General features: G+C 35.3%; 2 protein-coding genes across 4 annotated transcripts; one reads left to right on the top strand and one right to left on the bottom strand.

The window, feature by feature from the left end:
- Positions 1 to 915: 915 nt before the first annotated feature.
- On the bottom strand, positions 916 to 70,517 carry MTBP (MDM2 binding protein). Of its 2 annotated transcripts, none has more exons than XM_060115849.1 (22): positions 70,351 to 70,517; positions 69,264 to 69,344; positions 66,281 to 66,354; positions 66,034 to 66,185; positions 64,331 to 64,389; positions 62,607 to 62,751; positions 61,462 to 61,579; positions 59,461 to 59,595; positions 57,318 to 57,412; positions 56,421 to 56,493; positions 51,953 to 52,070; positions 36,587 to 36,760; positions 35,289 to 35,396; positions 26,503 to 26,658; positions 21,582 to 21,720; positions 17,677 to 17,832; positions 14,818 to 14,913; positions 8,337 to 8,603; positions 6,176 to 6,425; positions 5,347 to 5,460; positions 2,213 to 2,278; positions 916 to 1,106 (listed from the first exon to the last, which is right to left on the bottom strand). In XM_060115849.1, exons 1-22 carry the CDS (start codon positions 70,466 to 70,468, stop codon positions 1,068 to 1,070), a joined length of 2,733 nt encoding a protein of 910 aa, XP_059971832.1. In that variant the 5' UTR covers positions 70,469 to 70,517; the 3' UTR covers positions 916 to 1,067. The 2 variants fall into 2 exon arrangements, with proteins under 2 accessions (XP_059971832.1, XP_059971833.1); XM_060115850.1 differs by having other exon boundaries at positions 21,582 to 21,699.
- Positions 70,518 to 70,635: 118 nt separating this feature from the next.
- Positions 70,636 to 106,537, top strand: MRPL13 (mitochondrial ribosomal protein L13). Of its 2 annotated transcripts, XM_060116173.1 has the most exons (7): positions 70,642 to 70,867; positions 72,072 to 72,195; positions 78,839 to 78,932; positions 81,927 to 81,987; positions 87,948 to 88,034; positions 94,693 to 94,814; positions 106,249 to 106,537. In XM_060116173.1, the coding sequence occupies exons 1-7, from the start codon at positions 70,784 to 70,786 to the stop codon at positions 106,268 to 106,270; spliced, it is 594 nt and encodes a 197-aa protein (XP_059972156.1). In that variant the 5' UTR covers positions 70,642 to 70,783; the 3' UTR covers positions 106,271 to 106,537. The 2 variants fall into 2 exon arrangements, with proteins under 2 accessions (XP_059972157.1, XP_059972156.1); XM_060116174.1 differs by lacking the exon at positions 87,948 to 88,034 and having other exon boundaries at positions 70,636 to 70,867.
- Positions 106,538 to 106,767: the final 230 nt, after the last annotated feature.

The raw sequence follows: 106,767 nt of genomic DNA, 5'->3' as shown, positions 1-106,767 counted from the left end.
CTGGAAGCTGCAAGATGCTCAAAGCCTAGGTCCTAGCTCACACCATGTCATTTATACCATATTCTACCAGTCAAAGCAAGTCACACTGCCAGCCCAGATCCAAGGACGAGGGAGACAGACTCCAAAAGCCTAGGTTCTAGCTCACACCATGTCATTTATACCATAGTCTACCAGTCAAAGCAAGTCACACTGCCAGCCCAGATGCAAGGACGAGGGAGATATCATTAAGTTATATCACACTGTTAAGTGAAAAGCAGGCTATAAATTAATATACATATACACACACATCACACATATAAACACACGTACACAAACACACACATGTATGACACCAATTTTGAAAATATTTTAAGCATAATGTTTAAAAATATTAACAGTGGTTACCTATAGACAAAAACAATGTTAGAATTTTTTTCCACTCTTTTTTGTATTTTCCACATTTTCCAGATTTTCTGCCATGGGAAAAGGTATTTCTTTTCTGGGAGTCTGTACTTAGTCATTTTCACTGTGTCTTATTTTCATAAGTTTTGCTCTTTCTTCATTTTTGATCCCAAGTAAACATGAATAGCTCAACAGTGGTGGCTCTAGGGCAGGGGTAAGGGAACATGGCTAACTGTGTGAATTTTCTTGCCAATATTTTCTAAATCAGGGGCCGTCCAATAAATCATGCTTATTGGAACACAAGAGAAAAACCACTGGCAATGTCTTACTTAAGACTCATTAATTTAAATAGGCCTAACAACAAAGACATTTACCAAGAAGTAAAGAAATATCTTTTTCTATTTATTGGAATAATTAAATAACCAAGAGTAAAATTTGTAAACATATATAAAAATATTAACTTAAAAAATTAAAATATAGTAAAACTATAAGTATATAGTTAAAAATACATTAAATGAGCAACCTCAAAACTATATAAATATAGGATATTTATGACATTCTTTAGAGATGTAATATCAATTCTTTGAATAAAGTTTTAAATTTGTTTGTAATTTTCAAACTATGGAAGGAAAAAGTAAATAATAGCTCTGTCCAATTTATAATTATCCAAAGAGAATGATTCTGTGTTATTTCTTGCTTGTCTTTTCTAATACCCATTCAATCACCTAGGGAGTGAAAAAAAAATATGATTATGGTACATTTCTATTGGAAACACAAGTGATAGAAAAAGATATTGTTAAAACTTCAAAAGAGTATGGTACAAAATGTAAAGCAAAAAATAACCTGTCAAAATCTTAAAATATATATTATCTTGAAAATACATTTTTCTAGCAGTTACCAGTGGGGACAGGGAAAGGGGAAGGGGCAATATAGGAATATGAGATTAAGAAGTACAAACTCTTATGTATAAAATAAGCTACAAGGATATATTGTACAACACAGGGAATAGAGCCAAGATTTTATAATAATTAAAAATGGAGTATAACCTTTAAAAATTGTGAATCACTATATTGTACACCTGTAACTTACATAATATTATACATCAACTATACTTCAATTAAAAAAAAAAACTAAGGAAATGATTATCACACACACAAAAAATCAGTAGAGTGGTTACCTCCAGAGGTGATGCAGTGGGATATGGTGGGGAAGGGATTCTTTGGGGGTTTCCAAGGTCCCCACAATATTTTATTTCCCAGGTTGAACAGTGAGTGAGCCCAAGGATATTCTCTTTTAAAATTATTTTTTTAAATTGTATGTGCTTCTTTGCATTTGTGTATACATATTACATGTTAGATCATGAATTTGTAAATGGAAAAAAAACCCACATTTTATTTTCTTGCTCAAGAACACTTTTTGCTGAACTTCCGCTGCAGAATACAATAGTGTTCTCACTGGACAAAATGAAGGGTCTACTCTATTTTCTCACCTTTATTTGAAAATGTACTTTCAAAGCATCACTAAAAAGAAATTAAACTAAACTTTGAAAATAGCTAATCGAAATGGATTAATTTTTCCAGCTCTTTTTTTTTCCTGTTTCTTTCTTAACATCAGTTTAGAAGCTCTTTTGTTAACAGAGAAATCTCTTAAATACTACTAAAGATTCTGCTTGCATAAGTCTATTATTAACTATTTTAAAGAGTGGTCATAGGGACAAAGTTGAAAAGACCACTCACTAATTCTTACTGCATATATTACAGCATCATAGCTACTAACCTGCAATAAAATAGCAATTTAATTGAATGTAGTTTCTTGGGAATAATTTATGTACCTGTACAACATTGTTGCTTGCTGTTTTCTTCATTTCTTCAAATAGACCCCTTGAAGTTTTAAGATCCTAAACATAACAAAATACAGCAGTTTAAATCTGCACACTAAATTACAGAGAACAAGTCATTATTAAATAAACTTGAGATGATCCTAAATCATTCTGTAAGTATCAACGTGAAGAGGGAGATACTACAAAAAAATCAAAGTAACAGATTATAATTTAGTTCCATCCTGAAAGGTCAAAGTACTCTAGCCAAAATACATCCATATATACATAAATCCATGCCACTCTAATCTCACATACTCAATGGCACTGACCAAACCTAAGCCCCATCCTCAACTATGAGTGGCCACATTAACTTCATTAATCAGGAAATGAATATACAGTTTATATTTATTTTTCAGATAAAATAACTTTTTTTCTCTCTCTTCTTTTTGGCTATTTCATTCCACCACAAAGAGGGAATGACATAGGAAATAAAACTGAAATCTCTGACTTGTAAAAATGTAATGACTATATCAAATTATATTATAAAAATTTTAAAATCCAATTGTATTTAAAAAAAAGGAACCCTCCGCTGCACTTCCAAGCTATGTTCCATTGAAGTAGTCACTTTGAATTCTTTCAGCTCTTTCTCTTATTTATACCTTCATGTTTCTAAATAATAAGCTTATACTGTTATTTCGTGATTTAACAGTTCTAGACAGTGATTGCTGTTATCCTGGATTCAGATCTCTGAATCCTCCCACCTCCCTTCTCTTCCTCTCAGTAACAGCTGCACCACAATTTTTTGATTAGTAAATAGTCAGTGTTTGCATTTTATACCTAAGCAAATATAGTTCAATCCTGAGCTAAGTAATGTATAATGGTTATAATTTCTCTTTCATCTGTTTTGTTTATCCTGTAGTTGAACTACGTTTGCTTAGTTTTCCATGTGTGTAATCCCACCCCCACCCCACAATGCTGTGAAAGACTGATTAAATGTACAGCAAAGTTCTTCAAACACTCAGGGATACTGGATAATCTCTCACTTCAGCTTTTCATTTTTTGCTTTTGTTTTCTTAATTGTATTTTTTTAAACTGGAGATCCTTCTCCCATAGCCTGCTCCAATTTGGTCCAATTGCTCCCTCAGCCTGGTCCCATTGGGACTTATCTTCCCCAGTCTAGGTTAGTTTTTCTTTTATTTCTTGATTCAGTCCCTTGTTCTATTGAATTTCATCTTCTCACAGATTCATCAAAAGGGTACACAAATGACAGAATTTTTCAGACCTTCCATGACTGAAAGTATCTGTACTGAATCTTCATACCTGACTGACTTCTAGACCAGGTATAAAATACTAGGTAAATCACTTTCCTTCAGAATTTGAAGATACTCTTCTACTGTCTTCTGGCACACAATGTTACTGTAGAAAAATCCAATGCCACTCTTATTGATTCTTTATATGTAAACTACTTTCTCTCCTGGGAAGCTTTTAGGAAATATTCTCTCTGTCCCAGGAGATGTGACATTCCACAGTGATGTGGCTTGTAGAACTGTCATCCACTAGGCTGGACAAGCTGTGTGCCCTTTCCAGCAGGAGGAGTGCGTCCTTCAGGTCTAGAAAATTTTGTTATATTTTTGAGTTTTCCCTCCTCTAGTCTCTATTTTTGAAACTCCTATTATTAGCATATTGGATCTTTTGGATTAATTCCCCCATTTTCTTATCCTGTATTTAATGTTTTTATCCTTAATTTTGTCATTAATTCTAATTTCTGGTAAATTTCTTAATCTCAACTGTTAAGCCTTTCTATTCTACTGATTTGATCTTATTTCTAAACTTAAGGAGCTTTCATGTTCTACAGTTTTTGGAAACAGCATCCCATTCCAGTTTTGTGCACCCAATTATCTTCTCTCTGAGACAGTATAGTTTTTTATGAAGTTTTCTTCAGCTTTCTGCTCCTTCATAGTTCACTTTGTTCCTTCATGTTTTGGCATCTGCTGTATTAGAAGCTTTCCTCAAAAGTATGCTAACTCTTGACTGTCCAGTCATATTTTAAAATGAGATAATAAAAATCTTACTGGAAGCTCTGTCTGTACAGAGCTTGTTCATTGGTATCTTTACAAGGTAGGGGAATAAGGGGCCAGTTGGACTTTTTACCGTGGCCTCCAATTCTTTTTTCTCCAGAGACTATTTCCTGCATTGTCGCAGGGATGGGGCAGGGGGGTGAGGATAAAACTATGTATAATATACTTATCTGTAGTTAACATTGTGGGGGAAAAGCATGCAGAGCAAACTGAAGGCTCCCCAGTTCACTCTGTAGATCTTTATTTAACTCCTCTTTTTTTTCACCCAGCACCTTGCCCCTGCTTTCCATGATACTTGGTGTCTCCAAGACCTGAGCAGGTCAGAGACTGTGTCTGTTGAACTGGCTTGGCTCTCACAGGTATCCCCAGGCAGACATTTAGGCTGTCACTTCTTCTACTCTGTTATACCACGCTTCCATGTGGTTTTTTTTTTTTTGGTTCAACAATGTATGAAAACACTTCTACATTTCTCCTTTCCTCTTTTCTTAGTTTTTGTACTTTCAATACTGTCTTTCTTGAGAGATTTTAGAAGGGAAGGGAATCGAATGCATGCGGTCCATCTGCAGTTTTAATCAGGAACCCATATAAAATTGTGATTCAAGTCAGAAACTCTGAAAACTGGAACTAATCTAACACCATCTAAGTTTTACAAAATTGTCATCTGAATGGCCGATCTGTCCAATGTCTTACAACAAGCTGATAATGGATCCAAAATTAGAAGCTGGGTGCTTCGATACGCCCTCCAGTAGTTTCACTATGTACTAAAATTACTTGAATAAGTTGAATAAAGTAAGTGGAAGCTTATTATCAACTTAAGTCAAAGGCTTGTTAGGGAAACACTGAGGATACCAGTTAAAGTGTAGTTTTCTATATCTGAGAACTAAAATCAAATAAATCAAATATAAAATTTTTGACTCCAATTTTTCTACCTCCATTAAAAAAATTTGGTAATAAGCAATCAGTGATAGCTTATTAATACTTAAAAATACTCAGTCAATATTATCTTGTGTCAAATAGGAACATTAGAACTTGACCTCGATTTTGCAATCAGTAGAGAAGACACTGTACCTTTAGATAGAACTTGGAGATCTCAAAGAGACGTTGGCTGCAAGCCGTGAAACATTCGTGAGCCTCAGTAATCCTGTGTTTCTTCAGGGTTTCAGTAACTACTTCTTTCAGTATCTTGAACAGAACATAGTACACAACTAATTTGTCTTGGAAAAGGTACAAACATTATTTCAGCTTTAGAGCTGAGTTCTGTGAATCACAGAACCATGTAGCTATGCTAAAGATAGATAAGCTCATTAAGACAAAAGCATAGAGAAGAAAGGAGATCTGAAACAGTGACACAATCACACGTGTCGCAGGCTATCTGTCAGGAAGAGAGGACTACAGTATCTGAAGAGAGGAATTCACATCCTGAGTTCTGAATCAAAATCTGAGTGTAAAAGGTACACACAGCAGGGATATACAGGTGTGTACTTATTTTTTATTATGGAAAATTTCAAACATTGTAAAGAGAATATTTGTAACAAATCCTCATCTCGATATATCTACTACCAGTTTCAAGAAGGATCAATTTGTGGCTCTTTCTGTTTCACTTATATGCCTCCATTATCCTTCTTGCACTGAATTTTTTTTTTGCTCCATTTTTTTGGCCACAGCGCACAGCTTGCAGGATCTCAGTTCCCGGACCAGGGATTGAATCCAGGCAAGGAAGTGAAAGCCCAGAATCCTAACCACTAGGCCACCAGGGAACTCCCCTGAATTATTTTAAAGTAAATTACAGATACCATTTCATTTCATTCATAAAATTTTTAGACAAATGTTTAAAACGAATCAAATGAAGAAATTTCTTCCCGTGCAGAACTAAGAGAGTCAGGAAATAAATCTTTACCCGTGTGTGTTTCTGTGATCTTGATTCCTTAGTGGGCCTTGATGTTTTTGATTCATGCACACTTTTTTGACCTGAACTGGCATTTGTAGTGACTTTGGGAGTTTCATTGCTAAGAACTGGAAGAGATGGACAAGTCACAGATAATGATCTCTCTGCCCGTGGCTTTATGGATGTCACTGCATGATGATGATGATTAGTAATGCCACTTCTCTGAGAAAGAAGAGAATCTGAACTTTCAGATTTCACAAGTCTAATGGGGGGGAAAATATAAAAATGCAGATTAAGTGAATCAACAACGAAGTCCATTTTCCGTCTTAAATGTTACAACCATAACCATTGACATATAAACCCAAGAAAAGCAAACACAATTTCTTGCTACTACTGCCTAAAATAAGCAGTCAACATCATATCATACAGTTGCTCCCTTAGTTCTTCAAATGAATGACTAGAACACGGAAGGCAGTGAATAACATTCTAGGATTTCAGCTAATATTAAAAGCTAATAGGAAAAGCAACTAGCAACATTTCTGTCACCCTCCCCGTTAATTTACAATTTCTCACATAAATCAGGGATGGCACTCCAGGCAATGCTATCTATAGATCCAGTACTCATCTGTCAAGTACTTATACTTTTCTATTAAGATAATTTTGATGAAGAAACCATAATAATCATGCTTGTTGTAGCTATGCAACTACCTGTGCAAAACAAACAGAAATAAAACTATAAAAGTAGTTCTTGTTTCAATCTTTCTAAAATGTTTAAATTTCCTGTTACAAGATAGGGTCTCATATTTTTCAATTCTGTTAACCTAGAGGCCACAGTGTACTTTCTTGTCTGGAACACATATCTATCAGTCACAGTCAGAAATAAAAAATATTATTACAAAATACAGTATCCTAAATGTTAATGGATTTGCTTTTTAGCTTTATCGCGTGTAAAAAGTACCATGAACCTGTAAAGTCCTCATGAAAATAATTTAGTTATTCCCCATTAGGGAAAAAGTATTCTAATAATTTTCACTCTTTAAAAGAAGATTTGAAAGTTTCACTTTAAGGTATTTGATACTTTTTGAAAGATTTACATATAATAAGAATTTACGGTTTGTTTTAGGTGTCAAAGACCTAAATTTGACAAAGGTTCTAAAGATATATAAATTCAACAGAAATTAGAGTGTTTATCTCATAAGCTTCTAATTTCTGTTCAGGTATTTGGATATTTTATTTAGCCAGCAAATAAAGTAGCTAGAAAGATCTCATTTTTAATATATTATTATGTAGGCTTTAAAGCTATATTTTATATGAAACAAGTTGTTTTAAAAAGGTACCTCAGGGCTTTCCTGGTGGCGCAGTGGTTGGGAGTCCGCCTGCCAATGCAGGGGACACGGGTTCAAGCCCTGGTCTGGGAGGACCCACATGCCACGGAGCGGCTAGGCCCGTGAGCCACAACTACTGAGCCTGCGCGTCTGGAGCCTGTGCTCCGCAATAAGAGAGGCCGCGATAGTGAGAGTCCCGCGCACAGCGATGAAGAGTGGCCCCCACTTGCCGCAACTAGAGAAAGCCCTCGCACAGAAACGAAGACCCAACACAGCCAAAAATAAATAAATTAATTAATTAAAAAAAATTTTTTTTAAAAGTTTAAAACAAAACTAACAAACAAAAAAAAACGGTACTTCATGGGAATTTCCTGGTGGTCCAGTGGTTAGGACTCCTCGCTTTCACTGCCATAGCCCAGGTTCAATCAAAAATGATACCTCATGAAACCCCTTGTTTAAGGGGCCAATGTAGGTAGGAAACAGTGAGAAGAGAGCTAACGGAAAAAATGCATCCCTAAACATCCTCTTCAAAAGAGCAGCTCAGCTTCTTAATCTATTGGATAAAATCGCCAGTGTTCCATGGCTTAAAAGCTTTACAACCTATTGTGCTGATGGGCTGTATATTAGCATATAAAGCAAGAAACAATGTGTTTTTTCCAAGTCATTTCTTTGTATAACTTATAAGCATAATCATCAACTGCTCACAATACAAACACAATTCCTGGTATGAACGAATTACATTAAAATCTGCACAGAAAGCAACTTAAAAATCTGAAAGATTAATTCAATTACCCTCGGACTGAAATACTTTCTGTCAAGATACTATCTTTATGTACTTAATATACCACCTTTTGGGGGGATAAAGGCAGTTCAGATCTTTTGATCTCCTTTTTACTCGGGAGACTTCAGTCCGGAGTTCATTTTGTAAAGCTTCTCCATCAGGGACACTTCCGGGCTCTGACAAAACTGCTGGAGACGGAAGAGGGCTCAGTACGGTAGGTACTGGAAAACTTTCTCTGGTGCATGTAGTTTGAGTTTCATAACGAATAAGACGAGACTGAAGTTCTGAAAATCCCCCGTCTCTTTCTAATGCTTTTCGGTCATCCAAGCAATATCTAAACAAGAGAAAGATCTTTAAAATCAAAGACTCCATGGCAGCCATGGGCTTTTCCCTGCCAATTAGGGAAAAGCAAAACATGTACTTAAAAAGCTCTTACTAAACTTCCTAATAATCGTTGGAAGGTTGAGTGAACGGCCAACTTCCCTCACAAGTTCAGTTTTTTCCAGCCTGCTACACAACATGGCAAAAGATTTTAAAAATTTGAAGTACAATCTGATTCCTCTTTGACTGTTTCTGGGCAACAGATTAAGTTAATCCTCTGGCTTATTTTCAAAATAATACAGGTGCTGTTTTGATACTTTTTAAATCTCTACCAACCTCTGATTCATCAGCATGGCTGATATGTAATGACGTGAAATGCTAACTTCTGTTAGAAAAAACAAGTTTATTTTCAACACAAAGATTAACAGGGTATAAAGGCATTCTAAACTGGCTCACCAAACACAGCTCAGAACACTTTGAAATTTCCCTTTGAAACTCATTTCCACCTTACTGACTGATTGACAAATTTTCCTTCAAACACTTTGGCTGTGTGTGCGTTTGCTTTCTAGCTAAATCTGATTTAAGACATCAGTGAGATGTTTGCTCAGTGAATGCTTCTGGACTTAAAGAAATCCCATCTTAGGGACTTCCCTGGTGGTCCAGTGGTAAAAAATCCACCTTACAATGCAGAGGATGCGGGTTCTATCCCTGGTAAGGGAACTAAGATCCCACATGCTGCAGGGCAACTAAACCCGCGAGCCACAACTATTGAGCTCGCACCTCAACTAGAGAGCCCACATGTGGCAAACTACAGAGCCCACGCACCCTAGAGCCTGCACGCAACAACTAGGGAGAAGCCCGTGCGCCGCAACAAAGAGCCTGCGCTGCAACGAAAGATCCCGCGGGGCCAAAACTAAGACCTAATGCAGCCAAAAAATAAACTAAAATAATAAATAAATAAATGCTTTGATAAGGCTTAAAAAAAAAAAAAAAGAAATCCCATGTTGTTAAGTACAACAAATAAGCATATCAAGAAAATCACCAATGAGATGTGTGACCTTGGAATACCCTTCACATTCTCCCCTTCTACATCAAGGAAACAGTTTCACATATACGATGATAGGACTTTAAACATTAAAACCTTTTTCTGTTACCTGTCCTCTTTACTTGTAAAATTCTAAGAAGTTCCTTAGAGTCAGAACTTTGGGTCTATAAGCTTTTAGTTCAACCTCAAGGAGTGTATCATTACCCCAACGTGATTGCCTGATGGAGGTTTTCTCTTTCTCTTGTGACACATATTTGATTTCTAAGAGTATAGACTAGAGAGCCAGACTCCCTGGATTTAAATCCAGCTCTACCACTGTGTGAACATGGCCAAACTACTTAATTTTATCTATGCTACTGCTGCCTTTTCTGCAAGGTGAGATTCATAGAAGTTATCTCAAAGAGCTATGGTGAGGATCATGAATGGGTACACGAAAGCACTCAGAAACAGTGCCTGGAACATGCAAGCAAAGCAGTCAATAAATGTATGTTGCTGCTATTATCATCACCATCATCATCATCAGTGGTTTTATTTTCTACCACAGCAAATCTTATGGTATGCTGATGATATGTAGCTCAGCCAGGATTCAGACCCAGGTTGGTGACTTCAGAGTCTGACTTGAACCAATCTAGTATGCTATCTCTCAGGTAAAGTGTAAGGGTCATCTTACTCAGGGGTCAACCCACGGCTGAACATTAGAATCATTTGAAGAGTTTTTATGAAATACTGATGCCCAGAGTTTCTGATTTAATTGGTCTGGGGTTGGAATCAGTCTTGGACATTTTTTTTTAAAAGCTACCTAGGTGATTCTAAAGTGCAGCTAGGACTGAAAAATCTCTGATATAAACCAACAGTTTAATTTAACAGGAGGGAAAAATGAGCTCCTAAGTTATACTGTTAACTGGTGGCAGAAGAGTGACTAGAACCTAGGTCTCTCAATTCTCTAACATTCTTTCTCTAGTCTGTTGTTTAATAAAACACATTTCATTAAAAATCAGCCCCAACCCTAAAGATTACTGATGAGTCCTGTTTCTATCCTGGGCGACTGACAGAATCTAGAATACCACTAAGAACCATAAATGTTAAGGAAAAGTTCTAGGAGAGAGGAAATGTAATTACTGATTGGCTTACAAGAAATTTTTCAGAGAAAAATAATGCATAGTTTGACTCCACATGCGTATTTTTTTCTACTCTAAGATTTTGACTCTAAGATGCAGATTTTTTCCTTCCAGTTTTAACATCTCTTAATCACAGCTGTTCATAATGGCATGCCTCCACCTGAATTACGTGCACTGTGCATATTGACTTCAATTGTCATTTAAAATGTCTTCAAAGTGATTTTACTATGATTTGGCATCAAAACAAAAAGTGACTTTGTAAATAAGAAAGGAACAGAAACAGAGTAGGAGGATGCGTATTTGGTAATAGTGAAGTAAATATTTACTGTTGGATGAATGAGTACACTTCCACATTTTCTTGCAAAACAATAACCAAATGCTTTATGTGTCCAAAGAAAGAAAAATACCTATCAGAAGATGAAGCTATCATTGTCCTATAACTACAAAATAGGCAAGATACTGCCTAGCACACGCCAAGCAATGCCGACGAAAGCCAGAAAAACTGCCAAATCTCTTGGAATACATGAAAGAAAGTTCAGAGCAACAGGAGGCTGGTGTGGCCAACTGACTCTCAGTTTGACAGTGGAATTCAATTTGTTGTTAAAGAAAATGGTGCATCTTACAATCAATGGTAACTTACACTCCAGGACAGGAGAGAGAAGTGAAAAACAAGTCAACTGTGGATAGATTTCATTTTGCCTTAAGTAAACATTGATCTGCACTCGAGCAGTTTATATATTTCTTCCAAATATTCCTTATGTTTGAGTAGAGGAAAAGCTCAAGGATTCCAAAGGCTCACGGCAATGTAAGAAGAGAGAACTTTCTTTGCAGTGTCATATTTACTTTGAAATTTCACTAGAACTTTGCTTCGAGTAGAAACATAATCTACATTTAATGTGAATAGGCCCTCACACTATAAACCCAAATCCTGAAAAAAAGTATGTTTCTGGATTCACTGTGCTCACCTCCTGCAACTTTCTTAGTTTGAACTCAATGGCCCCAGATTAAATTTACAGTAAGGAAAATGGAGTCACGGCTAAATTTGTTTATTTGCTTATAAGGGCAGGCAATTTCACTTTTTAAAGTCCTCAAATTCTTATTTCAACTGTTTTTTTCACACTCAGACAGACAGAAGTTCAATGTTGTTGCATGTATACATACGTTGTTCCTTATTATTATTGAGTAGTACTGCTTTGTATATACATACCAGTTAATTTATCTACTCTCCCATTGATGTACACCTAAGGCTATTTCCAGGTTGTGGGTATTATGAATAAAACTGTTCTGTGGGTTCATTTACCAGTCTTTTTGTGGTGTAAGGTTTTCATTTCTCTTAGGAAAGTGACTATTAGAAATGCTGAGTCAGGGGGTCTGAGTATGTTCAGTTTTATAAGAACCTGCCAGATCCTTTTCTGAAGTAGATAAATCATGTTGTACTTCCACCAAAAATGTTCAAGGGTTCTGATTGTTCCACACCCTTGTCAACACTTATCGGTCTTTTATTTTAACCATTCTGGTGGCTGCACAGAATTTTATTTTATGGATGCACTATAATTTATTTAACCAACCTCCTACAGTTAGACATTATTTCCAATGTTTCTTATTTTAAATAACACTGTGAAAAATACCCTTGCCTAATAACTTTCAGTGTAAACGCTAATTTTATCATTAAGTGAAGTTAATCAATCTGATATTATAAACAACTGCATGGCTTTTGGTAGATTACCAAGCAGCCCCCCAGACAGGTTGTAACAATTTATACTCCAAGCTGGCTTATTCATGTCCCTTTACCTCCACCATGATTTTATGGGTGAAAAGGATTCTCACTGTTGTTTCAATTTACATTCTTAATGTAAATTTAAAAAGCTGACTGGTGAAGAAAACAACTCTTCATGTGTATTGGCCATATTTATTTCCTGTTTCAAAAACAAATGGTTTGGGGCTTCCCTGGTGGCGCAGTGGTTGAGAGTCTGCTTGCCGATGCAGAGGACATGGGTTTGAGCCCTGGTCTGGGAGGATCCCACATGCCGAGGAGCGACTGGGCCTGTGAGCCACAAATACTGAGCCTGCGTGTCTGGAGCCTTGCTCCGCAACGAGAGAGGCCGCGACAGTGAGAAGCCCGCGCACCGCGATGAAGAGTGGCCCCTGCTCGCCACAACTAGAAAGCCCTCACACAGAAACGAAGACCCAACACACCCAAAAATAAAATAAATAAAGTTATAAAAAAAAAAATGGTTTAAGATGTTGCAAACTCTTCCATAGGGGCATTTATCTCATTTTCTTATTGATTTGTAAGCATTCTTTAATTATAAAGAAAATTTACCTTCTCATTTATGTTCAAAAAATATTTTCCTCAGCTTAATCCATACTTTTAATCTTGTTTCTGTTGATAACTGACATTGCTGTTTTAAAAATTAGGACAAATCTATCACTCTTTTTTGATTTCTTCCTCTGCTAGAACAGATTTTCCCCTACATTTTATGCTAGTTCTTTACTTTCACAGTTTTCCCACTTTTAATTCTTAATATATCTGCGATTTATTTTGATATTTGGCGTGAACAAAGAATCATTTCAAACGGATTTATTTTTATTTGAATACTTAATCAACATTCTCACTACTATCTATGGAATATTTTTCTTTTGCCCTCTGATTTGAAATTATTTTTCTATCAGATCAAATTATCATGTATTCTTGCTTTTTCCTTGGAATTTCTACTTAGGTCCAGCCCCACATTGTAATTACAATAGCTTTATAAAAAAATTTTCCAGTAATATGATACAATTTATCTCATTCTTTAAACAAAAGAGAGGAGACTTCTTACCAGATAAATTATAGAATTATTTCATCAAAAGGTTCAAAGTTGACAAGAACTGTATTAAATGTTTACACTGATTTCAGGAGAATTAACACCTTTATAACACAGGATCTTCCCACAGAGAACAGGGCATGTTTCCCCTAAGTAATCAACATTGCTTTTATGTCCCCTAATACATATTATTTGTAAATTTTCCCATTCTACATTTCTTACAAGAATACTTCTGATATTTATGATTTTATCTGCTATTTTGAATGGGATCATTTTCATCCTGTTAAAAACTGGACATGCCTAGTTTAAAGGAAAACTTGTGTCTTTTATATGTATTTTATAACTGGCCACCTTACAAATTCTACTACTTCTAAGTCTTTCAGGTCTCTTCTCTGCAAAACAAAAAACAAACACAAAAAAACCTTTTGGTATCTGTTTTACTACATGTAACTCTTTTAAACTCTTTAGTTTTCCTTATTTTAACTGATTGGCTAGAACATACAGAAAAATGATTAAAAAGAAAAAATTGGTCAGAGCAGGTATCTTTTTCTTGCACCTGACTTTAACGGGGAGTTTAATTTTGATGCTCAAAAATAAAGTAACCAAAAATTTTTGCTTCTAGTATCAAATTTGACATAACTTTACATATTCTTTAAATAAAATAAATCTTATTTAAGCATAACAAGAAACTAAACATTCCTAGAATGACCTGTTGTCACTAAGGCCTTGCAAATTTAACCTAAAATACATCATCTCCATCATTCCATTTCTTGTCCTGGTGAAAATGGTAGATGTGCACATGACCTCCGGAACTCCTAATACCTCTAAGCAAGAGAATCCTTTGAAATTTCATTCATCTGGTCAATTAAAATTCCATAAAAATGTACACATAATTAACATGTTGCAAATGAGAATGCATTTTATCTAATAGTTTCTGAGCAATTACAATGACCAGGGAATATTAATGTGACCAGTAGTATAAATACACATTTGCAATGTAGGGACTAAAATGATTTTGACTAAAATATCTAGTAACTAATAATAGGATGTTTAAATGTAAAACTGATTAATCATCAAATAACTTTTATCCAACAGAAGACAAATTATTTGTGTATGTACTGCTTAGTTTTTTGACATACTTTCTCTTTGCTTCTCTACCCCAATTTATATCATTTTATTACAGTCACTCTTCACACTCACCTAAGATAAGCTACATCAACAACACACAGAAGAGTAAAGTGAAAATAAAAAACTCACTCAATTCCATGATAATGACATACTGAGGCTTTTTCAAAAGGTAAACCCTGAAGTTTCCGAGGACTAAGTTCTGGTGTCAGGACAAAAGTCTTTTCCCTGAAACAAAAAGTTTTTCATTTGTATTTAAAGTTTATTTAGTAACAAAGAGAAAGTTCAAGAAACTGTCTAAAGAAGGAAATCTGATCTTCCTTCTCTATAACTGGATCTCATATGGGACAAAGAAGGAAATGAAGTGAGGTTAAGCCTATGGGTTTTGTCACTTACATTTTCTGTGTCCCAAGTTTCGGAAGTTACCATACTACTTACTTCACAAAACTATTCTGAGAAATGGTTAAATCAAGAATAGAAAATGATTTCTAGTGGAAGTTCAAGAAACAGCATTATTCCTGAAGAATATTTTTTTCTTGGTATAGGAAAATGTTTATGAATTTAGCTAAATTCTTTTTTCCAGGGGAGTAAAGTCAAACTCCAATCTTTAGTGACAAAAGAAGTATTTACTTCCTCCTATAACCACATGGGGAATCCAGATTTTTCTTTGCCTGGGAATGTAGTCATTTTGACACCTACTTTAAGAATCAGTGACCTTTTAAATATCAAAGGATAAAAAGACTAACTGCTGATTTCAGTTCTTCTTCGGAAGTAAGTTTCCTATCAGCAGGTATGTTGGAACTAATCATGTGGTGAGCTTACATAAAATATTCATGCTCTACCCCTCCACACCCAGACCTGCAGGGCTACATCAAGATCTCAGGAAGAAGGCTGCTACAATTAGGTTAAGCTCTCCTAGTTGTTCTAATAAGTGCTCTCCTTCTCTGCCTGAGTTGGGAGGTACTGTTCTAATGAACTGAATCATGTTCCTAGAGCTCAGAACAGGTTAGATGGGAATGGGAGAATTATACAAGTGGTCTTTACACAGTTAATAGGCAGAATGAAATACCAGGGGCTTGAATTCAGAAGACTTCGAAATGGTATACATAAAAACAAGTAGATAGTAGAGTACCATGAATAAATTGGCTATCACATTTTCCCCCCTTGGCTTTAGTAATGAAAACTGCCCATATGCCACCAAAAATTAAAAATTATCTCGAGTACTAAGATAAGCACTTGAAATTATTACATTAAAATCTAAGACATATGCAAGTTAATGAATCCCAAAAACCAGAATTTATATTCAATGCATCCATTTAAACAGTTCTGCATAAAGTAACATGAATAAATTGCACTGATCCCAGTATTTTGATGACTAATTATTAAAGTGAATAATTTTGTAATATAGAACTATTTAGGTACCTAGCATTTTACTTCTTTCCTTTGCCATGTTGTCTTCCATTTCTTATTTTAATCTCTCTCAGCAGCTCTATCTATCTTTGTTTAATTTTACTCACACCTTGTTCTTTCTAAAGGAAACACTGTAATACATATGCATTTTGTCAATGTTTAATATTCCTCTGGTGTATATATAGGAGTCACCCCTGTACTCTGTTTAACTTAATATTGCATTTCGGGTGGTTCCTTGCATGGGTAGACATTTAATAAAAGTCTGCAGGTGCTTGATTCATTACCATGAAAGCTCATCCTTCAACTTTAATTTTAATAGAAGATATATTTGATAATGACACAGTTCTTTACTAACATCAAGGAATTATAGCAAACTTCCCTAAATAACTCACTGGTAAACTACAGAAAGAATTAATAGCATCTCCCCTAGACATTGCAGCTAGAAAGACATTCTGGTCAAAAAGAGTACAACCTACATAATCAGTTTTGGCAAACCCATCTGACTCTGCCAGTTCACGCTTAATGATTTGGAAGGACAGTAATCCAATAACTAAACAGATGAAAATGTGTACATAGTTCTTCCCTTTCTTGACTCCCACAAAAAAGATTATCAATCTCTCAAAGCTATGAGAAAAAGAAAATTACTCTAAAATCACACTATTTTTATGTCATTAAGATCATTAAGTCATTAAGACTCCAAATTATTAAGATCCTCATGTTTTCAAAGTTGCTCCCCATCTCTCTCTCTTTAGTGAACACACACATGAAGGCAATATGCTCTAACATTAGTTTTGAGAGATAACTGTCTTCAAATAAATCCTTTCCAAAATTAACCCTTAAATTCAATATTTGCCAAAACAAGCTTTGAAAAAGTAATCAAAATGTTCTATAATTTTTAAAGTCCTTTGGAAGGTTCTCAGAATAATGGATTAGAAAAAAGAAATTGGGGTAGTGAACAAATTATTCAAATCTCACAAGTATATGATGCCATAATTTTATCTGTAATTAAGTAAACTTCAGTAACATCCAGAATTAATTAGTAACTTAGTGGAAGTTGTCTTGGAAGTCAAATTAGTTGTAAATTATTCATGTAGACACTGAGTTCTTCCTTGGTAATGGTATAGTTTTGAAAGCATTTTTATTACACTTCCCCATTCTCTTCAGTTGAAAGGCTGTCCTTTTTGCTATTAGACATAACTGACAGTGTCACGGTAAGTAGTGGCAAAACCAAAACTAGAGAGTGATACAGAAAAGAGAATTTTTAAAAATATTTGCAAGTCAAATTACAATTTTTTCTTAAAAAGTATTGCCATCTGTATACAAAGTAAAAGCTGATTTCTAAGAGAAATATGCTGAGGTTGCTTTTATTATTCCTGTTTCCCTTATATTCAATACTACAAAACAGCAGGACATTTGGCTAAGGTAAAATGTGAGGATTAAGGCCAATTGATAAATGCTGGGCTCAAACTTGTAGAATTTGTCAAAGTGTCACAGAGCATCAATTAACTGGAGAAATGAGATGCGATGTGTTTTTTAAATGATTCCTTAAAAATTAGTTGAAATTGTAAGTTTATAATTTACCCTTTTTGAATCTGTAAAGGTTGAAGATCTCCAATTGGTAATCCATCTGAGGTAAAGAATTTCAGCAATTCTTTAGCATCCAATAATGTGACTGAATCCCGTGGACCCTCTTTGTGTCCCAGTAACTGTTCAGATGAACGAGGTAATGAACCAGTTCTGAGAAAAAAAATGTTATGTAGATTTATTAAAAGTGGATTAGAATTCACCATGGTCAGGAAAAGCTGCTATGAGCAGAAACCAGAAAAATACACACAAAAAAATTGAAGATCTACACATTTAAGAAAGAAAATAAAGTCACTGCAAATCACTTAGTATCAAAGTATATTTTTAAAAATCTGTAGGTCACAGTAAAACTTGCAGTTACCATGTCAACAATGCTACTATTTAACTAAAATAAACTGTTGTGGCCTCTCCCGTTGAGGAGCACAGGCTCTGGACGCGCAGGCTCAGTGGCCATGGTTCACAGGCCTAGGAATAAACTAGAACAAGAGCCTCAACAAGAATTAGAGAGAAACCTACAAAAAAGGTAGAACATGTCTTCTTTTTTCCATCCCACAAAGCCACAGAGGGACTCTAAACTTGAGCTTGGAATGGCAATGGGCAGAAATCAGGTGACATATTTTCAGAACTCTACCAGAACTCTTGTTCTAGTACGACCCTCCCACACCACATCTTATCCAGACGCTTTTACCTCCAAGTCAAAAACCGAAACTATGAAATCAAGAACTATGTGCCTGTCCTACTGTTAGTGTGGAGCCCCCAGAATAAAGCCCCCTTATTTTAGTTATGGGTAAAGGACCAAGGCTACCTGCCTTTTGATACCCCCGGGTGCCCTGTATCTCCCCTCCCCCAGCATTAATTCAGGTTTGAGCAGGTAGGGAACAGGACTACACATAGAGAGAAAATGTATGCAACTACCAATATAACATAGCCTAGTACTAAATTCTTAGCTATGAACAATCAAGGGCCACCAGACACTAAAGAACTACACCTAAGAGAAAAACACCAGAGGAGCAAATAAAACAGATTGAAAGGATCATTTAAGGAACAGATAAAACAAGCTAAAAGAAAATTCCAATTAATATCCTTATAGTATCTTCTCAATTCTCATTATTAAAAGAACAGGTAGCTATGAAAAAAAATAGGGTAGATAACAAAAAAGAATTATTAGGAATTTTTAAAATGGCTGCCAAAAATTTAATAGAAAAGATGAAAGTAAAGGTCAAGGAAATATCCTAGGATGTAGAGCAGAAAAGATGAAGAGATGGATTACTGAGAGAAGAATCAAATTTGAATGAAAGATCAATCCAGGACATCTAAAATTAGTTAAAACAGATATTACAGAGAAGAAAGAAAAAAAAAGAAAACAGAAGGAAGAATACTATTAAAGAAATAATAGAAGAATATTTCCCATAGTCGTAAGGCATTGGTGGTTCAATGGTAGAATTCTTGCTTCTCCCAGAGCTGAAAAAAAGACAAAAGGCTTGAGACCAGAATAGTTCACAGCATGATGGCCTCATGTAATTTCAGAACATTATGGAAAATAGAAAATTCTAAAAGTTCCAGACAGGGTAAAATACCTATTAAGGAACAAAAATCCATATCGCATCAGACTTCTCATTAAGATACGAGATCCAAGAAAATGCAGTTCTAATCCAGAAATGTATTCAAAAGAAATACCAGGATAACAGTTGTGCAGGTAGAAAGGGTCAGTCCAAATCAGAGTAGCAAGTTAGACAGGTGCAAGAAAAATGACTTCAAGAAAAAAAAAATTGTCTATTGCAAATAACATAAGGTGCCAGAGGAAGAAGAAGGATAAAAGGTGAAGAGAAGTAGAGATGTTAATTTCCTCCCCTTTCATAATGGGAAGTTAAAATATACAATCTAAAGTTCACGGGTGGGTTTTCCTGGTGGCGCAGTGGTTAAGAACCTGCCTGCCAATGCAGGGGACACGGGTTCGAGCCCTGGTCCTGGAAGAGCCCATATGCCACGGAGCAACTAAGCCCGTGCGCCACAACTACTGAGCCTGCGCTCTGGAGCCCACGAGCCACAACTACTGAGCCTGTGTACTACAGCTACTGAGCCTGTGCTCTAGAACCCATGTGCCGCGACTACGGAAGCCCCTGCGCCCAGAGCGTGTGCTCTGCATCAAGAGAAGCCACGACAATGAGAAGCCCGTGCACCGCAGTGAAGAGCAGCCCCCGCTCACCACTACTAGAGAAAGCCCGCACACAGCAACAAAGACCCAATACAACCAAAAACAAAAACAAATAAATAGACATTTAGAAAAAAATAAATAATCACGGGCAAGAAATGCAAGTTCTTTTATGGGTAACCTGTCCTTTTCTCAATCTTCTTTCTAGATTGTCATTTTCCTCCTGACCTATAAACGTTAGAGACCTTCAAGGAATGGTTTTAAGCTCTCTTTCCTTTTTCTACATGGTCTCACCAAGTGACCTCATCCAATAGCATGTATTTAGAAAAACCCTTTTAATGATAACTCAAAACTGACTTCCAGATCTCTCCTCCGATCCACCTAACATATCCACTTGCATAAGCCATAGAGCAAACTTAGCATCCTTAAAGCAGAACTCTCGATTTTTCTCCCCAAATCTGTCCTTAATCCAACTTCTCACCAATCTTCCCCAAACCGTAAGTGAGAACACCACTCACATGCTGTTCAAGCCAGAAATCTAAACTGTCTTGGATGCCTCTCTTTCCCTGTCCTCCACATCCAGTCCATCACAGGAAGGTTTTTTTCCCAGCTAAGCACCAAAATATATCCCAAACTTGTTCTCCACTACTACTCTAGTTAGAAATCAAAGTTATCTCTCAGCCTACAGAAAAAGCCATCCAACTGATCTGTCTGTTCCTAGTATCCTCCTCCTACAATCTATTCGCCACGAAAGAGTAAAAGTTATTTTGCAAAATCAGATCACGTCACTCTTTGGTCTAAAATCCATCAAAAGCTTACCAATGCACTTACAATATACTCCAGAGTCTGTATGAAAACCTATAAGGTCCTGTGTGACTGAATGTGCTTCACCCATTTATCCGTTAAGTCTCAGCTCCAATGTACCTTCTCAGGGAGCCATCCCTGACCATCCACCTCATCTCTCCATGCCCACAGCAAGTAAAATTACTCTCCTTCAGTCCCTTTGTTTCATTCATTACACACAGAGTAATTTATAAGTATTATATTTACTTGTCTGGTTACTCCTCTAAGAGGAGAGCCTGACACGTAGTTGGTACTCAATAAATTTGTTGACATCTATGAACAAAATGTTGTTAGAGCAAGTCACAAATGTTATAGCAAGTCACAAATGTTAGCAGCAGAGGATCTAAAGATAAAAATGTGATTTGGGGGAAGTGGGTTGGAGGAGGGCAATGCAAGAGAGCCTAATTCCTTCTCTTTATTCCATTATTCTACCACTCAACAATTATGTACTGAGTGTTGACTATGTATTGAACCAAAAACAAAACAAAAATAAACTCTGCCTCTTAGAGATAGTTAATAGATACTATACAAACATAAAAAATGTAAAACAGGAAGAGTTTAAAATAGCTCAAAGAAGAAGGGTACTTTTACTTCATTTTACATGTTCCTGTATTGTTTAAATTTTTCTTACATATTCATATACCTGTGTATATCTATGGAAGATGGTCTGGAAAGCCATCCACTAAAATGTTAACTGTGATTATGTACACCTAGAAAGTACAAGTAGAAGGTAGAAGAAAAAGAGCATTTCGTGGACACACTACTCTGTAGTGTTCTATCTATCTATCTATGGATTTATAGTAAGCATATATTTCTTTTATAATAAAACCATAAAGTACTAATATCTCATAAATACAAGGATTGAGTTAAAAAGTCATTAAAAAATACTGAACTACTTAAATATTACCTCATTTTTTGTTTAGCTTTTTCAAAAGTTTCCAAATTTTGAAGAACATGCCTTTCTGGCCACTCCAGAGGGTTGGTTTCCACTAGACTTGAAGAAATAGGTTCCACTGGATTGGAATCTGAAGAGAAATATGTAAGTACTGAAAGGTATTAACATACTGAATTTTATTATATAAAAATGTATGTAGATACATACATACATCGTGTGTGTGTGTGCACATGTGCATGTGTATAAAGGCAAATTGGATTAATTGTATAGTACTTACCTCAGGCATTTATTAAGGATATCTCTGATGGCCTGAACTGTGCAAAATACCATAGAAAAGTTTTTTGGAAATGAAAAAAAAAATCAGTATTAAGCTTTATTTTACTATCTCCTCATAATAAAAGTTATGAGCTAGAATTCAGAAGATGAATTAGCCCTGTAAAAACTCATATGGAATGAAAGCATAACTTTGTTATTTTTGTGAAATTAGTTCTAAATGGAAAGGAGACAACTCTGTGGAGAATATACTGGATATATTATGTGATTTCCATACTACAAAGAGGAATTATCATCAGTATCCTGAGAAATTCATATCTTTAGAAGAGATTACCGGACTTCTCTTGTGGCGCAGTGGTTAAGAATCTGCCTGCCAATGCAGGGAACACAGGTTCGACCCCTGGTCCAGGAAGATCCCACATGCTGCAGAGCAACTAAGCCCATGCGCCACAACTACTGAGCCTGCGCTCTACAGCCCGTGAGCCACAACTACTGAGCCCGCGTGCCACAACTACTGAAGCCCGTGTGCCTATAGACTGTGCTCCGCAACAAGAGAAGCCACTGCAATGAGAAGCCCACACACCTCAACAAAGAGTAGCCCCCGCTCGCTGCAACTAGAGAATGCCTGCGCGCAGCAACGAAGACCCAATGCAGCCAAAAATAAATAATTAAATAAATAAATTTATATTAAAAAAGAGAGAGATTACCTCATTCTCAAAAGTACAGTAATACCATAAATAACTTATGATGTTTGCAGGTAAAGGTTACTTTAGAAATAATTCTCACTATGTATTAGTGTAAGATGCCTTAACATACACATTTTCAAGTAAATCGCTAACGTTAAATGTTATTTTACCACTAATAAAATATTACATGTAAGGGTGTGCTTATCTTTCCAGCCAGTATGCTGCAATGAACTAACACTGAGATTGTTGATAACACTGCAATTCTCATCAAAAACATACAGGGACACCTTTCAGTCTCATTATAAATTATGAGTACATCCCAGCTGTTTTAACACTGGCAAAATTACTAACTGTACTACATTTTGGATTCAAAAACTATCTAGTGTTTTAAATTGTTTGAACTATTACACACTAATAAATTGACTGAAAATTACTAGACATTAGCTATTTGACTAACCATCAACCCTGACAAAAATACCCATTTTATACTTTGGGGTCTTACAAAGTGATAATGATTTGGTAAGAAATTTTTGAACAAAAAAGAAAAAAATTAATCATAAATGAAAACAGAAGCCAACTGCATACTATTTTTCCTTTACTTATTCAACTATTTAGTCAAATAGCTTAAAATATTTTTAATGCCTATACTGGACTACCCCAACCAAACACCATCCAAATATAGCACTTCCCATTTCTTAATAAGGGTGGTGAAATACTATTTTATAGAATAATGAGCTTTTTTTTTTTAATTTTTTTTTAATTTTTTTGAAATTAATTAATCAATTTGTATTTATTGTTGGCTGTGTTGGGTCTTCGTTTCTGTGCGAGGGCTTTCTCTAGTTGTGGCAAGCGGGGGCCACTCTTCATCACAGTGCGCAGGCCTTTCACTGTCGCGGCCTCTCTTATTGCGGGGCACAGGCTCCAGACGCGCAGGCTCAGCAGTTGTGGCTCACGGGCCGAGCCGCTCCGCGGCATGTGGGATCCTCCCAGACCAGGGCCCGAACCCGTGTCCCCTGCACTGGCAGGCAGACTCCCAACCACTGCGCCACCAGGGAAGCCCCAGAATAATGAGCCTTATGATGAAATAATCTACTTTATAATGTTGGCATGGCTTTTCAAAAAAGTATAAAGAAAAAAAATCATTAGCAGTTCTGAACAGTTACAGGCTGTGTTCACAAAAGAATACAAGCCATTTTAAATAAAAGTTAACATTAATTATTCCTAAATATTACAATATAATTAATTACTAACTTTGACTATACAATCTACATAAGTATAAGCGACACAGGCTAAATATTAAGGAATGGATAGGCAAACATTCATATGTATTATGTCTTTTGGGGAATAACTTAATATAATTCTTACAATAAAATGAAATACAATATTTTATTTATGTGGCAAGCAGGACACTGAGCCATGCTGACAACCAAAAAGCACAAAAGGAGCCTCTGAGAAACCGAATACACTGCTTCATTTTATTTATTTATTTTTATTTATTTAAAAAAATATTTATTTATTTGGCTGCACTGGGTCTTAGTTGCAGCATGCAAACTCTTAGTTGTGGCATGTGGGATCTAGTTCCCTGACCTGGGATCGAACCCAGGCCCCCTGCATTGGGAGCACAGAGTCTTAGCCACTGGACCACTGGAGAAGCCCTACCACTTCATTTTAAAACAGTGTTTTACTTTACAGGAGAAACAAAGAAATGGAAGTGATACAAAAGGGAAGTAAGGACTCAAAACTGCCTTACAGGGCTTCCCTGGTGGCGCAGTGGTTGAGAGTCCGCCTGCCGACGCAGGGGACACGGGTTCGTGCCCCGGTCTGGGAAGATCCCACATGCCACCGAGCGGCTGGGCCCATAAGCCATGGCCGCTGAGCTTGCGCATCCGGAGTCTGTGCTCTGCAATGGGAGAGGCCACAACAGTGAGAGGCCTGCATACTGCAAAAAAAAAAAAAAAAAAAAAACAACTGCCCTACAAAATCATAAATCACAGCAAACAAAAAGGAAAGTAATATTTCAGATAACAATATGTGGCTAATGAATACAGGCCACGATAGTCTTACATTTCAAAATATGAAAGAATCACCAAAAAAGGTTATAATTGGTAGATTGTGCTTATTAATAGGGCAAGAATTATAAACATACACTAGAAGATTCTTATTAAAGTATTTGAAATCAGAAAATTGTGATCTTATAGCATTATCCAGAAAAGTCATTTATGCAGTGTTTATGTTCCCCAACAGTCCCAGGTAAAGGACACTGTTTTTTGAGTTCAGATGTCACATTTGGCATTATGAAAGTCTTTAGCAAGTTATGGCAAAGAGTAAATAAAATGGTATTTACTGACTCTCATTTGTTACACATGCTAGAGTTTTCACAAAAAAGAAAAAGAAAAAAAAAACAGATCAATAACCCTAACAATTGCTAATAACTCCTACTGTGCATGGTTGCGAATAATGGGTCAGAATATGAAATATAATTGCCCTTGCTGTTTCTTTTGCTGTAATTTGCATGTAGGTGTACAGTTGACCCTCTGCATCCACGAGTTCCGCATCCACAGATTCAAGCAACCATGGATAAAAAATATTTGGGCGAAAAAAATTCCAGAATGTTCCAAAAAGCAAAACTTGAATTTGGTGTGTGCTGGCAACTATTTACTTTGTATTTACATTGTATTTATAACTATTTACATTGTATTAGGTATTATAAGTAATCTAGAGATGATTTAAAAGACAGGAGTAAGGTACAGAGCTGGGATTCAGCCTTGTTAGTATTGCTCCAGAGCCCATGCTGTAACCAAGAAGCCATGCTCTCTCACTCACTGAGCATATCTTGCACTTACAAGTAACCTTATACTGTCTCCAACATCTTTCAGGTTACTACACACTATTTAACTTTGGTACTGATATTAAAAATAGTGATAATGAAAATACAAACAACAGGTAATAACTTTTTGGCACTGATTGTGTTCTAAGTGTTTTACATGTATCAACTCAGTTAATCCTAATAACCCTAGTAACTGGGTAATACTATCATCCCCATTTGAAACATGAGGAAACAGAGATATGGAGAGGTTAAATAACCTGCCCAAAGGCATACAGCTAACAAGTGACAAAGCTGAGATTTAAACCCTGGCAGTCTATCTCCAGAAGCCTGGGCCCTTAAACATGGCACTAGATGCTGTATTTATATTTTGTTTTCCAAACAGATCATAAGCCTGTAGAAAGTCAAGGACCCAAATTTTTACTTCTTTGTGTGCCTTCATGGCATCAAACAGAGAAAAGGCACTCAACAAACATTATTATTAACTTGATTCTTTGGTCATTTTCTTATTAATGTACGAATAAAAATGATTCTCACAGAATAAAAACAAAAAAATTATCCTGTACTTTTAAAATGCCAGGCAATCTTCAAATGCTTCTTTGTTAGATCTTGAAAAGCTTCACTCTATTCAAATTCATCACAAGAATGGAAACCAGGAAAATAGAAAGAAATGCAAGTTAATATAGAAATTATTTCCTGCTCCCTCAGTAGAAGTTTGGTACTGTTCCTGCTATAATAAATGGCAAATGTGGAGCATCTTATTATATGTAGTTTTAACTATATTAAATTTACTGAGTAGTTTCTTTTTTTAATCTTATGAAAACATAGCTTTAATAGAAATCCATTCATTCTAGTAGCATAGTAACAGTTGTAAAGGGAATCACCTTAAAGTGTTTCTCCCTCTGCTCAGAAACAATTATACTGAACATGCTTAAAGAAAGAAATTATCAGAGAATTTCTACTGCTTAAATGATGAAAAATACAGCTTATTATATATACATACATACTTGTATATACAAATATATATCACTATTAAAATTTATGATAGATTTTTATTTGACTGATATATTTTATTAGTTTTAATAATAAATAACCATCATAAATGCCACACACAAAAAAGAACTAATGTTTAAAGTAACAGAAAACTTACCATTTAACATATTGGAGGTATTGTCTGTCTCTATTAGACTTGTTTTAGGGACAATAGCATCAAAATGATCAAAAAAGCATTCCCTTGTTAGTATTAATAGATTTTTGAGTTCATCCACAGAAAGTACTTCTGGCTGCTTTGCTAACTTTCTCCTTTCTGTAAGACAACAAATCAATATGATTAAGAATAATTGTCATTTTAAAGCCTTGCGAGCTCATCTACTAGTCTTTTATGGGAAATATTTTCTAAAGTCAAACAAATGAAACTCTCCAGCAAATCAACATTCCTGGGTAGGCCTGTTTTCAATTTAGTCCCATTTGAAGGTAACGGTAGAATTTCCAGTTATGTGAGATAAACAGAAATACAGTAACTTGTTAACACTAAAAGGTGATCAACGGTAAAGGCAGGTTTACGGAAGTTTTCAGGAATACACTGCAGAGCATGAAGAACAGCCTTATGTTGGTGTTTATGTGAAAATAAAACCCATAAGGCTTTCAGTTAAATGTGGTGGTTTGGTCATTTCCATCTATTTCTTCTCCCACCCAAAACTTAAAATCACAACAGAGGAATAAAAGAGGACAACAAAAGAAGAAACAATAAATAGTGACAGTTTTCAACAAATTTTGGAAGATAAGATAATGCTGGAGTGGTAACTGAGAGTTTGCAGAGCAGAGGAAGGGTTAAGTTGGGTGCCTGCAGAGGTATCAGGAAGGTCCTGAGCTAAAACAAGACTAGACACACATGGATGTATCTAGCCTCCAGCCCTCAAGCCAGATGACTCTGCTCTCATTTTTGGGGTAGGAATAGAAAAGGAGTCTCAGACTGCAGAATGTCAGGAACATTAAAAGGTGGTACTGATGCTGGAGTTACACCTAAGAGATTAAATAAGAGTCTACGTCCTGAAAGGTCAGACTCCAACCCTAGGGCCAGAAAGCTAGCAGCTACAACTGCCCCACTGAAAAGATTAAAGGATTCTCCTTTTCAAAAACTGAATGCCCCCAGAGAAAAGAGCTTGATACTGACATTACAGTGGAATTAAGGATAGGAGCTCACAACCAAAATGTTGAATAGCTACTCCACCACTCTTGAAGTTTGCCAGATATTACATTAGAGTGAGACATAAAATTTCCCACTTAGGACAGACAGAAAAAAAATCACTAGACATCTAAAGAAAGGTACTGAGGGGAGAAGGGACTCTGCATTTACATGGTCTTATGTTTAGACATGTAAGGACTTTGATTCAGTAATGCTTCTGGCTCCCCTTTCCCTCCCATCACTCACTGAGCTAGTCTGGAGAAGAAACTAGGCACGTTCTGATTAAACCTTTCCTCTCCAACTTTCATCTGAGCTAGCAAGTTCTTAGGATACACACTCTCTGCAATGCTGTGAGGGCCCTGCCCGGTCAGGGTTGATCTGCAGGTGTCCTGCTCTGGCTGTCATTCAGGGGCTAAATTCAATTCTGGGTATATGTAGAAGAAAACCCACCATAGATCTAAAAAGTCATATCCTTCAATTCAGTAATTTATCTATAATTTACCTCCATCAGTGTGTTTCTTAAGTTTATTTCTCAGTTGGTTCCAAATTTGGGAGAGGAAACAGGTATTATTTACTAGGCCCCTCCAAGCTAAAAAAAAAAGTCCAGGATGAAAAGGAGAGGCTAAAGCAAGCAAAAAGAAAAAAGGAGCCCAGCAGAAATAAAAACATTCCAGGGAACAAAAGAAAACTTGCCATAATTAATACTCTCATTGAAATAAGAGAAGATACCATACTCATGAAACAAGTACAGGATGCTCTGATAAAGGAAGTCAATGAACAAGAAAATATTTTTTAAAATTAAGCACATGAGAGCTCAAATTTTTAAAAGCTGCAAGACATCCCCCAGAAACTAGAACAAAGAGATAATAATATGGAAACAGGAAGGAAAAGCAGGCATTCTGTCCAAAAAAAGCTAACATATAACTAATTAGAGTTCTAGAAAGAAAAAAGAAAATGGGAGAAAAAATTATGACAGAGATAAAAATTTTCAGACTTAAGAACATGAATCTTCTGTTGGTACGGCTCATCACGTACACAGCTCAATACATTGGAGAGGGAGGAAAGGGGAACACACACATTACGATTCAGAGTAAAGCTTCCAGAGACAAAGCTTCTGCAGGTAAAAGTTCTAGAAGGCGTAAAAACAAACCAAAAATAGGCCACTTCAAAGGATAAGACTAGTATGAGATTTGTCAACAGGAACACAGCAACATAAAACACAATGGGATAGGGACTTCCCTGGTGGTCAAGTGGTTAAGACTCCGCTTTTCCACTGCAGGGGACACAGGTGTGATCCTTGGTCAGGGCTCCCGCATGCTGTGCCACGTGGCCAAAGGAAAAAAAAAAAAAAAAGACAATGGGACAATGTCTTCAAAATTCTAAGGGTAAACAATTTTTAACCTGGAAGTCTATATGGATTATCGATCTAGTGAAGATATTTTCAGACATGCAAGAGCTTGAAAAATGTATACCCCATGAATGAACTTTTACTCAGGAAGCTACTGCAAGATATGCTCCAACCAAACAAGAGAGGAATTCAGAGAAAAAGGGAGGACAAGGGGTCTAGAAAATAGGAGATTCCAAAAGAAGAGAAGAGGAAAGATAAGTCTCTTAAGATGTCAGTAGGTCTAAGGAAGCATTCTGTCTAAAATACAGTAAAATATGAAACACTCCAGAAAAAAAAACTATGAGAAATAAAAAGGAACTACTGAGTTTGAACATGCAATAAATTTACTGATAGATGTGTGGCAGAAATGTTGGCGGCTCTGGGAAAACATAACAGTATTTTGCCTGTACAGAAGAATGGGCAAATTAAAAATCAGGTGATTATCAACCATAAAAAGAAAAGATTATACAAGAAAGCAGAGGTGACCATCATCATATACTACATGACTCAGCAGTAAACTTATAGATAGGTACATAGGGAGGTAGGTAGATGGATAGTTAGACAGGAAGGGAGGAAGGAAGGGAGGGAGGGAGGGAGGAAGGAGGGAAGGAAGGAAGGAAGAGGGAGGGAAGGAAGGAAGAGGGAGGGAGAAATGTTAAAACTAACCATTAGTTTAACCCCAATTCATGATTTCACTGTAAAGGATGGAAAGGCAAAGGGAAGTTGATGTGGGAAAGCTAAGTATTCAGTTCCATAGTTAGGCATTAAGATAATGTCTAAAACTGGTAAATCAAGAAATAACAGCATACATATGTTATTCATAAATCTGGAGGAAAGGTCAAGGAAAACCAGCCGGAAGAGCTGAGGGCAGCTGCCTGTGGACAGAGACAGAAAGATGGGGAGAAGGTAGGCCACTGCTGTTTTCCATTTTAGGTTTTTCAATAGCATTTGAAACTTTTAACTATACCCATGTACTTCTTTGATAAAAATATTTCATTTTTAAAACACTTCTGAACTAATAATATATTCTTCTATAATAAAATAGTGAACTATAAATTCGTACAGAATTCAATTCAACAAGTATTTATTGAGTATGTACTGTCTGCAAAGCACTGTGCTGTGCCCTTAGATACAGAGGATTAAAGCATATTCCATCAACACTGTGTGAGGCTGGCACATAAATAATACAAGGGAATAGCTGGACACCTCTGTAAAATCCCACCTCACCAACCTGGATATTGCCAGGCTCAATCCAGTTCTGATCCAAAATAAGTAACACATGATTTCTGCAGTCAAGAACATTAGTAATGGTAAAGTAAGAGTTGTAATATATGCTGCTTTGACTACATTTTCTTAGTGAAGATGAAGCTTCAATTGAAGCTTTTTATTTTCTTACCATCTTCTGGGAGCCGTCTAAAATGAAAAGTTGTCAATGATTTGCTTTCATCTGAAAGATGCACACTAAATAATGTGCTACAGAAATTAGCCGCACATTTTTATTAATGCTAAAAATATACTTAAATAATGAACCTGATCTATGCTTATTAAAACTGTCAATTATATTACAGTAACGGGCAATCTGAAGAGCAGGATATGACTTCCTATTGACCTGGATGACTGGGCAATAGAGAGAGAAAACAGATAAGGTTTAATAGGGTTATGAGCAGGATAATTTACCTAGGTGAAAAATAATCTCTACACAAGTGAGTCTGCAACACAAGTGGCAGATAAAGATTTGGGAGAAAAATACTGGGCTAAAGTCTAAAAATGAATTAGCAAAAGAATGCTATTCCTAAGAAAGCTAGTAATAACTCAGGACTTAACTAACAAAAATAGAGTGTAAATATCTAAAAGTATCAGCAGATTGACCACCAATCAGGGCTGCACTGGGTTCTATAAATTTAAAAAAGATGTGGGGAACTCAGAGTAGAGACCACAATCCTGGAGCAAAATGACAATACTGCTATTTTGGTATTTGTTTTGTATCACACTGAACAGTTTTTTATTTAAAAATTGTTCAGCATTCTTAAACCTTTTCTTTAAAAATCAGTGAAACAAGATACTGAATATTTCTAAACACAAAATTTATAAGTTATAAAGATCAGGTAAAACATAAATTATAGAATTTATATATCATTCTAAATGTTTATATCTAAATATCTATACATCTATATCTAGCTATAGTATGGAGGTTCCTTAGAAAATGAAAAATAGAGATATCATATGATCTAGCAATCCCACTCCTCAGCATATATCCAGAGAAAAACAATTTGAAAAGACACATGGACCCCAATGTTCATTACAGCACTATTACAATAGCCAGGACATGGAAGCAACCTCAATGTCCATCAACAGAGGAATGGATAAAGAAGATGTGGTACATATACAATGGAATATTACTCAGTCATAAAAAGGAATGAAACTGGGTTATCTGTAGAGACATAGATGGACCTAGAGACTGTCATACAGAGTGAAGTCAGAAAGAGAAAAACAAATATCGTATATTAATCCATACATGTGGAATCTGATAAAATTGGTATAGACGATCTTATTTACAAAGCAGAAACAGTGACACAGAAGAAGAGAACAAACATATGGATACCAAGGGGGAAGTGTGGGGGGATGAATTGGGAGATTGGGATTGACATATATACACTATTGATACTATGTATAAAACAGATAACTAATGAGAACCTACTGTACAGCACAGGGAACTCTACTCAGTGTTCTGTCGTGACCTAAATGAGAAAGAAATCCAAAAAAGAGGGTATATATGTATACATATAGCTGATTCACTTTGCTGTACAGTATAAACTAACACAACATTGTAAAGCAACTATACTACAATAAAACATATAAACAAATAAAAATTAAATACAAATTTTAAGAATAGAATAAAAATAAATTATTCTAAAAAATAAAACCCTAACAAATTTTATTTGATTTTTGTGTGATTTTAAAAAACAGAGTACCTCATTAATGTGAGTAAATTTTCATGCAGATTTTTCCAGTTGCTTGTTCTGATGCAGTATACTCAGATAAATAGTGGGGGAGATAAAAATAAGTTTACTCCATATCTTATTGATAATTTTGAAAAAAAATTTGAACAACTTTTTGTTTTCCAGCAAAGACTACAATCTGTATTGATATTGAAATGTTAATTTTTTTCCCAAAGAAAACTCTTCCTATTGTATCAGTTTTCATCATGTATAAATTAACTGTATTGATTTAAATACTTTTATATTTATATTCATTTCTTTGAAAATCACTGAAATAGACACTAAGATAGTCTTACATTGGAAACTTCATTTTGTTGTCATTCTCCTCTTTCTTTAGAGATACTTGAAATCTGAACAGATGCATCTTTGTCCCCAGATTTTCAATTCATTATTAACTCTCTGGGTAGAGGAGAGATTGGTTAAACAAATAATTCCATCGTAAATAGATTAACTGGATCATTAATCTTAATCAAGATCTAATGCTCTAGATTACAAACTGGCCAGTGCATGGATACCCCCAGAGCTGATGTCTCCAGCAGCTATTATTAGCTCTGAGGCTTCCTTCAACTTCAGGCCCCCTACTTGCCCTTGCCCAGTGCTGTGGCATCCTTATAGCTTCTGCCTGTGTTACAGCTCAGATGCTGGTAACTTCTACATTTTCAGCATTTATTTAGCACTTTCTTCCCCGCCCCACCCCCAGCAGAGCTTCCAATCACACCTGTAGGCAGCTACTGGGCAACAACCTAATTATAATTATATTTCCCTTCCCAACCAAGCAGGAGGGATGGCCTTACTGGGCTTAACTCTTCTTACCCAAAGGAGAGATACACCAGCTTCAGATAGCTACCCATTCTTCCACTCTCACAGTTTTTCTGGTTGGAAGGGTAAGGAAGAGAGGTGAAGATGAAAGAGAGGGGAGATGTTGAAGGAACTTAGTTTAAAGAGCTGCCAGAGGCTTATGGCAAAGAATCAAAGCCTAAAGAGGTGTTTAGCAGGGCTAGCACAATGTCAAGAAGTGAATAACACTAAGCTAGCAGATGTTAGAAATAAAGGAGTTTTATCCACAAAAATACTAGTATTTCAGCATTTTTTCCTTTTTTTCTTTTTAATTGAAGTATAGTTGATTTACACTGTTGTGTTAGTTTCAGGTGTACAGCAAAGTGATTCAGATATATATATATAAATATATATATATATATATATATATATATATATTCTTTTTCAGATTCTTTTCCATTACAGGTTATTACAAGGTACTGAATATAGCTCCCTGTGCTCTACAGCAGGGCCTTGTTGTTTACCTGTTTTATGTAGCGTAGTCTATATTTGCTAACCCACACTCCTAACTTATCCACCCCCCACTACCCCCACCTCCCACCCCACGGTCTTCTTTGGTAACCGTAAGTTTGTTTTCTATGTCGGTGAGTCTTTCTGTTTTGGAAATAAGTTCACTTGTATCATTCTTTTAGATTCCACATGTAAGTGATATGGTATTTATCTTTCCCTGTCTGACTTACTTCACTTAGTGTGATAATCTCTAGGTCCATCTGTGTTACTGCAAATGGTGTTATTTAATTCTTTTTTATTGTTGAGTAATATTCCACATTCTCTTTATCCATTCATCTGCTGATGGACATTTAGGTTGCTTCCATGTCTTAGCTATTGTAAATAGTGCTGCTATGAACGTTGGGGTACACGTATCTTTTTTTTTTTTCTGATTCTAGTAAAACAGCTTTACCGTGTTGTGCTAGTTTCTGCTGTACAATGCAGTGAATCAGCTCTATGTGTACCTATATCCCCTCCCTCTCCCCCTTCAGTTTCCACCTTTTCCAGATATATGCTCAAGAGTCAGATTGCCGGATCATATGGTAACTTTATTTTTACTTTTTTTCCCTTGGGTTAGTATGTAGTACCTTTTATTAAAACTAATTTGCCCTTCCTAATTATATTTTCCTTGAGCTAATATCATTTTCATAGTTAAAAAAAAGTGGTTCAAGGAGTTTAAGACTACACAATTACCTTTGTACAATTGAAAAAGTAGATAATTCTTATATGAATAATCAAGACCAAGTATTCTAAAATTATTTTCCATTGAATAAAACAAAATACTGAATCCAAGGTATTTTTAAAATGCGTTTAAAGAAAAGAGTGGGGCTTCCCTGGTGGCGCAGTGGTTGAGAGTCCGCCTGCCAACGCAGGGGACGTGGGTTCGTGCCCCGGTCCGGGAAGATCCTACATGCCACGGAGCGGCTGGGCCCGTGAGCCATGGCCGTTAGGCCTGCATGTCCAGAGCCTGTGCTCTGCAACAGGAGAGGCCACAACAGCGAGAGGCCTGCATACCACAAAAAAAAAAAAAAAAAGAAAAGAAAAGAGTGATATTTTTCATTTTATAATATATCTACTTAATAATCATTTTTTCTATATTCAACTAATGAGGCCTCACAATTTGAATTACTTTCTTAGAAATTCTATATCAATTAGCTTAAAATAAGTCCAGATTAGGTACTAATGAATGATTATTTATAAAAACAATATTAAGACTGATAACCAAGTTAACATTTAGTAATACAGGAAAAACCTTAAATAATGACCCTTAAAAAAGTGTCAATTTCTTGAATAAAGAAAAATCCATAATGCCAACTTCACTCAGTATGTGAAATGTGCTTAGTTATGATTAAAGTCTAAGAATCAATGCTCACGTTAACATATTAATTTCTCTAGATTTGTATTTTCTTCTATTTGCAGTCTCTATCATCCTGTATAGCCAAAAAGATATAAAGAGAAATTTTGTAAAAATTACTACATTAACCAGAATAATAAAACTTAGGTATCTTTTCTAGCATACAGTTAAAAATAATGAGAAACAAAATTTTCCTGGATAAATATTATTATAAATGTTAAAAGCAATGTACAATAGCAATATACTGAATCTGGTGGGAAAGAAGTTACAAACCTTTTCTATCCTACATCACCTCTATCAAGAATAGCTCTACAGGGACTTCCCTGGTGGTGCAGTGGTTAAGACTCCACACTCCCAATGCAGGGGGCCCAGGTTCGATCCCTGGTGGGGCAACTAGATTCCCGCATGCATGCTGCAACTAAGAGTCCACATGCCACAACTAAGGAGACTGCATGCTGCAACTAAGGAGCCTGCGTGCTGCAACTAAGGAACCCACATGCCACAACTAAGGAGCCGGAAAGCCGCAACTAAGACTCAGTGTAACCAAAATAAATAAATAGTTCTACAAATGAATATCATATCTAAAAGACAAAGTGTATAAGAAAAAGTGACAAAATAACAATGCCTTAGGTCTGAACAAGTCAAAACTCCTACACCAGAATCAAATGCACCAATCATTACTTACTCAGACATTCTTTCAAAGCCAAAGCCTGAACATTAGCTAACTGTTTCTCTCTCTGTATAAGTTGCTCCCCAGAGAAATTTGGAAGTGACAAGAGGTCAAGAGGAAAGCCTGAAAAACAGAAAAAAGTCAGTATTAAAGATGATTTGTAACAAAAATTAATATTCAGTCCTCAAGAAATGTTATAACATAATTAAAAGTCAATTACTCATCTTTCTTGACCTTGCATATTTCAAAGTAAATAATAATAACTGAGCAGCAGAAAATAAGTGTACTAAATTATTCTGCATTTTAAACTTTGACCTGCTTCTTAAATTGAGAGAATTTAGGTAGCAGAATAGAATTCCTTCCACCACCTTTTCTTCTACCTGCTTGGCTATTGAAACTCTTACACAAAACACAGACAGAGTATGGGAGCTGGTCTCCAAAGATGGCCTCCCAGTGAATCACACTTCCTGCCACTCATTCACCGCACAGTCCTTCCACAGTGAATCTAGGTTGGCCTCACGTAACTAATAAGGTGTGGAAAAAGTGACAATGAATGGCTAGGTCACAGGAAGCCTTATAGCTTCTTAGAACAACTGCTCTAAGAGCAATTAGCAACCATAGACGGAATCAGACTCCCCAGAGACCATGTTGTGAGGAAGCCCATGTTGGCCAGGAGGACAGGACACGTGAAGAGGAAGTCAGCTTGCACCTGTTCCAGCCATCCTAACCCAGGCACCACACATGTGGGTAAAGAGCCATCTTACACACCAAGCCCTGTTAAGTCTTCAAAATGACTGAAGCCCCAGCTGTGTGTGACTGCAGTCATATGTGGATCTTCAAAACAGAAACATCCAGCTGAGCCCAGTCAACCTACAGGACTATGAGACATTATAGTAAATCATCATTATTAAGCTGCATTTGGGGTAGTTTGTCATACAGTGATAGGTAACCAAAGCGTGGAGCTTGGAGAGAAAAATAAAAAGATGGGCAATAAAATAGAACGAGATGCTTGAGAGAAAGTAAGTGAAAATAAGAAATAAATTCTAGAAAAATAATACGTGTTTAAAGTGGAAAACACTAAAAATTTTCCTATTTGGAATTGAAGGCTGACCTACTAAATTTTACTAAGTATAATGTATAAGGGATTAATTCTCTGCCCTCTAAACTGTCCAAATATGTTATAAAATATTTAAAATAAAAGTAAATTTACTGAAAGTGAAATGGAGTTTGGAGACAATAAGTTCATTAAAAGTTAAGTATGTACACAAAGAAATGTAAAAATGTTTTGTTTTCCACCTAAAGTTAACACTTACTCAGTTTGGTTTCTTCTGTCTTTGCTTTCATCTTCCCATGGATTAAACTGAGTGCAAATGAGCCATTGATTTGGTTGGCTGAGTGAATCAATGTGGCTTTACACTTTCTGTTGCCATTACCTTGTAACAAGAGATAATAGCTAGAACTCTCTCCTTTCACTTCAACATCCGGAACTAAACAAAAACAATTATTTTGTTAAGTATGTGAAAATTCAGCAGGCAACATGGCAGAATCATACATTTGATCCATAGGATATAATGACACGTCTATGCTATTTCAAAACAAGGTGTTACCCAATACATTTGGGGCAGTAGTTGTTCATTTAACTGAGGAACCTGTTAAAGCAGAGAATCATAACAAAAATGATACTCACAAAGCTTATACATTTTACTTTAAATTAATGTAAAGTAAAATTTACATATATATTTTACTTTAAATTAAAACTATGTGTACTCATTCATTAACTTTTGATGTGGCTCATTAGCATTCCATTATGTCTTTCCTATATATCCACACCTGTAACGTATCAACTACTATTTCCAGCTTCTCTTTCTTTAAAGTGGAATAAACTGACGCCTGCAAGCACACACAGCTCAACTGGTGGGAGCAGAAGTGTACAGATATACTCAAGGGTAGCTTTTTGGTCCCTGCAGTGTGCATCCGTAATGTATTTTACAGGAGGATTGGGGAGCATTCATTAATCTGGCTTGACAGTAATGTGAAGGTCAGTTAAGACAGTCTAGTGCATTTTAAAAACAAATCAAGTGAGGGTTATAGTGAAGGTTGAGGAAAAACTGTGAAGCCTTTGAGACTAAAAATAGAAGTAGAATCCCTTTTGTTGAAGATGGTGAATTGGACATTAAGCATTTATTTTCATTATCTCCTGAAATTCCATGAAATGAGAATAAGTTTAAAAATAGCATAAAACTACAAGAACCAATATCTGAGAGAAGAGACAATAGCAACTAAACCTTGAAAGCAGGAAAGCAGATGAACAATTGGTAACAGACCTCAGACTCTCAATTGTTAAGGAAGCTGAGAAAAACAACAGGGAAAGCTTGGAAGCAACAAAATTTATAATATAACCCCTGACGAAAGACTCTGGGATGGCACTGCAAACAAAATGAAGGTGAAATAGGAAAATAGGTTGAAAGTCTATCTGAGAAGCAGTTTGGCTCCTGACCCCTTCTTATTCTTTTCAGGTAAATGACTGTCCTCTCCACAGCCCAGAAGACTAGTGGTTATTCTCTGGAGAAAGTAAAACAAAATGCCTCTGGCCTGGGAGATATAAGACAGAGCTTAGGGTTGGAGTTGAATATCACTGCATTAAGTGAATGTTTGTACAGTGAATATTGAGGCCCTTTACCTTTCTTCACCTACATAACTTCCACCATTTTGGAAGCCAGATAGCAGAATTGAGCCTTCTTTTAGAAATACGGTCAGTACTAGGGGAAGGACCAAAGAATTCCAACCTTGGGACTGCCTAATGTCTCAGTGAGATCACCCTAAAATGAAGATCAAAGTCAACAAGCTCCAAACATGCACTCAAATTTTCCAATCAGCTTTCTCATACTCCCTCTTAAATATGAACAGGCAGCCAAACATTATGGGACATCAGGGAAAGTCTCTAGTATGAAAACCATATGACAAAGCAAGCAAACAGAAACAAAGTGACTTGTAGGGAAGCAAAGAATATACAGTAAAAAGAAATCATAAAACAAAAGCAAACAACAAACAAATCAGGCACTAAAATCCTCAGAGAAGAGACTATATTGCATCCATTAAATAAGAACAGGAAATTGTAAGAAAAGAACATTAAATAAGAAAGAGCTCATGGAAATTAAGAAAGCAGAAATATATATTTCAACTAAAAGGTTAGCACATAAAGTTGAGTGAATCTATCAGAAAGTAGAGTAAAAAGTCAAAGAAATGGAAAATAGGAAGAGAGACCCACACAAACCAGGAGGAACAACATTCAAACAGGAATATTAGAAGAGAGAACATAAAAAAATGGAGGGAAGGAAATTATCAATAAAATAATTATAAGAACATTTTTCCTGGGAATACCCTGGCAGTCCAGGGGTTAGGACTGGGCACTTTCACTGCTGGGGGCCAGGGTTCAATCCCTGGTCAGGGAACTAAGATTCTGCAAGCTGTGCAGCACAGCCAAAAAAAATAATAATAATTTTTTTCCCAATAAAAAGACAAGCTTCCAGGCATGCTAGAATAAAATAGACATACCAAAAATAAAAATAGACCCACCAAGGTGCATCACCATGAAAATTCAGAAGACTAAGTACAACAAGTATATTCTACAAAATATCAGAGAAAACTTAGGTTTCTTATTTAAAAAATGAAAAATGAGAATAGCACAAGACTTCTAGGTAACCACACTAAAAGCTAGAAAACAATGGGACAATTGGGAACAATGGGAACAATGCCTTCAAAATTCCACTGGAAAAATATTCTCCAACCTAGAATGCTATATTAAAATGAGACAGTAGAATAAAAACTTTTCTAGGCATAGAGGGTCTCAAAAATTCCCCTCCTATGCACCTTCCCTCCTATGCACCTTTTCTCAGGATGATTTTAGAGAATGTGCTCCACCAAAATGGGAAAATGAAAAAAACAGGAAGATTAAAGGATCCCAGGAACCAATAAAGAAAGGCAAACAAAATTTCTATGATGAAAAGAGTCTTAGATCCAAAAGCTATGGAACAAATCTGGAAAGTAAAACCAACCAGTCTAGATTAGGCAGGTCATAAAGATCCAGAAGAGATTTCTTACATATACATGATTGATAGGATAGTTAATATGCTTTAATGTACTGAAAGGAGTTTCACAACTAGAGGAAGGCTTTGTGATTGAATTTTTTAAAAAAATCATTAACTCTAGGTAAAACAAAATATTGTACAGGAAAGAAAAATAAAATATAGTACATGGCTCAACTGTGAATAGTGATTACATCATCATAATAATGAAAACAATGAGCATTAATCTAAAATTACTATATGATCATTCTGGGAGGACTGAGAAGAAAATGAGAAATGAGGAAGAATGTAAAGGAAATGAAAAGAATGTCAGTGTGTAGTAAGGGCAAAGAGTGAAAAAGGATTCATACTTCTCAGTGTGGGAACTTACTATGAAGTTACAGTAATCAAGACAGGGAGGCACTGGTATAAGGACAGACATACAGATTAATAGAATAGAACTGAGAGTCCAGAAATATGTCCTCACATTTACAGTCAAATGGTTTTCAATAAAGGTGCCAAGATAATTTGATGGAGAAAGAACAGTCTTTTCAAAACTGGTCTTGGAATAACTGGACATCCATATGCAAAAGAATGAAGTTGGACCCTTACCCCCTACCTCCCAATATATTAAAAAAAATTATTCAAAATGGATCATAGATGTAAATGTAAGAGGTAAAACTTTAAAATTCTTGGAAGAAAACAGACAAAGGCATAAGTCTTCATGACCCTAGATTAGGCAATCATCTATTAAATATGAGACCTGAAGTACAAGCAACAACAACAAAAAAAAAGAAATAGAAAATTGGATTTCATGAAAATTAAGCATCTTTGTGCTTCAAAGCACATCATCAAGAGAATGAAAAGTCAATCCACTATGGACTTTGGGTGATAAGTGTGTCAATGTAGGCTCATCAATTGTAACAAATGTACCACTCTGATGTGTGAGGTTGATAAGGGGGGAGGTTATATGTGTGTGGGGACATGGTCTATATGGAAATTCTCTGTACTCTCCACTCAGTTTTGCTGTGCACCTAAAACTGCTCTAAAAAAATAAAGTTTATTAATTTAAAAAGAAGTATCCATATGACAAGGCTGCTGTTAGGATTAAATGTGAGACGCTGCATGGAAAGTGCTTAGATCACTGCCTAAAGTATTCTAATTGCTCAATAGTACCAATTAAAAAAAAGTCAACCCATGAAAGAAGGGAAAGTTTTTGTAAATCACGTATTTTATAAGGGATTTGTATCTAGAATATATAAATAACTCCTACAACTCATAACAAAGAGACAAATAACTCAAAAAGTGGGTAAAGAATCTGAATAGACATTCCTTCATAGAATATACAAATGGCCAATAAGCATGTGGAAAGAGTGGAAAGATTCTTAACATCATTGGCCGATATGGTCACGTACATCCAGACCACAAAGAGATACCACTTCACATCCCTTGGATGACCATAATCAAAAATACAGACAATAACAGGTGTTGGTGAGGATGTACAGAAACTGGAACCCTTGTAAATTGCTGCTGGGAATATAAAATGGTACTGCCACTTTAGAAAACATTTAGGCAATTCTTCAAGAAGTTTAACATATAGTTAATATACAACCCCAAAATCCCATTCCTAGGTTTATATCCAAAATAATTTTAAGCATATGTTCACACAAAAATATATACACAAGTATTTAGAGCAGCATTATTTATAATAGCACAAAACTGTCAAACACTTCAACTGATGTGTGAATAAATAAAATGTGATATATCCAAATGACTCAAATATTATTCAGCAACAGATAGGCATGAACTACTATACAACATGGATGAACCCTGAAAACATTATCTTATCCTTGAAAGAAGGCAGTCATTAAAGACGACACACTGTACGACTACGCTTAGATGAAGTGTCCAGGCAATCTACACAGACAGAAATAGATTAGTGCTGTCTATGGGCTGGGAAGAGGAGCAGGTGACGGGAATCAGGAGTAACTGCTAATGGGCGTGGGGCTGCTTTTTGGGGAGAAGAAATGTCCTCAAATTGATTGTGGTGATGGTTGCACACTCGTAATCCATCCTATAATAGACTAAAAACCATGCAATTGTATTTTAAATGGTTCAATTGTATGGTGTGTGAATTATAACTCAATAAAGCTGAGGTTTTTAAATGTATAATGATTTTAGGAATGTAAGGTTCTGCTCACAAAAAAAGTTCTTAGCGTTTTGAGATATATACATAATATATATGTGTGTGTTTATATACAGTATATATATAGTGTGTGTGTACATATATATATATACATATATATGCTAAGAAAAAATCTACTGTAACTTTATTACAAGTTTCTTTCACAGATATGAACATACTGTGGGTTAAAGACTATCCTCCCAAAAAACCATGAAGTACAAAAAAATTTTTGCAGTTAGCTAGCAATAGAGACAGTAATCTTGTTCTTAAACATCAGTCTTAGAAAAGGAATTTAAATAAAAGTTATCAGAAAGGAACAACACTGTTACCAGTTGTATTTGAAACTAAGGTTTGTCAAGAGTTATAGTGACCTTAATTCATTTACCAATTTAGCACCTTGCCAATTCAAGTTATATGCCTCTTCAATCCATGACATTCTTTCCACATTTATTTCAAATCCTGTCACCCAATGAAGGTACTGTAAAGCACTTTAATCACTGAAGCCTGTAGTTATAACAATGTTATTTTCCTCAAGAGAAAAATGTTTATTTTAAAAAATCCCCTAACCATAATGACCATGCAGTCATTTAAAAAACTTTGTTCCAGATTTGGCAGGTGTTAACTGAAGACTCATCAGATAACTTTTACGTAAATACCACAGAGACTAACAGATTTACAACTAGCATAGTTATTCAATTCCCATAGCTCTTCCTAAATAAGGGAAAATGATTACAACAAAACATTTCTATTTTCATCTGTTATTTTTACACTATCAACTTATAAGAGATTGATTGGCCTGCATGCCCCCTCTCCCACTAAAAAACATCCATTTTGGATCTACTATATAGGTAAAATGGGAGAAGCAGAAATTCTAAGTGTCCTTTAGTTGTATCAAATTTTATGAATAACATAAACTATAATGAAGAGATGTACCACTGTTAGTTTCATTAGCAAACAAAATTCTAGTATAATAAAAATCAAGTCATATTTTATATCAATAAGTTTCTCAGTGGTTCTTAAAAGCCAGTAACACCCTTTCTTTTCTTGCACTGTTGGTGGGAATGTAAATTAATACAGCCACTATGGAGAACAGTATGAAGGTTCCTTAAAAAACTAAAAATAGAACTACCATACCACCTAGAAAATACCACTACTGGGCATATACCCTGAGAAAACCATAATTCAAAAAGAGACATGTACCACAATGTTCACTGCAGCACTATTTACAATAGCCAGGACATGGAAGCAACCTAAGTGTCCACCAACAGATGAATGGATAAAGAATATTCCGTTGTATATATGTGGCACAGGCCACATATATACAACGGAATATTACTCAGCCATAAAAAGAAACGAAATTGAGTTATTTGTAGTGAGGTGGATGGACAAAGAGTCTGTCATACAGAGTGAAGTAAGTCAGAAAGAGAAAAACAAATACCATATGCTAATGCATATATATGGAATTTAAAAAAATGGTTCTGATGAACCTAGGGGCAGGACAGGAATAAAGACGCAGATGCAGAGAATGGATGTGAGGACATGGGGAGGCAGAGGGGTAAGCTGGGACAAAGTGAGAGTGGCATGGACTTATATACACTACCAAATGTAAAATAGATAGCTAGTGGGAAGCAGCCGCATAGCATAGGGATATCAGCTAGGTGCTTTGTGACCACCTAGAGGGGTGAGATAGGGAGGGTGGGAGGGAGGCTCAAAAGGAAGGGGATACAGGGATATATGTATATGTACAGCTGATACACTTTGTTATAAAGCAGAAACTAACACAACATTGTAAAGCAATTATACACCAATAAAGATGTTAAAAAATAAAATAAAAAAATAAACAGTTCAACAATATAAAAACAAAATCATATTAATGTACAGAGGAAATAATATTCCATATTATAAAATGAAAAATATCCCAGGATGATTAGGGGAACAGGATATTCTGGTTAAGTGAATAGTCTGAATTATTGATGAGTATTATATATATATTTCTTATGAAGCGACTAAATAATATACCCAATTATTTTGATAATTATGCCAAAAATTAAACAATAAAATAAAATCTAGCCTTCAATGTAGGCATTTTAGGAAGCTATACACTTTCCAACAGTTACATCACTGTAAATTCTAGACTCAACTTTTGAAATGGTCCTTAGGTCAGCTAGGGAATCACAAGAAAAAAATGTTAATTACTTTACACTGATAAAGCAATTCCAAAAAATGTATTGCCTAGCTTGATTCCCCACCTTATTCATCAGACTAAGCTTTGAACAATTTATCATAAATTTAAAAATAAATCGTAAACTGCCACTGAGACTCTCCAAGAAAATGCCCTGGGGCTCAATTTTAGAAAGAATCTAACATGGTTTAAGAAATAATAGTATTGTGGAATAGGTGTTGGAAGCCTCCTACTGAGAAGATTCCAACAATATAGAAGGATTTATAGACTCCACTATGACTATTTCAACCAATAAAATAACATTAGGATCATAAACTGTATACATTTCCTCTTAGTTGTAACACAGTAAAATACACAATATGAAAGCTACAGTGAATAAAGAAGTTATTCAGAAGATATTTCAAGATTTTACTCACCATCATGAACAAGAATGATCCTTTATTGTTCCACAGACATAGAAAGGATTTAAGATAGGAAAGAATAACAAAAAGCTATTGCAGAGTTTACAAAGTGTTTACCTTCATTACCAATAGTGTCTAACAAGTTTGCAAGATATACTAAACAAGTATATTATCCTCATTTTCTAGCCAAGGAATTAAAGGTCTAAAGTAGTTATTCTTAAACCTTTTTCTGCCTCAAAGCATCTGAAGGACTTTCAGAAACAGTGGCTCTAGCCTAGAGTTGAAGAGAGCATGCCTAGTGCAGAGGGTCTCAATACTGGATGCACATTTGAAACACTTGGGTGTTTTTACAAACTACTGATGCCCTGATCCTCCCCAGAGATTTGCATTTAATTGTTTTCAGGTAGGGCCCAGCTTGACTTTTTCTTTTTTGATAACTGCCAAGGTTATTCTAATGTGAGCTGGTATTAAGAATTACTGAACTAGGGTAGAAACAAAACTCTGCATTTAGGTCTAAGAGCCTTCAGGTGATTCTTGCCAAAAACAAAAATAAAAAACATAAAAAGTTTTAATGAGGTATAATTTACATACACATGTCAGAGTCTAAGTTTGATTAGTTTAAGGAAATTATACAATTGTTTATCCATGATTATAATTCAGTCTCGAAAGCTTCCATTATCTCTTTGTAGTCAATCTCCTTTCCTGCTCATGGCCTCAGGCATCTATTGATCTGCTTTCTGGTCCTTCTGCCTTTTTTAGAAATCTCATATAAGTAAAATTACGTACTAGTCTTTTAAGCCTGACTTTATAAACTTAGTAATATTTAGGTATACTCAAAACGTTTCATGTTTTTTTACTGCTGAGAAGGATTCCATTATATGGAAAAAACAAACCATGTTCATCTGTTCACCAGTTGATGGATATCTGCATAGTTTCCAATTCTTAGTTATTATGAATATTGCTTTTATAAACAGCTGCTTGCAAGCATGTGTGAACATATGCTCTCATTTCTCCTGGATAAATACCTAGGAATGGAAGAACTGAGCTGCACTTAAGTGTAAGTTTAACGGCCCGACTGTTTTCCAAAGTAGCTGTACCGTTTTACATCCCCACCAACGTGTGAGACTTGCAGTTTCTCCGCATCCTCATCAAAATATGATAGTCACTGTTTTTAATAATATCCATTCTAGACAGTTATTATAGAATCACATTGTGGTTTTAATTTTCATTTCCCAAAAGATTAATGATGTTGAGTATCTTTCATGTGCTTTTTTAGCTCTTCATGTATCTTTAGAGAAATGTGTATTCAAGTCTCTTACCCACTTATTAATTGCAATTTCTCCTTACTACTGAGTTGTAAGAATTTTTTTTATATTCCTGTCCATTGTAAGCCATATGATTGAAACTATTTTCTCTTAGTAGCCTTTAAAAATTTTTTCTTAACAGAGTTCTTCAAAAAGGAGATTTTTTTTTTTAACATCTTTATTGGAGTATAATTGCTTTACAATGGTGTGTTAGTTTCTGCTGTATAACAAAGTGAATCAGCTATACGTATACATATATTCCCATATCCCCTTCCTCTTGTGTCTCCCTCCTACCCTCCCTATCCCACCCCTCTAGGTGGTCACAAAGTTCTGAGGTGCTCTCCCTGTGCTATGCGGCTGCTTCCCACTAGCTATCTATTTTGCATTTGGTAGTGTATGTATGTCAGTGCAACTCTCTCACTGCATCCCATCTTACACTTCCCCCTCCCCACGTCCTCAAGTCCATTCTCTACGTCTGAGTCTTTATTCCTGCCCTGCCCCTAGGTTCATCAAAACCATTTTTTTCTTTAGATTTCAAAATGGAGGTATTTTTCAATTTTGGTGAATTTATAGTTTTTTTTTTCTTTTTACAGATCATCCTTTTGGTATATATGTTTTTTTATAGAGGTTTTGTAGTTTTAGTGATTACATTTGGGTATATGACTCATTTTGAGTTAATTTTTATGTAAGATAAAAGTTTAAAAATTACATATTTTATATACATATATATGTAATTTTTGAGTTTTTACATACGGACATCCAATTATTCCAGTACTGTGTTAAAAGGACTATCCTTTTCCCATTGGCCTCTTTGTCTCTATTCTGTTCCACTGATATATGTGTATTCTCCAACACCACACTGTCTTGACTACTATGGCTTCATAGCAAGTTGTGAATCAGGCAGTGTAAGTTCTCAAAAGTTGTTCTTCCTTTTCAAAATTGTTTTGGCCATTCTAGATCCTTTGCAATTTCATGTAAATCTAGTATCCTTTTGTCAATTTCTATGAAAAGTCCTCCTGAATTTTGTTAGAGATTAGATTGAATCTATAGGTCAGTTTGGAGAGAAGGACCATCTTAATAATACTGAGTTTTCTAATCTATGAACATGGTATATTTCTCCATTTACTTATATCTTCTTTAACTACTCTCAGTAATGTTTTGTAGTTTTCAGTGTACAGGTTTTGCACTTCTTGTTAGATATAGTCTTCAGTATTTTATTCATTGGTTTCTGGTCTAATTTCCTTCCTTCTACTTCACTCGGATTTAGTCTTCTAGCTTCTTGAGGTTGATGTTTAAATTACTGATTTTAGATCTTTCTTCCATTCTAAGATAAGCATTTAGAATACTCTTAGTACTGTATTAGCTGCTTTCCACAAATTTGATATGTTTCTATTTTCATTCAGTTAAAACTATGTTTTTAATTTCACCTATGTGCTATTTAGAAGTGTGTTTAAAATTTAGTTTCCAAGTATTTAAAGTAGTTCTCAGATTTCTTTCTGTTGTTTATTTCTCATTTAATTCCACTGTAACTGGAGAACATACTGTGTATTGTATCTATTCTTTTAAATTTATTGAGCCTCGTTTAATGGCCCGACAGATATATGGTCTATCCTGAAGAATGTTCCATATGTGCTTGAAGAGAACCAGTATGTTGTTGAGTGGTGTGTTTAATAAAAGTTAATACAGTAAAGTTGGCTGATTGTTTCCACTACTGAATTCCTAGCACCTAGAATAATGCCCTGAACACAACGGGCACACGATAAATATAAATATTTGCTGACTGAAAGAATACTTTGACTCTGCCACTGAAATCTCTTTCAAAATCTTTAAGTCCTTTACCTTTTCTCAAGATCAAAATTATTTATAAATCAGTTACACTGAGTCATTTTAACCTTAGTTTCAGCTCACTATTTTGAAACACTTCGATCACACTGACTTGAGTATGAAGAAGGCACATGCTTCCTCAATTCAAAACGCTTCATTAGTCCTTGCTAATAATTTTTTTTTTGCCGAGTACCTTTAAAATGTTTCCTTTCAAAAGAATTCCAATTTTTAAAAGAATGAGGCAACAATAGAACTCAGGATTATGAAATGATCATGGAGGACTGGTAGAAAGACTTGAGTGGAAATTCTGATTTCACCCTGTGACCTTAGAGAAATTTGTTGATTTCTCTGTACCTTAGCTTTTTCATTTATTATATAAAATTAGGCAATGATCAACATCCAATTTTTTGACAATTTCATAAAACATCTCTGTGAACATATGGTGAGCCAGGCTCTTTTCATTATACAACTGGCTTTTCAATATAGTTTTAAATATAGAAGCCTTTCTTCAGAAACGTAATAAGGTTTAGTTAATTGCATTTGTTCATATAGTTCTTTTACGTTTTTCCCAGTACCATAATACTTTCTGGGTATTTCACTGAAAAATACTTTTAAAAATCATTCTTTTGCTACTCTTAATTTAAGCATATTTCAAATTGGGCATTGTTCTTCTATTTTAGGTCAAACCATAAGAATTGCTGATATTTTAACAATTTCTGATACACAAAGAGAGTAATACCATATGGTTCAAACTAATACGTATGTCCTATGTATAATATATCGATACATCCCTTTATTTCATCAAGGGATGATACATTAAACCTAAGCAACTGATAAAAACTGGAGCACAAATTTTGGTTCACATTGCAGTCCATTCAAAGTCTTTCTTTACTTTTCCAGACAGCGGTTATTACTAACTGGAAATACACTATATATTTCACTTATTATTTTACAAATGTTTTTGAGTACCTATTAAGTGTCAGGCATTGTTCCAGGCACTGAGAATAAAGCAATGAATAAAAGTAAAAAAACTTCACTTTGCCTCTTCTCACTTCTAGTGAGAGAAACGGACACACATTTAGTATATTAGATGGTAATAAGCACTAAGGAGAAAAAATTGAGCTGGGAAGATGGAGATGATGTCAGGAAGAGAGTCCATTTGCAATTTTAGATGGGATGGCAAAAATTAGGTCCTGAATGAGAAAATGACTTTGGAGTAAAGGTTTTCCAAAACTGAGAGACCCAGCCATATGTCTATCTGGGGTAAGAACTAAACCTGTTACCTCCACTACCATGTAAGCTCCCCAAGAGCAAGTTCTTTGTTCAGTTTACTGCTGGTCCAGCAGGTAAAACAGTGCCTAGTATACTGTAGGTGCTCAATAAAAATATCTGTTGAAAAACTGAGTATTTCATGCATATACAAACAAATACTTATAAATGCTTACTTCACACATCTGAGCTGTTATTTGTACCACAAATGGTAGCATAATAACATTTGCACACCTTGTTTTACTTATGTAATATCTCTTAGGGATTGTTTCAGCTCCTCCTCAGTGCCTCTCTTCTATGTTACAGTATAAATTCTAGAAGAGGAGGAGCCAAGTCTGTCTTGCTCAGCAGCAACCCCCAGATTGCAGTACCATACCTGATTCATAGTATCTACAAAGCATGAATAGAAACGTGACCGACTGAATGCATGAATAACAACATCATAAAGGTGTAAAACCAGGGAATAGTTTTAGGAAACAGTACGAAGTTTAGTCTGGAGGATAGGGGACAAGGAAGGCAACAGAAAAGAACAGTTGGGCATGATTCAGTAGGTTATGGGGAAACAGAGTTTTGATTTAGGAGGCTGATAGTTAATACCTTATTTTGTAGTGAGAGAGGCTATTAGTAGTGGCACTATGAATGGGATATGACGTTTTCCTATGTAAGAGGCATCAAAACTTACACCAACTAAAACCTGGCTACTCTTTACAAAAGAAGTTCTGTCAATGGGATAAATAATTTCCCCTACAGAAAGGGTTATGGGTAAAATAGAACTTAATAATCAACGGTTCAATTTGATTGTTTCTACTTCTGAGATTAAAAAAAAAAAAAAGGATTGTAAAGTGTCAGCTTAATCAGCCCTTAATGATATAGCCTAATCAACAACTTGGCTTCTTAGATGGTCATGTGATATATGTCTAATTATTATTCAGAAGTTACTAATACTAATCCCCAAATTTTAAGAGGTGATAATTTAAAAAAATCAAATCAAGCCTCATGATAAGGTATTTTCTTAAAGTTGCAATGAAAGTCATGAAAAAAAAAACTAAGAGTAAATTCTAAATCAATAAATTATCTTAGAAAAAGTTACAAGAGGAAAAATAAAGGGTTGTCCAGAATACACTCAAGTTTAGTTGAGATGTTACTATTCATGTTAGTAAGTTGTAAACCTATGTAATATTGAGAAATGGATATTATCCCGTGATTTCATGTAGTATAGTGAAACTGACTCTACTGCCACCCAGTAAGTCTACTTCTGATTTTGTTTTAGCATCTGCCAAAATCACCAGGTATACACTTATTCCCTGTGAGCTGAGAAGGGTTAAAGCTACATTTCTTCACGAATTAGTAGGGTGCAATAAACTACATTAACTATGTCTCTTCCTCCAAGAAGCCTTCCTGAATTCTTAAGGCAATGTTAGGTCATACACTCCCAAAGTATCCTCCACTTCACTTTCACCCTGCTGGCTAAAGAGATTTATAATGATTTTTCAAAGTGCCTTCTTCACTTGACTATAAACTTTACGAAGAAAAGGACCATGCCTCTAATTCCTCAAGTGTAAGAACCCAGTTTGACTTCCCTTTATTTACCACACTTTGTACTATACTCTATATTATGCAATAAATGGTATTTTGATATTGATGTTAATGATTATAACTCTTTAGGGTCTTCCAACAACCATTTACTAAACCATTTTCTAACTTTTCCTCCACTTTACCTTAAATTCAGGTATTTCTAAAGGTCCTATCCTTGGCTCTCTTCTTTAGCCATGTTGTCTATGTGTTTTTTTCCCAACCACTCCTGCTTCCACTATCACCTTTATACACCCGCAGTGGACTTTTACATTGGGGGCTTCCCAGTATTCAGACCCTTGTATAGTCACCTCCCTCTTGAATCTGGCCCATTCTTGTGAGTAGCTTTAAATAAGAATACAGCAGAAGTGACCCTTGGCCAGTTTTGGGAATAAGCCTTAAAAAGTCCTTGTCACCTCAATTTTTCTACATTTTGGAATCTTGAGTAGCCATGTAAAAAATTCCAGCTAACCTGCTCCAGAGATTACAAGAAAAAAAGCATGCGGCAAGGAAAAGGCGTTGAGACTCCATGGAGAAAGACAGCTGTGCCTGCATCCCATCTGAGCCCATCCTCCAAACAATCCACAAGTTCAGCACAGCCACATATCAGTGACCACTGGTAAGACTGGCAGAAGAACTGCCCAGCTGAATCTAGCTCAAACACAGAAGTATGAGCAAATAAAGTGTTTGTTCTTTTAAGCCACTTAGTTTTAGGGTGATTTGTTGTAAAATAGATAAACAAAAGAGCTGGTAAACTAAAAATCTAAATCTCCTGCCCTGAGCACTCTCTAGATATATACATCTAAACTTCAAACACTAACTTTAAATTTCCACATAGATATTATCTACATTTCAAATTCAACACTTGCTAAAATGAATTTTAGTATCTCACCTATTTCCTATAAAGTACTGTGTAAACCGCTGATTTTAAAATTGTATTCCTCAGGATTCTAAGGTTCTAGAGTATTTCTAGAGATTACAATCTGGGTAGATATGTTTCAATTCCAGTTCTTAGTCCCATCATATCACGGGTCACAAAAACTAAGTATAAGCTCAGAATTAAACTAAACAAATCATTGTCCAATTGAAACAGAAAACACTGAAACAAAGTACGAAGGAACACACTTTAGCTATGTGACTTTGGACAAGAAACTAACATTTTGACCTGCAATTACTTAATGAAGTATTAGAGATTGGATTTAAATAATCTGATTTCATAATAGAAATTAATGACATCGTGAATGTAATAGATTATTAGAGAGGCAACACAGTGCAGGGGTTAAGAGCAGAGTGCCTGGGTTCAAATCCTTGGAGATGTTAGAGCTATTACTTGGCAGAATCTTGGTTCACATCCTGTTTCTGCCAGTTAATAGCTCTGTAACTTCTCCAAGTCCCAATTTCCTCATCTGTTAAATGTTTATAAGGTTATTTTAAGTTTATAAGGTTATTATAAAAATTAAATGAATCAAGATTTCTAAAGTACTTAGAATCCTGCATAGCATATAAAAAGCTGTTAAATAAATTCTACAGAAAATTGTAATCACGAGTTTGTTTTTTTAATATACCATATAATAAATTAACCTATTTCCATAAATTTTATTCCAGAAATGTCTCTAAGAAAACCATGTTTAATATAATTAACTATCTAATTAACCAAAATTTCTGCCTTTAGAACACTGATATTTTATGAATGAATAACGTTGTATATACTTTCTGTTGCAGTAGGTTGTTAGATAGAAAAAACATCTTAAAATGATATGGGTCCTCTTAATCAGTAGTAATAATATATTTTCTCATAAAGAAATGTTATCTCCATTTCAAAGTTGATAAATACATTATTTATGTTGCACCATTAAAACTTAAAAATGTACTACTTACCACTGATTGTCTTAGGCTTTCTAGCTATATATTCCTTCCATTTTCTTGAACTGAGCTGGCTGGGAGGAGGAATAAGTATGCTACTAATGGTACATGGCAATACAAAAAGAGCACCAACCTGGATAAAACAGAACATATTTTTAGTGACTGCACAATGAAATCAACTCTAAAATAGCGTCATCTGACAATTTTCCACTCATATTTCACCTACGTAACATGTATTTAGTCACATTCTTTCCCAAGAATTCCACTATAAAAACTAAAAAAAGAAAAAAACAAGAACACTGCCCTACCTCCACCAAAAAAAAAAAAAAAAAAAAAAAGCCAGAAAACAGAGAAAGGATTCAAAGTTACAGGTATCCGTTTTCCTTCCAATGAGTCATATATCTCTGAAAACCTTATTCACAGTGTTTAAGTTTAGGTTGTGGGTATAATTTCTTCGTATATCTGCAAATCAATGAGAGGTCACGAACTTTATCCTCAAAAGATTTTGTCATACCAAGCCATAATTTTATAAACTTTTGACTGGACAGATTATTGGTCTGGCTTCAAAATTAGAACCTAAAGGCAATTTCAAAACTTTTGTTGCTAGATATCAGAAATTTAATGCTAATAGGTATAAAATTTAGAGGAACCATGAATCATATGTCAGAAAACATACAGCAGCTTCTAACTGATTTATGAGCAAACTCAACTTATTCAACTTTGTATTCCCAGTGCTGGGCACACAGATGTTTATTAAATATTTGTCCCCCAAAACCCACCATAATATATTTAGGTAAATTGTCAGTTTGATTAAGCACTGAATAAAACAAACTGCAACCTTGAAAGCTGTATTTTGCCTGTTATTTTAGAAATGTAAGCTACAAAATCAGCACATCCCAATAAATACATTTCTTTTTTTACTTTTGGGGAAATTTAGGCAAGGCATTTGCTATCGATCTCAAATCTAATGCAAAATCACTTTTAACTGTCCTATGTAGATAGAAGGGTTACATGAGATATGTGACACAAAGTTAATTAATACTTTTAGTTGCTATTTATTATTTTTACTTACGTATTCTTAACTAACGAATATGAAAATAAGTCTATCGGGAGGTAAAACAAGGAAGGTAAAATTAAATATGCTTATTTTTCTTGATTATTATAGCCATAACCTTTTTATTTTAAGTCAAATGTATTTTACATAGTCAAGCATTAGACATTAAAAATAAAAATATTTAGGAATGGAAAATAATCATTAACTATAAAAGATATATATTTAATTTCCTAAACACTAAGTCTTAGTTCTTCCTTCTTGCATAAGTAAGACTTCTTAGACCAGAATGCATAACAAAACTGTCTGGCCCAAAGGGTGACAAAGCTGTAATGTGAGTATGCCAGATCAGGGCCCAATTATAGCTTAACAATTATAAAACTGTTACAATTATAGTTACAGCTTAACAATGTAAAGATACTAAATGCAGTTCATTGCATAATTTATAGCCTGACATAAATTTATAGCCTGACATCCTGACCCATCAGCAAAGGAAGTGACCACATTTCTGAGACAGCTTATTTTTGATTAAACATTTGCTGCAAATATGAAAACAAACTTTTCTAAATCCCATAAGCTATAATTCCCTACAAAATAAATTTATGTCAGTAGTTTACACTACATTCACAACAAACTTGGATTCTGATAACTTGTTCTCACTCATACACTAATCATTAGATATACTTTGAGAGGCTTGAGGATGATCCTTTTATGTTAACATTCTATTCCAAAATGTAACAGCCAAATAACATTTCAAACCCAAGTTTCAAAACTTTGATTCAATCTTTTCAGTACGCAAACCCCCAAACAAGCAGGCACTATGGCAATCATGTTTTTAGCCTTATAAATTCTCCTCTTTAATAAAAATATCCCCTGTCTATATAATTAATAGACATCATGATTCCCTAACAAACTTATCTTGCCTTTTCTAATCTAATAAAATAAGTTTTCCTCTAAAAGGCTTTTATTTTTATTCTGAGGCTAATCAAACATCTTTTTTAAGCTCAAAAGCTGACTTAGGATCACATAAAGCACTAGAATTTAAGCACTTTGACAGCTTCCCAAGGAGGGACCTTGTCCACTTTATTCTCTCCAGTACCTGCAACAAGCAACTGGCAGGCAGTCCAAAAAAAAAAAAGTTGAATAAATAAATGAAAACCATGTTATAAAGCACTGGGATTATTTCAAGGAATGACCATGGAATTCAATTTTTTTTTTCAAAAATGTAAAAGACTAACTATGACACAGTGTAATAGGGCAGTGAACTGCTTCACATTTAGATTTAGCCAAATTACATAATGTATGTTTCTAAAAGTTATCCCTTTGCTGAATTAAAGTAGGAACATATATTTAAAGTTCCATTTATTTGTCCCCGACTGATAAAGTGTAGTCCAATATTTCATAGTCATTGTCCAAGAAGCAATAAAAATGACAATCTAATACAACAAATTTAAAATAAAACAATTGAAAATACTATATTAATAGATATCAATAGTTTAGCTTTCTTCTAGGATTAGAGTTGCCTATCTTCAATATCGAGATGGATTAAGAATTATTTTATACCCGAGTTAAATTATAGGCATATGTCTGATTTTGACTTGAAACATTACCTATAAAACTAATTCCTAAAAATTTCATCATAACTTCAAAATATCTAGAGGATATCTAGTGCTTTATAAATTTCAGGAAAATGTTTCACTTAAGTGTGTCTATCATTTGGGCCACATAAACTTCAAAGACAAGAATTAGATAGAAACCATCATTTATATCATACTGTACAGTTTATAAAATATGTTCCAATTTGGTTTTCATTGCAACTTTTTGAAATAGGCAAAACAGGAATTATTATTTCCAGTTCACAATTTAAAAAGCTATAAACCAGTGAGTGGCAGAGCTAGGACTTAAATCAAGGTTTTCTAAAGTACATGTTCTTTTACTTGAGACTTTCTACTATATCATGTTCCCTCCCTCCCTTATTTGATAATATAGGTGAGATGATTAATGATAAATGACATTCTCATTTCCTGGATAGGGTTACATAGTGAACTATTTAGCTACTTGGGTTAAAATATGAACAGAGTTGTTTGTTTGTTTTTATTCTTAGTGCTTTTTTTTTAAACTATACCACTTCACAAGACTTCTGTGTGCAAATTTCTGTAGAGATGTATGATCTTATTAACCTGTTTAAAGTATGCCCTCCACCCTACTACCCTATCTCAGCCTGCTTATTTTCTTCATAGCTCTTATTTTCTATTTTTCCTACCAAAATGTAAGTTCCATGAGGGCAGAGTCTTCATCTGTACAATCCATCATTGGAGCCCTAATATCTAATACACTGCATAAAGTAGAACTAATGTTGAATAAACAAAAAAGGAAATTTTAAATTTCAAAATGTAGCACATTGGGTTCTTCAGAGGTGAAAAAACAGGCTAACATTATCTTCAGACTGTTCCTTTAAAGGCCATTTCATCAAATAAATACTCTGATACACTGTTTAAAAACTATTAATTTCATGGAAAAATGAGGCTGGAAGTCAAAATTTTAAGTTATTATATAGCCAAGCATCTTAAGGCCAAAATCATATTTCCTTTACTACATCAATTTTCTAAGGGAACTATAACCAAGATTTGATTAATAGTGCCATGGGGAAACCATAATTATAACAATCATTTTTCTCCCTGCAGGACTATTTGATAATAGAGTACTTATTGTTAAAATAATAAGAAAATGTTATGTAAATATTGCCAATGAACATTTTGTGCATTAAAAATTGTTTTCATAGAAACAAGGTAGTTGAGCAAATAACCAGAAAAAAAATTTTAATTTTTCCTATTGAAAACTGTACTTGACTTTATATGATTCCACTTAAAATTCTTTATGTTGTAGCTTAAAATTTTTTTAAATATACCAATTCTACCATATCATTATATGTTTTATATATATATATATAAACTAATGAAATAGCTGAATATCTTCTAAACATCACCAAAATTAAAAAAGAAGAACTGAAAACTTACAAATGATAATTTAGTGAAGCTTTAGACATTTTTCTCACCTCCACCTACCCATCCTACCATGAAAAAGATAATGCAAGCATATACATATCTTGCCACAGAACTGAAATCAGATGTGAAAGGGGTAGGTTAACAATAATCTAATGTGTTCTAAAAGCAATTAGCAGTCATGAAGCTTATTTTTGAAAATCTCTTCTAAAAAAAAAACCATCCCTTCATGTCTGCAGAAGAGTTTGGGGTTATTATGAAAAGTCCAAAGTATCTTAACATGAATTAGGACCAAAACCTTATGTTAAGTTAAAGAAACCAAATCATCACACAGAAACAGATTTTAAAAAATATATTCCCTTTTCTCATACATCTGTAAATGTTAAGTTAAAAACACAACAAAAACAAAAACAAAAAACACCCTCTATACCTTGCCACACAGGGAAGAAATCTGCTCCAACAGCAACTTGGAATTCTGTTTGGTATTGTTTTTTGTCAGTCCTCTGCACTTAGGAGTTAAAGAAATGATGAAATGGTAATTGTCAAATAATTCAACTCCCTAAAATAAGTTTGATTCTCCAATTCACAAGGTGCTTAAATTCACTGATCAAAAATTTTAACTGTGGGAACTCACAATTACTCTTTTCCAAGGACAATTATTTTTCTGATTCTGAAAATACATCAAGAAATAGTGATACTATAAATAGCATTACTCTAAACTATTAGAACCAGAGATTTGTACAAACTGGAGCTTCTGAAAAAAAATTCAAGAACACTGTACTAGTGTTTCATTTCTGGCCAACAACAAATTCTTTTTATATAAAACATTGTTCTTAGGTCTGTTCCTAAAACTTCTTAGATATATTTTCTTTAAAAAGAGTCTAAAATATGTTGAATATTTACAGATATATGTGATAGCATTCTTATTTACTTAAGTATTTAAAAAGATACAGTGGACTGGCACTTGTATCTATCCTGCCAATGGCAAGAGAAACATCTGAACATTCCAATAGTATATAAATTTTTTTTTTCTTCACAGATTCCTAACATTTCTCCCTCTTACCTACCCTATAAGCAATGAGTAATAATTTCAGGAAGGCTTCTGCCTATTCTAGAGGCATAAATATCGTGCCTGAAGGAGTATTCTTTTTTTGCAAGTTGTAGAATTTCTCTTAAAGCAATGGCAATGAAAAGTATACTGATATTATAAAAAAGAAAACAACAACAAAAGTATGGGCAAATATTTAAATGTGGTGGTACCAGGAAACAGTCTTACTTGACACAGATAAATTGTGATCTATAATGAACATGTAAATGAAAAGGATACAACTCAAATTCAATGTCTGACATATAGCAGGAAGGTAGGTCTGATAATTTTATCATCTGCACAAATTCTAAAGCAGGGCCATAATAATGAAAAACCTAAAAAAGAAATTAAAATTATGTAAGACTTTAAATACTATAAATAAAATGAAAGTGAACAAATTAGTGATCAGGGTTTAAATCTTTAAAATGGGTCTTAAAAAGCATGTATTTACATATTATGCAAGGCAAACGCTTAATTCTCTATCGCAGATAAGAATTTCTTCCATATCAATTCTACTTTTCCAGGTGGAGAGATATGGAGATTTCTTACTAACTGGAAAGAGTTTTAAGAGGAGGAAAATGAGTATAGAAAAAGGGAAGCAACAGAGGACAAGAGTTCTCAACTTTTCCTGTTTATCTCTAGGAAGACAGACAGATAAGCCAGGAGGCTAGGATGTCGAAGAGAGTCTGCGAAACTGAGAAAGAGAAAGAAAAGACACTCCAGGGGCTTCCCTGGTGGCGCAGTGGTTGAGAGTCCGCCTGCCGATGTAGGGGACACGGGTTCGTTCATGCCCCGGTCCGGGAAGATCCCACATGCCGCGGAGCAGCTGGGCCCGTGAGCCATGGCCGCTGAGCCTGCGCGTCCGGAGCCTGTGCTCCGCAACGGGAGAGGCCACAACAGTGAGAGGCCCGCGTACGGCAAAAAAAAAAAAAAAAAAAAAAGACACTCCAGGATGAACTTTGGCATGCTGAGATTAAAAAAAACAAAAAACAAAACAAAGTCCTTGGAGGAAATACTAAAGTAATTAAAAAGAGAACTAGTAAAATAAGAATACTAATTAACAAAGAAAGCTCCACTCAGAGAAATAAAATTCAGTATTTCTTTGGATACTCTAAAACTAAACTAAGAGTGAGCTAGTGAAGAAGGTAATTCAAGAGTTGGGGCTAGAGTGCTTCACAAGAAGGGCAAAGAAAAGCAAACACATCTTCAAACACACAAAGTTTTAAACTTGCAGAAAGCTGAGCAATTTCATCATATATGATTATGTGTATGTATGTGTATGTACACATAAATACACAACACACCTAGTGTGTATTTATATATATGTATGTATGTATGCATGTATTTGTTTATGCATAGAGAGAGAGGCTTACATTTATTTAAGACGTTGAACCCTAAATTTCTCTCAATAGCAGCAAAGATCAGACACATTATTCATACTTGAATGGTGTACTACCAAAGAAGAAAAGTTAAGGTCATCAATCTTATGATTATAATCTTTAGAAAAGAATTTAATATTCCTGTGAAAGATGGTCATGGTAAGTTACTTAAAGTAAGTAATTCTGAACTATTAGGAAATGTGTCAACATCAGAAGTATGTCTTTTGTACCACCCTTTGATCAGAAAATATTACCCATCAATCTGACATCCTTGTAACCTCATGACCACTATGTTTTGCACATTCTTGAAATGCATCCTTCAAAGTGAATTTCTAAAGTGCTTCTATATAAATACTTCTTCGTATACTATTTTTCCAATGTGAAAAAAAAAAGCCAACCAAACCCCTTTTAATTATTATACTTTATAATTACTTGCATTTTAAGAATAAATCTATGGAGACATGGGACAAGAATCAATAACTCTTAAACTGTAAATGAAGCAAATGTCAGGTACTATGTCAGATGCTAATCTCTTCATTAACCCTCATAACTTTGTAAGATAAGTGTTTATTACTATCTCCATTTCATAAATGAATTAATCAATCTACCCAAGGTGACAATACCTCATAGGTGACAAAGTCAGGTTTCAAACCCAGGTCTACCTAACATCAAAGCCTGTTCTCTTTCCACTGTATCATACTCCCTTCAAACTGAGTCTTAGGTCACATGGTAAAGTTCAAATCAAAAGTGGTTTCAGGCCTATACTGATCTAAAGTTACGATCGTTCCATTTTGAAAACAATTTAAAACAATGATAGTTTTGCCAACATTCAATACTGATAATACAGTATAATTTAAGCACTTAATTATAATTATAGTACAAGTTATGCAAGTGAGCACACTTAAGCACATATATTAGTAATGTTAATTGAAGATTCAAACATATCTTATAAAAATAAAATATTCATGAATAGATGATTGCAAAAACAATTAAACATAGATTACCTTTGGCAAAATACTCTTATCCTTTGATGGTATTATCTTTTTGTCAAGAAAGCAAGTTTTTAAATTAGATGTACTAAAATTCTTAGGTGTGACTCCCTTTAAACAAAATTCAGGAAAACTAATTTCACATCCAAACTGAAAAGAAACAAAGAGAACACAGTTATAGGCATCATGAATTAAGTTACAAAGATTAATACATCTTATTGCAATGTAAAAGTTGAGAGGAAAACCATATGTAAATTTATTTTTGATCTTCAGTTCAAAATGCAGTTCTTCCATTTATGTACATATCATTCGTATTTCAACTTTCACATGAATTTTTCATGAAAAGCTCTCCTTGGCCTTTCACTAGCCCATAAGAGGATACTAAGCCCATTCTCCGCAACCAGAGAAAAAAGCAACCCCCTTTACATAGAGTTGTTCAGTACCTGCTTCCTACTAGTCTTAAGTTCTGCAAAAATAGAACTTGCCATTCACCACTAGATCCGTAGTGCCTCACACAGAGTTTGCTTTCAATATAAGTTGTTGATAAAAAGATCAATTCCTGCAGAAGTAGTAATAATAGGGGTACTAACAGTAATGGCAATGACAATGATAGGTAACACTTACTGAATGGTTACTTTGTGCTTTAAATAATTTAAACCTCATAAAAATCTGAGTTAGGAAGTACTATTACACCTGTCTTACAGAGAAAGATAACGGTGGCACCAAGAGGCTAAATATTACCTAACATTTCACACAAAACTAGCAAGAAACAGAGCTAGGATTTGAATGCAGGCAATCTAACTCTAGAATAGATGTCCTTAATCACTATAATGCCCCTAGGCTAAAAGCTATTCTCCACCAAAAAAGGGATTTCAAGTTTTAAATGCAGCCTGGGGAGATATGGACATTTAATTCCTTATCCATAAAAGAATAAAAGAATCACAGAACCCTGCCATTATCTGTCTGTATGTAGACATGCAGTTTCAAAAAATGTATACAAAAGTAATTCTCTTAGCTAATTGTATCCTGCATTCTTCTAGTAGGCTATATGACTTGTTTAACCTAAAACCACTTGCAAAGAAGATTTATCTGCAGATTTAACTTCCCCGACATAAAGAAGAGTTGGCGTGCAAATCAACAAGAAGGGCCCAGCCACATTAATTCCTGTTGTCTTATTAGAAGTTTTATTAAACTATAATTAAGAGTGAATTGAAAAGGAAAAAAAAGTCTAGTAATTAGTACAATAAATCTTTACAGGAACACAACGATCTACTTGTGCTCCCATACTAAACAAACATTAAGAAACTTTCTTTTAGTTTTGCCTATAGACAGAAACACATAAAATACCAGGAACACTGATTTCAACATGGACACAGCTTATAAAAACCACCAAACATATTCATTCACAGTAAGGGATCACAAAATAGAATTGGAGCCTCATAGAAATTTAACCTTAGCGGGGTTCCACTAATCTAATATTCTCATCTTATAGTTGAGAAATCTGGGGTCTAGTAAGGTTAAACAAAAAATTGTTCAAAATCAGCTGGTTAGCAGAAAGCACTGATCACTTAAGGTGGTATCATAGGTAAGAAAACATGTTCTAAGCAGTTTTCCAGGAGTTTACATATGCGATGAACTAAAGCACCTTGGATAAACATGAACTCAACTAAGGTTAAATTCTGCTTTAAAAGAATGTTACATTCTAGAACTGCAGGGCCCAAAACAATCACAGTCACTATTTAAATTTAAATTAATTAAAGTAAAATATAGTAAAAGATTCAGTTCTGTGTTTGAAGTAGTCAAGTATAAAGTGCTAGTAGCAACATGAAGCCAGTGGACTATTGTATAAGGGTAAATTCGGAACATTTCCATTAATGAAGAAAGTTCTATTTAGATAGTGCTTTTCTCAAACATCTTTATATGGTACCTTTTCATTAGGATTCATTTAAACTATCTGTGTTGTAAATAAGGTCGAAAGGCCTGCTTTGCAAACTGTGATAACAGAAATCCACTTACCTTCCTTTCCCATATCTGAATCTTTCCCCTCCATAACTCCTTTGAATCAATAGCATCTCTGAGATCTTGTAAAGATACAATATTAGCAGAAAGGATTTCGGCAATTTTCTGACAACTTCTATAAATAAAAGTTTATGATAATTAAATAGAGGGTTTTAAATTTGACTTAGATTTAATGGTTATAATTAGCTACAAGCCAAACAGGCAAAAATGCAAAGTTTATATTGCTGTTTTTATCTACTAATATTATAGAACATTCATTAAGTCAGTCTCTGAAGAAGTTGCTATCATGTGTTCATTTAATCTCAACATCCTCTTGAATTATGAGTAATTACCCTTAATACTACAAATGAACAAATTTTCCTATTATTATTTATTAGTTTTAATGTCAGATATACACATACGTACACACATATTCACAGATTGAATGAATTCTTATCTTCAAAAGGAGAACTGCTCTCCTAAATTGTTCCCACACAGTTTTGTATGGAATTTCATAATAGCACTTATCACAGACTATCATGACTATTTGCATTCCTGTTCCTCCCTGTATTTCAATGAAAAAGATCAAATCTCACTTTCTTATTATCAGTATATATTGCTGTGCTTGGCATAAAGATAGTGCTCAGTAAACGATTGTTGAGTGAAGAAAATCATGAAGTTAACAAATCCAATACTCATTTAAGGATCAAAACTGTATTTAATACATAGTTGATCCTTACTAAAAAGTCATAAAACACAACAATATATATTCATTTCTACATTGCACATAAAACAAAAAACAAATATGACATTATAAATCTGGTGTATCCATGTATCCATGGTATTTATCACGGTGTTCACTGGATAATACAAACCTATTTAAAAACACACAATGTGTTTGGAGAATTAATGCTCAATAATAGTTGTACGAAAGCATCAATAACATTTACTAAAAACTTAAAACTTCTCAGAAATATAAAGTATGAAATTAAAAAAGTGTAGGTTCTTCTCAACAGATAAATCTCTAATCACAGTATGACATAAAACTATCTTGTCACATTTAAAAAAATCTTCAAAGGCTGGGTCTATTAAAAACAGGGTAGCAAGTTAATTGTAAAAGCAGACAACACAGATAGTAGTCAAATATGAACAAAGAAGCTTACGTTTCACAATGATTTCCTGCTATGGTAATTTTTGCTGAATACCATTCCTTCAAATGTTTTAATGCTCCTATAGTAGGCAAACAATCTCTCAATTTAGGCGGATCTTTGTCAGAAGGCAACAGTATTATATCTATCATTGCTCTACCTAGAAAGAGATAAAGGCATTTTTGTAATTTTTTAAAAACATTTTTATTTTATATTGGAGCGTAGTTGATTAACTATAATTTTTTAAAGATGTTAGATCTGAAATGTCTCGAAACAGTACCCTGAACAACTGAATTTTATGTTTATTTAGAAGATGAAGAAGGATTTTAACTTTAATTTCTGAAATTCTTCAAAACAATATACATCTTCAGGAGTTCAAAATTTTTAAATGTTCACATTTGATTTAAAGCCATGTTACCTTGAAATAGCTAGCATATGCCAGAAAAACAATGAACTATATCATAATTACTTGCCAATTATGTGCCAGTGGTTAATTATACATTGCTCTTGAGATCATCAATACTATTGTTGTACTGAACAGAGGGAAAAAAACCTGTGCAATTCATTATGTTCTTCTATACTTAATTTTGCTATACAAAAGGGAATGAATTAGTATAAAATTGTAATGTTCAAATAAATTATTTCTCTTTTTAAAGAACAATAAAACACTCAGAAAACTCAATTATACTGACAACATCATTGGTTCCTGAGAAAGAAGGTTAACTTCATGAAACTTTTAATTTTATAAAATGATAAATTTTACTGAAGGACCAGAAAAATCAAAATGAAACAGAAACCAAATAAAAGTTTGATAATTAAAGTATTCCAATTTGCCAAAATAGCAACTGTACATTCCATATTTTGCACTTCATATAAAAATCTGACATGTTTATCAATGTATTCAGTTATCTTCCATATAGGATCTTTTATACTAAAATATAATCTTGAATATAAGGATTAGACTGTGAGCTATAAAGTCCTTTATGATAATCACATATGCTTTACTCATCATTGTATACTCAGCTCCTAGTACAACGCCTGACATATATAGACACAACAACTATCTGCCTAATAAATGACCTCCAATAATGAAAATATTCAGAAAAGTATTCAAAAGTATTTGTGGATACCAAAGCGTACCAAGCTTTAGATGAATCAGCTACTTGATTCACACAAAGAAAGATTAATTTAAGACAAAATACAGTTTTAAGAATAGTATGATGCAGTATTTCATAAAATATGCTTTCTATTATAGGAAAAAAAATGGATTGTGTAAAAAAATGCTGAGTCAAGGGCTTCTTTTACTGCATGACTTTCTATTTGATAATATGTATACTGACTTCACACCATAAAAGTATGTTATCCAAACGATCTATGTTAAAGAACTTCTTTTTCCAGGAGTTGCTCATGGAAGTAGAGTTCTATAGAACATTGTGGAAAACAATGGTATATACAGTGAGAAGCTGCTTCTTCAGTAATAACTGAAGAAGTAAACAGGTGAGTAATTTCCTCAGTTCTAATTTTTGTCTAAGTAAATGAAAACAATTAAGAAAATTGTGACGTCTCAACAAGGTACTTTATTAAAGTAGTAGAGTATGTTTTTTAACAACTTCATATAGAAAATTTTTTTCATTTCGAAGTTAGAAGTGAGAACACGAGCATGAAGAATGAATTTATCACTCATTCACAGCAAGTGTAAGATAAGGTACAAATTACTGAAAGTAGTCATAAAATATTACCAGGAGCAGGAAGTTTGTCTGATAACTGATGCAAATTTTCCGCAGATTCTTCATATAGGCTAAAATAAAACAGTAGGATAGGAAGAAATATATATACACACATTACATATAATCCTAATAGGTAATATTAATTAAATGGATCTATGTGCCAGACACTATTAAATACTTAGCATTCAGCATTATTTCATTTGATCCTCATGACAATTCTATGAGGCACTACTATAATACTATTTTTATCCTCACTTTAAATAATTCACCTAAAGTCCACATAAGCTGTAGGTGTGGAAGCTAGGATTCAAACCCTGAGTCCAAGTTCTTAGCCACACCCCCAAAACAAACAAACAACATTAACAAAAAAGGGGAAAAAAGCCCTCCTTAAATTATATCTAGTATATTAAATATAAATCATAACTAATAGACCATTTTTATGAACCTTAAAAGTAAGGTATTACTAAGTATTTAATAAAGAAGGCTACTGCTTTTCTCTGAATGACACATAACAGCCCTGACAGGAAAATATGATACTCTCCTCCAATTCTTTAAAATCTATTCATTTTACCCATATGATGAATCTTTTTTTCTCAAGATAGTTTATTATATAACATAAAGGTATTTAAATCCTTTATTATAAACTCACCATTGTCTAAAAAACCTAAGGCGCCTTATGGTAAAGTATAGTTTTCAAGCTCCCTCTTGTGGAAATAATTATTAGGTCACTTACTAGAAATAATCACTTTTATACTTGCCATCTTCTAACAGTGGTGAGAAAACGTATAGAATGGTAAGAGCCCTAAGGCTAGAAGGCATCTTAGAAATCATCTAAAAGGATCTCAACACTTTACAGATGAGAAAATAAAGCATCAGAAAAGTGAAGTGACTGGCCCAAGATTATATAATTAGAGACCACTTCTATTAGCCTCTGTTACAATGCCCTTTATATGGTTCTACAATGTCTCCCCTCATTAATCAGTATAAACAAATATGATTTGAAAACAGGAAAACATAATCTGAAAATCTGCAGCAATTTATAGAAGTATAATATTTGAATATTAAAATAAACAAAGGAGTTTTTTGTAATGAAGTATTACAGAAGACTGAAATGACAAGAATGAATTATGGTTCAGAGATGGTATATTTCATGAAGAAAAAAAATTATCAAAACTCACATCACCTGGATCATCTTATATACTGTACCACGATTCAAAAAACCTAAAAGTGAATTCAATCATCTACATACACCTCAGAAACTATGGATTTTAAAGGTGCCTGAAATGCTGAAGATACATATAAATTGAAGAAATCACATATTTCAGTCTCAAACAGCAAAATGAAAATGATACTGTGGTTTGAATGCCAGTTATTAACCTTAAATAAAGTTTCTATTCAAGCTCTTGAAATATAACATCAGGCAGAAGTTTGCTTCAAGAAAGTGACATATTAATAAAAATATCACTTTTTATGATTCCTGAAATTTTGCAAGCTTAAGAAGCTAAACATTTTCAGATACCAATTTGTGCATTTTAAAGAATTTTATTCAAATAAAAGACCCAAATTGCCTGTCTTCCAAAACAAAGAGTTGAAAATTTGAATTATGTAAAATTCCTTCACTATAGCTGTTAACATATCAAATCTTCACTCTCACGGCTAAAATATTATCTAATATCAAATATTTTAAAGACATGATAGAAAGTACATAAGCATACTCAGCCAAGGATAATGATTCTCTGCTATTACTATCTTCTTCCTCAAAACACTCAACAGCACTCAAACATTCTTCGATATTTCTTTGAAGAACATCTTCAATTTCATCTTTTTCCACACCAAAATGTATCTCTTCCCAGTCAGAACTACAAAACTAATATATCAAAAGATTGCATTAAATAATGGGTTCATGGAATTATTTATATTAACAAAGACATTCACTAGTGACTATTTTCTTATTTATATTACCTGATAAAATCCACATATTGCCTGCACTGCAAAGAACCACTTCCTGGAACCTGGTATACCGCCTACCAAACAGCCTTGAAAACAAAATCATACTTATTAGAAGAAAGGCATACAACAAAGAAGCAGATGTTACAGCATATATACTTAGAGGGTTATGTAATTTTTATATATATATATTTATATATATATATATATATAAAATATGGATCTTTAAAAATCTCTGCTAAAAATTCAAACAGGAGAATCTGCCTAAAGAGCAAAATTATTCACTCATTATGAATACTCTGCTTTAGTTCATCACAATTCAAAATCTACATCATTATATTAATCATCATGTCAAACACTAAAACCTACTATAAAGATGTTGAAAAATACACCCACTCGATTACTCTTGAGTAATACAAAACCATGCAAGTCATTTTAAGGAAAATGGTTCCCTCGTCAAAGACCATGAGGGTTTGGTTCAGCCTTGCCAAAGAGAGAGGAGTTAAAGAGTAACTTCAGCCTAGAGATAAAGAAGATGCTCTTCTTGGAGACTGGAATATTCCATGAAGATACAAAATTAAGGGTCACCCCAGGGTGCGAATCAAAAGAGCAATGAAGAATTTAGAGCTACGTACAGAAATTGTATTCAAAGGAGGGAGAAGGAGAAATGTGATAACTGAGCTGAACTCATGGAAGCTAAGAATGATGCTAAGTGCCTATTACCAATTTCTGCCAAAATCTCAGAAGACTTTACCTCCTACTTCCTTAAGAAAATAGAAGCCGGGCTTCCCTGCTGGTGCAGTGGTTAAGAATACGCCTGTCAATGCAGGGGACACAGTTTCAAGCCCTGGTCCGGGAAGATCCCACGTGCCGCAGAGCAACTAAGCCCGTGCACCACAACTATGGAGCCTGCACTCTAGAGCCCACAAGCCACAGCTACTGAGCACACATGCCACAACCACTGAAGCCCGCGAACTCTAGGGCCCCTGTGCTGAAACTACTGAGCCCACGTGCTGCAACTACTGAAGCCTACGGGCCTAGAGCCCGTGCTCTGCAACAAGAGAAGCCACGGCAATGAGAAGCCCGCGCACCACAACAAAGAGGAGCCCCTGCTCACCGCAACTAGAGAAAGCGCATGCACAGCAACGAAGACCCAAGATAGCCAAAAATAAATAAATAAATTTATTTTAAAAGTTAAAAATAAAAAAAGAAAGAAAATAGAAGCCATTATAACTCCCATAACACCCTGTCAGCAAACATATTGCCCTTCCTGCATTCCCATTAGGTCCTTCCTCATTTTTCCCTGTTACATGTAAGAGGCACTACCCTTCCGATCAAGGTTATCCCTCAGACTTCTGCCGGGACCCCAGGCCACTGACTTTCCTGCATCTTCAGTCTCTCCTTCTCTGTCATTTCCTTCCCATTAGCATTTAAATATGCACAAGTATTTTTCAAATTATTTTTTTAATCACTTTTAAATTCACCTCCCTTTTCCAGTTACTACTATATCTCTTTCTTTACTCTTCAGGAAGATAAACTTTCTAAAAGCACTATCTACACTTGACTGTCTCTATTTCCTGTTTACCTTTTCTATTCCCCCTCCTAATCCAATTTAATCTGTTCTTTTGTCTCCAACATGCCACTGAAACTACACTCACCAAAGTCACCAATGACTAATGTGTTTCTAAATAGTTTTTAGTCCTGTTGGTACTTGACCTCTCAACGTAAGACTAAGAAAGGAATCGAAAATGACACATTTGACTACTTTCTCCGGAAAACAGTTGCTTTCTGTGGAACCTATCTTTCCCGCTGCTCCTTCTCATTCCTTTAAAAACTGGTGTTCAGCTCCTTTAAATACTGGGATTCATTTCAAGATTTCCTGCTATTCTCACTATCCAAAACAATCCCATCCTTTCTCATGGCTTGAACTGACATCTATATGTTGATGATTCTATAATCTGTTTCTCCAGTTTCACTCTCCTTTGGAGTTCCAGACACATGTATCCAACTTTTACAAAATATTTTCACTTTGCAATCTTACAGGCAACTAATCACATGTTCTTAATTGAACGTGTCACAGTCCATCAAAATCTTTCTTGCAATACTAGTAGTACTGACTTAAATTATACCAACTTGAAAAATTAATGAGTATTACCAGCACTTGGCAAACTGGCTAAGGTAGCATATAGATATTAGAAATAATTTCCCAAAGGTGACAGTTGAAACCCAAGAGACAGATTCTCTGATGAAAGAGAAAGGAACAGATTGTACAGTCATGAGAACTATAAAGGTATCAAAACAAGCACACTCTCTCTGACATCTCCAGAAACTTCCTTCAGCTTTTAGACCTGTTTTGATATCTCCTTTTTTCTGAGCCTCTGAAAGACACTCTCAGATAGAGGCCAAGAAAAGGAAGAAAAAAAGAGGATAACTAACAAAGATGTAAACACATGGATCTGTATAATGCCAATAAAAACCAAAGGAGAAAAGATTTTTACAAAGTAAAGAGTGTTCAAAAAAGTCAAATACTTTGAAAAAGTTAAAGCAGATAAGAATGGAGAAAAGATTACTGAGTTTAACAATTATGAAGTGCTTTTAAAAGAATCACTAAGAGGTAAGGATGGAAAAATAAAAGGTAAGGAAATGGATATAAGATTAAATAATGTATTTGTACTCACGACAAAGTCACAAATCCTCCTTATAATGCCACATTACTCTATCTTATATGGAGCTGAAGATGGGCAAGAAAATCTCATAAAGGGAACAAAACTCAAGCTGAGACCCTAAAATCATTTACATAACAACTTTATGACATCCAAGCACCAGGAAGAGAAGGATAGCGTCTTTTGCGTTTTGTATTTCTTTCATTGCTTCCCTATCCCAGTGACTTGTACACAGTCAACAAGTGTTTCTTGGACTCCCATGTGACCAGATTAATTAAATTTATTTCCAATACAAATGCTGTGCCAGCGAAAAGAGGGGTTTATGTTTTACTTACCAGGGAAGGTACTATCTTCTGGATTAATTGAAGAATTAATGCTTCTTTTCAGGAGGTGATAAACATTTGCTGCTCTTAAGTCTGAAAAAGAAAAAAACAAACTCAATTGGGTTCAAGAGTTACATAATGTAGACCTATTCCAGTTTCACCATCAGAGATTCTCAAGTACACTATATTGTACATAAAAGAACTACACTCTGGGGCTTCCCTGGTGGCGCAGTGGTTGGGAGTCCGCCTGCCGATGCGGGGGACGCGGGTGCGTGCCGCGGAGTGGCTGGGCCCGTGGGCCGTGGCCGCTGGGCCTGTGCGTCCGGGGCCTGTGCTCCGCAGCGGGAGAGGCCGCGGCGGTAAGAACTACACTCTGTTCAAGTTTTGATACAATAAATCTAAAGCAAGCAGAGAAAATAGGTAAAGCTCCCGGTTTGCACATGCCTGCCAGTTAACACAAATACAAAATTCCCCCAAAAGAATAATTTTAAACGGAGAAGGAAAATCCTGTTACAATACTCCGTACACAACCCCATACACTTCCTCCTCAAAGTGCCGCTCTATCAAAACAAGCTAAATAAAATGCAATACAGATTCTAGACAGGAGCACCAAAAAGCAGTCCATTCTCAAACGGTCGTAATTGTCTTAAATTTATAATTTGTTTTTTAACTTAGTTAAAAAACTTAGTTTATGTGTGGAATGTCTCCTCCCGTTAGGATCTAAACTCTAGGAGAGTAAGATCCTTTTCCATCTTGTTCCTTTCTGTATTACCTGCATTTGGAACACAGGAGGCAGAACTACCTATTGAATGCATATGTGTCCAAAGAACAGAAATTCCATTTCCAAGGCGTAGGGAATTTATTCGGTTAAATATTTACTGTGTCGGAAACTTCTGAGCGCTGGAATCTTGCATCCACAATTTTGTCCCTATTTTTTCTACGGAGAAAATATTTTTTCAGCCCTTACCAGGTCGATTGATCCCAGATAGAGTCACAGCTTCCTGGGACAACTCCATACAGGTCACTCCAGCAGAACTTGATCATAATTTTTTTCTCCTCCCTGCAAGCCGTTCCCGCTCTTTCTCAGCCCAGAGCTTACCTGGCTGTTTCTCGGTACCCTCAGCGGACGAAGCCCCTGGCCCATGCTCCGCCACCGCACCCGACGCCGACGGGACTTTTTCTTCCTCCCAGTTCACTAGGAGTAGGTACCGGTCCATCTCTCAGGGCTGAGCCCCCGTTTCAGGACTCTGCTTCCACATCCAAACAGCCCCGCGCTACTGACGTACTTCCGGTTCCTTCTACTTAGGTCGGCTGGAAACTGTGTGCTCTCCATTGGTTTTCCGCAGCTTTTCCAGCAAGCGAGTTCTTTTCGGGGGTTATTCTCTCAATAACTAGATCATTTCCTCGCTTCATGACGAAACTGCTACGGTGGGAAGATTGGAGGAGATGCAGGAAAAGCAGAGAAGCAGACGAGTGCTGGCTTGTCTAGGATCTATCATGTTCGGCTACATGCGTTTCCCACCGGGCCCTTGATGCTGAGGGACAGGTCTTGGATCCTGGAAAAAGGAGTGTTCTGCTACTGGGGAAACATGTCGAGTTTTTCTAGGGCGCCCCAGGTGAGAAAGGACTCTTGTAGCTCGATGGCATTCATTACGCTGACAGAAGGAGGTCGGATTTAGTGAAGCTGAGTAAGATGGGAAGCCGGGTCCTTGGGCCAGGAGATGCTTCGGTGAAGCACAAAGGGTGGTGATTCTGACCACCACTTGCTGTCGTTTTCTTGGTACTCCTACCCTCCCCTTTTCAGTCAACCCCTCTCGTGTTTCTCCCCCCCCCCCCCCCCCGGGAGGAAGGAGGGAAGGTCAGAGAGGTAATAAGCTGGATCATATAGGGCATTGTAGACTATTGTAAGAGTTTGATTTACTGAGCAAAATAAGGAGAGTAACATGATCTCGCTTAAGTGTTAAAAGGAGCACTCCGACTGCTGAGTCGAGAATAGACTGTGCAGAGATGGAGATTGGTGGAGAAGAGAAGCAAAGAATCTGTTTGGAGGCTATTGAAATAATCCAGGCTAGACATGATGGTGGCACAAACCAGACTTAGTAACTGTGTAGTGTTGAAAAGTGGTCACGTTCCGTTTGAAGGTGGAGCCAACAGGATTTCCTGAAGGACTGTATGTGCGCCGACAGCAAAAGAAAAAAACAAGGATTATTCCAGGGTTTTTTGTTTCAACAACCGGAAGAACGTTCCATCAACTGAGATAGGCAAGGCTGAGATTGAAGCAGGTTTCAGGAGGAAGAGCAGGAGTTGGTCTAAGCTGCCTCTTAGTCTAGTCCTGCTCCAAGTGTGATTCCTTCCTTGGACTGTTTGTTACCTGTCCCTAATGAGGTAAATACAGGAAGTAAAATTAAACATTAAAAACTGTAGCAGGGCTTCCCTGGTGGCGCAGTGGTTGAGAGTCCGCCTGCCGATGCAGGGAACACGAGTTTGTGCCCCGGTCCGGTAAGATCCCACATGCCGCGGAGCGGCTAGGCCCGTGAGCCTAATATCTTTGGAATGTTTTTAAAAGAGCATAATCCATATTGCTAATAGAAAAGCAGGCAGGAAAGATTACTGTGTTAATCTTTGCAGAGTAATGAGAACAGATCCCCCTTTTCCAGAAATAGAAATGAGAACAAAACAAAAATATTATTTAGTGATAGGATCTTTTTTCATAATAATTATTGATGTTAACTGTAGATTACGTGTGATGGTATATAATAGCAAACTCAGTTGTTTCCATTTAATTAGAATTTTCTTTGTTTCCTCTTCTGTCTTTTCAAGCAATGGGCCACTTTTGCTCGAGTTTGGTATCTCTTAGATGGGAAAATGCAGCCCCCTGGCAAACTTGCTGCCCTGGCATCAGTTAAACTTCAAGGATTGCATAAACCTGTGTACCATCAACTGAGTGAGTATCATTTTAGACCTATTATTGGTAATCACAGTTTTCATGTCAGGATAGAATTTTGAAGATGTTTGGGCTGGGTTTTTTATTTTTTTTATTTTTTTTATTTTTGGTTGTGTTGGATCTTTGTTGCTGCGCGCGGGCTTTCTCTAGCTGTGGCGAACGGGGGCTACTTCTTCCTTGCGGTGCATGGGCTTCTCATTGCGGTGGCTTCTCTTGTTGCGGAGCACGGGCCCTAGGCACGTGGGCTTCAGTAGTTGTGACACGTGGGCTCAGTAGTTGTGGCTTACGGGCTCTAGAGCGCAGGCTCAGTAGCTGTGGCGCACAGGCTTAGTTGCTCCACGGCATGGGGGATCTTCCGGGACCAGGGCTCGAAACCGTGTCCCCTGCATTGGCAGGCAGATTCTAAACCACTGCGCCACCAGGGAAGCCCTGGGCTGTTTTAAGGATCTCTTTTTTCCTGAGGATCCCGTATTCCATTCTTGCTAAAAACCTGTTGTGGGCGGGACTTCCCTGGTGAAGCAGTGGTTAAGAATCCACCTGCCAATGCAGGGGACATGAGTTCGAGCCCTGGTCTGGGAAGATCCCACATGCCGGGGAGCAACTAAGCCTGTGCACCGCAACTACTGAGCCCGTGCTGTACAGCCCGCGAGCCACAACTATGGAGCCCGCGCACCTAGAGCCCGTGCTCCGCAACAAGAGAAGCCACTGCAATGAGAAGCCGATGCACTGCAACGAAGAGCAGCCCTTGCTCGCCGCATCTAGAGAAAGCCAATGCACAGCAATGAAGACCCAATGCAGCCCAAAATAAATAAATAAATTTTGAAAACAAACAAACAAAAAAAACCTGTTGGGACACTAAAATGAATTTGGCTTCTTCATAGGAAAACCGTATTGACCACTTTGTCTAAGACAACCCCATTTTATGCCATTGCCCCAGCAAAAGGATCAGTAGCCCCTCCTTTCCCTCTCATAATATCCTGATTTGGACTTTAAATTAAATGTTCACTCTTAAACATGTTTCTTCATGTGGCAGCATGCATTTCAATAGTTTCTGAAAATGAGCAAATAAGCTTGCCCTCTCTTCTAAGAAACCCTTTCCTCCAGAAAGATATGTAGGGCTAGCTACTCATGGAAAGTTACTTTTCACTGTTTTGAATTAATAGATTTGCTCTTCTGTGTCCTTTTTCCAAAACAAAACAAAACAGTTGCTTTCATACTAAAAGCCTTCTGCTTATCACAGGTAGTTTTTGACTGACTTCACTTTCCTAGGCACTTCCTGTCCACCCTGTTAAGATCCAAGTATCAGTTCTTACTCTTCATCTTGCTTGACCTATCAACAGCACTTTTTGTAGTTGATCATAGTTTAAACTTTATTTTGAAACATGAAATATACAAAGATATATTTAGATAGATAGAGATGTATTTCTCTACCTATATATAAATATAGATAATATTTTAAAGAAAATTAATAATAATGGTGGTGAAATGAATACCCATACACTCAGCATTTGGGTTGTTTTTGGGTTTTTTTTGCCGTTACAAACAACATTGCTGGGGCTTCCCCGGTGGTGCAGTGGTTGAGATTCCCCTGCTGATGCAGGGTACACGGGTTCGTGCCCCAGTCCAGGAAGACCCCACATGCCACGGAGCGGCTGGGCCCATGAGCCACGGCCGCTGAGCCTGCGCGTCTGGAGCCTGTGCTCCGCAACGGGAGTGGCCACAACAGTGAGAGGCCCGTGTACCGCAAAAAAAAAAAAAAAAAAAAAAAAATTGCTATCAGTATTCTTGTACCTTTTCCCCAGGGCACATGTGGAAGAGTTTCTCTGAGGTCTGTCTGTAGGACAGGAATTACTGGGTTTAAAATGGGAACCTAGTTAGTCTTTATATGCAGGTGTTTTCATTATTCCTCATCTCAGTAACGTTGACATTGTCGTTCTTTTTCGTTTTGACTACTCTGGTAAATGGGATATGCTCTTTCTTTGTGGTTTTAATTTGCATTTTCCTGATTGCACATGGAACTGAGAATCTTTTCATTTGTTTATTGGCCTTTTATCATTTCCCGTTTTGTGAAAGGTCTGTGCATTTCTTTTTCCCATTTTTCCACTGAGTTGCTTGTCCTTTACTTCTTTCTAACTTTTATTATAAAAATTTTCACATTTTCAGAAAAGTTCAAAGAGTAGTGCAGTGAATTTCTCTATACCAGCCACCTAGATTACACAATTATTAATATTTTATCATATTTTTTACTCAATGATTTGAAAATAAATTACAGATATCATTATACCTCCCCCTAAATATTTCAGCATATGTCACCCAAGAACAAAGATATTCTCCTATGTAACCCAAATGCCATTATCACACCTAAATATTAACTTTTATAGCTCTTCCTGTATATATGGCCATCGTTTGTCATTGTTTTTCTGGGAAATTGTATGTCAGTTTTCAAATAAACATGTTTACAGTGATTACGAACACATGAAACATACTTAATAAATGCTGATTAAACCAGTATATGTTAGAAAATACTTAAAACAACATATTTGTAAATTGAAAATTGTGTGCAGTTTGTTTTGATTTTAGTGACATCTTGACATGAAAAGTCCAAAGTTTTGCTGATAAAAGCCAAATATTAAATATAGTGAAACAAAAATGCAATTCAGTCTTTAAGAGGTAAATTTCTAATTTCACAGAAAAGCTATTCTCCATTACCAGGGAAGGATGGCCCGACAGGCAGCCGCAAAAGCTCCTCTGGTGTTCTAGCAGCACGCTTATTCATCAGTACTTAAGGAATACTTTTGCAGTAAAGACGTGCTTGTAAGGAAGCAGAACTTTAACTCAGTGGACAGATAAGTGCTACACTTTAAGAAGAATTAGGTGGCTACTACTGATTCCACCTTCTCCCAAATTTTGTGAAAGGAGGGCATTCTTCTCCTAACTCCAGATCATCTCGATCTTGACCCAGACCACAGTTTCCATAAAAAAATAACCTTATAAGTGGAACGTTGGTTTGCCACAGCATCTCACAAAGTCCATGGACCTGTATGTATGTTCAGATACATAATGTATACAATATTTGAACCATTTTATAGGCACTCCCTTCTCCTTCTGATTAGAGCTGCCCTCCTGAATGGGAGACTTGGGAGCTGTTTGAACATGTTTGCTTTTCACTGATACAGGAAAAGGAAGGCCACTTGGCGATTTTTGGATTGTGCCTTATTCTTCTTGAGGACTCCATTCTTTTCACTGCCTACAAATTAATCAGTTGAGGAGAACCATATGAGCATTTAAAAGACGCAAAGGGAAACCTTTCTTAAGCATTATCTAAAGTTATTAGATCATCTTAAAATACTTCTGGTGCACATGGAATGAAATCAAACGAAAGTTTCACACAGTTCTTAAAGGTTAATGTTATGAATGTTAGCACACCAAACAATTCTAACAATTCACTAGTCTAATCTCTAGTATTCTGCCTTGTATTATTTATTTAAATCTTTTAAGGATTTGTTAGAAAAAAAAGTTTAGAATGCTCTTCTTAAAGTTACGCAGCTAATGTATTTTTCCCTCTTACTATTCAGTTGTGTCAGTCTATTTCAAATGTTAACTCTGCGTCGTTTAAATTTTACAGTCTTAATCACACATTTATTCTTCATCTCACTCCTAGAATATCATTGTACAAAGCACTGAAGCTTTTTGCTCCAGGTAATATCTAGAACGCATGCCTCTTTTAGAAGGAATATTTACATACTATCATAAATTTGAACAACACACCTTGTTCCTCTCACAGCGTCTTTACACTCAGTAGATTTTGTGGTAACTTACATGATCATCTGTCACATTAGCCCTGCATAACTTCAGGGATGCTAAAAAAAAACGTTGAAGTAGGCATTTGGACATTTGTCCTTCAAGGCTGGAAACAAACATAAAGGTCAAAGCCAACCTTTGTTGCTTATCACTAAATTGGAACAGCTATTTTTCAAACGTTTCTCAAACCAAATCTTGTAAGGAGACCCAATATGTAAAAGCAGTGTTGCACTGGATGAAGGAGGCCTTAGATTCCCTGACATAAACCTTTGAGTTTTCCCTTTGATTGAATTAGTTTGAATTTTATTTGGCCATTTAATTTAGCACCTAATATTGTAAAAAGAAATCAAATAAGGTCAGAAATCTAAGTTGATAAATTTTTGTAAATAAACTCAATTCCTTTTTCTAAAAATTGCTTATTACTAAACTTTAACTTTTAAAAAAAAGTTTTTAAGTTTGAAAGATATTAATTAACTTCCACCATCTCTTGATCAGGCAGTAGAGTTCCAATTTATATGTATTTGGTGCATATTGTAAAATGCTTCAATTAAAATTTTTAAATGACATATATCCATTTATTTGGATTAACAGAAATTTAGATAGAAATGATTGCACTGTATCCAGGATTTTAGGCTTCAATCATAATATTGGCTTTTGTTGTAATACGTAGTGCAGTTAAAAAAGATTTGATTGCTGGTTGGTTTTAATTAGAGACAGTGGAGAAGTGCTTCTAAGAATTATTAAATACAGTAGAGATTTGGCATAAGTTATTAAGGGAGAATAACTTTTCCCAGATTAGGTGTTCATACCTTAGAGCTGAAAGAACACGATTTTCACCTGATTTGTGGTATTCTTTCTAATGTCCCTTGAAAGATCCCCTTTGAAGTAAAAATGTGTTTTGAATGGCGCAAAATGCTTTTTGCATATTTAAAGCTTAAACAACATTTACAAAGTAAATTCAGGTTTATTAGAAAGTTAAAGATTCCATTTTTCCTCCAAATAGGTGTCACAGAAAGAGCCTGAACAGAGAGTTAAATACCTTGGTGTGAGCTTTGACAAATCACTTAATCTTAACAAGCCTTAGCTTCTTCAACTGTTAAGTGTCCGGTTGAAAGCTAATGTAATTTCAGCATTATTTGGGACTGTGTAGGTATCTTCTCACCCTCTTCATTTGTTCTTCAGGTTCATTTGCCCAACTGCCTTAGTAGCCCACCATGGGTCACTTTTGGGAACTTTAGTCACTTAATTTGCCAAATAGTCAAACTTTCCTTTTCAAGCAGCTAACAGCAAGCTTCCCATTCCCAGATCTTTCCCTCACACCCTGGATTCCCTTACACTCTAATGAAGGCAACTCACCTGCTTTATCCTCTTTCCTTCACCCTTGTCTTATATAAACTACAAACTTCTCACTGAAAATTCTGTCATTCAAATTCAAGCTCTGCATAGACTCTTATAATGTAATCTTCAGTTTTGAGATACTGTACTTATTCATACTTATTTTTTCAGTGGTGATTTTGTTTGTTTGTCTTTGTTTTTGTTTTTTGTGGTACGTGGGCCTCTCACTGTTGTGGCCTCTCCCGTTGCGGAGCACAGGCTCCGGATGCGCAGGCTCAGCGGCCATGGCTCACGGGCCTAGCAGCTCCGCGGCATGTGGGATCTTCCCGGACCGGGGCACGAACCCACGTCCCCTGCATCAGTAGGCGGACTCTCAACCACTGCGCCACCAGGGAAGCCCTCAGTGGTGATTTTTTTTCAAATAAATAACCTTCAAGAATCTTTTGAAGTTTGTTTTTCTATTAGTAGAATAGGCACTTAATAAATGTTTCTGACTACTTGATTTTGTCATGTACAATGACTTGTGAAAACTTACATGTTGACCTTTTAGGTTTTTTTTTTTAGATGAACAGTCAGGCCTAGGGGGTACTTTTCACTGGAAAATTAATCCAAAACATATATTTTGATTTTCAGATCATCTGTTGCATCAAGTATATGTGTACTCATAGTTGCTAGTGGCGGTTTAAATTTAACTAGTTAAATGTGTTTGGGAAAAAACCTTGGGTTAGTAGTTAAGCATAAGATCCTAGTATTCTTTTCTCTGAATTTGAAAAGAATAATCAATTGTGATGTTTTACATTTGTTTCCAATTTACCTGTTGGTAAAACAAACCATTTTTCATCTATATGCATATTGTTTTCATTTTCTCTTTTATTTTTAAGGGAAAATTTGTATGAGATATTTAAAAGTGGTGAAGTGTAATTATTAATAGTACATTTTAATGAAGTGTAATTATTAATCGGCAGAGAAAATAGGAGTAACAGTAGTTTGCCTTTAAAAGATGTGTCATTGTTATTGGCATCTTTATTGAATTCTCTTTTACGTCCAGTGTTGAGATTTTCCAACTGTCTAGCCAATTCTTTCTATGCTTAGATGTTATGTGAAAGGGAAACATAAATCTATTCAATGATTTTGATGATGCACTGTGACTTGCTTTATATTGTTTGATGTGTTTTTGTTTGTTTGTTTGTTTGTTTGTTTTTGCGGTACGCGGACCTCTCACTGTTGTGGCCTCTCCCATTGCGGAGCACAGGCTCCGGATGCGCGGGCTCAGCGGCCATGGCTCACGGGCCTAGCCGCTCCATGGCATGTGGGATCCTCCCAGACCAGGGCACGAACCCGTGTCTCCTGCATCTGCAGGTGGACTCTCAACCACTGCGCCACCAGGGAAGCCTTGATGTGTTTTTTAGACTTTGATAAGCTTTATAAAAAAACAAGCTCACTTTTTCTTAAAGTCAAGAATTTTCATATAAAATCTTTTTTTTTCCTTTGTTCTTTTTAAATCTAGGTGACTGTGGAGATCATGTTGTCATAATGAACACAAGGCACATTGCATTTTCTGGAAACAAATGGGAACAAAAAGTATACTCCTCACATACTGGGTAAGATAATGCTTTTGTCAGGGAAGATAGGCAGTTGAATATATTACTTTAAGAATATTATTGGTCTTATTTAAAAGAAAAAGGTTTTTTCGAAATTTAAGAAAATACGAGTTTTGTTCATGCCACATGTATAATTTACTCAATCAAAAAAACCGCAATACTGTACCAAATACTCATGATTACCTGAGAATATTTGTTTTTCCTGGAAGCTTTTCATATAACCTCTCTGATCTAGATTCTTCTCATTTTTTAGTCAGTCTTCTCACTTCTTTCTTTCTGTTTCCTATAATTCATCTTACTGCTGTTTCCAGAACCAGCTTGGACTTCTAAAAGTACATGAGATGTTGAAAGAATGGTGAGTGAAATCCCAAGTTTGGAAGATACCTAAAATCTCCACAACATGCCTTTCAAGTTATAGGTCTGCCTATCTGAATAATAGCGATCTCCTCGCTCATGAGGCAGCCCATTCATTCTGCCTTTTATGTGGTCTAAATTTTAGAAAGATCTCAATGCTATTGAGTCATCATCTGTTTTTCTCTAGCTTTCAGAATGGTCTTAGTCCTTTTTTGGACAGTGTAAAATTATATCTTCCACATGACATCCTTCAGATAGTTTTGAGGCAGTGATCAGCAAGTACCCACTGATCTGTCTTTTCTCTAGACTAAACACCTGTAGTTCCTTCAAAGTTCTTTTTATGGCTTCCGTTCAGATGTCTTATCTCCATTATACCTTGGTCACTGTTCTCTGGGTGCAATTACTGCTTACCAGTATCTTTCTTAACTAAATACACTCACCTGGCTGTGTTTTGATGGTTTTCTGGTAAAATGTGACTCCACCATCTTTCAGTTATGCAATCTTCTGTTGTAGTAGAACTCTTCTTCAAGGCCATATCACTATGTGCTACATTGAGTTCACCATCAGCTAAAACTTATAAGTCGTTTTCAAACATGCTGCTGTTCAACCATGTATCCTCCTTCCTGTGTATTTTAGTTGCATTCTAATCAACTGCAGTACCTTAAGTTTACTCCATGTAAATTGTATCTCTGGCCTTCTAAGATCTTTTGAGATGTTGATTATGTCATGTAATGTGTTAGTTAACCCCTCAGTTTCAGGTCATGTACAAATTTAATTAAGCATACCTTCTTCAGTATCATGCAAGATATGATTAAAAATGTTGGCTTTTCATTCTTGATCAAAATTATTATTTTTTATTTCCAAGTGCACCTTCATCTTAGGCAGACTTTGATATTCCCATCTGTTTCTTTTCCTCTCTTTACCAAGTAGGTCTTAAATGCTTGGAATAACTTTTTTGCTTCCATTAGCCAGCCTTTGCCCATTCCTACACTTAAACACTTTCGTGAACTCTTTATTTAATGTAACAGAAATGAATTCACATCCATCTTTAGTAATTTTTACTGTTGGTAAATCTCTATATACAAACCAAGTTTTATAAAATTTACAGGTAATTGGGAAAGAAATATGAAAATACAAGATAACAATGTGATAAAACATAAAGTATTTTTTTCCCGGAGAGAAAGAATACAGGAATAGAAGTCTAGACAGGTATTTCTTTTTCTGAGGCTGAAATTCCATGAAGCAAATAAAAGAGCATCAGTTTGAAAATTATCCATCTTTCTCAGCAAATTTCTATATTTGGTTTCTTAAGTTTTATTCCTAAAACGTGGTTCTCTAAATCATCTTTAAAATGTTTTCAAGTCTTGTTGAAAGAAACTTATAAAAGGAATCATTTTTAGGTAAGCTTACATTTTTCTTGCAGAGTCTACTGCCTTTACATTTTATTTTTCCCTTCCTCAAAAATCATTAAGGCTTTATTCATCCATTCAGTGTAATAAAACCTTGCATCTGTATGTTGTTTTTGTTTTAAATTTCTTAAGCACTGTCACTTGACTCTCATAAAAATCTTGAGAGGTAGATGGGGCAGATATTATCATTTTTCTTATATAAGCAAACTCATATATAAAGAGATGAAATGAGTTGCCTAATATTATACTGGTAGCCACTGGCAAAACCTAGATTCCAGACCTGGATCTGGGGTATTCAAGTTACCAAGATGCCTCCAGTACTATCCCCAGTATTTTTTTAATCTACATTTTATATATAATTTTGATCTGAACACAATGAAATATTTTATTACTTAGAACCAACATATGACTTCCTGTTAATAGGAGACAGGAGCACGACTTGTTTAGAGTATTTTTTTTTAATTTTTTTTAATTTTTATTTATTTTTGGATGCACTGGGTCTTCGTTGCTGCGTGCGGGCTTTTCTCTAGTTGCGGAGAGCGGGAGCTACTTTTTGTTGCGGTGCGCGGGCTTCTCATTCTGGTGGTTTCTCTTGTTGTGGAGCATGGGCTCTAGGCACACGGACTTCAGTAGTTGCGGGCTTGTTGCTCTGTGGCATGTGGGATCTTCCTGGACCAGGGCTCGATCCCATGTCCCCTGCATTGGCAGGCAGATTCTTAACCACTGTGCCACCAGGGAAGCCCTTGTTTAGAGTATTAACTTGCCTTCAGAACCAAGTAGTCTACCACTCTTTTCTCCAAACCTGACCCCTAGCTTATTCACTTGGTCTGATTTGTCAGGGAATGTGAAACATTCTGGCACTTTGCTTTTTTTTTTTAAATTCAAGCAGTGATAAACTAAGCAGTGATAAAAATGTTTGACTGAATGAGTGAATGAATGAATGATGAATAACTTTAAATTCCAGTAGAAACATAAATAGTTAGCCAAGAAATTTTCTAAGATGTGGAACTTTTTATGAAATAATGATTGCTAATTTGACCACTTAAGAGAATAGCATTTCAAATAGCATAGGTTACTGCTTAATTTTTAAGACATTGATGAACAGCATAGTTTCAAGAAACAAGTATAATTTCATAATAAAAATAGTTTTCATATTATAAAAGAATGTTCATTTCAAGAATACTGTACCATAGCCTGCTCCCAATTTTAATGTCTTTGTTTCTTTTAATAGCTACCCAGGTGGATTTAGACAAGTAACAGCTGCTCAGCTTCACCAGAAGGATCCAGTGGCAGTAAGTTTATAGTATTTTTTATTATATCACACAAGTTTTGATAGGTATTATTTCATTATCATTCAATTCTATATGTTTTCTAATTAGTATGTTTTGCATTTAGTCAAAGAATTTTGATGTTTTTCTTTTTAATTTCTTAACATCTGCATGATCACCTAGAATACGATATGATTGCTGAAAATGTTTGGGGGAGACAGATGTATGTATGTACGTGCATATATATGTTTATATTTCCATTATATCAAATATGCTAAGTATGTTGTTCCAATCTTATATTCTCACTGACTTTTTTGTTGTTGTTGTTGTTCACTTGATTTACTGATTACCTGAGAGAGTTATGTTAAAATCTCAGTTGTGGATTTATTCATTTTTCCTTGTAGTTCTGTCAGGTTTTTGCTCTGTATGTTTTGAAGATTTAGCGTTAGATGAATTCATTTAAGTTTGGGATTATAATCTTTATAAGGAATTGATCAAGGTATATACTGACTCTCTTTATCTCCAATAATGCTTTTCAACTTGAGGTCTGTTGTTTTTATATATTAATATAGCTATATCAACCAATTTTTTAATTTTGTTTGCCTCATATATCATTTTACTGTTTAATTTTAAACTTTACTGAGCTAGATTTTATTTTCTTTTTAATCCCCTTCTTTCTTGCCTTCTTTTGGATTGACTGAGTTTGCTTATTAGAAGTCTAGGATTAATCAATATCTTTACTTTCCTCAAAATCAAATCAAGGCCCCTAGAAGATTATTAATACCTATTCTCCCTTTCAACCTGTATGTTTTCTCTGTTCAAGATTTTTAAAAACTCTTAAAATTCAGCATTCTTGTTATTGTCTTATACTGTTACTGATTCCTTATGGTCTTCTTTGCTTATGATTGATTCTTGTAACTGGGATCAATGTCCTTCTCCTCGAAGAACTTCTTGTTGACATTCCTGTCATAACATTCTGAATAGTGAACTCTCCTTTTCTGTCTGAAGCTATATTTTTGCCTTCATTTTTGAAAGATAGGGGTTTTTTTGCTTTTATATGCAATTCTAGGATAATCGATTTTTTTCTCTCAGATTTTGAAATATTATTCACACAGATTTTAGTGTCCATTATTACTGATATCAGATGTCACTTTAATTGTTTCTTTGTGTGTATTCTGTCTTTTCTTTCTGAATACTTTTAAGATCTTTTCTTTGGCTTTGGTTTTTATATGTTTCTTTTTGAGCTTTGTTATTTATTTTGCTTGAGGACTGGTGTCTTCTGAAACTTCGTCAGCTCTTCTGTGTATCTTCTAATATCGGCTCCCTTTATTCTCTGTCCTTTCCCTTTGGAAATCAGATTATACATACATATACAAATAATTTCAATTATTGTATTTTTTTCCTTTTCTTGAAGCTTTTACTGTTTGTTTCTTTTTCACATTTGCTGGTCGGTTTTGACAGTCTTCTGTTCCCTTTGTCATACTTTGGTTCCCTCTTATATTTCTTTAAACATGTTAAACGTAACTCTTAGCATTTATGTCTGATTCTGATATTTGTGGTCTTTGTGGGTTTGCAATTTATTGTTTCTGTTCAGGATACTTGGAAAGTATATGTACCTTGGAACTTCATCTCTGGGAATTTTTGAGACCTATGTTCAAAATGAATTTCTTCAAAAAAGATTTACTTAGCTTCTGGCAGGTACATGGGGCCATATATATATACATATATATATATACATATATATATGTATATATATATATACACATATATATATATGTATATATATATATGTATATATATATATGTGTATATATATATGGCATCCTAAGACCTCTTTAAGCTATACTTTCGACCTCTGCATTTTGATCCCCATAAAAAGGGTGAATTTGGGGCCTTATAAGGTCAGGTTCATAGTTTAGCAGTCAGGTTCATAGTTTAGCAGTTGTCTGTCAGGAAAGACTTTCGTTTTTTCATTTCCTTACACAACACCCTGAGTATTGCGTTTCTGTTGAGAAGCTAGGTTTATGAGATCATCTTGATCCTACCTCCTAACCCCAAAGTCATAATCCTCTAAAACCCAAGCCCTGCACTAAACTGATGCCCTCAAGGCTAATGCCAGCCCTAGGACTCTTTTGTTCTTTCTTTTACTTTTGGCCTCTAGTCAGTTCCATGCTTTTAAAAAGATTTAAAAAGCAATACTGTTAACTTCACTAATGTTTATTATGTTATCATTAGAGTTATATACTGGGAGAAATTTCTAATCCAAATGCTTGTCCTCAGTATTGCTAAAAGCAGATCCTCCTTTTGCCTTTTCACAGTTTTATTTTTTCTTCCTTAACTCTTGATAACCTAGTCTTTAAACTGTACTCCTAGATTTGGTAGCATTTTCCCCATTGGGACCTGTTTTAGCTTTTTACTTAAATGAGCAAAGTGTTAGACTGTGAAGACACTCCTTTTTACTTCCCTAAAATGGTGAATAAAAATAAATGTCTATTGTCAGGTTGCAGCCATTTGTTTGGTGTTGTACTGCCTATAATTTTCTTGGCAAAGGTGGGGGGGGAAGGGCATGTTTATTATTATAAGGTCTGACATGACATTTAGATGTTCCATACTTTACTGTTTATTTTTACTTTTTATAATTATAAAAACATGCTCAGAAATTGCTTCTTAAGAAATATTTAAGGTTCTGCTTTATAATTCATGTGTCTTTAGATTATCATGGGTCAAAATAAAATATCCTATTTTGACTATTAATATGGATTGCATATAATAGTAGTAAAAAGTTGTTAGGGCTACTGGTAATATATACCACAACTTTTACAACAAATTATAGTTTTAATACTTATAAATATGTTTCAATGTTTTTAAAATTAGTTTCTAGTTTATTCAGGTATGCTAACTATACACTAGGAGGCAATATAGTCCAATTTTTGATGTTAAGAATTTGGCTTTGGATAACATTTGTAGAAATTGTTTCAAATTATTTCTTATGAACAAAGATTGAAATGCATTGCAAAGTGTTTGATGACGGCTTGGAAAATATTTAGAGTTAAATCCATTTGAATTTTTACCTCATTAAAAGATCTTAATTTTTTTTAAGTCTTAATTTTGATTGTGTTTCTAAAAAGAATGACATGTTAAGGGAGAGGTCAGTTATTTTACTTCCAATTGAAACACCAAGTGTTTTTCTGGAACAGTAGGTCTTCTTCCAGCACACATAATTTGCTTATCAGTACTTGGTATATGTGGCTTTTAGGAGAATTTGTTTCATGAAGCATCTTTCTGATTATTAGTACGATCTTGGAATATTACTTGTAAAGTACACTGATTAACATATTTAAATAGTAGGCTTTTAAATATTTCAATACATTTTTATAATTACATAGAAGATCACTAATTCTAAACTCAAATAAATATATTGATTCAGCCCTTTCCTTATATCCTTTCTCCCTCTGTCATACATTTTAGTTTCCTTAAGAGTCTCTGTTCTTGTATTTTTCTTCTAATATGGTTCCTTTCTTATGTTTATTCCCTCTCCTATAGTTTATAAAGATACTTTATGTAAAACAAATGTCATGTGCCCTGGGTTACAGGTTAGATGAGGAAAGTATTTAATACTTATTGACTTTACCTTGTTCTATCTTTCTCACTTTCTGAATCCCTTAGAGTTTATGCTTAAGTCTATACAGCTAGAATTACTTCATTGCGTATGCAGGTTGTGTCACATTTATTTTTGGGGTATGTACATCATCTGTATGTCTATCATCCCCTTTTTCTCTCACCTGGCAGCTTGTACCCCTTTCATACTTTCCAGCTTTCTCTAATTTGAGTGTTACGTTTGCATTTTTTAATAGGGCATATTTTAAAAATACCAACTTGTTAATTCAAGTAAATACAACTAAATGTTTTTAAGAACATGAAAACCATATGCCAAGTAACCCTACTAATGCAACAAAATTGCTGTTAGGATGATATAATGACAGAAGATATAATGATTTGCTTATCCAGACAAGATGCTGAGTAGTCTTTTTTGTTTGTTTTTTGGTTTTTTGGTTCTTTTGTCTGTGTGTGGTACGCGGGCCTCTCACTGTTGTGGCCTCTCCCATTGCGGAGCACAGGCTCCAGACGCGCAGGCCCAGCGGCCACGGCTCACGGGCCCAGCTGCTCCACGGCACGCGGGATCCTCCCGGACCCGGGCACGAACCCGTGTCTCCTGCATCGGCAGGCGGACTCCCAACCACTGCGCCACCAGGGAAGCCCTGAGTAGTCTTAACATTGTCACTTTCTACTAAAGACTTTTAAAACATTAAAAATTTTAAAGACTACTATCAGTGCTGCCCAAGAGAAATTTCTGCTATGATGGACATGTTCTTTGTCTGACCACTTGAAATGTGGCTTATGTGATTCAGGAACTGAATTTCTAATTGCTTTTAATTTTAACAATGTAAGTCTGTATTTAAATAGTCTCCAGAACATAAAGTCTCAACAGCACTAACACAGAAAATAGATGGAAAATATATATGGGACGCCATTAGCTTTAGTACATAGTGAGGTGGTCTGATGTGATGAGAAAATAAAAGGATCAGGAAATCCTCTTATAGTGCAATTCTATTCCAACGTGTATTGTTTTAATGGGTTTAGTTTCATACATGCCAAATGATATCCTTGAAATATGAGTACAGATGAAAAAAATCAATTTGACTCTCCAAATGTCTCTTAGTTTTATGAAGCTTTTGCAATATATTTGTATACACTGTATACCAGGAGGCCCCCAGGAAATTATGGAGCACAAGGTGACAGTGTGTGCCTTTCTCTTGACAAAACATACATAAAATCACATTCAGACCAACAATGACAATAACCTTAACAAGGGGAAAAGTAAATCAGGAAAAGGTTAGTTTCCCGTCTTGGGAGTGGGTATGACGGGGAGAAGGGACTTTGTCTTCTTGAAAAGTTACAGAGAGAAACGCATTATAGGTGTGTTTGCGTGTCCTGTATGTCTGTTCTGGGAATAAACCTACCTGGATTGAATCCAGCACCACCGCTTAAGAGATACATGAAATTGGGGGGTCGGTTCTGTAACCTCACTAAATTTGTTTCCTCATCTGTGAAGTGGGACTTAGTATCGTAAAAAGATAACAAATGTAATGCAGTGACCGCTGTACACACAGTAAGTTTTCAGTGAATGCTAGCCATTACCATTGTTATAGATTGGTGACTTACAGAGTCAGTCTCATGACTGTATGGTCAGGCACAGTTTATGAATTGGAAACCTCCTGATCTCCCACCTGGAGTAAACGAGATTAAGCCTCCCTAGGATCTGCTGTAACCTGTATGTAATAGCTTATTATTTTTTAATGAATTTTTTAAATTATTTATTTATTTTTGGCTGCATTGGGTCTTCGTTGCAGTGTGCGGGCTTCTCACTGCGGTGACTTCTCTTGTTGCGGAGCACGGGCTCTAGGCACGCAGGCTTCAGTAGTTGCAGCACGTGGGCTTCAATAGTTGTGGCTCGCAGGTTCTAGAGAGCAGGCTCAGTAGTTGTGGCACACGGGCTTAGTCCCACAACATGTGGGACCTTCCTGGACCAGGGATGGAACATGTGTCCCTTGCATTGGCAGGCGGATTCTTAACCACTGCGCCACCAGGGAAGCCCTGTAATAGATTATCTGAGCCACAGGTTCTTGTATAAGCTTAAAGAACTTTTTCTTATTCTATCTAAAATCGACACATACACAAGTTATCTGTTATCTCTTCCTTTTGTCCCTTTTCTAAATAAAAAAACAGATTCGAAAGAAAATAGTAATGTACAAAATAATAAAAGTTACTTTTCTGTTACTGCCACATATCTGCTTAGGTCTCAGTTTCATTTCTTTCACATTCACATTGAATCTTAGCCCACTCGTTTTCATCACTATCTCTTACTGTGTTTATATCTCCAGTTACATTTTTCTTATTGAGTCCCCCGTGTATCTGTTTTTCAGATTGTTAAACTAGCTATTTATGGCATGCTGCCAAAAAACCTTCACCGAAGAACTCTGATGCAGAGGTTGCATCTTTTCCCAGATGAAGTAAGTCACTGATGATACTTTCTTAATTTTTTTAACATCTTTATTGGAGTATAATTGCTTTACAATAGTGTGTTAGTTTCTGCTTTATAAAAAAGTGAATCCATTATACATATACATATATCCCCATATCTCTTCCCTCTTGCGTCTCCCTCCCTCCTACCCTCCCTATCCCACCCCTCTAGGTGGTCACAAAGCACTGAGCTGATCTCCCTGTGCTATGCAGCTGCTTCCCACTAGCTATCTGTTTTACATTTGGTAGTGTATATATGTCCATGCCACTCTCTCACTTCGTCCCAGCTTACCCTTCCCCCTCCCTGTGTCCTCAAGTGCATTCTCTAGTAGGTCTGCATCTTTATTCCCGTCTTGCCCCTAGGTTCTTCATGACCTTTTTTTTTTTTTTAGATTCTGTATATATGTGTTAGCATACGGTATTTGTTTTTCTCTTTCTGACTTACTTCACTCTGTATGACAGACTCTAGTTCCATCCACCTCACTACAAATAACTCAATTTCATTTCTTTTTATGGCTGAGTAATATTCCATTGTATATATGCACCACACCTTCTTTATCCATTCATCTGTGGGTGGACACTTAGGTTGCTTCCATGTCCCGGCTATTGTAAATAGAGCTGCAGTGAACATTGTGGTACATGACTCTTTTTGAATTATGGTTTTCTCAGGGTATATGCCCAGTAGTGGGATTGCTGAGTCGTATGGTAGTTCTATTTTTAGTTTTTTAAGGAACCTGCATACTCTTCTCCATAGTGGCGGTATCAATTTACATTCCCACCAACAGTGCAAGAGGGTTCCGTTTTCTCCACACCCTCTCCAGCATTTATTGTTTGTTGATTCTTTGATGATGGCCATTCTGACCGGTGTGAGATGATATCTCATTGTAGCTTCGATTTTCATTTCTCTACTGATTAATGATGTTGAGCATTCTTTCATGTGTTTGTTGGCAGTCTGTATATCTTCTTTGGAGAAATGTCTATTTAGGTCTTCTGCCCATTTTTGGATTGGGTTGTTTGTTTCTTTGATATTGAGCTGCTTTCTTAAATTTTTAATTAAATGTTTTCTCATTTTAAAAATTGTTGTATTTTCAGTAATTTTATGTCAACTTCTGAAATATTTTTTGCATTTTATAGTGAATGCACTATAATAACCATTGCTTCTATTTTAAATCATAAAGTGAGCCATCATTGGACTAAAAACCAAAAGTCTGTAAGTTCTATATTTTCACTTTAATAACTGCTTTCTTTGGAAAAAGGAACTATAGTCTGCTTTGTTTGGAACAAGAAACTATAATTAGAGCCCCTGTTAAATTGAGGTTACTTATAGATAATTTCATGAACTACAAAAAAGTATGAATTTAGTTTACTTTTTTTGTGACCTGTAGCTTCTATGAATCATAGATTAATAGCTCGGCTTTGGTTGCTAATTATTTCCCATGATTTAACTTGAGAATACTTATTCCTACTCAGAATTTGTTCAGCTAAAAAGTACTTGAAAAAAAAATAGACATTTTTATCCATAACTATTGTACTGGTATAAGTACTTGGTTTTTCTCTCTGGTATAATATAATGAAACACTAGAGGTTCTATAATAAAATAGTTGAGTCCAGGCCATGGAATCAGACTGCCTGAGTTTGAATACATGCCCCCACCATCTACTGACTTCATGGCCATTATCTCTGTTTTCTCATCTGTGAAATGGGCATAATAATAGTACCTACTTCATAAGATTGCTGTAAGGGTTAGATGAGATAACATTTGTAGAGTACTTAGACCAGGCCCTGGAACAGTAAGTTCTAGTTGCTATCAATATTATGGGTTATAATTGTTGTCCTTATAGTTCCTACTAGAGGAATAAGGTAGAATTCATTCCAGAATATAAAGTTACACAACTGTTCAAGACACCTGTATGTTCTGTTGTTAGTTTAAATAATGCATGAGTAAATTATTCAGGCTTTTATCAAAGTGGCTAATTTATTACCTTTACTTTGCACGAATGAGTAGAATAATTTCCCACTATTCACTTTACCTCTGAGGTAACAAGTATGGGAGCAGTATCATCATATAAGGATAAATGACCTTGGGCATGAAATCACAAGAATTTTAAAACTCCTGTTTCTGATTGTACTTTCACATGCTTTTAATTTCTGCAAGGAACAAAAAAATAGTAATGTTATTTTTACCAGTTATAAGGTAGATACGTTTCACCATAAATTACTTAAATAATTTCAGGCTATAAAATAAATGAGCCCATTTCTCCAAAAACGGATTGCTAGATTTTTTATTGTCATGACCATGGGGAAACAGGCACTCAGACATTGCTGGTAGCAGTACAAAATGGTGCAACCCACAAGGAATCTGGGGAATTAGCTAACATTTAATAAAAATACATACATAAGGAGATTCATGCTTGATCCGGCTATCTTATTTATAGCAATTTACCCTGAAGATACACATACACAAGATTATTGTTTCCACATTATCTACAATAGTAAAGTAATAGAAATAAATAAATGCTTATTCATAGGAAATTGGCTAAATTATGCTATATCTATTCAGTTGAGTACTATGCAATTATAAAAAAGGAATGACAAATATCATTGTGACGGTAAGTAATGCTTTCCAGGATGTATTGCTAAGTTTAAAAAAGCAAAGTGGAAAAGAATATAGATAGCATACTACCTTTTATATGCATTTATACATATGTATGTTTACATACACACATATATATTTATCTACTTTTTGCATAAAGAAACACAGGAAGAATAAATGAGAAAATGAAGTTGGTTATTTACTAGATCATGGGCACAACAAGATGAAAGGAGTAGGGAAGAGGATGAGATTTTTGGAGAATACCTTTTAGATTATTATTTTTTTTTACTTTAACTTTTTTATCATGTTGAGATTTTATATATTCAAAAAATAAAAGGACGGGGCTTCCCTGGTGGCTCAGTGGTTGAGAGTCCGCCTGCCGATGCAGGGGACACGGGTTCGTGCCCCAGTCTGGGAGGATCCCACATGCCACGTGAGCAGCTGGGCCCGTGAGCCATGGCCACTGAGCCTGCGCGTCCGGAGCCTGTGCTCCGCAATGGGAGAGGCCACAACAGTGAGAGGCCCACGTACGGCAAAATAAATAAATAAATAAATAAAAGGACAATACCAATAGAAGTAAGCAGAACTAGTGCACAGATTGTGTTTTCTAAGTGCTATTCCCTATTAAAAGGAATGTGGTTCTTCTTAGAAATGTTGTTTCTAGGTCTGGAACAAAGAAGAAGGTTATTTTGGAGTGCACACATGCACAAGATTATTATTTCTGCATTGTTTATAATAGTAAAATAATAAGTAACAGAAAGTAAGACAGTGATCAAAACCCGATGGAGAACTATCGAGAGAACACAGGAGGCAGCTTGCAGTGGTGCCCACTGACCAAATATGGACTGTTTGAGCCTTGAATGATCATAATGATGGATTACCTTGAGTAGAAAACAAAAATCTATGAGCCCACAATGATAGTCCAAAAATTATTTTTAACTGATTATAATTTCCCTTCTTTCTGGAGAAGGAAAAGCTCTTCTTTAGAGAAGAATGTCATCTAAAAAATGTAGAAATAATACTGAATTAGAAAAGCCACCATTATCAGCATATTCTGTATCTATTGAGTAAAGCATTATAGAACAGGATATTCACAGTTTCAAAACATCGTGTCACCGAGTACTTACTATTTAAAAAGGGAAAATACACTTTTACGTTAAAGCCATCTGGTGAACCACCACTCATAACCAAGATATTAAATATATCATCAATATGGGACAAACTGACATCAGGTGCCTCCTGCTATGAATGAAGCACTGAAGACCCAGCATAAACTATATAGTGTCCTGTCAGAAATGTTTAACCTAAATCTAATGATGAGGAGAGAGTCCTACAAATCCAAACAAAGGACATTCTGCAACATAATTGGCCTGACCTCTTCAAAAATGTTAATTTCATAAAAGAGATAAAACAAGGAAACTCTTCAGATTAAAGGAAACTAGACTAAATATATTATGTATGTTAACCAACATAATAATATAATAGCGGTAGCATGTGATCCTTGACCTTGGATTGGAAAAATTCAATTTGGGAAATTTGAATATACACTGTATATTAGAGTAAAAGGTGTTTCATCAATGTTAGTTTTCCTGAACATGAATTTGTAATGTGGTTACATCGGAGACAATTCTTATATTTAGGAAATATATATGCTGAAATATTTAGGGACGGAATATTTGCAGACTACTCTCAAATGGTGTAGTCAAAAAGAATGTTTTTGGTGTATGTGTTTATGAATAGATAAAAAGAGAGAAAGCAGTCATGTCCTATTTGAATAGTCAGTGAATTTAGGTGAAGGTTAGATGAGTGTTCACGTATTTTGGCAACTTTTTGGTAGATTTGAAATTCCTTTAAAAATTGCAAAAAAGTGGGAGTTACCTGGCGGTCCAGTGGTTAGGCCTCCACGCTTCCACTGCCTAGGGCCCGGGTTTGATCCCTGGTCAGGGAACTAAGATCCTGCAAGCTGCGTGGCACGGTCAAAAAAAAAAAGTATAAAGAGGAAAAATTTCAAAAAAGTAAATGATCACCTCACCCCTGTGTTTCTTTTTTCTACTTTTATTCTTTTCCTTATTTCCCTCTTAGGTTCACCACCTGCTCTGTGCAGAGGACATAAACGCATAAAAAGAAAGTTTTTCCAGTTTCATGTGTAATGCCTAATCAGCATCTTTAATTCCTAACCTTGCATTGATTTTGTCCATTCTTTCAGTGGATTCCTTTAATAGTGGTGAAATTTGGTAAGCCCATTTCAGTCAAAATTCTATTCAATTCAGCAAACATTTACCAGGAACCCACTATGTCCCAAACTCTCTATGCTGAGTGAGCAGTTGGCAACGTTTAAAATTGTCTTTGCAGATACAAGCTAAGGATTTTTTTTAATGGCTTCCCAGAGAAGTGTGAAATAGTCATAAATTTTCGTGAATACCAAACTGGCAGATAGACTTCTTTAGTAAGTAAAAAATAAGGACCCCTTTACAGTATTTCATGTGTCCAGGCTTTCTCTGCTTGTTCTGATTCTGTGTGCTTACACTTGCATATTTGAATATGCTGGGGAAGGGAATTTAAATATTTTTCAACTACTTTTCAGTGAAGAAACACTTCTCAATAGTATTTATTGTGTTTTGTATATGTTGATAGTGACCCAGCCTATCCAAACCATAATTTTAAAGTCATTTTAAATTTTAAAAAATATTTTTAAAGTTTTGCCATATTAGGTTTTGGAATGAGTTTATAGTGCAGTAGAGCTCTGTGATTCTCTAAAATAATTTTTAAATTGTATTTTGATTCTTGACATCTTGAATAACCTATTTGATGCCATGTCCTTGCCTAGGTATTTGATTCCCAGTTATACTATTGCTCTCTGCAGACAACTGTAATTTACTGTATAATCATCCTCCTTTTTTGAAAATGTTTAGGAACACACTAAAATAAAAAGAGGGAATTATATCTACGATCCCTAGGGAAGTGCCCATAGGACACTTCCATATTGATATCTTACTATTTTTTTGATAGACTCTCCAAAATTAACTGATCATTCAGATCCACAATATAATTCTCTTTCCCTTATTTTTGTTCCATGAGCACAATATAAATGTTAATTCTTTTGGTTATTCATGCTCTTCATTTTATCATTCCCTTTATTTAGTCCAATTCCTGTTCTTTTAAGATACCTCTCAAATGTATGCTTTACTCTTTAGCTTGCTTTTCGTTACCCAAGTTCAGATTTTCTTATATTTTACCTTTCCTTTTATTTTTCTGAACATTTGGATATATATCCAGGGGAAGGTAGTTCTGGGCAAGTGCCATTAATAAAGGCACCAGGATTTGAGTGTAGACCAACGCCTGAAAGGTGAGGAGGTTGTTTACTCAGAAGCCACAGGCATTTGTGGAGGGGTGAAGTTGGAGAGGTGCGCTTCCTGGTTTAGCTAAGGAGTTAGAACTTCATCCTGAGAGATTTTTAGCTAAGGAGTGACTTCTTTAAAACTGCAAGCCTTTAGAAGCCATGACCTTTTTATTTTCCTTTATATACTCAGCACCTAGCACAATTTCTAGTTCATAGAAGGAGTTCAGTAAATGCTTGTTGGCTAAATGACTCAGATCCAGCAGATTTTCATTTTTGAAAGTTTTTTTTGGCAACAACATGGAGCATTAATTGAAAAAGGTTGTGGCACTGGAAGCAACAGACCTTGTGCATACACTCATCAGATGAAACATTGTGAGAATGAGCCAAAGCAGTGCCTTTTTGCAGCTGAAAGGAGGGGAAAAATTTAACAATATTCAGAAAAAGTAGAATTTATTGACCAGATACTTGTCAGAATTGAAGACATCTAATGTATCATTAGGAATAGGTTTGTCAAGATTAAAATATAGAATGTATTACTGTAATGAGATTACATACATCACTGATTTAATGTATTTTTCAGGGATTTTTACAAAGTTTTAATTTGAAGATTGTGTTCTCATTTATTCTTTTATTATTTTTTAATACTAAGAATTACTAATTTATTACTAGGGAATATATTTTAAGAAAATTAAGCCTAAATTTTTATTTACTCTAGGATATACCAGAAGATATTCTTAAGAATTTAGTGGAAGAGCTTCCTCAACCACGAAAAGTGCCCAGACGTCTAGATGAGTACACACAAGAAGAAATAGAGGCTTTCCCAAGAGTTTGGTCTCCGTAAGTCTTTCTTTTCCTTCCTACTTTTGTTTTTTAACCTGAGTTTAGTATCTCTTGTTTTCATATCCAAATGATAAGATCCTTGAGCGTAGGAAGAATGAACATCTTTTCACTCTCTTGGATACTGTTTGCAGCTTCTACCTACAAATAAACTCTAGATGTAGATGGTAGAACCAAAAGTCTCGGAGTCTTAAGACCTTGCTAGGTAAGTGCAAGGATGTTCATAGATGCCTATAAATTATCAGATATTTTGTTTGGGATGACATAACTTGGATTGATTGTAGTCTCTTGGGATAATAAATGAATTGTTCTTACCTAAAACAAAGTGATTCTCTGTTTTTTCAGATTGCTTCACTAAGCCAAGAATATGATCTAATGAAAGTCATTAATTCTGGATACTTAGAGTCAATCCAAATAGAAAAACAAAATAAAAAAAAACACTTTTGCTCTCCTCTATTACAATTTCCTCTACCTATGAGCCAGAAAGCTGCTTAGATTTGACATACTGTCCTATCTAATTGTTTCCAGGCTGTTTTGCCTGGCCTACCAGGCTCTTTGTAACCTCATCAGCTTAAATTCTTCTCACTCCACTGTGCTGGTCTAGCATAGCAGACTGTGTAAGCTTGGCACCCTTTTTATGCAATTTAACTTTTCCATGACTTTGTTCTGCTGTTACCTCTGCCTAAAACAACACGTCCCTCACCTCCTCCTCTGGGATAACTCTTACTCCTTCTTTAGGCCTTAGTTCAGATGTCAGTCTCCTTTAAGAAGCCTCACCTAAACATCAAGAGCAGACTAAGTGCTCAACCATCTCCTGCTGTAGCACCTGCCGTGTATGTAGCTGTTATCACCACATTTACCTCCTCAAAAGCAAGGGCTGCATTTTGTTCATTGTTACATCCCCAGTGCATAGAACCGTACCCCACCTGATAGGGCCTCAGAAATGTTTACAGAATTTACACAGTAGGTTTAGAGAGAGCCACGCATCCTCGTGACTTGATCTACAAAAGACAGCTAATCTTCCCACAGGATACTTATCCGTTGTACTCTGAAAATCCATATCTCTTGATGAGCTGTTTGGCTAGATAGGTTTGTGAAAACCTAAGTTTTCCCAGGATTCCCAGGATGTCCAGGAATCTAATCCTTGACTCTCATTGCGTGTGTATATAACTTCACTCTTTGCACACAGAGGTCTTTAGGGTATTCTGTTTAAATCTTTTTGACTTTGCTGACCTGTATAAAGTTCATTTTTAATTAAATCTGCATATAATGAGCAAAATAATATTATTAGTGATCATTTACACTTTCCAGTTGCCCCGCACTGTGCTAGGTGGTTTACATACATTGTACCTAATTCTCTTACCAATAAGATAAAATACCTTATTCCTGTTTTTAAGACTAAGCCAAAGGTTGGCTGGTTTGTAGTACAGCCTGAATTTGAAACTAGTTGTAGCTGATTCCAAAACCTGTGTTCTTTCCACAAAAGTAAACTGCTTCATTAATTTATTTATTTATTCAACAAATATGTATTATGTGCAAGACACTCTTACGTGCAAGACACTATAATAAGCACTAGGACACACATTTGAAAAATTACCATTAAAGCAATTATTTAATTCCATTTTACAAACTTTTATTGAGTTTATACTACGTGCTATACCTTTTGACAGATGCCAAGGAAATGCAGATGATGAAGCATTTAAATAAAACTTCCTCCAAAAGTCCTTCCTATAATCCTTGAGCTGGGTTAGGCCCCCTTTATAGGGTCTCATTGTACATGTTCCTTTTCTTTTACTGTATTTATTCTAATGTAATTAAATATATGCATGATTACCTGTTTAATGTCATTCCCTTACGAGACTCCATGAGGGACGTGTATGTTGTCTTGCTTAGCACTGAGCACAGTGACTGGCTCATTAAGTAGGCACTCAGCAAATATTTATTGAATGAATAAATGAAAAATAGAGTATCCTTTTATCAGCTTTTATAAATGAGGTTAGAAATAATTTTTAGAACATATGTAGTAAAATGCTCTAATTTAATACTAATTCTTCATGTCAGAATTAGTGAAACTGACCAACTTAAAAAACCCTTTTTTTTTATTGTTTTTGTTCCTGTTCACTGTATCATCTGAATTATCTGGCTGCTTTTCAGTTGATATCAAACAAGTGATTAACAAACTGAAAAATTGAAAAAATTGGCTTTATGATGTCTGATATTTTTATCAGCTAGTTATTAGGGTACATTCTCATGTTAAGTATTTCTCTCTAAAATAAGGAAGTGCGTTTTCTATTATTCCCTTATGTTCTGGTTTTGATTGCTTGACATTGACATACTTGTGGATGAGAAACTATACATTATGTGACCTGATTTGATTCTAACAACTGAATTAAGTGTGGAGTGCTTTTCTCTTTTCCTTGGCTACTTTTTAGATACCTGTTTAATAGTTTGCCTTCTTGTCAAAACCTAAGATTCTGTTTTTAATTCTTTTTATTTAAATTCATTTTTTTCCTCCAGATCATATAGTGGTTTATTTAGATAAATCAGTAAATAAAAGGTTTTAAAATTTGTTCCACATGCTATGATAGTTACAATTATTCCCTCCTTTGGCATCTGAGAAATGAAGCTTCTGAACTACTTTGATGATGTTTAAACTTTAGGAAAAATAATTTTAATTTAACTTATTCTTAGAGATTTACATGGTCATTTAGTCAAGACATAACCAATGTACCTTTTCCTACTTAAACTACATAGAACTTACATTTATCCTTAAAACTCAGTCCATATAAACATAGAACATTTTTCTAGGAAGATGTTAACATTTTTAAAAGTTCCTTAAAAGAGATGTGGAATTTGCCAGAAATTGAAATTAATCCCTAACTTATAGAAATCATTTATTAGCTTAAGTTTACCACCCTGGAACCTTTTCTTTACGAAAAATTCACAATAATATTGACTGCACATAAAATAGACAACATTTACTTGAAACATAATACTCTTTGGAAAGTAAACTCAGGCGTTCAGTTGAAAAATATTTTAATTTGGGGGAGTTTTAAAAACTACTAAATGTTCATTGTAGAAAATAAGAATAAGATATATACATAAGTAAATAATTTCACCATACTTAACATTTTGGTGTGCTAACTTCCTGTTTCTTTGTGTTAGTTTTTATGTTGTATGTACGTTTGTGTGTTTTACAAATGTGGGAAATTATGATTTTTCTCTAAATATGGTCTCACTGCACATTTTCCCAATTTACAAGATTTTTTTCCCCACAAGCATGATCTTCAATGGCTGCAGGATATGACATCAGTTTTATTCTGTAAATCTAAGTATGTCATATCTGATTTTCTTATAGAAACTCTGTCATAATTGAAGTTATATTCCTAACCAAGATGGATGTGGTACTTTTTTTTTTTTTTAAACTGGAAATACCAAAGGTGGTATTTGGTTAGTTACGTGACCAAACACATATTATTCATGTGGAGTTATATATCATGAATATTCTAAAGCGTATTCTAAGTCAGTTAATCCAGGCAGTATGATAATGAAATAACCATTCACAACAAACTATAGTTAATGTTATTATAGTCAAAGAGTACTGATCAAACTGTTCATTTTACTAAGGGATCACTGGTTCATTTAAAACAAATTAGAAGGTGACTGAATGCCCTCATTATATTAATGGAATTAGAAAGGGCTTTTCTATAATTATTTTTAAGGAGACTTTTAGTGAAACTTAGAGCCACTTGATGCATTATTGAGTTACTGTTTTGAAATGGATTTTCCTGCCCCTTCTTTTCATTCCAAATTTCCCTCTGGCAGGAATATACATTAGACACAGGCTTTCCTTTATGCTTTATTAAAGTTGTGATCCTTCCTCACTAGTAGCCACACAATATCTGTTAACTTAAGTTAACTTATATGTGTTAATATTATGTGTTAATAAAGTTCAAGTGTAAAATAGTATATACATTAGAACTACAACTAAAATATTTGATACACCATGCAGTGCAATCCCTTGAAAGTGAGATTCCTCATTACTGATAGATTCGCTTTTATGAGAAAACAAATTTTTTTCTCCTTTTGGAGAAGGAACCTACTTAAAATATACTTTTTGTTCCACTCAAAATAGCTAAGCCAAGAATATAACCTTCCTTTGGAATGTAGTCATTGGAAATTATTCAAGATAGATCTGATGGTGAACCTGCAGAGACTTGACTGAAACAGATGTACCTGGATTGCGCCATAAATAAATACACACAAAAATAGCTTGCTTTGGTTTTTGTTTCCCTAGCAATAAAACCTAACATATGTTTATAGTATAAAAATGTACATTTTTTAATTGCAACTATTACTAGCTTTTGGTTCAACGTAAGTTCTTTACCATTTCTGTTAGAGACAAAAAGCTTCTGAGCAACAGTAACAATTGATAAACTAAGCTTTGAACCCAGTAGGTGATTAACAAAATTATTTTAATCTCAGTTAACAGCTACCATTGTTGGGATTTCATTTAAGTTATTTTCAATCACTTAAAAAGTTGTATTCCCTCAGGGCTAACTTCAGCATACTCTAGATTTTGTTAGGCTAGTTGTTTATTTATTTTTAAAACAATGGTAGACCAGAAGGAAAGAAACTGATATTTATGAGGAAACTATAAATATTGTTTTATAACTAAAAGCCACTTTCTCATATGAGAAACATTGCCTATACACCTCACTTCTTAAATTAGTGTGTATACTTGGTGTATTCGTAGTTTTTACATCTCATGGATATGTAAATTGTGTCAGAATATGCTATAAGGTTTTATCTTGTGTTTCTTGATGGTACAGAGTAAATGTGCATTTGCCACGGGCAAGTGGTGATTGTAGGGTACATACACACTTAGAATTTGTTTCTCAAAGATAAAACAATAGCACTATCTCTTTTTCACAGTTCAGTTGCCTGAGATTGTAGCTTTCAAATGATCAACTTATTTTAATTCTGTCAATAATTATCTCCATGCTCATTGCAGTTTTGCCGACACATTACAAAACCACAATAATCATGGAAATTATAATGCTGTCACTGTAATGGAAATTTTTCATTATGTAGGGTAAAAATAAAACAGTTCAGTTGAAACTTTTAATTTTCATTTCTACAAAACTCTATAGGAGAGCTTTTCTTAGGAAAAATTAGGTATGTAGAAAATTCCAACTTGAGTTGCTTCACATTATCCACAGAGTGATGAAACAAAATCAAAAAAGAAATATGTTTTTTACTCCTCACTCGTTAAATCAGTAATGCTTTATTTTAAGCATAACCCTCACCTTTGTAGAGAAACTTAAGTGTGGAAAGTTTCAGCATCAGTAAATGCTTGAAAACAGACGTTTATGATGCAAACCTATGTTCCTGGTCTAACTCTCTTTACAGAGTGTGCTGTTAGAAGTGTGCCTGCAAAAGAGAGAGGATAGAAAGTGAGGATGAGGATGAAAATGAGAAGGCTTGAGGACAACCGTGATTGGCCCTGGAATTGTCTTTGCTGAAAGTAGGATTAGATTTAGGGAGTTTAATAGGTAATTCATGCAGCTCTGTAAAAGAAAATGGGTGCCAGGAACGTTAGCACTGCAGAAGGGACTTGGTGAGCGTCCTGTCCAGTCTATAGCTCTGGAAGTCAACAAGGATTTCAGCTTTCTGCTTGCCCTTCGATATAAAAGCTACGCATCCCAAAAATGTACAGATTTTCGGTTTTAGTTAAATGAATGCCCAGAGAAAAATAATTTTACCTATGGCTTTATAAAATGTGCTTCAGATCAGAGACTTAGTTAAAGACAGTGGAGAAGGATTTTTTACCTTTTCAAAACCCATAAAGATCTGGGACCTGGACATCTTCAAGTTTTTCCATAATTGTGTGCTAGTCTAGTCATGTGGCATTTTCGTACAAGATTTAACTTAATTTGCTACTCTTCACAGTCAGAAGTTATTAGCTGGACTTGGGGAGAAAGCTTATGTTCCAGCTTTTCCATCATTTCAACCAGCACAGCATTGGCTTAAACCATAGACCATAGACCTCAGTATTTCCAGTCCTGAATTTTGCTCATATTAAGCCTTCTAAACTATACTGTTCTTTTGGATATGAACTCATTAGGACTGGTTGTTAAAATAAGAAGCAATCTTTATATAAACAACCAAAATTAAATCATTTGCATTTCCTAGCCAATAGAGCTTATGACTTAAAAGTGGTAATTGAATGTAACAATAATTCCTATTAATTCCTATTAATTTTAATTGGAAAAAATTTTCGATTTAAACAATTTTAACAATCTTATGAGTTTATTTTTTAATTTTTATTTTATATTGGAGTATAGTTGATTTCAATGTTGTGTTAGTTTCAGGTATACAGCAAAGTGATTCAGTTATACATGTATCTATTCTTTTCAGATTCTTTTCCCATATTGGTTAAATACAGAGTATTGGTTAAGTACAGAGTACTAATAGAGTTCCCTATGCTATATACAGTAGGTCCTTGTTGATTATCTATTTTATGTATAGTAATGTGTATATGTTAATCCTGACCTCCTCATTTATCCCTCCCCCCACCACCTTTACCCTTTGGTAACCATTAGTTTGTTTTCTGTGTCTGTGAGTCTATTTCTGTTTTGTAAATAAGTTCATTTGTATCATTTTTTAAGATTCCACATATAAGTGATATTGTATGATATTTGTCTTTCTCTGTCTGCTTTACTTAGTATGATAATCTCTAGATCCATCCATGTTGCTGCAAATGGCATTATTTCATTCTTTTTTATGGCTGAGTAATATTCCATTGTACCTAGAAGAGTTTAGTTTTTAAAAAATCACTGTTGAACTTCTTCTGATCAGGCTAGTGGTACAGTGTCTGGGGAAATGAGTGTAGCAGCACCATTGCTCTATTACCTGTACAGCTAACATCTTTAGTTCAAGGAGTATGTGATGTGACCAGATTTCCTGGAATGGTTTATTCTAAATAGTTCCATTCTTATAGTGGAAGTGACTTAAAACTCAATCAGACTGACCTTTTGTATTTCTTTCTCTTTTTTTTTTGATATACAGTATAGTGTTGTTAACTATAGTCGCCATGCTGTACATTACATCCCCAGGACTTTTATTTCTATTTTTTAATTTTTTAATTTTTTTTGGCCATGCCACGTGTGGGATCTTAGTTCCCCAACCAGGGACTGAACCCGTGCTCCCTGCCTTGGAAGTGCAGAGTCTTAACCACTGGACCGCCAGGGAAGTCCCTGAGAATTCAATTCTGATTAATGTAATGTTGATGTACATAGACTAGCAACTTTTTAAGAACCTAAATACAATGACATTTACTTAGTTACTAAAGATAGTTAATCTTTTTTTTTTAATATTTATTTATTTATTTGGTTGCTCCAGGTCTTAGTTGCGGCAGGCGGGCTCCTTAGTTATGGCATGCAAACTCTTAGTTGTGGTATGCATGTGGGATCTAGTTATCTGACCAGGGATTGAAGCTGGGCCTCCTGCATTAGGAGCACGGAGTCTTATCCACTGCACCACCAGGGAAGTCCAAGTTAATCTTTCTTTCATGATAGATGCTAAAGGAATTTTACTACCCAGCCTCTGTTGATGTTATCATAATTTACAATTAGTTACTGTTGTATCAGAAAAGCATAAAGCTGCCTGTTAATAAAGTCCTCTGGTGGGTAAAGAGCCAGAAGGATACTATATATCTATTGGAATCATGTCTAGCTAATGAGGAAGTGTGTTACCTTCTGTTAGGCACAGCACAGCTTTAGAAACTTCCTACTGAAAGCGCTTCTTTTGCTTCTTCAGCATCTTCAAATAGTCGCGCCCTCCGTCTTATGAACAGCTCTGTCAGAGGTCTGAGGTGAACCCTTGCTTGTCAGTGTGTGGTCCATGGACCAGCACTGCATCACATGGGAGTTTGTTAGAAATGCAGAATCATGAGACCCTCTACAGACTAACTGAATCAAAATCTGCATTTTTACAAGAGCCCAAGCAATTTGTATGCCCACTGAAGTTTGAGACCCACTCAGCTAAATAGCCCTCCACTCCCCTCCCCTTTCTTATATTATCTTGAATTGCCTTCTTTTAGTGGGAGTAAGCAATACAAATGTGTTGCATGTGTACCTGCTTTCATTTGTGTAGATGGAGAGAGAAATAGAACCATATTTAGTGTAAAAACCTCACTTTTCCCCACAGGGGTACCTCCTGTAGCCATGTAATATGTTTGATTGTCTCGCACATGAGTTGATATTTCTAGCTCTGCGAACATCTAGTGTATCTAGTCTCTTGGCTATGATACTGTTTCCCCCCACTTAGAAGCAAATTAACCATCTGCAAAAGATTCCAAAAGCAGAAAGGATGAGTCTGCAAACAAAGTGGCATTTTCAAGGTGGTCACTATAATTACAAGTATCTTACAAGCCTCCACTACATGCAAGATACTGTGCTAATTGCTGGTAGTATAAGATCAATTATATTGGGACTGTGCCTTCAAAGGATAGGAGTTGTGTAGAATAAAATGGTGCTTGCAAACACTGGAGTCAGAAGGTCTGCACTAGATCACTACCATCCACTTCCTAGCTGTGTATCCTTAAACAAGTTACTCAGCCCCTCTGAGCATCAGTTTTGTCAACTGTAAAATGGGGCTGATAACAGTGTCTTTCTCACTATATAGTTAGGAGGGTAAAATGAGATAGTGCCTGTGAGGTAGTTAGTATATTTCATGGCATCTGATAAGCACACAGCACTGTTATTTACATACATAACAACATTTGTTCACTTACTTAGGGCAAATGTAATTTGAGAAACACTGTAATAGAAGTATGCATGAAGTTCTCTGGTGATCTCAGGGAAAAGAGCCATGCCTAAGTTAGAAAAGGAAGAGCTGTGTAGGGTTTCCCAGAACATGTGATCTGGGGGGTGGATTTTGAAGGATTAGTTAAGTCCACCAGGCAGAAAAGAGATAGGAGATACTCCAAGTGCAGAAAATATCAAGTACCCAAGTCCAGCGGTCTGAAAGTTTCTATCTGGGCAATAGCAAGTAGTATAATGGGACCAGAATGGACAGGGTGTGGAAAGAATGCCTCAGAAAGGTTAACTGGGACCATGTCCTGGAGGGTTATGTGTTGAACTCTGTGCTTGAATTTGACAAAGCAGTGGAGAGCTAGTGAAAGTTCTTCCACTATGTGGAAGTGGGATAAGAAAGAATCTATGTTAGAGACTCTCAGATGTCTTTCCCTTTGCCCCATTTCTCCTAAACTCCAAATCCTACTTTCTAGCTGCCTGCCATGGCCAGATTTCATCATATTCAAAACAAAATCCTTCCCTTCAGAATCTGTTCTCCTGCCTGTATACCCTCTCCAGAACAAATAGATAGCATTGCCATTTCCTGAGTTCTTCAAGCTGAAAATTAATAGTCATCCTTGAAGTGTCATTTTCCAGTAGTTCCTTCCTCTGTCATGCCCCTGGTCTCTTCCCTCTTCCCCTCCCTGCCCTGGTCAAGTTAATTTTCTGCTTCTTGAATCCTGAGCCCATCCTTTCTTCTTACCCATCACTGCCCCAGCCCTAACAGAGCCCTCATCTTAACCCTCCTCACTTCCTCCAAAATGTCTTGAAACAAAATTGGGCTTTATTAGCCCCCGATTGCCTTCAGGTCACTGTCAACATGTTTTACGTGACAGATTACACCCTTCATACATGTTTCCTATTTTACTTGTAAATTCCACTAAAGGGTACTTTCGTCGTCTCATTGTTAATAAATTAACTTTTGGTTTGGAAACAACCAGACTGTGACTAAGCACATTTAATTTTATTGAGTGGAATTGCAGAGACTTCTTGTTAGGACTACTTGTTAGAAATCTTAGAAGATTTCTTTCCAATGGCATCACCGCCACCCTTTTGTAATTATATGAACCAGCTGGACGGGAGAATAAATTGTTTCTTAAAATGCACTGGTGTCTCTTGACTAGGAACTTTGATTGTATTGAGTCACATACCCAAGATTAAAAGGGTGCACTTTGGAGCTCCTTCCAGCTATTGTATCAAACTGTCATTTCCCAGACTTTGGGTTCAGTTTTTACATTTGAAAAGAGATTTCAGAAACTGTGACAAAATGCTGCAGTTTCTCTTCTTGTTGTTACAGAATGACTATATGGTGAAGCATATTTGGTTAGTTTCCCACATCAGTGCCTGTGTTCCTCAGAGTTAAATAATAATTTTAAATTGTAATGTAGTTCATTTACTTAGTTACCAGACTGTTGGTCTTCCTATCTGGGCTATCTGGTCTCTTTGTCTTTTTTTTTTTTTTTTTTTAAGATTTAAATGTAGAAAGGGATGAGATAAGTTGTTTCAGGGCAAACAGAGTTCACCTGTTTCCTTTTTTAAAGGAATTCAAACTGTTGAATATTTTTACAGCTGTTTCAAAAATATCTATTTAGTTTACTAATCACTAAATTCCTTCTGAAAATTCCGTAGGAGCTCAATACCTACAATTACACTACTCTGTAAAAGATAACAGGACACTAACAGTTTTCGCATTTCATAATTTCCTATTCCTCATTTTCTCCATTGTTAAAATTTAACATTTCTCTGAAAATGTTCTTTGTTTTAATTTACTACTGGAAGGAACTTTCAGGTGTGATTAATCCTATAAATATATAAACAAAGAAAAGACTATATGTATATAGTAAATTAAAAGACCATATATGTATATAATAAATGTGTGTAATTAAAATATCAAAGGGCTGGTGTTTATACATGTATTTTGTATGCTACTGTAATGAAAATTAAATTTAGCATATGATAAAATAATACAAATAGCAAAACTGCTCATTCAGAATTTGCCATTATTAGACAAATCCATATCTTTATATATAATCCTTTCTATTAAAAGGGCTTTTGGGAAATTGAATTCAAGCTTTTAAGTCACTACATACATTCATTCATAGGCACACGGGGGCCTATATTTATACTCTGCAAAGAACTTGGGAACTGTCACTTAACTGTTCTACTTTGTGATGATTTGGCCTTAATGTTTTTCACCAAAAATTTAGATATAATATTTGTAGATATTTCTTTTTTTGTTTGTTTTTGTTTGTTTTTTTTTTTTTGCGGTATGTGGGCCTCTCACTGTTGTGGCCTCTCCCGTTGCGGAGCACAGGCTCCGGACACGCAGGCTCAGCGGCCATGCCTCACGGGCCCACCCGTTCCGCGGCATGTGGGATCTTCCCGGACTGGGGCACGAACGTGTGTCCCTTGCATCGGCAGGTGGACTCTCAACCACTGCGCCACCAGGGAAGCCCAGGAGATATTTCTTGATGAACAGTTACTTTCATTTTAAATTGGAAAATAATCTTCTTGCATCATGCGGGAGAAAATGAAACTGATTTGTGAAAAAATAAATGTTTATTTTTGTCTTTCAGACCTGAAGATTATCGGCTGTAGGAGAAAGAAAATTTCAGAAAATAACAGTGCGGTGACTGAAACTTCTTCCTGATGAGTTTCTCCTTCCTACAGGGCAAGGTGAAACAATTGCTGCCTTTTGACAAGAAACCTGTTATGGGTGCGGAAAGTTTGTGGGGAAAGTTCAGGAAGGGATATTCCTTCAATAGGAAATTGCAATAAAATACATTATTTTATAGAATTGTTTTATTATGTAATCTGATTTGAATGTTATAATGATAAGAATAAAACTGCTTAATTGGTTAACTATTCAATTTCTCACTTAATGAAAAAAATCAAACCCTAGGTAGCACTGCAGTTAAAATTGCCAAGTGCCCATTCATGCAGATTTCCTCACGTTCCAGCTCCGTTTTTGACACCTGGGAAAACAAGGCCCACCTTCACTTTTCTTTTCAGTGACTGTTTTATCTAATCTCGCATCATCTGAGTTCATCCCTCCAGCTCAGTAGGGTAAGGTTTGTCCTGAGGTATTTTCAAAC

This window comes from Mesoplodon densirostris, chromosome 13, assembly GCF_025265405.1.
Source record: "Mesoplodon densirostris isolate mMesDen1 chromosome 13, mMesDen1 primary haplotype, whole genome shotgun sequence".
Taxonomy (NCBI): Eukaryota; Metazoa; Chordata; class Mammalia; order Artiodactyla; family Ziphiidae; genus Mesoplodon; species Mesoplodon densirostris.
This window is presented reverse-complemented; position numbering and strand designations above follow the sequence as displayed.

What these genes read in the sequence shown, in the direction of transcription:
- MRPL13 (XM_060116173.1), top strand. Translation starts at nt 70,784, where the DNA reads ATGCTGAGGGACAGGTCTTGGATCCTGGAAAAAGGAGTGTTCTGCTAC. An exon ending in GTATACTCCTCACATACTGG is followed by an intron (nt 78,933 to 81,926) that starts GTAAGATAATGC and finishes TTCTTTTAATAG; the next exon opens with CTACCCAGGTGGATTTAGAC. An exon ending in ACCAGAAGGATCCAGTGGCA is followed by an intron (nt 81,988 to 87,947) that starts GTAAGTTTATAG and finishes TCTGTTTTTCAG; the next exon opens with ATTGTTAAACTAGCTATTTA.
- MTBP (XM_060115849.1), bottom strand. Translation starts at nt 70,468, where the DNA reads ATGGACCGGTACCTACTCCTAGTGAACTGGGAGGAAGAAAAAGTCCCG. An exon ending in TCAGACATTGAATTTGAGTT is followed by an intron (nt 56,494 to 57,317) that starts GTATCCTTTTCA and finishes TCCTAAGTGCAG; the next exon opens with AGGACTGACAAAAAACAATA. An exon ending in AAAGCTAAACAAAAAATGAG is followed by an intron (nt 17,833 to 21,581) that starts GTAATATTTAAG and finishes TTTTTTTCTCAG; the next exon opens with AACTGGTTCATTACCTCGTT.